General features: G+C 46.5%; 2 protein-coding genes across 2 annotated transcripts; both read right to left on the bottom strand.

Moving 5' to 3' along the window:
• Positions 1-26,598: 26,598 nt before the first annotated feature.
• Positions 26,599-33,023, bottom strand: C2H3orf36 (chromosome 2 C3orf36 homolog). Its single transcript, XM_025377381.1, is given in 4 exon segments — positions 26,599-26,711; positions 27,032-27,224; positions 27,227-27,448; positions 32,958-33,023. Coding segments are annotated over 4 exon segments (594 nt in total).
• On the bottom strand, positions 31,300-120,735 carry SLCO2A1 (solute carrier organic anion transporter family member 2A1). Its single transcript, XM_025375778.1, has 14 exons — positions 120,640-120,735; positions 78,558-78,695; positions 72,823-72,985; positions 53,531-53,758; positions 52,239-52,337; positions 50,083-50,219; positions 47,792-47,870; positions 47,082-47,246; positions 45,806-45,995; positions 43,658-43,823; positions 41,161-41,324; positions 37,001-37,065; positions 34,341-34,464; positions 31,300-33,435 (listed from the first exon to the last, which is right to left on the bottom strand). The coding sequence occupies exons 1-14, from the start codon at positions 120,733-120,735 to the stop codon at positions 33,318-33,320; spliced, it is 1,932 nt and encodes a 643-aa protein (XP_025231563.1). The 3' UTR covers positions 31,300-33,317.
• Between the last annotated feature and the right edge of the window lie 15,343 nt (positions 120,736-136,078).

The raw sequence follows: 136,078 nt of genomic DNA, 5'->3' as shown, positions 1-136,078 counted from the left end.
GAGTAGCTGGGACTACAGGCACCCGCCACCACGCCCGGCTAGTTTTTTGTATTTTTTAGTAGAGACGGGGTTTCACCATGTTAGCCAGGATGGTCTCGATCTCCTGACCTCGTGATCCACCCGTCTCGGCCTCCCAAAGTGCTGGGATTACAGGCTTGAGCCACCGCGCCCGGCCGAGCATTTTTTTTATGATTCTGTTTTATCTCCTTTGTTGGCTTGTTAGCTATAACTCTTTGTGGTGTTGTTTTGGGGGTTACAATAGGGTTTATAGTTTGCATCTTTGATTTAGCATAGTCTATCTTCATATACTATCATACCACTTTACCTATAGTACAAGATCCTTCCAACAGTATACATTTGGTTCATGAGAGAAATGTAAACAAATGTAAAGTTACAATATTAAATCATAACTGTGTGTAATTATTGTAGTACATGCTGTACTGCTGTAATAATTTCATAGCTACCTCTGTTGCTGTTGCAGTGATCTCAAGTTTTGTATTTACCTAAAATACCATATGAAGCTAATCATATAAATATACTAATAATATTGTCAGTTTGTGGTCTAAAAGATTAAATTGAATTTGTGATCAGAATATTTTCAATATTTTACATTTATCAAAAAATAATTTCAGCTAGATATGCATAAAATTAGTTTCTAACAATGGAAGATGCTGCAGCAGTGTTAAGTAAATAATCTATACTTGAAGTTTAAAACTAGAGACTGATATTTCAAGATTTTTTTAAACAAATGTTAGTCAGATATTCAATAATCAAAGATAAAAATGTCAGTGGGATTTAAGTTTTTTTACTGGTATTACACTGCATGTGAATCATCTTAATTTGAAATGTCAAGGAAAGAATAAAGCTTACTTATGACCTAGCTAGAAGTAAGATCTTCTAGCTTACTTCTAAGTAAGGTTAGAAGTAAGATAGGTTCAAGAATTTATTTTTTCTTTTTCTTTTCTTTTTTTTTTTTGAGGCAGAGTCTCACTCTGTTGCCCAGGCTGGAGTGCAGTTGCACCATCTCAGCACACTGCAACTTCCACTTCCCAGATTCAAGCGATTCTCCTGCCTCAGCCTCCCAAATAGCTGGGTTTACAGACATGTGCCACCACGCCCTGCTAATTTTCAAGAATTTATTTTGAAAGTGCAATCTTTCATAATATGTACAAAATAATAATAGCGATTTGACACATTTTTCTAAAATGAATCAGTATGCACAACATTTTAATTGTAATTGTTACCATTATGTAAACTGGCTGCAAAGACTATAAGAAAATTTCGAGGAATACTTTTTAATGTTGATAAATTTGGAATTGCCTTTTAATTTATATAATACTCCTTTGATGTGATTTAATAATACTGAGTTGACATAGGTTATTGAATTTTCTTAATTTAGATCTAATTTTGAAACCAATATGCTTTTGCTTTAAAGTCAAATTAATTCTTCTGAAAAAAGATGAACTGGTTTTGTCAGTATGAATGCAAATATTAAAGAAAAAGTATAATATTGAAGGAAAATATTTTAGTACTGAATTCAGTTATTAAAACACTTTAATGTATATTTGAAACAATTTAAATATGTGAGTCTACTCTTATCTATAAATTCTATGAAAATATTGCATCCAAATTGAAATGTGCTATAAATGTAAAACTACACACTGGATTTCTAAGACTTCATATTAAAAAAACTGTAAAATGCCTCTTTAGTAATTTCTTATATATTTGTTACATATTGAAAAAATAATAATTTAGTTTTATTGGGTTAAATGAAATACATTATTAAAATTAATTTCACCTGCTTCTTTTACTCTTTCTAATGTGACTACTAAAAAGTGTAAAATTGCATACCTGGTTCACATTATGCCATTCTGTAGAGTCAAAATTCATTTAGGTTTACTTACATAGTTACCAATTTGTTGTTCTACCTTCTTTCCTGCATCTCCTTCTTTCTTCTGGGACCAATTTCATTTTGCCTAATAAGGTCTTTAAGTGTTACTATGGAGTTGTCACTGGTGAATTTTCTCAGTTAAAAAAAAAATCTTTATTTTGGTTTTAATTTTGAAAGATATTGCTGGGCATAAAATTCAAAGTTGCAGTTATTTTCTTTCAATGCTTTGTAAATATTTCATTGTTTTCTGACTTCCATTGTTTTTGTTGAGAAGTCAGCCTTTGGTCTAACTGTTGTTCCTTTAAGGGGGAATCTGTCTTTTATTCTCTGGCTGCTAAAGATTTTCTCTTTACCTTGGTTTAGGAAATTTGATGTGCTTTGGTATGTTTTTCTTTCAGTTTCCCTGGTTAGAGTTCTTAGAGCTTCTTGAATATATGGCTTGCTATTTTTCATCAGTGTTGGAAAATTCTCAGACGTTACCTTTTTTTTTTTTTTTTTCCTGGAGACAGAGTCTCACTCTGTCACCCAGGCTGGAGTGCAGTGGTGCGATCTTGGCTCATTGCAACCTCCGCCTTCCAGGTTCAAGTGATTTTCCTGCCTCAGTCTCCCCGTGAGCTGGAATTACAGGTGCCTGCCACCACGCCCAGCTAATTGTTATATTTTTAATAGAGACGGGGTTTCACCATGTTGGCCAGGCTGGTCTTGAACTCCTGACCTCAGGTGATCCGCCCTGCTTGGCTTCCCAAAGCACTGGGATTACAGGTGTGAGTCACCACATCCAGCCATCAGACATTATCTTTTAAACTATTTCTTCCTTACCACTCTCTCCCTTCTTTCTTTCTGGGACTACAATTACAGATATGTCAGACCTTACTGTATTCCATGTATCTCTTATTTTCCATTCTTTTGTGATTTTATGCTCCATTATGAATATTTTCTTCTGATTAACCTTCCAATTTACTAATTTTTTTCTTTAGCTATGTTTAATCTTTTAAAAATTCATCCAATGAGCTCCTAGTTGATGTATTTTTAAGGTCTAGTATGTCTGTATATTTGTTTTTAAGTCTACTATATTCTCTTAAAAATATATCCTTTTTAATGGTTTTCTCTTATCTCAAAAATTTTCTAACTTACGTTTTTTAACCTCATTAAATTTAGCAAGCATTATTTTAAAGTGTGTATCCAGTACCTTTACTATCTGGAATCCTTATTGGTCTGTTTCCTTTGTGGGTTGGTTTGGGGTTTTTGTTTTGGGGATGTTTTTTCCTCCTTTTCATTTATGTTGTCCTGTTTCCTCAAGTGTCTGATTATTTTTATTATCTGAGGAACATTGTATTTGAAAAATTGTTTGTGTAGAAATAACTTGAGGCCTAGGAAATGTTTTCCTTCTCTAGGGAGGATTTCCATTTGTTTATGCCAGGCACCAGGGAATCCTGGCAAACTGGTATTGCTTTAATCCAATTCCAGAGACTGAGCTGATTTGAGGCTGAAATCTCTGTGAGAACTGGTCTGTTGCAGTCCAATCTTATTACTATGCTGCGATTATTTTGGTTCTCATCCCAATGCTAGGCTGTTTCCCTTGATGAGTCCTAGACTCTGACTTTTTACCCCACTCCTTTGAGATTGTCTAACACACAGATCAGGCTCTCCACTAACTCCTCCGGAATTAATAAATGTTCCCAAGGTAGAAGGAGTCCAAATGTGGAGCTCGCCTTTTCTTATTCCTTTTTTACTTTTTTATTTTTGAAGCTACAGGCCCACTAATTATTTACTACCTTGTTATTTATCTAGTATTTTCAAGTATGTATTGTTAAAAACTGTTCCTAGTTTTTCCTGATATCCTGAATGAATGACCTATTCTTTCAAAAAAGGCACAGGGTTCTTTTTTATGCCTTCTTGTTCCTTCTTCATTTTACTGATATTCTCTTTTACATCCTTGAAGATATTTCTAATATTTATTGTGCTTATATTCCACTGTTGGCCTGTCTGTGATAAACACTGTATTCAGTTTGTTGTATAGCTTCTATAGCTCCTCAGGTGTCTACTGATTTTAGCTTGTGAAATTGTGTTTCCCTGGTGATTATGAGATTCTCAGTCTGATCATGGATAAGGGATGTGACTAAAGTCTGCCCCTCCTGGTGAATATGAAGAGAGGAGTGGGGATGAGCCCCAGGATGGAGAGCCTCAGGTATTGCAGAGCTGCTGCTCCACATTCCTTTTGTTTTCATTTCACAGGGAAATTTCTTTAGTCAGGGATTCCTCTTTAAACTTTTTGAAAAATGTAGCACCGAGAGGAGACAGAAATCTCTGGAATGGTCAGCTGCCATACATGATGACATGGTTTGGCTGTGTCCGCACCCAAATCCCATCATGTAACTCCCATAATTCCCGCATGTTATGGGAAGGACCTGGTGGGAGATGATTGAATCATGGGGGCGGGTCTTTCCCCTGCTGTTCTCATGATAGGGAATGGGTCTCATGAGATCTGATGATTTTAAAAATGGGAGTTCCCCTGCACAAGCCCTCTCTGCCTGCTGCCATCCGTGTAGGATGTGACTTGCTGCCCCCTGTCTCCCCAGCCATGTGGAACTGTAAGTCCAATAGCCCTCTTTCTTTTGTAAATTGCCCATGCTCAGCTATGTCTTTATCAGCAGCGTGAAAACAGACTAATACACATGAGAAGGTCATCCACTGTCCCTGAGATACTCATCCACTATCCTTGGAGGTTTAGAGGAGAATAGGATGGAAGAGTCAATGTCCTGTGACACTTGGTCAGCTTGCATTTGCTTTTCTCAGAATCTCAATCCAGCATGGCTCCAATATTACCGTGGATTTCCTGAGCGGCATGAGTTCTTGCTGCTGATTTCTTTCTTATAGTATCAGAGGCCACTAGTGACCTTCCCTGGAAAATATGGGAGAGAGGAATGAGCAGAACTTAAAATATCTACACCATCCTTTCTTCCTACCTCTCATACTGTTAAATTTTTTTTTTTTTTTTTTTTGAGACGGAGTCTCGCTCTGTCGCGGAGGCTGGAATGCAGTGGCGCAATCTCGGCTCACTGCAAGCTCCACCTCCTGGGTCCACGCCATTCTCCTGCCTCAGCCTCTGGAGTAGCTGGGACTACAGGCACCTGCCACCACACCCAGCTAATTTTTTTTGTATTTTTAGTAGAGATGGGGTTTCACCGTATTAGCCAGGATGGTCTCGATCTCATGACCTCGTGATCTGCCCGCCTCGGCCTCCCAAAGTGCTGGGATTACAGGCGTGAGCCACGACACCCGGCCCAGACTGTTAATTTTTCACGTTAGTTCATCCCAGTTTTAGTCTCTCCAAGGGTTAGTCACAGTTTTATATTAGTTCCTCCATCTTACTTCCATAATTTCTCTATCATTGAATTTTTGGGAGACAACTAGAAGACAAGGTTAGTTCACTATCTTGTGAGGCACTGGTATACCTCCTTCTGCTACTTTCTTTTGGCTCTTCAACTCCTTCTTATTCTTCTTATTCCTAGTCTCTTCTTCCTCTTTCTCCTTTCTTTTTTTTTCAACTCTAGGTTTGATTACAGTTTCTCTGTTCCTACTTTGCAAATTAATCTACAAGAGAGTTTTTAAAGTTTATTTCTGTATACTTTCCTCTTGATTTGTTTTGACTTGTATTTTTCATAAATAGCCTTGATTTGGTCACTGTGGCTGTGATTCACTCATCTGAGTGAGAAACTGAGCTTTTCTCACCTCCAGTTGTTACCGACGTCCACTTCAGTGGCTTTCAGGCTGCTTAACCTACAGAGAGGGTGGGGAGAGAAGATTTAAAACTATATGCAGGTTGGGCATGGTGGCTCATGCCTGTAATCCCAGTACTTTGGGAGGCTGAAGTGGGTGGATCTCTTGAGCCCAGGAGTTGGAGACCAGCCTGGGCTACATTGCAAAACCCGCTATCTACAAAAAATACAAAAATTACTCAGGCATGGTGGTGTGCACCTGTAGTCCCAGCTATTTGGGAGGCTGAATCTGGAGGATCGCTTGAGCCCAGGAGGTCAAGGCTGCTGTGAGCAGTGATCAGGCCACTGCACTCCAGCCTAGGTGGCAAGCGAGACCCTGTCTCAAACAAACAAACAAACACAACTATATGCAATTTGGCAAGTCACATTCAGTGCTGGCTGGATGGCCAGAGAGCTTTGTAGTGGGTAGATTGATGGAAGGTTGTGCCCCCAATAAAATCAAGAGACCAATGTGGGAGGAGGTCTACATGAGTCCAAATATGGGCAATGTTTCTGCTTCATAGTGTGAGGTCATAATCTCTGCTGATTACTCTTCAATGAAGAGGGAATTGGTTACTGTAAGATTAGAAAATCCAGTTATTGGAGAGATTGTTAACAGAGGGCCCACTGTTTAATAGGATACCATAAGATCCACACTCTGTTGCAAGAAGTTTTATTTAGGTAAGAGACAATTAGGATGTGAGTTCACAGACTGCTTATGATGCTAATGAGATGCTGTGGTCTTCCCTTGATAGCTGGAAAATGGCATGAGAGCAGAAGAGACATAGACGGAAACCATTCCCTATTCTATGAAAGATCCGGGTTTCAGAGTTATCAGATAATTTGATGAACTGATTGGATGAATAGATGAATTAATAGAAAGGATAGATGATGGATCGGAGATGGAATGGAGTGACCTGTGAATGGGTGAATTGATAGGTGGGTAGATGAATAGATGAATGTTTGGATCAGCGGATGTATCTATGTATGCATGTATAAATGGTGGATGGAGTAAATTAATGTAGATAAATGGATAGATAGGTGGATAGAAGGGTGATCGATGGATTGATAGATGCCATATTGAAATGTCTGGATAGATTAATGGCTACATGTAAGTATATGTAAGTTTGCATCCTATGTGTGAATGGAGTAATGAAGAAGTAGGTCACTGGATGTTGGATGGATGGATGGATGGATGTAACAGATGGATAGCTACAGAACTAGACAGGTGGGGATTCTGGATAATGAGCAATTGTGTAACTGAGTGGTGTCAGTGGATAATGGGATAGATGATAACAGAATGAACTCAGAAATTCAACCTGTATTTGCATCCTGACTTTGGATATCAGCTGTGTGACTTTGGGTATGATCTTTTAATTTCTCTAAACCTTGGGGAAAAATTAAATATTCAAGAAAATAGCCACAATTCACAGTGAAAACCCTAAAGGGAAAATATTGTTTAAAATAACTACTTGTCAGAATAAAAACATTGAAGAATAAATATCATTAGCTGAGAGTGGTTCAGGGCTTATTTGAAATTAAATTTTTATAAATAAAAATTTTAAAAGTTGAGAGCTGTGTTCTAATGTCTAGTGGTAAGACTTGGAAACATCTAACTATAAAATAATATTAATACAGTCTGGGAACGATGGCTCACATCTGTAATCCCAGCACTCTGGGAGTCTGAGGCAGTCAGATCTCTTGAGGTCAGGTGTTTGAGACCAGCCTGGACAATATGGTGAAACCCCATCTCTACTAAAAATACAAAAATTAGCCAGGCTTGGTGGCTCATGCCTGTAATCCCAGCTACTCGGGAGACTGAGGCAGGAGAATCACTCCAACCCGGGAGACAAAGGCAGAGGTTGCAGTGAGCCAAGATCGTGCCATTGCACTCCAGCCTGGGCAACAGAATGAGACTTCGTATTAAAAAAATAATAAATTAATTAATGCAAAAAATTTTGCAAATTATAGTTACAAAATAAAATATAAATGCTGCTTGTGTAAAATGTTAATATGACAATATGTGAAGATGGGGGAAGAGAAGGAAGGATGCTTTGTATCTAATGTCCTTATCTTTCATAGCAGGGAATCAAAAGGTAATACCTAAATTGAAGTATGGAATGTAAAAATGATCACTCTCCATAGTTTTTCTCCCCAAATCCCTTTTTGTAAATATAGAAGATTATTTTGTAAAAACTCTCAAGGTGAATAAACATTTATTTGAAATTTTATAATTTTTTCAAATTCCTTTTGGTTTCTTTTTCAAGTTTTAAATACAAATAAAATTAAATCTGATAACTTACGATAAATAACATATATAAAACAATCACATATTTATAAAAATATTTTAATATATCTATTTAGAGTTTCTGGAACATATGAACTAAAAAGATGTCTAGAGTGATACTCTGCTAATGTAAATGCTAATTATTTATGAGTAGAGGCATTTGAATTTTTTATCCTCTATGCAGTGCTTGAATAATTTATAATAAGCATGCATTATTTTTACAAAGCCCATCTTGATTTTTCTTTACATAAAAAGGAAAACTTAAAAAAATTAATGCTCTGTTTATTCTAGTCTTGTCATCATAACCTTAAGTAGTTTATTTGCAAAAATGCTGTGGTAACCTTGTACAGTTTAACTCTAGGCTTTATTGTTAATTCCCTATGGAATGTAACCCTTAATCTCAAGGCCGTGGAGACTACAATGCTTGTTTTATTTTTTATATTTGTTGGAGAAAAGTGGAGTTATTAAGATGCTTGTTATAAAAGATTGTGACTGTTCACTTAGAGTTGCAAACTATATTTGTGGTAGGAAATTGAATGTGTTCATCCTTCACTTGACAAGTAATCCCTGGCTATGTCCCCTCTGGTCTTGCTATAATTAATCTGAGAGTTTATAAACTAAGTAGAGTCTTTGTGAATAAGAAATTTAATGATAAGCTTTCTTCCTTAAGAAGGATTTTTGGAAGAATTTATAGCAGATTTATTTCTAAAACAACACAGAATCTTTATAACAGTTAAAGAATTGTGAGTCAGATCAGACTGGGGAGTGGGGAGACGGGGTGCACAGCCTGCCAGGCTCGGGACTTTATCTGAAGGTATGCCGGGATCCCGGCAAACTGCCCTGCGAGTTCAAAGCTAGCCGGAAGCCGATTTTGTTTTGTAATCCCTAAATGATATATGGAAAGGAAACGCCCACCTGCAGGCCAGTTAGGTTGGAACCTAAGGCGTTAGAAACCCTGTCAGTGAGGAGGTGTTCTAGCTGAGAGGTGGTATATTAATTTCTTATGGTTGTTGTAACAAGTTCTGTAGCTTAACAGAAATGTATTCTCTCACAGTTCTGGAGGCCAGAAATTCGAAATTAGTATCACTGGCTGAGATTAAGGTGTCGGCAGGGCCATGTGCCCTCTGGAGGCCCTGGCGGGGAACTGCTCCTTGCCCACTCAGATCCTGCTGGCCTTCCTTGTCTGTTCAGATCCTGCTGGCCTTCCTTGCATCGCTTCCATCTCTGCCTCCACCGCTTCCGTCTCTGCCTCCACCGTCCCTTCCCCTTCTCCAGGTATTCCTGTCTCATCTCCCTCCGCTTCCCTCTTGGGAGGACCCTTGTGATTGTATTTAGGGCCTACCGGATAATCTCCTTATTTTAAGATCCTCAACTTAATTACATCTGCAAAGTCTTTGCCATATAAAGTAATATTCACAGGTTCTGGGATTAGAAGGTGGTCATATCCTCAGGGCCCATGATTTACCCTACCAGAGCAGTAAGATGGTAGGATTAAGAAAGAGCTAGACACATTTCTGTCTCCTCCAGAGGCAGCTGTTTCACATCATAGAAATTCACATTTCAATCTAAAAGATGAGGATGTGTGCATTTGCCCTACCCTGGATTGTGCAGCCCCTGCCTGAGAAAGAGGTTTGCATCACTGTTGCAGACCAAGGCAGAGGCTCCAGCTCTCCCCGGAGCTATCCAGGCGCCCTCACCTCCCTCCTGAAGGTCTCTGTGGCCAGAGGGTAAAGCTTCAGTTGGAGAATACACCCACGCTGGCTAGTCTGAGTGTGTTTGCTCTCTTGGACCTTGGGAGAGGCCAGGCAGGCAGAAGTGGGTGTTCTGATCCACCCAACCCATGTGGGGCTTTCATGCTTCTGGCTTCTACCTGCTTCACTAGGAGTCAGTTCTCACCAAAGTGTCTTGTCTTTTCCTCACTGCACATGGGGCATTCATGTGGAATGTCACTCATATTGAAATAGCACCTGGACAAAAAGTGAGTGCTTGCTGTGTGTGAGTATGTAGGCATGTAGAGCCCTCTGTTTAGATGTGTGCTTTCTGCTTCGCATCCCAGAAACTCCCCCTACTTGACCAGTCCTGGCAGCACTGGATGAGTAGAGAGGGCCTCCTGGCCTCTCCAGCTGCACTGGGGTTGAGTCCCTCTGTTCCATTGTTGAAGGGTGAATGATGTTCCTCTTGGACACCCAAGTGCAGTGAGGTGGGAGGAGAAGGGAGGGTGTGTCCCTAGGAATTCCCTCCTGCTCAGCACACATGAATCATGGCCATAGGAAGTTGTCAATACAAAGACGTGGAATAATATTACAGGGGTGTTCAGATAAGCAGTTAAGTTATTTGTAGATTCCTGACACATTGCCTTAACAGCTGGGGCTGGTAAACATTTTGTTCCTTCCCCTGCCCTCCATGTGTTCCTATAGTTCTAATGGGCTGATCTTTGTCATCTCATAGAATGCTGAGTGAAACTGTGGCTTTTAAACTCTGAAATGTATGTAAGCATATTAAATGAGTTTCTTTAAGAAAATCATGGATTGAGGACTGGACTTGATCAAAAACACAAAAACTTTATTCTTCGAAATAGGTACCTTGTGAGTATAAAATTAAACTGTGGGTTAATAATTAAGCTTTCATTTAACAAGCAAGAGGCCAGGCGCAGTGGCTCATGCCTGTAATCCGAGCACTTTGGGAGGCCGAGGTGGGTGGATCACCTGAAGTCAGGAGTTCGAGACCAGCCTGACCAATATGGAAAGACCCGTCTCTGCTAAAAATACAAAATTAGCCGGTGTGGTGGCCCATGCCTGTAATCCCAGTTACTCAGGAGGCTGAGGCAGGAGAATCACTTGAACCCTGGGAGGCGGAGGTTGCAGTGGGCTGAGATTGTGCCATTGCACTCCAGCCTGGGCAACAAGAGCAAAACTCTGTCTCAGAAAGAAAAAAAAGTAAATATTGTGCTCTGATAAGAGAAAACAAACATTTGAAGATATTTTGGGGTAAAAAGCTATTAATTATAGCATATTTAGTTCCAGATGAATTTCACAGTAAAGACTAAAGTGTTCTTACAATTTATGTTAAGTGTTTAAACTGATCATTTTTTCCCACATAACTTGTTTTCTATCCTATCAGACAGTGCAGACTGAGAAAGTCACTTCTCTTTTTTAAATTTAAAAAAATCAGACTTTTGGCTTGAAGCCATCTCTGGCTAAAATAAGTTCCAGGGCAGGTAATTTCTTACTTGCATGATAATATCTTACCTTAATATGATAATCTCAGACATCATACAAAACAACTTCAGAAATGTAAAGGTAAATTAGTAAAAGTTTGACAATTGGAAATGTTTTCTATTTGAGGACACTTTAATACAAAACTATTTATTTAAAAAGATAGTAGCATGCGATTGTATAATTAAACCGTGAGTATTGATTTTAGTCTAAAATTTACCCAAAAGCTCTAATTAAATCAACCTTTAGAAAAATCAAATATTAGGTATGAGTTTTACTTTAAGAATGATTCTATGTTTTATCCCTGGGATGACGGTGTAATTGTAATAGTGCCCAACTGAAATATGTGCATGTCATTGTAACATTGTATTTTTTATTATTATTATTATTATTATTATTATTATTATTATTATTTGAGATGGAGTCTCATTCTCTCACCTAGGCTGGAGTGCAGTGCTGTGATCTCGGCTCACTGCAACCTCTGCCTCTCAGGTTCAAGCGATTCTCCTGTCTCAGCCTCCTGCAGAGCTGGGACTACAGGCGTGCACCACCATGCCTGGCTAATTTTTTTTGTATATTTAGTAGAAATGGGGTTTCACCATATTGGTCAGGCTGGTCTCGAAATCCCGACCACAGGTGATCCAACTACCTCGGCCTCCCAAAGTGCTGGGATTACAGGCATAAGCCGTCGCACCCGGCCTATAACATTTTTTTTTCTTTTTTCTTTCTTTCTTTTTTTTTTTTTTTTTCCAGTCAAAAGGTCAGATGCTTTTACGTAGGAAAAAAAATAGAAGGGAAAATCTATTTTAAAAAATGAATTATAGCCTCAGCAACTAAATGTTTATATATATATATATATATTATACTTTATGTTTTAGGGTACATGGGCACAACGTGCAGGTTTGTTACATATGTATACATGTGCCATGTTGGTGTGCTGCACCCATTAACTCGTCATTTACATTAGGTATCCTAATCCTATCCCTCCCCCTCCCTCCACCCCACAACAGGCCCTGGTGTGTGATGTTCCCCTTCCTGTGCCCAAGTGTTCTCATTGTTCAGTTCCCACCTATGAGTGAGAACATCCGGTGTTTGGTTTTCTGTTCTTGTGATAGTTGAGATTTTCTGTTCTTGCAGCCGAGAATGATGATTTCCAGCTGCATCCATGTCCCTACAAAGGACATGAACTCATCCTTTTTTATGGCTGCATAGTATTCCATGGTGTATATGTGCCACATTTTCTTAATCTACTCTGTCATTGATGAACATTTGGGCTGGTTCCGAGTCTTTGCTATTGTGAATAGTGCCTCAATAAACATCCGTGTGCATGTGTCTTTATAGCAGCATGATTTATAATCCTTTGGGTATATACCCAGTAATGGGATGGCTGGGTCAAATGGTATCTCTAGTTCTAGATCCCTGAGGAATCGCCACACTGTCCTCCACAATGGTTGAACTAGTTTAGAGTCCCACCAACAGTGTAAAAGTGTTCCTGTTTCTCCACATCCTCTCCAGCACCTGTTGTTTTCTGACTTTTTAATGATTGCCATTCTCACTGGTGTGAGATGGTATCTCATTGTGGTTTTAATTTGCATTTCTCTGATGGCTAGTGATGATGAGCATTTTTTCATGTGTCTGTTGGCTGCATAAATGTCTTCTTTTGAGAAGTGTCTGTTCATATCCTTTGCCCACTTTTTGATGGGGTGGTTTGTTTTTTTCTTGTAAATTTGTTTGAGTTCTTTGTAGGTTCTGGTTATTAGCCCTTTGTCAGATGAGTAGATTGCAAAAATTTTCTCCCATTCTGTAGGTTGCCTGTTCACTCTGATGGTGCTTCTTTTTGCTGTGCAGAAGCTCTTTAGTTTAATTAGATCCCATTTGTCAATTTTAGCTTTTGTTGCCATTGCTTTTGGTGTTTTAGACATGAAGTCCTTGCCCATGCCTATGTCCTGAATGGTATTGCCTAGGTTTTCTTCTAGGGTTCTTATGGTTTTAGGTCTAACATTTAAGTCTCTAATCCATCTTGAATTAATTTTTGTATATGGTGTAAGGAAGGGATCCAGTTTCAGCTTTCTACTTATGGCTAGCCAGTTTTCCCAGCACCATTTATTAAATAGGGAATCGTTTCCCCATTTCTTGTTTTTGTCAGGTTTGTCAAAGATCAGATGGTTGTAGATGTGTGGTATTATTTCTGAGGGCTCTGTTCTGTTCCATTGGTCTATGTCTCTGTTTTGGTACCAGTACCGTGCTGTTTTGTTTACTGTAACCTTGTAGTATAGTTTGAAGTCAGGTAGCATGATGCCTCCAGCTTTCTTCTTTTTGCTTAGGATTGTCTTGGCTATGCGAGCTCTTTTTTGTTTCCATATGAACTTTCAAGTAGTTTTTTCCAATTCTGTGAAGAAAGTCATTGGTAGCTTAATGGGCATGGCATTGAATCTATAAATTACCTTGGGCAGTATGGCCATTTTCACAATATTGATTCTTCCTATCCATGAGCATGGAATGTTCTTCCATTTGTTTGTGTCCTCTTTTATTTCACTGAGCAGTGGTTTGTAGTTCTCCTTGAAAAGGTCCTTCACATCCCTTGTAAGATGGATTCCTAGGTATTTTCTTCTCTTTGAAGCAATTGTGAGTGGGAGTTCACTCATGATTTGGCTCTCTGTTTGTCTGTTATTGGTGTATAAGAATGCCTGTGATTTTTGCACATTGATTTTGTATCCTGAGACTTTGCTGAAGTTGCTTACCAGCTTAAGGAGATTTTAGGCTGAGACAATGGGTTTTCTAAATATACAATCATATCATCTGCAAACAGGGACAATTTGACTTCCTCTTTTCCTAATTGAATACCCTTTATTTCTTTCTCTTGCCTGATTGCCCTGGCCAGAACTTCCAACACTATGTTGAATATGAGTGGTGAGAGAGGGCATCCCTGTCTTGTGCCAGTTTTCAAGGGGAATGCTTCCCACTTTTGCCCATTCAGTATGATATTGGCTGTGGGTTTGTTATAAATAGCTCTTACTATTTTGAGATACATTCCATCAATACCGAATTTATTGAGAGTTTTTAGCATGAAGGGCTGTTGAATTTTGTCAAAGGCCTTTTCTACATCTATTGAGATAATCATGTGGATTTTGTCTTTGGTTCTGTTTATATGCTGGATTACATTTATTGATTTGCATATATTGAACCAGCCTTGCATCCCATTGATGAAGCCCACTTGAGCATGGTGGATAAGCTTTTTGATGTGCTGCTGGATTCAGTTTGCCAGTATTTTATTGAGGATTTTTGCATCGATGTTCATCAGGGATATTGGTCTAAAATTCTCTTTTTTTGTTGTGTCTCTGCCAGGCTTTGGTATCAGGATGATGTTGGCCTCATAAAATGAGTTAGGGAGGATTCCCTCTTTTTCTATTGATTGGACTAGTTTCAGAAGGAATGGTATGAGCTCCTCCTTGTACGTACCTCTGGTAGAATTCAGCTGTGAATCCATCTGGTCCTGGACTTTTTTTGGTTGGTAGGCTATTAATTATTGCCTCCATTTCAGAGCCTGTTATTGGTCTATTCAGGGATTCAACTTCTTCCTGGTGTAGTCTTAGGAGAGTGTATGTGTCCAGGAATTTATCCATTTCTTCTAGGTTTTCTAGTTTATTTGCGTAGAGGTGTTTATAGTATTCTCTGATGGTAGTTTCTGTTTCTGTGGGGTCAGCAGTGATATCCCCTTTATCATTTTCTATTGCATCTATTTGATTCTTCTCTCTTTTCTTCTTTATTAGTCTTGCTAGTGGTGTATCAATTTCGTTGATCTTTTCAAAAAACCAGCTCCTGGATTCATTGATTTTTTTAAGGGTTTTTTGTGTCTCTATCTTGTTCAGTTCTGCTCTGATCCTAGTTATTTCTTGCCTTCTGCTAGCTTTTGAATGTGTTTGCTCTTGCTTCTCTAGTTCTTTTAATTGTGATGTTAGGGAGTCAATTTTAGATCTTTCCTGTTTTCTCTTGTGGGCATTTAGTGCTATAAATTTCCCTCTACACACTGCTTTAAATGTGTCCCAGAGATTCTGGTATGTTGTATCTTTGTTCTCATTGGTTTCAAAGAACATCTTTGTTTCTGCCTTCATTTCGTTATGTACCCAGTAGTCATTCAGGAGCAGGTTGTTCAGTTTCCACGTAGTTGACTGGTTTTGATTGAGTTTCTTAATCCTGAGTTCTAGTTTGATTGCACTGTGGTCTGAGAGACAGTTTGTTATAATTTCTGTTCTTTTACATTTGCTGAGGAATGCTTTACTTCCAACTATGTGGTCAATTTTGGAATAAGTGCGATGTGGTGCTGAGAAGAATGTATATTCTGTTGATTTGGGGTGGAGAGTTCTGTAGATGTCTTTTAGGTCCACTTGGTGCAGAGCTGAGTTCAATTCCTGGATATCCTTGTTAACTTTCTGTCTCGTTGAGGTGTCTAATGTTGACAGTGGGGTGTTAAAGTCTCCCATTATTATTGTGTGGGAGTCTAAGTCTCTTTGTAAGTCTCTAAGGACTTGCTTTATGAATCTCGATGCTCCTGTACTGGGTGCACATATATTTAGGATCGTTAGGTCTTCTTGTTGAATTGATCCCTTTACCATTATGTAATGGCCTTCTTTGTCTCTTTTGATTTTTGTTGGTTTAAAGTGTGTTTTATCAGAGACTAGGATTGCAATCTCTGCCTTTTTTTGTTTTCCATTTGCTTGGTAAATCTTCCTCCATCCCTTTATTTTGAGCCTATGTGTGTCTCTGCATGTGAGACGGGTCTCCTGAATACAGAAACTGATGGGTCTTGACTCTTTAACCAATTTGCCAGTCTGTGTCTTTTAATTGGAGCATTTAGCCCATTTACATTTAAGGTTAATATTGTTATGTATGAACTTGATCCTGTCATTATGATGTTAGCTGGTTATTTTGCTTGTTAGTTGATGCAGTTTCTTCTTAGCATCGATGGTCTTTACATTTTCCAGCCATCTTGGAACCGCCCCTAACATTTTATACTGTAGAATATTATACACATAAGTATATTAAGTATAAATGTACAATTCAATGAATTATGACAAAACAATCTACCCACCATGAATTCAAGAAGTAGAACATTGCCACAGTCATAGAAACCTCCCTCACGCCCCTCCCCATTACTAAAATTTCTCTCCTTCCCAAATTTAACCACTTTATAACTCACAATATGATAGTCTAGTTTTGCCTGTTTTTGAAATTATTGGTTATATGTTCTTTTGCGTTTTAGTTTTTCACTCAATGAAATGTTTGTACTGTTCATCCATGATGTTGTGATTACTATGGTTCATTTATGTTTATTGGTGTATGTATATTGGATATGTTTGTGTATATGTGTGGTGTTGTTTCCAGTTTGGGACTACTATGAATAATGCTGTTAGGACACATCTTAAACATGTTTCTCGGTGCACGTGTGCAGTGCATTTCTGTTGAGTATGTGCCTAGGAGTGTAATTTCTGGGTTAGATGATATGCAGGTATTCAACTTTAGTATGTCAAAATATCTTCAAAATGAATACACAAATGCCAAAATATCTTCAAAATGAATACGCAAGTTTACACTTCCACCAGCAATATATGAGAGCTTCTATTGTTCCATATTCTGGCCAATACTTAGTATCATCAGTCTTTTTAACTTTAGTCATTTTGGTGAGGGTATTGTAGAATCATGTTGTAGCTTTAATTTTCATTGCCTTGATGACTAATGAGATTAAGTACATTTTAATATATTTGCTGGAGATATCCTCTTCTGTGAAGTATCTGTTTAAGTCTTTTGCCCATTTCTCTATTGGGTGTATCTATTTATTGTTTACATGTAGAAGTTTTGTGTACATATTTTGGTACAAATCTTTTGTCTGCTGTATAAGTTGGTAATTTATTTTCTTCTCCATGGCTTGCTGTTTCACTCTTTCAATGGCGTTTTCAATGAAAATAAGTACTTACTTTTAATGTAGTTTAATTTATCAATTTTTTTTATGGTTAGGGCTACTTGTACTATGTAATGTCTTTCTATAAGAGGACACTACTGAGGTCTTCCACTTCTGTCTGGGAGGTAGAAAGCTGCAGGTGAATGTTGTTCCCATTCTTAAAACAACAACAACAAGCTCAGGCAGCCTGCAAAGGCATAACTTTTCATAAATCCATCAGAGAGTTGAGGTTGCATGGCAACCCAGAAACACACAAACTATTTTACCTTTAGCGAAACACAGGAAGAAGAGGAGGCCACCATCTAAGTGGGTAAAAGGAAATCAGCTAATATTTTCATAAATTCCTAAAGTCTGAGTTTGGTCTAACATATCAGTCGGGAATAACTGAGAGTTCCAGATACGAATTTGCACACACTCATAAGATTCCCCATGGTTCTTCCCTGGGTGCTCATTAGAAAGATGTGGCAGAACAAGAGATCAGAGAAGCCTCCCTTGGGTGGTGCAGACATGCAGAAGGTGATTGGCTATGGCTGAAACACCAGCTATTCCCCTCATCTCCTATCTTATACAAACCAACAGCCTGAAAACGTTGGGATGGGGCAGCAAGCCTTCACACCCCTGTGCTATTAGAGGAGGAGTAGGAACATGTCCTAGAACAAAGCATGCTCTAGACCTGCCTTGTAAATGCCTAAAATCAAGCCCTAATGAGATGCTTAGAGGGAACAGAATTTGGAGGTTGAGACCCAATAAAGTAGAAGGACTTGACAAATATCTGGGATTTTTATAGATTTTTCCTGACAAAGTATATAAAACCAAGCCTACATAGGTTCAAGGTGGTCAGCTAATAAGTGAACCACCTACTAGAACAAAAATCACCATTCTTTAGATGATGATAGCAGAATCTGGAGTCTCTACAGGATAGCATTCATAATATCCAACAGACACTAAAAAATAACTAGAATAGCAAAGGAAAAGGAAAACGTGACCCAAAGTCCAGAAATAAAAGTAATCAAGTGAAATTGACCATGAGATGGCCCAGATGTTGGATTTAGCAGACAGAAAATTTAAAGTAGCTATTATAAATAAGGAATTATAAATTAAAAATAAAGAATTAAAGGAAAATATATTCAAACAACTAAATGAGAATATTATTTTAATGAGTGAATAGTTCAGGAATCTCAGCAGTGAAATGGAAGTTATTAAAAAAGGATCAAATTGTATTTCTGTAAGTAAAACATATGAAAACTGAAATTTAAAAAATCACTGGATAGTCATAAGAGCGGGTTAACAGAAGATGACAGAGCAATAGAAATTATCCAGTCTGAGGACCACAGAGGAAAAAGAATGAAGGAAAATGCACAAGACCTGTGGAATGTATCAAATGGTCCAATATGGTTAATCACAGTTCTAGAAGGAGATGAGACTAAATACGGGCTAGAAAAAAATATTTCAAGATATAAGGCTGAAATTTTCTCAACTGAAAAATAACAGTGAATCCCAAGCAAGATAAAATAGCCCAGTGAACTATAAATATAAATAAATCCATAGAGATAAACATAAATAAAAGATAAATATAAGAGAATATAAATAAAAGCACACTTAGGGACATCATGTCAAACTGTTGGAAATCAAAGATAAAGAGAAAATACTGAAAGCTGCTAGAAAACAAAAGATAACAAGACACATTGCATACAGAGATCAGTGACATAAATGGACTGCTAACTTCTTAGCATAAATAATGGAATGACATTTTTAAAGTGCAAAGGAGAAAAACTGCCAACCCAGATCTTTATATTTATATCCAGTAAACAACATCTGTCAAAAATAAGTTAAAGTCATTTTCAGGTTAACAAAAGCTGAGACAATTTGTCACCATGAGAACTGTGGTACAAGAAATTCTAAGGGATGTTCTTCGGGCTAAAGATAAAGGATTCCAGGTAGAAACTTGGATCTATGGAAAGTAATGAAGAAGGCCAAAAGTGGGAAGTAGTAATCCAACTCTAAGTTTAGTAACTTTGGTAAATAGTTTAATATTTCTTTTAAAGTCAAATATATACTCACCATATGATCCAGCAATTCCACATCTAGGTATTTACCCAAGAGGAATGAGAACATGTCTTTAAAAGGACACTAACACAAATGTTCATAATGGCCCCCAAACTGGAAGCAACCCAAATGTCCATCAGCAAGTCAAAGGTCGAAACATGTAGATATATGGTATTTATACAATGGAAAACTACTGAGTAAAATGAACTTGGCACCAAAAACAGAATTCATAAGAGGAAAAATTAATAAATTGGATCTCATAAAAATGAAACTTTTTGCTTTGTGAAAGTTCAGGTGAAGAGGACGAAAAAATGAACTATAGACTGGGCGAAATAATTTGCCAATCACATATCTAACAAAGGACTAATATTTACAGAGCATAAAGAACTCTCAAAACACAACAGTTAAAAAACAATGTAATTAGAAAATGGGCAAAAGATGTGAACAGACATTTTACCAAAGAGGATATACAGATGGTAAATAAGCACATGAAAGATGCTCAACACCATCAGGGCAATGCAAATTAAAACCACAATGAAATGTTACTACATATCTATCAGAATCACTAAACTAAAAGGGTAACAATATCAAATGATGGCAAGAATACAGAGAAACTGGATCACTCATGCATTACTGGTGAGAATGTAAACTGGTATTGCCACTCTGGAAAACACTAGCAATTCCTTAAAATATTAAACATGCAATTATCATATGACTCAGCAGTTACACTCTTGGATATTTATCCCTAAGAAATAAAAACTTTTCTTCCCACAAATACCTACATACAAGTAGTCTGTTTTATTCATTATTAGCCCCAAACTCGAATCAGCCAGATGTCCTTCAAGAAAAGAATGGTTAACATAATTCTCAGCAAACTAATATAAGAACAGAAAACCAAACACTGCATGTTCTCACTCATAAGTGGGAATTGAACAATGAGAACACATGGACACAGGGAGGGGATCATCACACTCCGGGGCCTGTCAGGGAATACGAGGGTTAGGGAAGGGATAGCATTAGGAGAAATACCTAAAGTAGATGATGGGTTGATGGGTGCAGCAAACCACCATGGCACATGTAAGAAACCTCCACGTTCTGCACATGTACCCCAGAACTTAAAGTATATATATAAAAAAAGAAGTGAATGGTTAAACAAACTGTGGTACATCCATACCATAGAATACTACTCAGTAATAAAAAAGAACAAACTACTGATACATGCAACAACTTGAATGACTGTCCAGTGAATTATTTTGATATTGAGTAAAAAAAATACATACCATATGATTATATATACCATCTATTATGTATACCATTATATATACTATATGGTCTCCTCATTACCATACATCTTCTCCCCAGGGAACCACTGATCTGATGTCTATCACTGCAGATTAGTTTTGCCTGTTCTAGAATTTAATGTAAGTGGAATCTTAAGTATGTCCTCTCACCTTAAGCCTTCTGGGTGAGATTCATCCATGTTGTGTGTGTGTGTGTGTGTGTGTGTGTCTGTGTGTGTATACATTCTAGAATGTACCTTCTAGAAAGGAATTTTAGAAAAAAAGGACAGATTTTAGAAATGAAGGATAGGTTAGTTACATTTTAGAAACGAAGGATAGATTAGTGTGATTGCCAGGGGCTAGAGATGGGGTGGAAGGGGGCAAGAGGAAGGGAGGTGAGTGTGTTTATAAAAGGGCAACAGGAGGCTGGGCGCAGTGGCTCATGCCTATAATCCCAGCACTTTGGAAAGCTGAGGTGAAGCCTGGCCAACATGGTGAAACCCTGTCTCTACCAAAAACACAAACATTAGCCAGGTGCGGTGGTGGGTGCCTGTAATCCCAGCAACTCGGGAGGCTGAGGCAGGAGAATTGACCCTGGGGGGCAGAAGTTGCAGTGAGCTGTGATCAAGCCACTGCACTCCAGCCTGGGCAACAGAGTGAAACTCTGTCTCAAAAAAAAAAAAAAAAAAGGCAACAGGAGAGATTCTTATGGTGATGGAACTGTTCAGTATCTCCACTGTGGTGGTGGATACATGCAGCTACACAGGTGATAGAATTGTGTAGAGCTATAGGCACACACACATATATGCACACACCAATGAGTACAAGTAAAGCTGAAGAAATCTAAAATAAATGGATTGCATCAATGTCGATATTCTGGCTGCAATGTTATAGTGTTGTAAAATGTTACAATTGGGGATAATTAAGCAAAGTATACAAGGGATCTCTCTGTATTATTATTATTATTATTATTATTATTTTGAGATTGAGTCTTGCTCTTGTCGCCCAGGCTAGAGTAGTGCAGTGGTGCGATCTTGGCTCACTGCAACCTCCGCCTTCTCCGGTTCAAGCGATTCTCTTGCCTCAGCCTCCCAAGTAGCTGGGATTACAGGTGCCTGCCACCACGCCCAGCTAATTTTTGTATTTTAGTAGAGACAGGCTTTCATCATGTTAGCCAGGCTGGCCTCAAACTCCTGACCTCAGGTGAACCACCAACCTTGGCCTCCCAAAGTGCTGGGATTACAGGTGTGAACCACCATGCCCGGCCATTACAAATATCTTGTGGAAAATTAACCAAGCATAGGATAGTTAAGATAGTATTTTCACTTTTTCAGATAGTCTTATCAGCATTTTAATGTGAAAACTGAAAAAGCAGACACTAAATTTTTGCCTTCATAGAAACTTAGATGATCTGATTGTCATAATCTGATCCTACTTAAGAGACTACCTATGGATATAATGGAAAACAAGAATATTCAACAGGCAGTCTTCATGATAAGCCTTTACTAGGTTCATTCTACAAATATGTGACTTTTAAAACTACCTATTTTATTAGATATTTAAGATGTAGTAAAATCATTTGAAACACAAACTGATGGGCTTAGGCCATTCGAAATAATGATTTCATGACTATTAAAGATGTTCATAATGTAAAGATTTAAAAACGATTTTTTTTTTTTTTTTTTTTTTTTTTGAGACAGAGTCTCACTCTGTCGCCCAGGCTGGAGTGCAGTGGCGCGATCTTGGCTCACTGCAAGCTCCACCCCCCAGGTTCACGCCATTCTCCTGCCTCAGCCTTCCGAGTAGCTGGGACTATAGGCGCCTGCCACCACACCCGGCTAATTTTTGTATTTTTAGTAGAGACAGGGTTTCACCGTGTTAGCCAGGATGGTCTCGATCTTCTGACCTCGTGATTCGCCCGTCTCGGCCTCCCAAAGTGCTGGGATTACAGGCGTGAGCCACCGCGCCTGGCCAAAAATGATTTTTAAAGTTAAAATTCATTTTGCGTGTGGGGTAAGGAATCAACTACTGATTCATACAACACCATGGATGGATCTCACTCAAAAGCATTCTGGTGAGAGGACATACTTAAGATTCCACTTACATTAAATTCTAGAACAGGAAAAACTAATCTACCGTGACAGACAGCAGATCAGTGGTTCCCTGCGGAGAAGTGTATGGTAATGAGGAGACCATAAAGGAGCAGGACAGAACTTATTTGGGAGATGGAAATGTTCTATATCTTAATTTGGATATGGAAGTCACATGGATGTCACATTTATCAGAATAAATTGACCTCATTCTAAAAATATATTGGCTGGGCACGGTGGACTCACACCTGTAATCCCAGCACTTTGGGAGGCCGAGGTAGGTGGATCACTTGAGGTCAGGAGCTCAAGACCAGCCTGGCCAATGTGGCAAAATCCCATCTCTACTAAAAATATAAAAACGAGCCGGGTGTGGTGGTGGGCATCTGTAATCCCAGCTACTCGGGAGGCTGAGGCATGAGAATTGCTTGAATCCAGGAGGCTGAGGTTTCAGTGAGCTGAGATTGCACCATTGCACTCCAGCCTGAGCAACAGAGCGAGACTCTGTCTCAAAAAAATAAATAAATAAATAAATAAAAATAAAAATATATGGATACTATTGCATGTAAATTAAACCTCAAGATGATTGATTAAAAAGCACTAATGATGCCAAGTTTTCAAAATGATACAGAGCAACTGACTTCTCCCACACCAGTGGGAAGCATTAAATGGCATGACTTTGGAAATAGGCAGTTTCTTATAAAGTTAAATGTACACATAACCTGTGATCCGGCAAGTTTTGCTTCTAAGTATTTCCCCAAGAGAAAAGAAAACATAGGTCCACAGAAAGACTTGTGCACAAATGTGTACTGCTTAATTTTTAAGTAGTTTTATTCATAATAATAAAAACATTATAAACAACTAAAATGCCAAAAAACAAATGAACAGAAAAACATGTTTTGCCTAAATGCCAAAAAATAAATGAACAGAAAAACAAATGATGATCTATTTATCCAATGAAATACTGCCCAGCAATGACAAGGATTTGAACTACTTGTACACATAGCCACACGAATGAATCTCAAAAACATGCAAAACAAGAGAAACCAGATACAGAATGTATTATATGACCCCGATTATATGAGATTCTAGAACAGGTTAAGTTAATCTATAGTGAAATAAGGCTTATCATTGGTTGCTTGCACAAGGAAGGAGGATGGAGTGAGGAGATAGGGATAGTATTGTCTGGAAAGAGGTATCAAGAAATTTTCTGGTGGTCATGGAAATGTTCTATATCTCGATTAAAATGGTGGTTGTATTGTATACATTTGTCAAAACTCATTGAACAGTAAGTAGGCTTAAAATTAATGCTTTTCATTGTTCATAAATTATATGTCAGTAAAGTAGATTTTAAAAAGTCTTTTTAAAGCTTATTTTCTATTGCCTCCAAGTTTTTGGTCTAATCAACTAAGGTTGGAATGCCATTAACTGAGACAGGAAAGACAGGAAAGTCAGTGAAAGGAGGTTTGGGGAGGACGAGGAGCTCAGTGTTGGACTTGATTCTCTAGCAGGCCACAAGCGGTCACCTGGCGATCACCCTTGTTCCTCACATCTTCTGCCCATCCATCCTCAAGCACGGCCAGTCTTCCCTGGTCATTATTTCTCAAACAGCCTTTCTTTCCTTCTGGGCTTGTCTGTTCCAACATCCACCTGGATTTCTGGTGTTTTAACTTGACTCTTTAAGGGTGTGTGTATGTAAGTTTTAAATACCTACAAGCACCAGGCAGATGATGTGGGAACCGCAGCTACCCCAAGAGGACAGGGTCCATCTGAAGGACTGCCCTCTACTCAGCTCCAATCCATTGTTTTTGGGCTGGCGTGCTGCACCAGGGTTTTTCAAGAGAAAACTCGAGTCAAACTCTCCTGGTGTTTGGAGCTAACTTAAAGACATGTAAATATCTTGTAAGCCAACTAGAACCCTTGTGCTAGGCCCAGGCTCAGCCAGTTTCCAATGCCTGTTTTATAACAAGGCAAGTTCTGGTGCTAGGATGGGCTCCAGCGTGGCCTTTTGCTAACCCCGCATTCCGCACTGGCTCAACCTGGCTGCCAGGAGCCTGTGGGTGCCTGGGATGCTCCTGCTGCTTGGTGGTCCTGCCCTTGGCTCTGACGTCTCCCACTCTAGTATCCCAGTGGCCATATGACAAGGAGGCCTCCCTCCTAAGGACTTTTGCCAGCCAGGTTTCCTCTTCCAAGTACACATGTAGCCCCAGTGGCCTTTTACACCCTGAAATCTGGTTGTATCTTGCTGCTGTTAAAAGTCTGTCAGTGATGCCCCATCATCCACTGTTAGTTACTAAAGGAGATGTGCATGATACACTCTCCCTCTAGAATCCACCTTCCACCACGCTCTGCCTGAGGCACCTTGCAACTGGGGGCACTACTTACACCCTGCCCTCCAGGCAAACTCTGGTCCAGCTTTCTCACCTCTGAGTCTTCACTCCTGTAGTCCCCTCCGCCCAGAACACCTTCTCTAAGGCCCCTGTCAACAAACTTACCCTATCCTTCAAGACACAGTTAGAGTTCACCTCTGCTCCAGATCTCCAATGCCCTAGGGAATGGGCCTCTTTCACCTTTGTTAATCCACCACATACACCCGCTTCCCCCTGCATTTCCGTGCAGGCATCTGTCTGTTTGCACTTCTCCTTCATGGCACTATTGCACCTGTAATTGATCGGCCAATTGCAGCCACAGTTTGGATGCTTTCTTGGTTGTCTATCTGCCTTCTGTTTGTCTTGTTCATGCCTTTAGGCCTGGTGCCCAGCTTGCTCGGGTGCCTGAGTCTGTGATGGGATGGGTACCTGTCTTTCCCGGGGTAGACAGTGCCCGGAATGCTGACATCAGTTTCTTTCTGACATGCACGCCTATCTCAGGGCCAGGCCCCCAGGAGGTGCTCTGGTGAAGGTTTTTGGATTTGGAAGGAGGAGGAAGCAGAGGCTACTGAGCCCCCTGCAGTGGCTGAATAATGGGTCCCAGATGGTGCCAGTGACGCAGTGGGGAGGCTGACAGCTTCTGGGTGCGAATGGCCCCACAGTGCGGCCGGGGACCACCCTGCCCACGGCCGGTCAGAGAGCCTAAGGAAGCCGCGTGTGCCTGCGGGCCCTCTCGGTGGCTCGTGGCACCTTACCCTCTACTCCCCTTGTTCTCTAACGTGTTTAATACACTTTTGTGCTGAAAATATAAACAGACTAAACGGTGCTTTACCCCGGGGAGGCAAACAGGAAGTTTCCTCGAGGCCGTGTCCCGTGAGCAGGCGCCAGTGGGCTCAGTCTCCGGGCTCCGGGGTGGCCCGAGTAGGGGGAGGCCTGCGTGCGGTGGGCGCGGGGAGCCCAGCGGGCCGGAGGGCGCCCCGGTGGGGAAGCGGACTGTCCGAGGCGAGCTGGGTGGTGGGAGTACCGCCTGGCTCGCTGTGGGGCGGCAGGGGGGTCCCGTGGCGGGCTGGGCGTGGAGCCTCCGCGGTTGGCTTCCCCGGGCCGCACCGGGGCGGGGCGGGGGGCGGCGCCCCCTGGTGGCCGAATGAGACTCCAGGGCGCGAGGGGCCGCCCACCCCGCCTCGCCCACCCGGCGGGGACCTCGCGCCTTCTCTGAGGAAGCCAGAGGAAAGGAGCCGAGACCGCAGTCCCCTGGACCCGTTTCCTTGTCTGTGGGATGGCATGATAATTGCATCTCACAGGGCTGTCGTGAAGATTCAAGGAGCAAATGTATGTAAAGCGCTTCGGATGTCTGGTACATTGTGAGCCTTCAACCCACCTGAGCTGTTGAAACTCTGGGATTCAAGCGGCTCGGGTCAAAGAGGAACGGTGTGACACCTGCCTCTGTCCTTTCCAGTGTGGACTCAAGGGAAAGCGTGTGTCTCATCCAGACCCCCCAGTCTCTCTTTTGTAAGCTGGCGGTCATGAAATGTAATGAGGACAAAGGTTTAAACAAATTTTGGTCCCTATCTGGGACCTCTGAAGTCACTTTTAATGGATTTGGGGATTTGACAGATTTAAAAAGGGGTGCCTGCTGTGTGGCCCATTTATAGACCTGTAGAGCGAAGAGAAGGAGATTAGTCACACTGGGGGCCGGAGTAGAAGCCGTTTTAAATTAGCTGCCCCGCTCTGCCTTGAGACTGAGACTTTCTGACTCTCACTTTCACGCTTGGATTCCAGCGCCCAGATGAGAAGAGAGAGAAGGTAGAAGAGGAAGGAAGGGGCCGGGCGCGGTGGCTCAAGCCTGTAATCCCAGCACTTTGGGAGGCCGAGGCGGGCGGATCACGAGGTCAGGAGATCGACACTATCCTGGCTAACATGGTGAAACCCCGTCTCTACTAAAAATACAAAAAACTAGCCGGGCGTGGTGGCGGGCGCCTGTAGTCCCAGCTACTCGGAGGCTGAGGCAGGAGAATGGCCTGAACCTGGGAGGCGGAGCTTGCAGTGAACCGAGATCGCGCCACTGCACTCCAGCCTGGGTGACACAGCGCGAGACTCCGTCTCAAAAAAAAAAAAAAAGAAGAGGAAGGAAGGGAGGGAGGGAGGGGATAGAGCAGTGGCCACCAACTCTCCCTGAGCGGGGGCAGAGTGGGTGGTTCTCCCCAGGTGGGCAAGGTGGGGGCCCCATGGGTATGCTGGGCAGGGATGGAGTGTGCTGGGAGCACGCGGAAGGACTGCGCCTCTGCTCCTCGGGGTGTGGCGCGACGCACTCAGGAGCCCCTTCTCTAGGGGCTCAGGAGACTCCAGGAGGGTACTGTGAGCTAGGAATGCCTTCCTGAGCCTGGTTGGTGGGGCCTCTGAGGCCGTTCCTTCAGGCCCTGAGTGGGCAGAGGGGCAGGTGAGCACTAACCCAGGAGCCAGGACTAGGCTGAGCCCACTACTCACAGCCTGGGGTAAGCCAGCCTCGAGACCCTCCAGGATGGTCTCAGCCTGGATCCGACTGCCTCTCCTGCCTGACCACTGTGCTCCTTCACAGGCCTCTGGCCGGCAAGTTCTCAGGATGTGCACAGGTTTTCCTGCTTCCTTACCTTTGCACACCTTTGCTTGTTCCTTTTGCCCAGAAAGTCTTTCCCAGCACACTTGACTCTCTTGAAACCCAGTCTCTCCCACATGGCTAGTATCAAGCCCCTTCTCCCATCGCTCATCAGATGAACTCAGAGCACTGGTACTTTGCCCTGTGTCAAGGTCTTGTCCTAGCTCTGGATTATATGTCCTTGAAGGGTAGGGGCCATGTGTTTGTCACCTCTTGTCCTTATACACATCAGGTACTACACAAATGAAGGGAGGCGTGAGGGACAACTGGAAGGGGCCTTGTTTTCTTCATGTGCAGGATGGGACTAGTCATAGCGGCCCCACAGGGCTGGTGGGAACTCTGGTGCCATTCTGCAATCAGAGTCACCCCATCTCCTCCTCGCCCACAGAGTCTCGCTCCGTCAGCTGTCCTGTTGGACTCTGCAACCTCCCCATCCTGTGGCCCCCTGCCCCAGCAAATCTCTTCCCTCTGAAGCCATCCTTTTCTTGACCCTGCATCTCTCTCAGCCACCACCCCATCTCTGCCTCCTCTGAGCAAATCGTCTTTCCCACCTCCCCAGCCCTCTGCAGACTGCCTCGGCCTTGCCTGAGCATCATCTCCTCAGCTTTGGGGACCCACAGTTGGTGCTTCCTCCATTGGGAAATCTTTCCAGACTGTGTTTCCCAACCCCGACAGTCCCGCAAAGCTGGTTTAAGTGTCCTGGTGAGCAACTGTGTCCACCTAGGTTCACTACCCACAGTAGAGGGTTTTAGTGCTCAACCATATCTGCTCTTTCCTTCTTCTGAGCACACAGAATATTCTGTCCTGCTCTTGTGGCAGCTAGACTGGGAGCAGAGTGAAGAGTGTTACTTTGGGACAAAGCATTGCTTAGCAGTGCGGGATCTTCCAGGACTTTCTTCCTCTGCCCCATCGATCATAGCAGCTTATTATGAAATGGAGGTACCTCAGGTTCCAAACAGTCTGGGTTACTGAGACACTGGCTGTGGGGGGGCGGGCTCTGAGGCCATATGTCCAGGCCCTGAGCAGGCAGAGGGGCACTACTGAGCCACTGACCTGAGAGTCACCCAGATCACCGCAGGTTCTGTGGGTGAGATATCTTTTGTTGTGTCAAGTGACTTAGAGAGGTCTGTTACTACAGCATAGCCAAGCCCTTCCCCACTGATTTACCGATTAAAGAAGTGTTCTAAATGGGTTAATGGCTTGGTAAACTGTAAAGACCTGTGCACATTTAGTTATTATTATTGCTGTCAAGTTGTAGCAGGGCTGGAGACGTGATGTGGCTGGGAGAGTGGAGGAATGGCCAGGGTATGTCATGGAGAAAAACCCTCTCATTTATGATTTGCCAAGGGCTTGCCCAGGATCTGTTTCCATATTTAATCTCTGATGAAAGGTTATAATGAGTCTGGTATCTGGTGCTACTGACAGAAGATGGACCTTTCTTCCCGGTATTTAATTCCTGTGGTTGTGAAAGATAGGATGTATTTCTCCTGGATTTGCTATAATATAATATTTTAATATCGATTTGATACTGACTGGCTTCAGACTCCAGATTAACTGTATCTCTCCATCTTTGAGAGTGGTTGAAGAAAATCACATGGCTTTGTTTCTTGAGCAAGAATCTGCTAAGCAGTCACCAGATGGGGCTGTTCCCTTGAAGGCCTGTGTGCAGGATTCTCAGGGCCTTTTCTTCTCAAAACCCTTCCCTCTTTGTCTCTTTTCTCCACAACTCTCCTTTAATTCATGGTGCTATAGGGATAAACTGCCCTGTTTAATGAATAGTTGTTGAAGAGAAGGTAAGTACATGAACTGTTACCTGGTTCTCCTGCCTCCTTTACCCACTTTAATTGGCCCTCAAGAGATTCCCCCACTTCCGTCCCATGGGCCAGTGAACATCAGTGGGAAAAGAGGGGCCTCTCCACCATTTTAGTCCACGCTGACTCTTCAGAATGACTCAGCTGGGGAGATTGGGCTGGACCAGAGAGAGGTGGACAGCCTGGTTTGAGTCTGGGCCTGGCCAGCTATTATGTGAAGCTGTCCACAACGGTTGCTTCCTCAGAATCAGATTCCTCACCTTTAAATGGGACATCCATCATGGAGGATCACCCCAGAGGGCTTTGGGCCAAAGGGTAATTGATAGAGATATGGTATTTAGTTATCACTGTATTTGTACTTTTTCCAAGAAGCGTCAAAGAAGGATGGACTATAAAAGGTTCCTGCACACTCTTCCTTTTCTGGCTTTTTTGTTCAGCCCTTGAGGGGCTGGATTGGGTGAGGAGAGGGAGTGGTGCAGAGGAGTGGGCTTCCTAGGACGGGCTGGGAGAGGGCATGGCTGCGAGTGTGCATAGGGAGGTGGGCCTAACCCTGGGGTCTAGGTTTTGTAGGATTTCCAGGCTCAGGTGAGAAGCAGGGCCATTAAACAGCCTCAAATGGGAAAGGGACCAAAGACTCATGATGGCACCCTTGATTCAAGGGTAAGTGGCATCCAAGGACCTTCAGATGGCACTAGGAGCCAGAGCCAAGCATGGTTGATACTGAATTTCCAGCCAGACAGCAGGATGGGGGGTTTGAAATGAATAACTGATTTAAAGAAATAAGTAATTTTTTGTTCTTTTTGCACATCCAAGTTTGTGAAATGAGAATGTCTGTCTCAGTACTGATAAGAGCCTCATATAAATGTGAGCTCTCGGATTGTTTTTCATGCCCACTCACTCTTGGTTGCAGTCATCCAAAAAATCAGATTCATAGGCATCTCTTCACCTTGTTATCCTTCACTCACCTTTGAATATACCAAAGGCCTATCGAGCCTCTACATTTCTCAGTGGCCTAAGCACAAATGGGCATCCCCCAGGCTCCATTGCACTGACAGTCCACCTCACAGGGTTTGGGAACCACCCACATCAATCTCATGAGGGGCCATTAAAAGTGCCATTCCTGGGTCCCTCTCAGACCCACAGAAGTAGACTCTGGGGCTGGGTGGAAGGTTTTGGGAATTTGCATTTTAACAACATCCTCTATGAGTGTCACACACTCAAGAAAGTTAAGCTTTGCTCTAGAAGTGAAATGAAAGTGACACTATTATACTCCCTGCTGACAGCTGAGAAGAAAGATTTTCTGGGGAGTAGTAGTACTGGTTGTGACCATGTGATCAATTATGATTATGATATTAATTCTGTTTTGTGCCATGGACTTAGCTGTTTGCGTCCAACTCCCCTTCTGGACATAAACCCAAGAGCAGAGATCTGGCCTCCTCAGAGCCCAGCAGAACTACACTGAAGGGATAAGCAGTGTCTGGTACCTGCCTGATGCCAGGCTAATGGGTTGACAGTTGCATTACCTCTAATCCTCATGGCCGTGGGCTCCTGGGGTCCATGTCATAAGCACTTTCTCTGTTTACAAGATGCAGGTGCTAGCAGGGCGCAGTGGCTCGCGCCTGTAATCCCAACACTTTGGGAGTCCGAGGTGGGAGGATCACTTGAGGTCAGGAGATTGAGATCAGCCTGGCCAACATGGTGAAACCTTGTCTCTACTAAAAATACAAACATTAGCCAGGTGTGGTGGCGCAGGCCTATAATCCCAGCTACTCTGGAGGCTGAGGCAGGAGAATCTCTTGAACCCAGGTGGCAGAGGTTGCAGTGAGCCAAGATTGTGCCACTGCACTCCAGCCTGGGTGACAGAGCAAGACTCCATCTCAAAAATAAAATAAAAATAAAATAAAATAAAGTGCAGGTACTCTGTGTTCTCTGACAGATGTATATGACAACATAAATTCAGGACCAAGTTACCTCAATAGCAAAATTAGAATATTTTAATAGTAATATAATAGAATAAAGGTTTGGGAGGGCAACCATAATCTTCTAGAATCTGAAGGTTGGCATTCATTGTTCATAAACTCAGCTGAAGGCAGTGCCTTCCAAATTTGGTTAGATTGCTGTGGGAAAGACCAGGGTTAGTTGCAGGGAATCATTTTCCAAGCAGAACCATTTCAAATGCTAAAACTGGCCCCTGAGGTTATATTGAGCCTCCCTTCCTGAGTGAGATGTTTGGAAATGAGGTGGCTTTGGAAATAAGCCTGTCTGTAACAGTGGTTTCCACAAAGACGTCAGTCTCATGGCATTGGATATTGTTTGGACACTGACATGAATGTTTTGGCATATCACCATATGAGGCCTCAGAGGTGGCTTCTAGTATGCTTCTGGAGGGGTCTTCCAAGAAGAGTGGCACTTAAGGGTCATGTATGGCCATGACCCATGCCCAGTTGTTCCAGAGGACACGGTGAGACAGAGCTGTCTGGCAAAGGGCCAGGTGCAGAGTCAGTCTGGGGGCCATGGATGGCATGGATAGTGAGGTCAGGATCCTTCATGCCAATCTGTGGCTGCTTGCTGTCCCCACCTCTCCTCCTGCTCTCACCAACTCCCATGCCCCCAGTCCCACACTGCCCACCGAGCACACCCTGGGAGGAGGCCCTAATGTAAATGGAGGGAGGTGAGGTAAAAGCTGAGGGAAGCTCCTTGGAGAACCCTGTATTAGCACTGCTTTGCACAAAGTCGGTCTCTGATAAATATATTTGTTGAAGAATGGCCTCCTTTGTTGGCTTCTATCTCTCGACCTCTATCACATAGCAGCGGTGTCTGTCAGCCCAGGCACCCACCTCTCTGGAGGCAGTGAGAAGAGGCTGAGAAAATGGTGATGGTGTGAGCACATTTGAAACCAGGAAAGCCACCCTTGACTGGCTCTGTTTTGTGGGCCGCAGCTTGCCCTCCAGCTTGGTGGCAGTGGACATCCACTCTGCTTCGTCACTTGCTTTGCTGACATCTCTTCTGCCTCTCTACTCCTCGGAATACAGGCTGAAGTCCAGACAGGGAAGAGCATGTGAAGCCACCTCATCTGCTGCCAGGGAGATGTGGGAGGTTCTTCCCATTACTCTGAGATGAGGGGGTCGCGTCCCCACATTGAAGGGGTGGGAGGTTGGGCATCAGGACCATTTCATAGGCCTTCCTTGGGTCTTCACTATGTTGTAGCTTTCTCAGTTTGAAATGTACCCCAGAAAGACAGGGATAAAATGTGAGGATCTAAGGACAGAAAGTCCAAGGTTCATATGGACAGCACTTAGATGACCCATCCTTGGTGTTTCTCAGTCCCTGCTCTGGTGCCTGTGTGCAGGTAATGGGCAGAGCCTGTACTTCCCAACATGGCAGCATCCAGAATGGCCTCTAGGTATAGGAAGTGAGGATCTGAGGGGGAGGGAGCCAGCCCCTCCCATAGTCTGTGCTGATGCCAAACCCAGGTGCAAAGGGGGCTACAGCCAGGCTCCCCAGTCTCCCAGTGGCTCTGGCTATTAATAACTCAGCCACTTCCTTCTTCCTCTCACCCCTGCCACTCTGCAGGGTGTGGGCAGTCAACGGGAGAGTGGAGCTGCCTGGCAAGAAGGGCACATACCCTTTTCTCTCTCTGTTTAGGATTCCCCCCAGGGCTGGTGAGGGGCCTGGCTGCCTCAGTGGGCATCCTCGATGAAGAACTCAGCACTGAAGTGAGCCTGGGCATCTGGAGGCCCCTTCCAAGGGGCCAGGGAAGACTCAGCCCCCCAACTCTGGCCCATGCAGCCCAGGTGCACAGTGGCCCTTAGGAACTGTGGGGAGGACTCTGGGAGGACGAGGTAGGGAAGGCAAATGAGGACTGGGGTTTTCTTTCTTGTTTAAAAATACAAAAAGGAAATGACGTGTTAACATTAGTGAATATAGGCAGGTGTGGAAGAGGCACGGTCCGCTCTCTGGAGCAGGGCAGTGGCCCGGGCGGGGGTCAGATGAGACCTGCCGCCTTCTGCACGTTGTACTCCTTGTTCTTCTTCACCCTCCAGCTGATGAAGCAAAGCAGCAGCATGCCCAGCGCCTTGTAGCCCATCTGCAGGCCCAGGTACCTGTGGGCAAAAGGAGGCAGGACTGGTGAGGGAGGGGGCTCTGCAGCCCACATCCCAGGGCCAGGACCACCGGGAAGAGCCACGTCATTCCCATGCTGGCCCACGAAGGGTGTGGGCACCATCCAGGTGTGGATCACTTTCCTCATTTCTTTGACCCAAAAGGGAACAAAGCTGCAGGGAAGCAGGCAGGGAGTAGGCATGGGACTCCTAATCCGGGGCTCGTCATCCCTCCACCGGCTCTTTCCAGAGGACCAGAGGTGACCCAGCTGCCCCAGCCAGCCCTGGAGGGTCCTGTCAACCAAGCAGAGCCAGAAGGAGAGGGGCCTCTTCTCATTGCCCTCTTGACCTGTCCCTTTTGCGGCTTTCTCTGCCACTCCCATACCATTTCCAGCCCCTGCCCAGTCCCCTGAAGCCCACCTTCCTGTGGTTTCTGGGCCATATGACAATGGCAGCAGGTGAGGTGGCTGGAAGGGGTGCAGAACCCAATGGCACTGCAGCTGGGCATGGCCCATTGAGGCAGGTTGGTCCGCCTGCCCTGGACCTCTGCCAGGAGCCATGATACGGCCCCTCTGTCTCTGAGCAGCAGGAGGCTGCCCCCATTGTTCCACATTGTTCCACAGCCGTGGCCTCTTCCCTGGGCTGCAGCCATCCCCACCCTTTCTTTCTGCTGCTGCCCCTTCCAAACGCTTTCGGGTCATGGAAGTCCCTGGACATCTCCCTGTGAGCCCTGAAAAGCCTGATATAGTAGCCCCTGCTCCCTGTCCATGGCAGGGCCGCAGAGCTGGCCCTTCATGTTCTCTTCTTCGGAAGCCTGACAGCCCCCACAGTAGCCACTGGGCATATGACTACTGTCATCTCAAGCCCAGGGCCTGGCTCCGGGACACACATGCGTGTTGGGCCCTCACCTGTCTCGGAGAGCATCGTTGTCATAGTAGGCGCAGGCCCCTCGCCTCCCCAAGCACAGCGAGTTCCACCGGATGCAGGAGTGGTCAATGGTGAGGCCATAGAGGGCTGGAGATGGCAGCCAGGCTGGAAGAGGGTTCGGAAAGCCCTGGTCAGATGGAACTGCAGGCAGAGGTGCCCAACAGGGATGTGGGAGCCAAGTCCCCTGCCTGGTTCACATATATGAGAATGGCTCTGCTGCACCCATAGGACTCACAGTGGCTCTGGAAAGCAGAATAGCTTTCAGTGAAGCCTGAATTTCTCTTTCACCAGAAGGCTTAGAGGAGAAAAGGGACCTGGGCCATTCTTTCAAGGCAGAGTAAGTCACAGGGATCACCTTGATGCCAGCTCAGACATCCAACATAGTTCTCCTGAGGTCAGCTCAGAGTGGAGCTACATGGACCTCCACTGTGTGGCAGGAGGCTCTCCAGGCATCGACTTCTCAGGTCCTCACACTGGCCCTGAGGTGTGGGTGCCCACTTTTTAGTGAAGAGGAAGGGGTTCTTGGCTGGGGCACTGTAACATAGCCAAGAGAAGTCAAGGCAGGACTTTGAACCCTGGTTTATGGAGGTTCGAATCCCATGCACTTCCACCACACCAAGCTGCCCTATTGGATTAGACAATACCCCTCTGCAGACCTCCCAATACCTGGCTTCTCAGAGCTTCTTCTCCGGGCCCCTGAACTTCCCAGCAGCTGAGTGCTAAGATTTGGCTCGGCAGGGGCTGTGCCTTCCTGGCTGTTAAATATTCTGGACGCCTACACTATGCGTGGGTAGTGTACCACTAGCTACAGCTCTAGGCAGTTACTGGACTGGGGAGGGACTTGTCCAGGATTTACACCAAGGCTGGCCCATCCCATTCTCAGAACCAGGGTGCTGAGAATAACCTCCCAGACTTTGTTTAGGGCCCTGTGAGCAACTGCTTCCAGAAGAAATACAGACAATATTCCACTTGTGGCACTGCCCACAAGTGGGAAACTACAAGAAGAAGCCTCTCCACTCAAATCCTGCTCACTCCCAAGTCTCCAGGTGAACAGAGGGATGAAAACTGGCCAGGCAGAGTGACATATGACACTTCCCTGCGTAGAAACAAAGTCCAGAAACATTGTCGACCCAATCCCAATGGGTAATTAAAAACCTGTCATAGGAAGTCCTTTTATCTACCCAAGAGTGGATTGTGTTCTTGGGTGATACATGGAACCCCTCCAGGCCTGGGTTTTCTCACTGTGGTCCCACATTGAGTTATCTGAGCTCAAATGGAAAAACAAAAGCAGCAAGTGCTTCGAGCAGTGCGATAGAGTCAAGAGAGTCCTTGTTTTCAAGGCCATTTTCGAGGTTGCTGGAGGAAGCAGGAAAGGGCTCTTTAGAGCCTGTCCTAGTTGCTGGATGGGCTGAGAGGAATGTGAGGTCTCCTTCCCAGCAGAAGTTTTAGAGAAAGTTAAGTTATAAATGAAAATAAGGAGCTCTGATGACAACAGAGCCTCTGCTGGGAGGACAGATAGATCCTGCCCCCCTGCTTCCTCTGTTTATAATGCAGGCAGCAAGAGCAGGGTCTAAAGAGGCTCTGCAGGGACTAGAGGAACAAGAAATCCCACTGAAAAAGCTGGTTCATTCCCATCATCCAAACACTTCTCCCAACCTGGGGTTGGATTGGGCCCAGCAAGGGCTCCCGCTCACCTGGCCCCAGTAGGAACATCACCAGCACATCTCAAAATGGGGATGGAAGCTGCTGCTCTCACCGCAGGGTGCGGTGTTGACTGAGGCACAGTGGGCTATACATCATTTCAGCATTTATGGTCAGAAATGACACCTTATAGTAACTGAAGTTCCTCTTGCTGGAGTCTCCACATTCCCCTCTGTAGTTTGCACCCTTAATTAATACATCCTCAGTTCAATTAGGTCCCTTTACTTCTGTGTGCCTGACATTACAAGGATCCCTCTATTACTGCCTTGTGTTAAATCTAGTGTACGGATGTGTCAAGAAGGAACAGCCAGTGTGAGCAGTCCAGGAACGGGCCTGCATTGTGCCCCCAGCCCTCCGCCCAGGCACCCCTGCTTGAGGCAGCTTGAGCACCCCTGCTGCCTCAAACAGCTCGCCCTCCCGCGGGGCACTGTTGATCACTTGTGCACAGCGCCATTCCTCTGGTGGGCTCTGGACTGCTTAAGGGCAGGCAGGACTCACCAGCAGAGGGCCCCACGTGGAAGAAATTTTGCTGAATAGTTTTAGGAGGAGTGAATTTTGTAAATGGAAAGGAAGCCAGGGCTGGGCTCAGCTGCTGCTCTGACTTGGCAGGAATGCAAAGTTTTGTTCCTACAGTGAGTTTTGGGAGAAAGATTTAAAAATACCTGCCTTTAACACTCTATTAGGTATTCTCAGCTGTGTTCACTTTTAATTTTTCTTACATAACTTAGTTAGGAATGAATGCCATAGATGGAGTCTTTCCTAACCTCAAGCAATCTGGGAAACCGTCCACATGGATTTTGGCATCTGCTGTTGATTATGCACAGCTTCTCTTTGCCATGGAGATGAGATGGTGCTTCCTCCATCGCTACCTTGCACCCATAGCCCTCGGATGCCCCATCGCCTGCGGCCACTTTTGGGAAGAGGGGTCTTAGACACTTACCCAGCAAGCGCATCAACAAGAACTGCACCCCGATGGCAAATGACTTTTCCTCCTGGTTCACCACACTGAAAAGACAGACAGCAAATCAGCAGTGGGAGGATTCAGGGCTGCACGATCCCTTGGGTAAGGGACAGCCAGCCTCAGAGCGGGTCAGAACCAACCCTCATGCGGCCTGACAAGCCCTCTGGTGATTGGGTTCACCTGGGCTGAATGCTGTAGTTCTTTACATCAGTGGTCTCGAAGCGTGGTCCCTGGATCATCAGCATCCCCTGGGAGCTTGTTAGATATGCAGATTTTCAGGCCCACCCTGGACTTACTGAGTCAGAAAGTCTGGGGATGGGGCCCAGCAATCTGTATTTTACCTCCAGGAGATTCTGATGTACCACCGAAAACCACTGGTCTGTGTGATTTTCAGGGCTGCCCAGAGCCCCCTTCAAGAAGCAGAGGGCAGTAGAGGCTAGGAGTGGAGAGAAGGATGCTGTGGGTGTGTTGATAGCAGCAGGTCTGAACAACTCCCATAGAATGTCTTATACCAGTAAAAGACAGCCCTGCTGCAAAGTGTAATTAGAGCCCTTGGGCTGCAGGCTTCTGTGCACAGCTAAAAGAATTCCCTACCCCGGGCTAGCTCTGGGTGTGTGCATACAACTCCACCCTCAGAAAGGTCCCATGTTTGGCTTAATGCTCTGCTGCAGCTGTCTGGAAATTCTTAATTTTTGAGCCAGGGGCTTTACATTTTCATTTGTAATAGGTCCTACAAATTAGGTAGCTGGTCCTGCCCCTAATCATCTTCCTTCAAGAGAGGAAAATGTGTTTGGCTAAGGAAGGAGATTCAGAGAGAGCGGGAGACAGCCCTGCGGTCCCAGCTGGGGAGTGGAGAGAGGGAGAGGACACCCCCACCACAAGGTGGGGAGCCAGCAGCTGGCCAGCAGAGCACCTGATGAGTGACTTTACTCCAGGACTCTCTGTGCTCTGGGCACACACACTCCCAGTGGGTGCTTGTTGGGAAGAGCTTTCAGTACTAGGGGACAGTGAGGAAGGGAGCTCAGAAGTAATCCCCAGGCCTCTACCTATGGTTTGTTTCACCACCACCATCACAGTTCCACTAGCAAACTGGAAAGTGACCTTTGCCCAGCCCCTGAGGGATGGTCCGGTGAGAGAAATACTCACTGGGGCAGGGGAAGAGGCACCCCTTGGGGCCCCCCAGTATAAAGTGTCTCAAATCCTGTTGTGCCTACAGATCCCTCCAGTGGTCCGGTTCATAATAGATGCCTGCCTTGTCTTGGCCCTTGCCCTGGGCCCACTCATTCTCAATGAAATGGGACTTGGCCACCCCAATTTGGCTTTTGATTGAGGTCCTGGGCCCCTTCTAGTCTCTGTCCCATGTGGCCCTGAATGAAAGCTGGCTTTCTGACCTCTCTTTCTCCTTCCACATTTTCAGCTAGCCTTCACTTCCAGCTTGTGTTCCCATGGCTAACTGGGGGCCAGGGCTCATACAAATAATGCTTGGGTCACCTACAAAGTCATTTTTTTTCTTCTGAGACAGAGTCTCATTGTGTCACCCAGACTGGAGTGCAGTGGCTCAGTCTTAGCTCACTGCAACCTCTGCTTCCCAGGTTCAAGCAATTCTCCTGCCTCAGCCTCCCGAGTAGCTGGGACTACAGGCACCCGCCACCACGCCCGGCTAGCTTTTGTATTTTTAGTAGAGACAAGGTTTTGCCATGTTGCCCAGGCTGGTCTTCAACACCTGACCTCAAGTGGTCCACCCACCTCGGCCTCCCAAAGTGCTCGGATTACAGGTGTGAGCCACCACACCCGGCCTACGAAGTCATCTTTAAGCCTCTCCTTCTTCACACTAAATAGCATCAATTCTGTCATGTTTCCCAGTGGGATTTATCTTTAAATCGTTGTGGGATCCGGGGGCCTCCTCTCCACCTCCTACCCCTACTCGACCTAGAAAGGAGAGCTTTTTCTAGAGAAGCCCATCTTGTGGTTGAAATGATGCTCTGTTCTTCCTGACTTCCTCGTCCCTGGGATTTGACAGGAGTCCTCTGGGAGGAGATTTGACAGGGATTGCCCTTTTCCCTGCTGCACAGGGACTTGCCAGGGAGATTTTCTTACCCTGTCCCATCTCCTCATCATGGCCTTGTGTAGTTTTATGTCAGGGCTAGAGGGTCCACTGTGGTCCATCTGACCCAAGGTGCAAGAAGGGAAGCCTGCTGAAGAGTCTCTGGTGAAGGTGTCAGTGCTTTGAATGTGCAGGATGGGGAGCAGCAGAGAAGGGAGTGACTGTGGTGTCAGGGAAGGCAGCACGCTGTGGGTTCCAAGCATCCTTGCACCTTCTTGCTGAATAAGCTCAAAATGCAAGGTCCTGACTGCTGTTTTCCTGCACCGTTTCTCAGAGTTGTAGTTGCAATGAGCAACCCTGAGGCATGAGTTAACGTTTCCTCCAAGACCAGGAGCAGCATTGCTCACTGGTCACCGTAGAAGTGGCGGCTCTTCTATGCTCAGTGTTCTTACAAAGTGTGCACCTGGGCCTCTCTGTGTCACCCCTGTAGGATTTGGGGGGCAAGGATAACTGACACACCCTAAGTTTTGTGCTTTCTGTGCTGTCATAAAGTATTTTGTCTTTGACCCAGGAGTCTCACATCTTCTGCCAGCATCCTTGAAATAGTATTTGATTTGATAGCTTTCAAGCTAACTTGATAGCTCACTTATAAACACGGTAAAATCCCAGATCCCAACAAGTGGCTGCATCTGCTCCTTTCTTTTCTCTGAGCCTTCTAGGGAAAATAGGTCATAGACACCTAGCTGGCTGTTAATTATTATTATTATTATTGTTATTTGATTAATAGTGATAATTAACCAATATATAGAACACCTTATATTTGCAAAGCAATTTACCATGTAATCCTGACAGCAACCCTTTGAGGTCGATATCATTATCATCATTTCATGAATGAGGAGACTGAGGCTCAATGAGGCTAGGCAACACCCTAACACAGCCAGTATGTGGCAGAGCAGGGACTTTGATCCTGGCACCGGGAGTCCAAATCCTGTGTTTTTGCCCTCTCTACTTGCGAGGTGAGTGAGGACAGGAGGGAGGGAAGCAGGGGTGGGTTAGGTGAATTTGGTACAACTGTTGTTTTCTCCTTGCAGCCAGTGAGGTGAAGAGCAGGTCATTCCCAGTGAAAAGCTCAGAGGCATTCATTGCCAGCTGCCAGCCGTAACGGGACGCCCTGCTCCTCCCCTCCAGCTCTGGCCAGCCACTCCCTTCCTGACCTGAGGACTTGGTCCTGGAGCCAATCATACCGGGATTTTCTCATTTTCATCCTTTTCCATAGCCCTCACTCTGACTCTGAAACTTTCCACATTTTCCTGCCTTGCTTTTATGCATCCAACTAAATTCTCTTTGCTCTTCTCATGTCTTTTAGAATTTAAAAATAAGCAAACCTACAGGCGTTTCCAAGGTGTGGAGCCAGGCAGCCTGGCTTCAATAAGTGGCTCAGCCATTCACTGGCTCTGCCATACTACACTAGTGATTTTTTTTTTTAATTATTATTATTTTTTGAGACGGAGGCTCACTCTGTCACACAGGCTGGAGTGCAGTGGCATAATCTTGGCTCACCGCAACCTCTGCCTCCCAGGTTCAAGTGATTCTTCTGCCTCAGCCTCCCAAGAAGCTGGGATTACAGGCACCGGCCACCACACCCAGCTAATTTTTGTATTTTTAGTAGAGATGGGGTTTTGCCATGTTGGCCAGGCTGGTCTTGAACTCCTGACCTCAGATGATCCGCCTGCCTCGGCCTCCCAAAGTGCTGGGGTTACAGGCATGAGCCACCGCACCCAGCCTAGGCTTGTGATTTAACCTCCAATGTTCAGAGTGGAGGCACCAACAGGGCCTGTGTCACACGGACGCTGTGGGACTGAATGAGGCCCTGCAATGAGGAGCTCAGCACAGCGCCCCCCAGGGCAGGGCTCCCAGCATTGTTGCCATTATTATTATTTCCCCTCAGCAAAAGAACATTGCACATTGTCATTCAAAGGACTCTGAGGGCGAGGAAAGAGGGGAGAAATGAGAAATAGGCAACTAGGCGCAAAGTCAAAGGGAGTTGTGGGGAAGGAGAAGCCACGCCCCAGACCCCCAGAGGTTTGCCACTCACCGCAGAACCATCATGTAGAGGGGGTTGTGGGAGATGCAGGCTATCAGGGACACGAAGGAGATGAGGAAGATGGCCGGGAGCAGGAAGTGGGCACAGGGGACAGGGCACGATCCTGTCTTTGCTGAAGCGGATCCCCCAGTCACACAGCTGCAGTTCAAATAGATCTTGAAGAAGAAGAGGAGGGGAAAAGGGGAAACTTTGTGATTATTTCACTTTCACACACTTCAGAGGTCTGCACCAGCTCTTCCTGGAGACTTAACTTTCAACCCTTGTGTTCTCTGGATCTGGTTCCCAGGGAAGCTGGGTGAGGCTGAGGAGGCCAGGTGAGGATTTCAAGCTGGCCCAGAGTTTTGGGCAACAGAAACCATCTTCTGGGATGGGCTGGGCTCCTCCAGAAGTCACATCTGCCTCTGGATTCCCCGGGAACACTGCCAGGCTAGGCCCCCCACCCCCAGCTTGGAGCCAGGGGCCCAGGAGGGCTCTCCTTTGGGCCAGGCCTCCTGTGCCCAGCAGTGGCGGTTTTGCAGATTGTTGTTTTTGCTGTTTGTGTGTTTATTGCAGAGGGAGGCATAACCAGTAGGAGGGCAACGGGAACACAGTGGAATTCCCTGAGTTCTGATGCTGTCAGGCCTTTGCTGGAGCTCCCTGCCTGAAAGAAACTCCTTCTGCCTAGAAGGGACTCCTGAGGAGGCCCCTGTCTCAAGTCTGCAAGTCCATATGGCTCAATACTGTTGTCCAACTCACTTTAGTGGCCACTGCCCTTGTCTGGTGGTCTTCACCTTCCTTCGCTGCTCTTGTCAGATGGCCCAGCCTGTGACAATTTCAGCGTCCAAGCAGTTACAGGACTAGTATTGGAACTAATGGACTAGTATGTTTCCTTCTGCCAACAGTGGTAACTATGCACCCTCTTCACTTGGCCCCTAGGAAACTCCAAAGTTAGTTATATGCAATATGGCTATTACTCTCTTCAGTCTAGATTTTTTAAATAGAGACTTTTTTCTTTATAATTTACTGTTTTTTTTCTTGATATTTTGCTAATGGATTTTTGTCTTGAGGTACGTATGCTGTTATGGGAAACTTGCCAAGATTATTTCTGGAAGTAGGTGACTCAGAGGTAAGTTAACAAAGATAAGAAAACCACAGAAGCCAACACAACTGGAAGGCAACTCAAAGAGCATCTTGTCCAAGTTCCTTGTCCTTCCTCTGCCTGGGAGCCACGCTCCTTTGCCCACGGAGGTGGCAGTGGCAGCAGCCTTGCCCTGTCCTTTCAGAGGAGGTTGGTAACTAGGCACTAGCCTTGCCCATCTCCTCCATACAGGCTTAAGGGAATAAGGCATGTTCCTAGCTTACGTTAACTGCACAGTCTTCTCATTGCTCAGCAGTTCCTAAGCCTGGCCCGCCTGGCTCTGGCTCCTGCCTGCTCCCTGGCCAGCTGGGCGTGACACTCCTCCTGCAGCACCAAGCCTGGCCTTTTCTCTTCTTTCCTACAGCGTGCCCAGTACATTCATGCCCATGGGACTTGTACTTGCTGCTCCCTTTAGCTGGAATGCACTGCTCCTGGTGTGCATAGAATTCTGTTCTGATTGTTCAGTTCTAATGTCACCCCCTCCGGGAGGCCCCTGGGAACTCTCCATCCTATTAAGTCCTTCCATGGCATGGGTTACTTTCTAGAATTACCCTGTGTGTTTATTTGATAGAATGCACACTCCATGAGAACAGGGACCTTGTCTGATGGGTTCACTATCACATCCTCAGCACTCACGGCTGTGCCCAGTGTTCTGTTTATTGAATAACTAAACAAATGACTCAAGTCAGTTTGCTGCTGGCTGATCCTAGGAGGTGTGGAGCCACAGAAAAATGGACTGAACTTTGCCAAGCGAGTCCAGTGAATGGAGGCTGCCCAAGTGGAAGGCTGGTGGCCAGAAGATAAATGGCTTTGAATAGAAGTGCCCCAAACTGAGGCAGAGCCCTGCGTTCAAGTTCCAGGTCAGCCCGAAATAGCTGCATGACTTCAGGCCAGCCATGTGGCCACACCTGGGAGTTGAGGGGTTGAACCAAATGCCCTCAGCTACTGCTTCTGGCTCTACCCTTCCAGGTCCATGTCACAGAAGGCTAATGCCCTCAATTTATCTGGGCCACGGCCAGCCTGCAGGACCCAGAGATGCCCGTGAGGATCCCTCAGGATGGGGCTCCAAGGCCTCAGCTGAAGGAGTGCTTTGACTGGTTTCTGCTCTGAGCAGTTAGGCCTCAAGAATGTGAATTTGTTGGATGTCGGCCAGTCTTTAATTGACTGTGGGCTGTCGGCATCTGGTCATGACCTCAGGGGTAGGGAGGTAGAGAGAGGCTGGATGTGGCTCAGAGGAGGCCAGGATGCTGGTAATGAGTGTGTGTGTGGAGCCCCGCCTATCCTGGAGCCGAGAAACAGTCTTTGAGGGCATGCACTGAGCTCCGAGATCCTGTGGGGCTCCTCTTGCCTCTGGACCCTGGCTGCCCTTACCAATTGCTTGGAGGTTGCAGAGCTCATGTTGATGTTTCTGCAGCCAGCGTGGCAAGGGGAGAGGTACTCAATTCCATTGTCCCCACAGACCGGGTGGAAGATAGAATCTGGGCACGAGCAGTCCCTGCGGCAGGCAGGAGGCTGCGGATGTATAGAACTTGATGTGCTGCCAGCAAAAGAGGAAATGGGGAGTCAAACAAAGCAAGACCAAAGAAAAACCCTACCCTCCAGCCCAGTGTGAGTTCCTGGCCTGATGAGTGTGTCTGTGCATCTTTATTTATTTTGGGCCAGTGCCACCCTGGGATGTGGATTATGCCTGGTGGAGCCAACAGTGAATTTGCCACTGTTTAGTGGTCACGGCATCTCTCCATTTCTTCTGCCACTAGGAGCCCAAATCCACTAATTATGCGCTGGGAAGGCCTGAGTGGTGAATCCCCTGCCACAGTAGGGGTCAAGACAACCAACCAACCAGAAAGGGCAGCTGCAGTGGGCAGGTCACAGACAATATTTGCCTTCCCTCTTCTTCAGCCTGAAAAACAGTGGCTGGGACCACGGAGGCAATCCAGGATTTAGTTAGCTCTCTGTCTCCTGGCTTAATGTAGACCTTGCCTAGGTTACTGTATCCCCTTGAGCTTCAACCAGCGCTTTCACTGGTTGATCTCACTGTTCCCCGGTATCTGACATTCATGACCTTCTTCAGGGAGGGTTGGGAAAGGGGCTGACAAACCACTGTCCAGATATTTCACTAGTATAACTGTACAAATGAGAGTTCATCTCATGTGCCAGACACTGTGCCGGGGGCACATGCATAATCATCACAATGAGTCTACAGTGAATTACTCGCCCTCTGTGGATTAGAAAACCAAAGCTTAGAGAAGGTAAGTAACTCCCCCAACTAGTAAGGAGCACTGGCATAGAGTCCAGGCCTGTCTGAGGACAAAGCCGTGTGCTAAACTCCCAGTGGACGCTGCCAAAAGGCCCAAAGGCTTCTCGACTTTTCTCAGTCCACAGTCAGCCTGCAGAAGTGCCGTACAGACCAGGGGGGTGAGCTCCCTACCCCAAGCAACCCTCCCTTCCCTCAAACCCCTTCTCTCCTTCACCCACCAAAGACAGAGGAGGTCATTTCAAAGAAAAAAAAATAGAGAAAATACCAGGGCTAAAAGGTACAGCATCTCCAAATGTTGCAACTTTATTAGGCAAAGTCTAAAAAAAAGCTTGTTGACAGGTGGCACCCGGGAAAAATAATAATAAAATGCCCCTTGCTTGGCTTCGTCCCCCTCACAGGGCTCTGAAGCTCTTCCTGAACATAAAGCCCAAGTTAACACTGTGACTCATATCGCTGTCTGCAAACCCACAGGCAGACTTTACCTGCCCTCCTCCTCACCTGCCCTAAGTTTTCAAGTCTGCCATCACTCTCATTATTATTCTCCAGATCTTTTCAAGTCTCCTTTCATCTCTCTTCAGCAGCTCAATGAAACTGAAATTCTAGCCAGCACAGAGCTGATGCTAAACATAGCTTATTTCCTGGTTCCTGTGGCTCACAGCCCTACAAATTCATCCTGAAATCAAACAAATTAGTTTTTGGTGCTTCTTAAGAAAACAGAACTCTAACCCTGATTGCTGGTGGCCCAGTAAGAGCCTTTGATCTCTTCTCATAATGGGGCATACCATTCAAGACCTGATTTTCTAAGTTGCCACGTGAGAGATCAGATCAAAAGTGGGCAGGGTGGGGTGGCTCACGCCTGTAATTTCAGCACTTTGGGAGGCTGTGGCAGGCAGATCACTTGAGGTCAGGAGTTTATGACCAGCGTGGCCAACATGGTGAAACCCCACCTCAACTAAAAATACAAACATTAGCCGGGTGTGCTGGTACACACCTGTAAGGCCAGCTACTTGAGAGGCTGAGGCATGAGAACTGCTTGAACCTGGGAGAAACACTTGAACCTGGGAGGTGGAGTTTGCAGTGATCACGCCACTGCACTCCAGTCTGGGTGATGGAGCAAGACCAGAATCTGTCTTAAAAAAAAAAAAAAAAAAAATGTGTACAGCAGAGAAGAGAGTTGAGGAAGCAGGAAGGAAGATGTATAACAGCCAGATCTAGGCCCTGGCCTTAGCAAAGGGGATCTCTGTGCCCCTTATTCCCATTACCTAGGGGGGTAGACTTCGGCCACAGTTGGGGTGGAGCATCCCATGAAGAACAGAGGAACACAAAGGATCATGGAGATGGTGATGATGGTGGTAGCTACGCGGGGAATGGTTTGCAGAGAGAAAACAAAGCGCTTCATGAGGATTCCTCCAAACAGCATCCCCAAGGCTGCAGCAGGTAGGTTCACAGCACCTATAAGTGAAAAGAAGCAGGTGATCCAGGTGCACAGGCCTGGGACTGCATGTGGGCTACAAATAGTGAGCCGGATCACTGAGAAGGAAGCATGGTTTCAGGAAGGAACATTTGGTATGTTAAATTGTAATATAAATAGCTGACATTAATTGAGCATCTACTGCTTGCCAGGCACACCTAGAGAAATACCTTGAGACAGGATTGCCTTGCCTATACAAAGAATATAGAAGTGGGGTTCTTGTAGCTTAAGAGATGTGGGTTGAATATGCATTTCTTAAGCACCCTTCATTCCTTGGGGCCTCTTTGCATGGGACCACATGAGGTTAGCAACACGAGAGTGATGACCCCTATGTACCAGTCAGAGATGGAAGGCCTGAGGGGTAAAGTCACAGCCAAGGACCAGCCAGGGGGTACACGGGAGTCACCCTCAAATCTCATGCACTGATCACCTTGCCAACTCCATATGGTTAAACTCACCTGTGAGTTGGGCCCAGTGATTTCCTAGGGTACTTGGTGGGACCACATCTGTAGTTCTCAACACAGTTGAAAAAATACTAATGCTGGGCCCCACCTCCAGAGATTCTGGTTTCATTAGCCTGGGGTAGGGCTGGGCATCTGTGTTTTGTAAAGCTCTCCAGAGGAGCCTCTGGTGCAGCCTCGGTTGAGAATCACTAAACCATGTACTCTCTAACCAAAGCAAATATATTCAGGTCCCTGGAGAAGAAGAGAAAACCCAGGAGGCATTTTGTCTAACCTCAAATTCAACCTTCCCTCTTTTCCTGTGTTGTCCCTGATGGTGTCAGGGCCTTTGGGAAGCTGTCAGACTTCCAGCCCCTTTACAGGGAGGAAGGCAGCCCCCGGCCTCCACCCACTCCTGACTGGAAGGATAGGAGTCAGAAATCTGCCAAGAACTTTCTAGATTGCCAACCAGGAAAACTGTCCTTAAAATTCTTTCTCCTGGGCAGTCCTCCTCTGGCCCCTGCCTGTGTCCGGTCTGGCCTGCACCCATCCCTGAATGGATGGCTGGAGTGCCTGCCTCCTGGCCCAGGCAAGCCCTGTGGCTCCCACAGCACCCTCTGGACTCACCAATGAGGAAGTTGGCGTAGGCCGCTGAGGTGCCATACTGCTTCTCCAGGAACTTATTGAGGAAGGTGGAGAGGCCAGCAATGACGGAGGAGAAGGTGCACTGGGCCAGGACCACCAGCACGAAGAGTGGGTTCATCAGGAGCCTCAGAAAGATGCGGGGAAACTCTGTGAACAGACCGTCGTCAAGAGCCGGCTTCTGTGGCAGCCAGCATGGGGCACCCCTTCCTGCCCCCTCCTTCTGAGCAACTCTCTTTTCTAGGAAGGGGCAGAATCTGAGCACCAGGATGTTCTGTGACCAGTCTAGGGGCATACAGCCACTCGAGCCCCCTCTCCACATGCTCATAGTGCCTAAAAGAAACCAGGTGGCAGGCAAATAGAAATAGGACTAACACTGGAAACAGTCTCCTCACATGCCTGCCACCCCACAAGAAGGCAAGAGGGGAAGTGGGAGAAGAACATGGGACCAGACCGCGGGGTGGCCACGTGACTGATCCAGTGCAGTTTGGGTCTCCTGGTCCCTGCAAAGCAGTGGTCACCAGGATCCCTGGCAGAACCCCTGGGCTGCAGGCACACCTAGGGGATGGGCCAGTTACAGGCCATCTGCTCCTACTGCCCCTTACTACATACAATACCACAGGGGCTGGGGTCCCCTGGCCATTATCCTCTCCCTTGCACTGTGCCAGCCCACCCAGGGCTGCAGGGTCAGTTACGTTTAATGAAATCCACCAGGGAGCCTCTTGACTTGGCCTCCTCCAACTTCCTTGCTTCATCTGCTGTGGCAGGATTCCTCTGAAGGCAATAAAAGGGGTGAATGTTTATGGCTCAGGCTCACTGCAGCTACCCTTCCCTGGGCCCTTGAGTCTCTGGCCTTAGAGGCTCAAGGCTGGGCGGAGGTGAGCCGCCCCAGGCGTGTGTGCATGGGAGGGCATCCAGAGAATGCTCTCTTGAAGCAAACAACACCTGCATTTCCGTGAGCCCGGTGTTTTGGCCGACAATCAAAACACATCTATGTCAATGTCTCCCACGATACCTGTGGGCATATTATTTCATATCTAACTTTCCCATGACTGTTGCCAAAGGTGTCTTCCTGGACCCCACTCCTCGCCCCCATCTGTCATGGCTACACTTCTCCCCTACGCTCAGATTCCAGGGGATACTGGCTTCTGGGATACTCTGGTCTAGAATGCCATCTGTTTCCAGTCCCACCCTCCTCCCACTTTCTATCTCCTCTCTGGGATTCTTGCTTCCTCCTGAGCCTAAAGGTGAGTGCTGCTCAAGGCTCTGTCCTAAACCTTTACCTGCACTTTCTTGGGTATACTACCCCAGGGAACCTTCGTACCTCTTCTGACCTTGTCAGCTCCAGCTTAAGGCCCTGCAGCTCTGAACTACCTTTCAGATGTGAGGCCCCTGGGCTCTGACAGCATTAGGATCCTGCGGGAACTCATCGCCAGGAATAGGCTCTCCCATTCACTGAGCGCTTACTCCCTGCTGGGCCCGTGCCCAGTATTCACAAGCTTTGTCTCATTCCTCACAACTCCTTCCCATATCGCTACTCTAATTAGCTGGAGCACTGTAAAGAAGAGGAAGCTTAGGAACAAAGAAACTTGGCAAAGATGACTCAGCTAGTTTATTGCTTTTTAATTTTTTTAATTAGTTTTTTAGAGGCAGGGTCTCACTCTGTCACCCAGGCTGGTGTGCAGTGGTGCAGTCATAGCTCACCGCAGTCTTGAACTCCTGGGCTCAAGTGATTCTCCCACCTCAGCCTCCCAAGTAGGTGGGACTACATGCACTCAACACCATGCCCAGCTAAGTTTTTAAAATAATTTTTTTTTTGTAGAGATGGGGTCTTGCTATGTTGCCCAGGGTGGTCTTGAACTTCATTCCTTCCCTACCCACCAATCTCAACCTGGGCTCAAGCAATCCTCCTGCCTTGGCCTCCTAAAGTGTGAGATTACACACCTGGCCAACTCAGCTGGTTTATAAGTAGAAGAGCTGCATTCTAACCCTGCCTGACCCCAGCACCTGCATGATGTGCAGCCAACCTCTGAAATTCTTCCCCAAGATAAGCTGAGGTCCTCCCACCCCTGCCCCTCTTCCCCCGGCTGGGCCTAGATTTTATATACCTCATTGTCAAACATTGAGCTCTATTTGGGGGCTTGAAGCCTGGGCATAAACTTTAGCTCCTTCTTCTCCTCCAAGCCAGCTTACTGCTGAGCCCTTCTGGGCATCCACCCTAGGAATGTCTATCCTTATCCTTGCCCTGTCCCAGCTCTCCAACAACCATTGCTGCATTCCCCATCTCTCACCTGGTCTCTGCACTGGCCTCTTCAGATCTCCAGCCTCCATTCCTTCCCTACTCTCTAAACTCAACCTAGCTGCCATATTGCCACGCAAGTAGCCACCCAGTCACTGCAGTGCCCCAGAACTTCATGAAATTAGAACAATCTTTAGACCCTTCAGCTTGACATCAAGCCCCTACCCAGACTTCTCCTCCTTGCTCTCCATTCTCATCCTGCCCTCATTCCTTTCCCCAGTAGGTATGACGAAGATGCTCAGAAGGTCCCCTGCTCAAAATATGCTCCAATCTCAGCCACCCTCATACTCTTCAATGCTAGAAATCCCTGTTTTTCAGGTTCAAACACAGATAGGCCCTATTAAATGTAAAAGTTGACTATACCAGGTCGCAGACTTGGCTATTATTGGCTCTTAATTCTTTAGCTCAATTTAGATAAGCTCAGTGTTTCCCAAACTGTTCCCTGGAGGTCTCCTGATCCGCGAGATGCTAACATGGTAAGGGAACATGGAGGAGATACCACCTTTTGGAAATTCACCAACACCCTCACCTCTCAAAGCCTCTGGGAAGTCCTGCATCATGAAATTTGTTTAGATTTCACCCTGGATTTGCTTAACATGCTGTAGCTTTTTAGCTCTGTTTATTTTCTACCCCCACATCCCTTTCTTAAACTCCAATAGGTAGAGTCATGGGCTCTTGGAACCTTACCTTTGCTCCTAGGGGCATTACTCGAGGGAAGAAAAAAAAGGGGAAAGACGTGAGAACCAAGAAGACTGAAGAAATAAGCAGGCCTAGCCACCAGGCTCCAATCCATCGGGGGTCGCCCGGGACCAAGTTAACTGCAGCTGAAGAGAAACCAAAGGGTGCAAGTGTTTGTTGAATGCGTGATCTCACCTTACTGGAAACAGAACCTCTGATCAGAGGGAGTTTTACTGATTTTCTTCCCAGGATGGAGAAGAGGCAAGCCATGAGCTAGATTCTTGGTCAAAACAGCATTCCCTCTCCCAGCTATTGGTCTTCCCAGAGGACCAGGGCCACTGCACATGAAGCAGAGCATCAGAAAATCCCTGGGCAGGAGGGAGCAGGACCTTCACCTCCTTATTCAACTCCCAGCCCGTGGTAGGAGTAGTGAAGAAGGGAGCTGACTCTCACTCACAAGGGCACACCATGGGCCAGACCCTAGACCACGTGCTTTCCATCTGTTTTCCACTGGGTTCTTCTAGCAAGTCTGCCCACTTCTCACCAGTCAAGAAACTGAGGATAGAAGGGGTTAAGTCCCTTGCCTCAGGTTAAGGCTAGTATGTGCCATTTCATTGGTCAATTTCAAACCTATGTCTTCCTGATACGCAAACCTGCCCTCTTAACCATTAAACTACTGCCTCCCAACTTTATGGATCCCTAACAAAGGAGGCCCCATAATCCTTAGAAGCCTAAAGAAACAGCCATCAACTGTGTGAGCTGCCTGGCTTCCAAAGGAGCAGCTTTCTCTTGGCAATTCTCTTGCACACGTGTAAAAGTCTGCCATTGTGTTTCTCTGGGTAAAGAAACTATCCAGGCATAAACGGAAGGAGAAGGTGGCAGAACGGTTCAGTCAAATCATGACAAGCATCCCTGGGCACTGCCCTGAGTGGACTGGGCGCTCAGTAGCTGGTCTCTTTGGACAACCAAGAGCCAGGAACCAATTCGGGAAGTGCCAGCAAAAGGACAGAGATGGCTTGATTCTGAGATATAAGACACCCCCCTGGCTTTCCACTTTCATTTGAAGTACAGCCAAATGACACCCTGCAGATGGCACTGTGGTCTGACAGTCCTAGGGATGGGAGTCTAGGCTCTGGCAGCATGGTTGCAACTAGCACCTGCCAGATATCTGTGACCTGACCTGTGTGCAGGGCACTGGTGTGGGTGCTCTTCCTGGAGTCTGGCTCAGTCCTGCCTTTCAGCCATGGCTCCAGCTGAGCTGGAACTTCGTATCCCACCCACACACTCGCCACACTCTCCACCCTACAGCACTTTGCCTGTCCCTCTGTTATGGTGCTGACCTTCCCCGTCTTGTGGGAGACTGGGTAGTGTGGGACATGCTCACAAAGGCGGGAAGCCCTTGCTTGATTCATCCTGGGGCTGGCTCCCTGAATGGTTATCGCAGAACTTATGCCAGTGTCTAGGGACTATATCTTCTCATCCATACCACTTGTTGAAGAATACAAACTCATACTGTTGACTTCTTAATATACCTCAGGCTTGTTCTGATCTTTACAACTTTATTTTACTATCATTAGCTCCATTTTACAGATGAGGAAGCTGAGGCACAGAAAGACAAAGTCACTTGCCTAAGATCACTTGGCTAGTAGGAGATGGAACCAGGCTGAGACCCAGGCAGTCCCATTCCAGCACCCACACAGTCAAACACCATGTTATACCCTCTGGATGTGAGTCATCATCCATGTGTATATTTTATATGGTGTTTCTTTTTTTCCTCAAAAGAGCTCTTATTAAATCTTGTTTCTTTTTAAAAAAAATAACCAGCAATATCTTAGAATCAAAGAACCATAGGAATATTTTTAACGCCACCACCAACATGGGCGCTGTGGTGGCAACACCTGAGGTCCTGCCCTAGGTCTCCAAACTTCTTAAGGACAGAAAGTGAGTTCGCTTCAGCAGGTTGTTCCCCACAGTAGCCAGCGTGGGCCCTGAGAGGAGGCGCACACTGTCTGCTCCTAGCTGTCCGAGGGACTGCAGGGATGAATGAGGACGTGGCAGAGCACATCTGGATCTGAAGCTTCATTCTCTGTTCTGATTGAATGAGGGGGCCAGGGGCTGCTTTATTGAGCTGGGGATGGGAGTGGGTATCCTCTGCACACACTCACCTGTGTTGACTCTGCCGTAGTCCACATAGATCTGCAGCATGACAGAGCCCAGCAGGTACCCGAAAGCTGGTCCAAATACAGAGATGGCAAATAAGATGGCTGAAAATGGAAGTAAGGGGAAGGAGACTGAGAGAAATGGAGAGAGTCTGGCCATGGGAGCTCCCAAGCTGAGGGAGAGCCTTGAGATGTCACTCCATCTGTCCCCAAGCCTGATAAGCCCACACCTATGGCATCTCCCACCAGCAAGACCAGAATCAGTCAAGATTCCAAGACATATAGAACCAAGGCTATTTCTACCTCCAGCCAACTTCCAAAGAGACCTGCTTGCCCGGAAGGAAACAGGCTCCAAGGCATTTAAAAATACCAGGTGATGCTCCCTGTGGGTACAATGCTGGGGGCCCTCGGATGAGCTTATGGTGCCACAGAGCCTGTGGAGGTGGTCTGTCTCGTCTGGAGTATAGGCCCTGAGGATGCTCAAAGTGGCTTTTTCTATTTATTTTATTTTATTTTTTTAGGTGGAGTTTCACTCTTGTTGCCCAGGCTGGAGTGCAATGGTACAATCTTGGCTCACTGCAACCTCTGCCTCCAGGGTTCAAGTGATTCTCCTGCCTCAGCATCCCAAGTAGCTGGGATCACAGGTGTGTGCCACCATGCCCAGCTAATTTTGTATTTTAACTAGAGACGGGTTTCTCCATGTTGATCAGGCTGGTCTCGAACTCCCGGCCTCAGGTAATCCACCTGCCTCGGCCTCCCAAAGTGCTGGGATTACAGGCGTGAGCCACCATTTCCAGCCCAAAGTGGCTTGTTCTAAGGGAAGGATTTGGGCATTCACATGGTCATCTGCTATCTGCTTTGCATGGGCTTCTTTGAGGCCAACCTTCCCCTAAGTGGATGTCTCAGAGAAGACATGTGTGTCCTGGCCTGTGCCTGGAGGACTAGACAGCAACAGTAGCTGCTGTTGGTTTAGGGTCTGTCCAGGGCCCAACACCAGCTAAGTGGTTACATACGCCATCTCATGTATCCCACAGTCATCCAGTGCATGGATAATATCAGCTTCATTCTAGAGGTGAGAAACCAGGGGCCCTGGGGTTCAGCCACTTGCCTCAGATCACATAGCTGGGAGGTAATAGAGCTGACATTCAAACCAAATCTGTCTGATCTCCAGGCCTTTGAATTCATTTGCTGGTTGTAAGCAAAGAGGGTGGGACCTCAGTTTAGTCCCCCAGGGCCTCATCAAGTACTATATCAGGACCTCACCCCTCCCCAAAGCCCTCTTCAAACCGGTGACTCACAGATGTACAGGGGCGAGTTGCTGGGCTCTGAGAAGTCGTCCACATAGGAGATCCCAAATGGCTGAATAGGCACTGTCCCGATGCCAGCCAGCAGCTGGGCAACCACCATCAGGCCCCACATGCTGCTGGTCTCCTTCTGGGGGTTCTGGGTGGTGCTGTGGCACTTACTGGGAGGCAGGTCCTGCCAATGCTTCTGGCAGAGCTCAGCCTGCAAGTGGCTGTTGTTTCCTGCAACGAGAGTGCTTGCTGGTCTCCAGGTTCCATCGGCTGGCCTCTAAACCTGGCCTTTCTCCCAGGCCCCTTGGGGAAGGACCAACTCTGGCCAGAGGCTGTGCTAGCAAACAGGACATGGCCCCTAAGGATCACGTCCTTCTGTCTGGCCAGCAGGAGGGACTCTAGAAACTAAGGTGAGAGAGAGGTAGAATGTGGGCTCCCCGGCACCAGGAGCTGCTGTTTCTCAGGTGGAGAGGAATCTTCCTCTCTGAATGTCCATGCCTTCTCCTCCATGGGCACTGGTGGGCAGCGAGCACGGAGAGGCCAGTACCTTCATCCATGGAGGAAAGGGGCACCCAGCTGGAAAAGGGGGTTCCAGGGTCAAAGCCCAGGACCGTGGGCCTCCAGCACCCTGTGCTCAGCCCTGGGGCTCTGGGCCTCCAGGGTTCTTTTCAGCAGGACAGAGGTTTTCAGCAGGACAGAGGTCATGCTGTTGCACCGGGTTGGTGTCACCTATAACCTGGGTTGCATCCCTGGTTGTGACTCCCAGAGCCTTCACTTCTTAGTGAACCCAGCACCAAGTCACACTGGAAGACCTACTGCCAAAGACATTTAATATCCTTGCCATTCTGGGGAAGCTCCCAGAACTTCTGATGCTGGAGGGGCTTTAAGACCCTCTAGTTCAACCTCTCATATTACAGGTGGGGAAGCTGAGGCTGCTTCTTGAAGCCCTTCTGTGAGGGTCCCAGACACCCTGGGTGAGGCCTGTGGGCACTGTGGTTCCTGTGGCTGTGGCCCTTGCCAGGCTGGGCTGCCGCTTCCACGCGTCTGTTTTTAATTTGGCCCACACCAAGCGATTAGCATTGTCAGCTCTCCAAAGCCTTAGGGGTTCTTGAGGGCTCCTCTCCACGAGATCCCCTTTTCCTCTCTCATTCAGGCTAATGGAAACCGCTGACATCACTGATCTCACTCACTTAACACTCATGGGATTCTGTTTAATTCTCACTTGTGCTGCCCTGAGCTAGGTGAGCCTAAGTCCCACAGAGAGGAAAACCGAGCGCCATAGACTAGCCCTGCTCCTCACACTGGACTGTGCCGGTGCTGTTGGGCTCAGGGCTGCCCTGGATGGTGGGGCTGGGGAGAGGGGTCTGTGCTCTTCATTGCCCTTTCCCCTCTCCCCAGTCGCACACCCCTCGCCCAGCCTGGCCCCACTGTTGTCTGCCCTCTACATGGTGTCTATGCAGGACACATTTGAAAGTTGCTGTCATGGGAGCTCCCCCATCAGTCAGGGAAGCCTGTCCCAGGAAAAGGAAAGGAAACCAAGGCGTCTGTTTGGTCAGGGTCATCTAGACCTTCAAGAGCTGTGTTCATGGAAGGAAGCATCCAGGCAAGCAGCCAGGGACTGTGGTCAGGGTCCCTCTGTACCTCCCTCTTCCCACTCCATGTTCATTATCCTGCCTTTCAATGGCAGAATTCAAATAGAGTGGCCCGACCACATGATGACATAATATGCAACCTTTTAGAATTAGGGTGAAAATATAGCCTTTTTTTTTTTTTACATGGAAAGACAGCTGGAACTGCTTATTAGAATAAAAAAATAGTAACTAGTAGTTTGGAGAAGAATATGTTCCCTAATTTATAAAACGTTTGTGGACTACTTGAATATGCAGAGAAAACCTCTGGAAGACGAAGGCTTTCTCTGGGTAACAAGACTGTCCTGATTGGCTTTCTCTGGGTAACGAGACTGTGCTGATCGGCTTTCTCTGGGTAACGAGACTGTGCTGATCGGCTTTCTCTGGGTAACAAAACTGTGCTGATCGGCTTTCTCTGGGTAACGAGACTGTGCTGATCGGCTTTCTCTGGGTAACGAGACTGTGCTGATCTTTTTTTATTTGCCTCATTTTGTGGGGAAAAGAAAGAGAGATCAGCCTGTTACAGTGTCTATATAGAAAGAAGTAGACATAAGAGACTCCATTTTGTTCTGTATTTGAGATGCTGTTAATCTGTGACCCTACCCCCAACCTTGTCCTTGCAAGAGACATGTGCAGTGGTGACTCAAGGCTTAATGGATTTTGGGCTCTGCAGGATGTGCTTTGTTAAACAAGTGCCTGAAGGCAGCTTGCTGGTTAAAAATCCTGCCCGTCCCTGGGCAATGGAACATCTTGGTGTAAAACCCGATTGTACGCTCTGTTTACTGAGATAGGAGAAAACCGCCTTACGGCATAAGGTGGGACTTGCTGGCGGGACTTGCTGGCGCAATGCTGCTAAAAGGTTTATGGAGATGTTTGCATATGCATATCAAGGCACAGCATTTTCCTTTGAACTTATTCATATCACAGAGATCTTTATCCATATGTCTTACTGCTAATTTTCTCCCTTCGATGATCCTATTGTCCTGCCACTCCCTTATCTTTAAGATGGTAAAGATAATTATCAATAAATACTAAGGGAACTCAGAGACCGGTGCTGGCGTGGGTCCTCTGTATGGTGAGCGCCGGTCCCCTGGGCCCACTTTTTCTTTCTCTATACTTTGTCTCTGTGTCTCATTTCTTTTCTCAAGTCTCTCGTTCCACCTAACGAGAAACGCCCACAGGTGTGGAGGGGTAGGCCACCCCTTCATCATTTATTTTGTAATTTGTCTGAAATGAACACATGATACTTTTGAAATTCAAAGTTTTTGAAAATAAATATGTCCAAAGCTTAACAACGTCTCTCCCATTTCTTCTTTGTCCCATTCCCATTGCCCTTCTTTCTGCTCTAGGCTCTAGGCCTGCAACAGTGGAGCTGAGTCTCTGCCCACCCCCACCAACTACAACCCACCGCTGACGTCACCAGTCTCACTCACTTAACACTGATGACATTCAGTTTAATTCTCACTTGTGCTGCCCTGAGCTAGGTGAGCCTAAGTCCCACCACACCCCACCACCACCTCTCCCCTGTGGAGTGTTGGGCCTCTCTCTGATTGACAGGCTCTACGGTAGAGACCCAAGTCCAAGCACCAGAGATGTCAAAGCCCCATGTACTACTGGGCCAGGCCCTGTGCCAAGGTTGTGATGTATGTGGTCTCCTGCCCACAGGGGTTATTGTGAGCAGGAGACTACATTAGACCATACCTAAGCGGCTGGTTTGGGGGTAAAGCTGGGATCCAAACCTGCATATGTCTGACTCAAAGTCCAAACTGAAATCAAGTCTGATGGCAATACAGAACACACATTTTTCAGGGATGGAAGAACACGGCATGGGAAGATGTCCTCCATCCCTAGCCACCTTCAGACATAGGAGCTCTCTGACCTCTGTAGGTGGCTGGGATCTTACACCTACTTCCTGTCAGGAAACGGGCTGGCTGCTGGGATGTGTGCTAGAATCTGGGACAATAAGATGAAATAAACACAGTACAGGGAGTTAAGAAATTGGCTTTATCCCTAGGTAAGATAAAAATTGGTTTTATCCCTATGTATTCTTGAGCAAGTTTCTAAATTTCTCTGAGGCTTAGTTTCCCATGGCGTAGTGGCTAGATAGAAAGATTGTCTGTGTCATTAAAGAGGTAGAAGACTATGGTTCCAAAAAGAGACCCAAGCATGAGGAGTCAGACCCTGCCAGTCCCACAGCAGGTCTAGTGGCTGTGTCTGCCATTTTGAAAGAAGGCTTGTGCAGCTCAGTGATGCTGCAAGGGTCCTGAAGCACAGAATTATAAAATGCTCCTGCTGAAAGACCACAGGGGCTGTCTGGCCCACCCTCCCACTCAGGAATCCTTGTATCAGATGGACTATTTCCAACACCCAGAACTGGCTGTGGCGCTGGCCGACTCCTGCGAATCCCAGGGTGAGGTCAGGGTGGCGCTGAGTGGGTAAGGCTAATAGATGTTGGAAAGCCTGGACTGGGAGCCTGGGACCCAGATTCCTCTGACCCTGAATTAATGGCTCTCTATGTGGTGATTTTGACTTTGAAAGATCTCAGAGGATTCCAGGGAGGGACCAAGCACAGCAGAGGGTGAAAGGCCGCTGGTGGATCTAGTGGGCAGAGTGTTAGGCTCACTGGTCACTCTCCCAGGGCAGCAGCCAGACAGGACACCTGGGGCTGCTCCCCCAGGTGGATAAGGCTTTACATGCACAGGCTATGCTGGCCTTTGGAAGGAGTGAGGGACAGGTAACATGGCTCCATGCTCTTCTCAAGACCAAATAGGCAAGTAGGAGAAAGAGAGCTAAGCCAGCTGCTCAGCTTGGGAAGTGTTCAAGCACTTATACAAACCCATCTGACTTGGCATGGCCAACTGACTCAACACGGCTGTGCAGTCACTCAAAGAAATCAACATGCACACTTCTCTGCTAACTTCTCTGTGCCAACTTTGACCAAACTGATGCATTTCTGAAGGACCAACTTATACTTTGCATCCATAAATAAAAGGGCTGCTGCCACATTTCCAAGTGGGTATTTGTTTCTGAAGATTCAAACAAATCTTGGGTACACTGTGTATGGAGAAATGAACAAAGTCTGGATTCCCTAAAACCTCAGGCTGTTGTCATTCACAAGTGTGCTGGGCTGAGCCATTCCCCTCGGTGTGACAGTGGCTCTCTGTGGCACATTGTCTCATAGGCTTCGGGGTGGCAGGACCAAGTCTAAGTTATATGGGAGCACGGTTTAAAGCCAATCACAATACCTGGAAAGACATGCAAAGAATCAGCCTCTGTTCCCAGTTCAGCCACTGAAGGACCATGCCTAGATGCCTAGGTCTGAGCGGCTGTCCCCTCAGCAGCAGTGTGATACCCGCGTCACAGGGGAAAAGGAGAACGTGGAGTCCTAAAAAGGACCTGGACCCAGTTTCATTCATTCTTCAGTCACTCAGTTATTTGGTTGATAGTGGTGGGTGGGCACTCTGCTTGGGTGGGAGATGTGGGTATGACTGAGAGGCACAGGCACTGCCCTAACAAACCCTTTGGTCCACTGTGGCACCCAGAGCATCAAAAAAGCAACCATACTGTTGCTTTATCAAATCAAAACTACAATGAGGTATCACTTCATACCCATTAGGATGGCTATTACCAAAAAAAAAAAAAACAAAACAAAACCAAACAAGTGTTGGCAAGGGTGTGCAGCAATTAGAACCCTGTGTATTGCTAGTGAGAATGTAAAATGGTGTAGCCAACGTGGGAAGCAGAAGGGTGGTTCCTCAAAAACTTAAAAACAGAATCATCAACGCTGGGCGTGGTGGCTCACACCTGTAATCCCAACACTTTGGGAGCCAAGGGGGAAGATTGCTTAAGCCCAGGAGTTCGAGACCAGCCTGGGTAACATGGCAAAACCCTGTCTCTACTAAAAATACAAAAAATTAGCTGGGCATGGTGGTGTGTGCCTGTAGTCCTAGCTACTTGGGAGGCTGAGGTGAGAGGTTGGCTTCAACCCAGGAGGCAGAGGCTGCAGTGAGCTGAGATCGTGCCACTGCCTGGGTGACAGAGTGAGACCTTGTCTCAAAAAAAATAAATATTAGTAAAAATAGAATCATCATATGATCTGGCAATTCTGCTTCTGAATATATACCCCCAAAAATTGAAAGCAAGGACTGAAAGAGATATTTGTACCCCCGTATTCAGAGCACTATATTCCTGATAGCTAAAAGGTAGAAACAGCCCAAATATGCATCAACAGATGACTGGGTAAACAAAATGTTGTATATGCAATGGAATATTATACAGCTGTAAAAAGGAAGAGAATCCTGACACGTACTACAGCACAGATGAGCTTTGAGGACATTAATGCTAAGTGAAATACACCAGACACAGAAAGACAAATGCTGTGTGATTTCACTGAGATGAGGGATCTAAGAAGTCAAATTCATAGAAACAGAAAGTAGAATGGTGGTTGCAGGGACTGGGGAAGAAGGGAATGAAGAGTTAGTGTGTAACAGATACAGAATTTCAGTTTGAGAAGATGAAAAAGTTCTGGGGGGGATGATGATGATAGTTGCACAGCATTGTGAATGTACTTAATGCCACTGAACTATACACTTAAAAGTGGTTAAACAATAATCTTTATGTTATATATATTTTGCCACAATTTAAAAATATTGCCCAGGACATGTGAAGCTGGGACAGAGTGCCAGGGAGCATAAGAGAGAGGCAGCAGACCCAGTGTTGTAGGAGAGAACATTCTAGAAAAGGTTTCTGGAGAAAGTGGCCTCTGAACTGAGAAGAATCGACGGGCATAGATAGAAGATAAGGGTAGGGATCGGGGAGGTATGGAGGAGAGAAAGAGTGTGTGGAAGGGCTCAGAGGTGGGGGTGGTACATTCCACAACATGAATAAAGTTCAGTGAGGCTGGCGCTCAAATACAAGCCCTCCAAGGTGAGGCCTGGCTGCCCTTGGAGAGCTTGTGCATGATGGGAAGGGGCCTGGATTGTATCCTAAGGAAAATGCCAGAAGGGTGAAGATTATGAGGGGGCAGTGCAATGAACACACCAGAGGGCTTAGGAGTAATGTGCAAGGCCCTGTCAACTGAGACAGATAAGGACGGGGGTTGATTCCATCAAGAAGCAGCTGTGCATAGTATGAGAGGCAGGGCTTAGTGGCTGCGAGGATGATGAATGCATAGTCCAGAGGGTGTGTGCGTAGACAGACAAGGCCAGGCTGCTGTAGGAGAACAGGGGCGTGACGTGAGAAACATCACCGGGGAAAGAAAGGGCCAGAGAATGTGTGGGTTTTTTGAATGCTAGTTCTTGATTCTACTGATTCTCATTAATTTACTTAATACAGATTTATTTGAACATTGTTGCTGACTTGACTAGCAAAATCATTTTTTGCAAGATATTTAATGGTCATCAAAGATGGTAAACACATTGAAGGACTTATTAAGTCTTCATACGGCATGTTGCCTGCTGCACCAAGGCCACAAAAATCCTCATGAAGTTCATCTCATGCGGTGTTCAGGAGATGAAACTTTCTGGGGATTGTTTAACTGTTACCACTAACTTTAAAAATGTTGGATTACATGTCAGAAACTGCCTTTATTAAAATACGTATTTAAAAATAATCAATTGGCCCCAATTACATCCAAGTCTACTGAGTTCCTCTTGGCCTATTCTACATTCCAAACTGATTCAAGATCTTGCAAAGAACTTTCTTCTTTATGCCAGCTCTGAATAGGGCCCAAACCCATCCCATATCCCAGATCAAGTTCTGACACATGTAAAAAGGGAACAGCAGTTAAATGCAACCCCCGAGGTCAGTGCTGTCAGAGAAGCAGTGACCCACTAACAGAACTGGCTTTATGGGGGGACAGGTGTTTATGTCAGAGACAGACATAGTATGGGCTTCCTAGACAATCAAGCCTGAGACACCCTTGGCAGCGGGTGGCCCTGGCTGGCACATTCTGGTCAGAATAGAGTCTTCTAGAATTTATTTTTATTTTATTGTATTGTATTTTTAAGAGGGAGTCTCGCTCTGTCGCCCAGACTGGAATGCAGTGGCGTGATCTTGGCTCACTGAAACGTCTGCCTCCCGGGTTCAAGCGATTCTCCTGCCTCAGCCTCCCAAGTAGCTGAGATTACAGGCACATGCTACCACACCCACAAATTTTTGTATTTTTAGTAGAGACGGTGTTTCACCATGTTGGTGAGGCTGGTCTCAAACTCCTGACCTCAGGTGATCCACCTTCCTCGGCCTCCCAAAGTGCTGGGATTAGAGGCATGAGCCACCACACCCGGCCAAGTCTTCTAGAATTTAGAACATTAAGCTCTTCCCTTATAAAAATAAGAGGACACAAATTTAAAAAAATAAATAAAATAGGAGGACAGGGATAGGAGTTCAAGGGGCAGGAAGAAGGGGAAGAAAAGACCTTGTATGAGGATCATCCCCATGGGCAGCCTCTGATCTAGTGACATTGATGGACAGTCCCTGGCAGACAGAACGCAGGACTTGGCTCTCTTTGCATCACTCCACCCCTCTCCTCCCTAGAGCAAAAGCTCCAACCTTTTTCAGGAACTCGGGTGCACATTAGGGAAGAAGCAGCAACCTCTCACTGCTTCACAAGCACTCTAGCAAAGGCTGGAACACAGCTACTCCATTTAACTTATAGCAGCACAGCAGGTTAGAGGTTGCAAACTCTGACCTTTCCACCATGTCGAATCCTGTGGTAAGGTCAGGAACTTGCCTGTCTTTTCCAGCCACCGCAGCCTCCAGAGACTGCCTGCCCAAACACAGCCACCTGCCCCTATCTTGGAGGGGTCTGGAGGAGGGAGGGGAGTCTTTTTCTTAGCCAGGTATCGGTCTGTTTCTCATCTTCCCCCAGGCAACCTTCTGGAAGGCTCAAGTTCATCAGAGCACATTTTTTCCTGTAGGACACCAGAGGCCCGGCTTTGCCAGTCTAGTTTTCACAGGGCTGTGAAACGTTAACTAGAAACAGGCCGGACCTCTCCCCTCCTTCAGCTCCCCCAGCCCCACCCCACCAGCATGTGAGTCAACCCTCTGACTCACTCCACCATTTAAATATGCAGAATTTCAGTTCTAAATTCTGGACCCTCAGCAGTTTTAGAAACGTAGGAGTCTCTGTCAGGAAGGTCTACTTCCCTCGAAAGGGACCTCCAGAGATGGGGCAGATCTGGGGCAGGCCAAGGTCTAGCCATTCCCCTGTTCGAGGCCACATGTTTCAGCACTCCGTCCCACCCCTCGGAATGGCCAGGCTGAGGCCAGCCTTCCAGCTGTCAAGGGAATAGTAAGAGGCTTTGCACCAAGGTCTAGAGCGGGGGTAGGGAGAGGACCCTAGAAGGACCGAGCAACACGAGAAGGCCATGGCAAATGGGGCTTTCCTTTGACTAGTCATTCTCATCATTCTAGTAAAGCAAACAGAAGCGACTTCTGCCAGCAAAGAGGAGGGCTCCTTCAAGCCACGGCTCTTAAGAGCCACCCATCCACTCCCTGCTCAGAAGGAGACATGGCTGTCATCTGGGAGTGTGTGGGTGAATAGGGTCAAATGGGGAAGAGGTTAGCAAGTCCCAAACTTCAGAAGCAATCCGCAAGAGAACAACAGAGAAAGGCAGGCGTGTTTCCAGAGAGTTATCTGGAAGCATGGCCAAGGTGCCAAGCCCTTAAGCTATCAGCACAACTCCTGGAACCTCATTCAGAATGTTCCACTCCAAAGGACTTATTTCCTCATCTCCTAAATTCAGCTACTCTACAGTTCCTCCCGAAACTCTGGCAACACCTACCAGCAGGCTTGGAACAGGCTGTCCCAAACTTACTCATGATCTGAGATCTCAAAGTCGATTGTAAATTGGGTTGTTTGCAAATCAGAAATGATTGGGTTTCCAGTGTAGTTCACAAAGCCTAATTAATCCATAATGCTCCAGTAATAACATATGTTCTCTTCCAGCTAAACTAAGCCTCCATTTATAAAATAATTCCTATGGGCAAATGCACTCAGTTTCATCTTGGAAAACTAGGAGAACATAGTCTTCTGCCCCAGTGGAAAAAAAAGAGTTGACATTGACAGTCTGGGGCACATTGTGGGGCAATGGAAGAAATTCGCACCTTGAAGCCAGACAGAGCAGGTTCCAATCTTGGCTCTACTACTTGATAGTCAGAGGCCTGTCAGAATGAACTTCAGTGTCCTCATCTTCAAAACAGATAGAATACCTATCTTACAATATTCTTATGAGAATTAAAAATAATGAGTTTATTATAACCTGGGACATAGTGATTATGCGATGAGATCGATTTTCATCCAAAGAGATGAGTAACTGTGAGAAACTCAAATAGATAAGAGAAATGGGAGAAACTTGGAGACAGGCAATGTTGCCCAGGCCTTTAAGAACTTGGAAACTGGGTCCAGAAACTAGATACCAGTAAGGTCAATGCTAGTCACCAGCAATGGATGGATTATAATAAGGTAGTTACAGGGCAAGTGAGTGTGCTTGGAGAGGTTCACATCTGTGGAGAAAAAGGAGCTCAGGGCAGTGGAAGGAGGAACTGCTCTGCTCCTCTCTCAAGACTGGGTTTCCAAGACTAGTTCTGAGACTGAGGCTGGATGTCCCTTCCCATACTGCCACCTTGGCACTAGAGGGGGCCCTAGGGAAAATGCCTACTTGTATAGAGGAGGTTGTGCCATGAATGAGCTGGGCACAAGATGGTAGGCTCACTGGGCATGCCCAACAAGGCAGGGCGCTATATTGCTGGCCAGGGGCTTTCTCTTCCACTGCCCACATCCCCACACCCCGGCCCAGTGCACGGTCTGGCACCAGCACCTGGCTCAGCTCGTCATCAGAGCTGGTTCTTTAGTGGATGAAGGGAAGGAAGACATACCTGAGGGAGCAGGATGCAGCTCAGAGCCATTTAATTTTAACATTCAAAGAAATGTGAGCTTAATTAGTACTCCCCCACCCCCACGGGTGTGAGGCAGAATTTATTGTTCACAGATTTATTCAGTAAGCTGATGAGAAGCTCTTTGAAGGGAAAAAAACAAAAAACAAAACGTTAGCGGAGCCAACATGAGCTCATCAAAAGCCAGTCTTGCCAAACCAACCTCATTTCCTTTGTTATTGGGGCTCCTGACCCAACAGGAAGCCATAACATGGTGTTACTTGACTGGAAGAAGACTTTTGACAAAGCCTGTCATGATATCCTGCTAGACAAGACAGGGACACGTGGCTGGGGAGTCCTCAGGGAAAACTGGCTCAAAGCATGCCTGGCTTGGGTGCCCATGTGCCAGCGTCACCCAGAAAGAAGCTGCTCTAAGTGCATGCCACTCAACACTCGTCATGGACTTTGGAGAAAGAAGGAAACTGCTTACAAATGTGTGAATGACGTGGATGACACGAAGCTGGGAGGATTAGACAGTCCAAAGGCTGATAACTCAAAATTAGACCCACGGCTATAAGGAGGGACTCCAACCAAGGAGAATGATTCCTATGGGGAGAAAATATGAAACTGGACCATAGCTGCAAGGAATTCAGCTAGTCAGCAGTTGGAAGGGTGATACCTGGCTTGGCACAATGTATGGGGACAAGTCCCTGGTGTTTTGACCACAAGTTCACAATTCCAGCCTGTGAGGAGGACCCTCAGATTCAGATGTGAGCCTCCCTCTGTCTTCTTCCCAGGGAGACCTCCCTGACAGCACCACACTGGGCCCAGGCAGCCTGGGCCCCCAGAGGGCTGGAAGCCTTATTTTGTGGGGAAGAGTGAAGGCCAGCAGCTCAGGACGCAAAGGCTCTGGGCTATGCGATGGCTGTTTCCACCACTGTGAACTGATGGGCTGGTTCTGCATGGTTCCAGAAGACTGACCTGGGCCTGATGGAGTAGAGTATAGGAAGACAGAATTCAGGGAAATCTAGGAAAATGAGTGACAAGGGAGAGAGGGAAGGGCCATGACTGTCCACATCCAGGCAGCCTTGCAGTCCCCATCCTTGGGCTTCAGCTCCAGAGGCCTGAGGGCAGTAGTGGGCCTGGCAGAGGGAACTGTCTGGTCCAGAGATTGGCAAACCACAACCTGTGGGCTGCGTTTAGTTCCCAGCCTGTGTCTATCAATAAGTTTTATGTGGACACAGCCATGCCCACTGCTTATCTATTGTGAAGGGGAACTTTCGTGCTGTTACAGCAAAGTTGAATAATTTCAGCACAGACCTCATGGTTCACAAGTCTGACATATTCACTACCTGGCCCTTTACAGAAAATGTCTGTTGACCCCTGGTCTAGTCCCATGGTGTTCAAACGCATCAACCACCAAATCTTTCTGCAACCAATGCTTCTGGAGAAGCACAATGAATGAGACAGACAAAAGCAGGTGTCATCAAGACAAAACGACGAGAGGGGAGTAAGGAGTCCCCTGCTCACACCTCTCCACACTCCAGCCCCAGGCCAAGAAGAGGCCAGGAAGGGGCTCTCCAGAACATTCCAGAACACCAGACAGCCCCCTTAGGGTCCTGGTTTGTGCGTCAGTCCTCTGTCACGCTAACTTCTCTTTGCTGTTTTCCTCTTTTAGATTTCTGAGCCTCACATCCTCTCTGACTGTGTCCAGTCCAAGCTCTCAATCCTGAGAAGTCCTTTTGTTCCTGAGAGAAAGAAACTCTCCTTGTTGTTTCCAACCTCCTGGTGGGTAGTACGCTGCCCAGTCGGGCCCAGTGGTCCCCATTTCAAGGCTTCAGGGCCACAGGAGGTGCCTGTGCACACAGTCAGCGTCCCAGCTCTACAGCTCTACTAAGTGTGGCAGGAAGAGCAGAAAGGTCCTCCCTGTCTCCCTTGGGGATGCTTGGGGAGCTCAAGGCATCTTGCAGGGAGGATCAATGGTTTCTTTGAACCACATTTCCCCGTTTCTGTGGGGCTTTCCCTCATTCTCAGCATTGTTCCCAGGATGCCCAAAGCCACTGGAACAGTAGCCAGCTTTCCTTTTTACCCTGGATACTAACTCCCAAGGAGGTCATCCTCCTGCTGTAGGTGGGCCCAAGACATGGTCGAGGTCATCCTCCTGCTGTAGGTGGGCCCAAGACACGGTCTGCCGGCCTTCCCAGAGAAGCGACTCTCGGTGGAGCAGGCTGCAGCTTGCCTCCGGGACCCTTCCCCCAAGCAGACCTGTCACTCAGCTTTGTTCACTGAGCAAGGGAAATGACCAGGCATGCCTGAGGGGCCACACTCAGGTCTCCACCAGGCCTGTGCTAGAGATGCAGAACAAAGGGTCCAGTTTCCAGGCGAGCCAAGGGGAGTTGTGCCTTGCCCATAAAAACAGATGACAGAAAAGCCTGACAGAGTCAGCTACTTTTATGTCACGGCTCAGGCTCAGGCCTTCAGAGAGGCTGCCGCGCCATCACCATGGAGCGCAGAGCTCTCCCGCCAGTTTCCAGCCTCGCTCTTTCCCGGGCCTTCTCCACCACAGTCTAGTGTTTTCTATCATTTCTCCATGTTTATTTCTATTCTTTCCTACACCACGCATTTAAAAAATGTTCCACATCAAATCGCATTAAGTTTTGTTCTGCTCATCCATTCAGGGCTCTGTCAGTCGAATTAATAACACCCATGTGTTTTGTGATTTTCTCTGTTGTTTATTTTATCTTTCTTTTTGAGTTAAATAGATCCACTGGCCAGGTTGTGCAACTCCCACTAGGATGGTCCACCCTGCCCTCCACCAACACATACACCCTTTCTCCTCCTTCCTCGCACATCTGCCCATCCCCACCCTCCAACCACCTACCACCCCACTTGCTTCCCCCTCACAGGCACCCACCCCACCTCCATACCCCCCACACACATGAACACACGCTTCACCCTCACAGGCACCCACCCTACGTCCATACTCCCCACACACTTTCCTCGATATGTACCCCACCCCACCTCCATACCCCCCCACACACGTGAACACATACTTCCCCATCACAGGCACCCCATGCCACCTGCATACTCCCACACATGCACACACGTTTCCCCATCACAGGCACCCCACCCCACCTCCACACATTTCCCCCATACCACCTCTTCCCTCACACCTTCCCCTTCACATATACCCCAACCCTCACCCCACAACTCCACTCACACATCCTCATACTTTACTCTCCTCTGCCTCCTACCCCAGTCCTTCCCATCCCCACACACCCCCAACATCTCCACATACGCCTACGTCCCCTCCGCACCCACACACCTCCTCCCCATACTCAGCTTTCTACTCACAGACACACCTCCCTCACATACACACCTATACACAATCACCCACAAACACACTCAGGCTGCCCAAACCATGGGTGCCCCTCTTGTTCCTCCAGGGCTTCCTAGCACACCCATCTCACACCGTAGGTGGGTGTTCACTGTGGTAAGGCTGAGCTCCCTGTCCTGACCCACTCACTCAGGATCTGAGGCTCCCCCGCCCTGTGCCTTCCCACCACCTTCTTTCCCAGGGACACCCTTGGGATGTGCAAGCCCAGGTTGGGGAAGGCAAGTTCATGAATAAAGGACTGGAAAGTGACTCTTCTTTTTCTTTTTCTTGCCTGCTCCAAAAATACAGTCATCCCCCGCCCCTCCTAACCTCCAGGAAGCTTCCTGCCTGCGGCATCCATTGTCTGCATGTGGGCAGACTTCCCTCTGGACTTGGCTGAAGGATCGTTCACAGGTTACACCTAGTCCTACCAGACACTGGTTTCCGAAGCCCCTTCTCTTATCTCCTGGGAGGACTGGTCTCACGCTGGCCTGTTTCCCATAGAGGAAAACCTCTCTGCGCCTTCCAGACATGGTCTTAGAGGCTTTGGCTGGATAGCTCGTCTTTTCTCTAAAGGCGCCAGGGCACATTTCCGGACCCCACTGACATTTAGAAAATCTAAATATCCAAAAATGTCTTCATGGCCTTTAAAAGAATTAGCAATTAGTTGTTAAAGGTCTCTGTGATTCCCAAAATGTTTAGCCTTTCTTTAACTTTTTTTTCCTAAAACACATTGCTACTCTTCATTTCCCATGTTCATTTCTGGAGCAGCTTTACTCCAAGAGGAAGGAATCAGTAATCAACACAAGTAATAGGTCTGAGTAACAGATTTCAAATGCCACAATGAGGGCAGGCAATTAGAAATATGCTGAGCAGGCCGGGCGCAGTGGCTCATGCCTATAATCCCAGCACTTTGGGAGGCCGAGGCGGGTGGATCACAAGGTCAGGAGTTGGAGATCAACCTGGCCAACATAGTGAAATCCTGTCTCTACTAAAATATAAAAAATTAGCTGGACCTGGTGGTGCACACCTGCAGTCCCAGCTACTTGGGAGGCTGAGGCAGGGGAATCGCTTGAGCTTGGAGGCAGAGATTGCAGTGAGCCGAGATCATACCACTTTACTCCAGCCTGGTGACAGAGCCTTGATTGCTGTCCAGGCTGGAGTGGAGTAGCATGATCATAACTCATTACAGCCTCAAACTTCTGGGCTCAAGTGATCCTCCCACTCCAGCCTCCCAAGTAGCTGGGACTACAGGCATGTGCCATCATGCCTGGCTAACTTTTTCTTTTTCTTTTGGTAGAGATGGGGTCTCACTGTGTTGCCCAGTCTGGTCTCGAACTCTTGGTCTCAAGCAATCTTCCTGACTCAGCCTCTAGAAGTGATGGGATTACAGCATACCTGGCTTATTTCATTTTAATTTTACTCTCAGAACACACTGAAAGTCAAGGTATTCTTGCTCCCATTTTATAGGTAAGGAAACTAAAGTTCAGAAAGGTGAGGGAGCTTGCCTAAGAAGACTTGGCAGGTAAGTGACTGAGCTAGGATTCAAATGTTGAAGTCCATATGGAGGTGGGGTGGGGGACATGTCCACCCATCACACCAGGCGGCACCAACACGAGGATCTGGGAAGAGAGCACAACAGCAACGTAAGCTTCCACCAACAGAAATCCTAAGGACTCACATGTGAGGATGCAGCAGGGACTGTGCCAAGGGAGGCGCCCTGCTCCGGAACAGAGCAAAGGACCTATGATGTAGACCAGAAAGGAGCTGCCTTCAGATGCCCCCAGGCCACCCAGCCCATAAGGATCACACTCTTCACAGGAAGTAAGGTGCTTTCTCCTTTGGGATCCAGAGAGTCTACTAGTTTATACAACATCACATATGTATTGTCCCTACCACCGTAGGGACAAGAGCCACCACTCAGTGATTACTGCATGTGACAGCCAACGGGCTAAATTGTGAACATGCATCTTCTCAGCCCCTGCAGCCCTACGAGGGCTATAAAATAGACACTCAGGGATGAACTGAAACTCAGAGCAGGGAGGAAGTGGCTCGAGCCCACTTGGGAGTCCCAAAGCCCAGATTCAGACTGAGGACTGCCTGGTTCCAGTAGACCATTCAGATTCACACCCCCACTCAGAGTGGTACATTTAATGAAATGCATTTGTTCCTGATGACCTTGCATGATTCAAAACTAAAATTCCCATAAGAATACATTTGAAGTAGGAGTCACATTTTAAGCTATTCCCATGAAGTAAGACTTTATAAATATTTTTATTTGCACACATTAGCATAGCACACTCACGTGGTGCGCTGGTACCCAGTGTGCAGTCCCAGCTAGATCGCATGGATGAGGTTCCTGGGCCAAAGTCCTCCTCATCCCACCCCCTGGCACCAAGAAGATGCCTGAAGGTAGCTCAGCTCTGAGTACTTCCAGCATCTGCTTCTATCCCAGCCAGACTGAGGGAGACTGCTGTGCCCTATTGTTGCAATTAGAATTTGCACCAATGAACAAAAACTACAAAATAGCCCACTCTTCTGGCCTATGGTGCCCCCCTGAAGCTCTGAGAGGCAAGCTGTAGTCTTTTCAGAGCACTTCTGTCCTCTATCAGAAGATTTTGGCTTAGAGCACTGAGGTCAAGGCTGGAACGGCACAGTGTTTCCTTCTGAGCTGAGAGGGTCATGGTGGGTTGAACCCAAACTCACTGATTATTCCTAACAAGGAGCAGAATGAAGCCATCCTAACCAGTCTCCCGTGGCTGCTCAGTGTGAGGCAAATGCCACTGGGATGTGGGCCCAGGCTGCGGGAGCCGACTTGCCAGGCTGAGCATGCCACGATGTGTGGCGCCTGGCAGGAGGCCCTCCCCTCAGCCTGGCCCCAGTGCCCCAGGCTCCCTTGCTAATTTCATTATCCCAGTCTTCACGTGATGAGGAAGGGCAGGGATTGTGGCTCTGGAAAGAAGACAGTGCAGCCAGCCTGGCCATACTGCTCTCCAAGAAGATGGCCAGCAACTCCTGACTCGCTTCAGAGCTGGTCTCAAGCTCTCATTAGACCAAGGGGGAGAAAGTGTATGGCAGGACTCTGGGGCTCAGATCTGTCCTCATCCTCTGCCCACTTGAAGCAGGATTCAGCCCCACGGAGTCCATACATTTATGAGAAATGACCAGTTCACCAGCGATTTATAAAGAGGTGGGGGAAAGAGTCCCATGACTAGAACCCAGGAGACATTTCATCATTAGACACCCCCGTTCTTGCCCTATTCTTTTCCTGTCCCAGGCACTTCGTTCTCTCCATCATTGGCCTCACAATCTTAAGGGATGCCCTCTATTATTCTAAGTGGTTCATCTCTTGAACCTGGTCTACATATCTGATTGAAAAAAATAGCCTGTTTTCTAAGCAAACCAGAATCAATTATTCCCTCAGCACCTCCCTGAGTGGCTCATTTAACTTCAACTCCAATACAGTGGACTAAGGGTGAGCATATATGAACTAGTCCTCTCACCAATGTGCATCACAAAACCACAGCCACTTTCCACAGTCCTTAAAACAAGTGCAAATTCATCCTAAGTCAACACATTAACATAAAATTAGTTCCAAAGCAGTGATTGTCCTGGGTGCTGAGTAAATGTAAATGCCAAACCACTCTGTAGGGCTATTTCCTAACCCTAGTCCACATACAATTTCTACAGGGGAAAAAAAGCCCCTGCAAATGGCTCATGGTCAAACATAAGGAGGTAATCCACCATGAAAAAGAGCAAGCAGACATAAAACAATGGGAGAATTAACATTCTTAAAACTTGAGCTAACAGAATGATCTGAAAAAGAGTATAATATAAATATATTTAAAATAATTGAAGATATCAATAACAATACAAAAGAAATCATAAGGAAACACCAATAGACTGTGTCAACAGGGCAGAGAGATTTGAACATCTATTACAAGAACTTTAGGAATTAGCAAAATATGTAGTGCCATTAAAATTTATAATGTCAAAAATGGGTCTGACACCAATGAACAAAGCTGGAGAGAGACTAAGTAAACAGAAAGTTGTACTTCAAGGAAATCACCCAGGATGCAGCATAAAGCCCTGAAAACTATGAAAGACAGGTTAAGAGACAAGGAGGCCAGAAATGAAAACGTGAAGCCATATGTAAAAGGAGTTCTAGAAAAAAGGATGAAGAAAATAGGGGTGTGCAATATCAGGAATGTTTTTGGCTGAAAATTTTTCAAAATTAAAGAAAAACTCTAATTTTCAAAAGAAATAGCATTTCAAACTTTCTAACAGATAAGTGAAAATTAAGCCATACTCAGATACCTTATGGTAGACATACAGAACAACAAAGAAAAGAAAAGAAAAGAACAAACATTAAATAGAACTAGAGAAAAAACAGGATACCTAAGAAGTTATGACAATTAGACTAATGGAAAAGTCCCAACACCAGAAGAAAGAGCCATGGTACCTTCAAAGTGTTGAGAAGAAATAACTATTGATTTAAAATCTTGTTTGTAGCTAAACTGTAATTCAAGAGCAAGGGTAAAATAGAGGTATTTTTAGACAAAGACTTAGAGATTTTCTTACTCATAGGCCTACTGAAAGTAACACTAAAGGATATCCTTCAAGAAAAAAAAATAATCAGCAGCTTGGGTGAAATGCAAGAAGCAATCAATGGTGAACAAAGAAACCAGTAAACTTGTAAGTACATAAATAACCACTCACTTATTTATAAATAACAGAATAGTAACAATTTATAATAATGACCACTGTGGGGAGGTTAAAGACAGGTAGAACAAAAATATGGGTCAATGATAAGTGGAAAATGAGAGAGGATGGTGGGCAAAAAAGCATCTAGGATCCTTATTTTGCGCTCTTGGAGAATAGAGACATTCATGAACTTTAGTGGTTTTTATATCATACGTCAATGTTAAATATAAGGGTAATAGTGGGCACCCTATGTTCATGGATTGGCAAACTCAACATAGTAAATATGATCAAATGAGATCATTGTACAAGTGCACTGTCACCTAAGGACAGAAGAATGTACAAATGTCACAAAGTGCTACAATTAAAAGTAGACAAAATCCACAGACTTCATAATGATTAATGCTTTGACCCTCCTCCTGCCAAGCCCCATTGCAGAAACTGCTCACAGTGTCCCCGGGGAGGTAGAGCTTGGGTCACTCCCGGCATAAAGCACAGGGAATCACAGCAGGAGGTGAGCCATGCACTGCACACTTTCCTACACAAACCAGACATAGCTCTACATACTTCCATAGCTCTACATACTTCAGTATATTCTGAGCTTCATATGTCCTCTTCCTGGAGTGGTATCCACTGCCCTAGGAGTATCCCCACTAATTTTGTGAGATGTTCACCCATTCCTTACTCCCTTGAGGCAGGGGTTGGAGGCCACTCACCAGTGCTGGCCAAGGTGTACTGGTAGGGCTCCGAGAGGAAGTGTGGGAGGGTGAGGATGAAGGCACCTGCAGCCAGGAAGAGACCCCCGATGCCAATCAGACGTGGACGGTGCACCCGGCTGCCAAAGTAGCTGACAAAGATGATGAGGATGGCATTGCTGATCTGAGAAGAGAGCAGAAAGGCTGAGTGAGACAAGAGGCCCTGTCCTCACCCACCCACAGAGAAGACCTGACCATATCTTATCCAGGAAAACTGGAGAGGGAGGGGGCTGCCCAGTGTCAGCTGGGGCCCAGGCCGAGTTACAATGTCAGCTTTTCCCAGAGAGCTTCACAAGCAGGCAAGCATAAGCAATTTTGGTTTTCCCTCTGTTATCAGAAACCCTTCTGGGTCTCCATCTTCTAGACCAGACCAAAAGAAGTATCTGAAGATTATGAAAAGCTCAAAACCTAAACTTTAACCATCTTAGAATCAAACCTTTTTGGGAAAAAGCCAAAGAAACCTCCAATCCTGCCTGGCTCCTAGGAATAAAACATGTCCCCTAATTAAACTTGAGAGTTTGTACCTAAAGTTTAGTGCAAAATCCCAAGTTTAATTAGGTACAGATTAAAGGACCCAAGGACCCTGGCTTGGTGGCCAGAATAACAAGCGAGCAACATGCTTATCTCATTTAATCATGAAACAATTCTCATTTTACCTGACAAAACTGGGACTCAGAATATTAAGTAACATGCCCATGACCATGAGGTTAGGGAGTGGCTTGAACCAGTCTTGCCTGACTCTAAAACACCAAGGCTTAACTAGAGTTGTCTGTCACCTCTTGGAGAACAGGGTTTCTGCCCAAGCAGCTCTGCTACTATCCTGCCCCTTCCCCTGCCTTGGTTTGTTTTCAATTCTGTGAAATGAAGGATAAGAACTAGAGCACCCCAAGGCCCTTCCAGCTGGAAACATGGGTAACTCCATGCTTCTGGTGCTCCCTGGAAGATGTGCTCTCTGAGCCCCACCCAGAACCAGGAAAGGGAACTGAAGGCTCCAGCATGGGGAGTAAGGTCTTCAATGGTAAGGGGATGTTGCCAGGCCTTCTGACCACGTCTCCACCAAAGATGGTCCTCTCCTCAGAGCACAGTTCACCTGGACTGGAGGAGCTCTGTAAATCTGCAGCAATAGCCCTGTCTTGTTACACCCCAGTTTCCTCCTGGCTGGAGAAACAGGTGCTGCTGTGTCAGGAAACAGAGGCTAGAGCCTCAGAACACAGCTGTCACTAAGGTCGCCAGTGGCCTCATTGGCAAATGTACTGGTCAATGCTCAGTTCCATTTGACTCAGTTGACCATTTCTTTTTTCCTGAAACACTTCCTTCAGAGTTCCCATGACCCCATCCTCTCCTGCTTCCCTTCTCCTGTCTGCTCCTTCTCGGTCTTCTTGGCTTATTCCTCTTTATCTGCCTGGACTCTCAACATTGGGCCCAGAGCTCTGCCCCTAAGTGTGTCCAGTTCCATGTCTATTTATGCTCTGTGTGTGCTTCTAAGTCCCATATCTCAGTTCATCTAAACTCTCACTCCTCTTCCTCCCTCTAAAACTCCAGTCCCCTGTCCTCGTCCTCCTTGTCTCAGTAAATGGCACCTCCATCCTCCCAGTGGCTCACACAAAACACTCGAACACCATCTTGACTTCTCTCACACTCATATGTAATCCATCAGCAAATCCCCTTGGCAGGACCTTCCATAGCCACCTGGAAACCAGTGACTCCTCAACCTCCAATCCTGTCTGAATTACTATGGCAGCCTCCTAATGGGACCCTGCCTCCATCCATGTCCTGCTACTGTTCATTCTCCACCCAGCAGCCAGAGGGGTCCTGCTGAAGTATCAGACCATGTTCCCTCAGCTCAAACCCTCCAGTGTTAAAAGGCAAAGGCTGTCCCAGAGCCTCCTGAGCCCTACACAGCCTGTCCCCAGTCACCTCTCAGGTCTGCACTCTTCTGCTCCTCTCCCTCCCTCCATCCAGCCACACTGCCCCCAGCTGTTCTTTGGCCACACCAAAGAACAAAGGCATTCCCCCAGCCCGCTTTGGTTATTGCTGCTCCTTCTGACTTTAGGTCCTTAGGACTCAGTTCTTATCAACCAGATTCAGGCCTCTGGTCAGATTGAATCATCTCATGAAGGACCTTCTTTGACCTCTTCATTTAAAATACACCCACATCCCCACCACTGTGGCACCGTGTACCTTTTCCCATCCGTGACTTTCTCTGTCTTCATTGTACTCATCATAACCTGATCGACAGTATGTTTTATTTCCATAAATATTATATTTATCCTTAGAATGATATATGAGTAGAGATTTTTGTCTGTTCATTCCTGTTTCCCCAGCACCTAACAGTGCCTAACACATACTTGGTGCTCGTTAAATATTGTTGAAGAAATGAATGAATGAGTAAATGGTAGACATTTTCGGGAGGAGGACATAGTTGCCCGGGAGAACCGTCCGGCATGGCCAAGAGTGAGATGGTTTATGATCTACAGAGAAAGGGGGTGTGAAGGTGTGTGAGGGGCAGCCCCTGCCAAAGGTGGATCTAGGACATCCTGAAGCCCACACCTGGAAAGAGAGTTTGATTCTTCTGCTTCCTAGATTTTGTTTATTTCCTTCTTATTTCCCTATTGCTTTTCGTAAAATGATTGTAAATGCCAGATCATATCAGCTATGCTGACTGTGGCTGACTTTGGAAAGATTGGGTGAGGGTGGGTGGAGGACCCCAAAGGGGCTCTCAGGGAGGAGGGACAGAGGAGAAGCTCTTCCGCACTCTCTAGGGGCCTGCACTTGTTTCTCTGTGGGAAGCTGAACCTCCACAGGTGTTATGGCTAATGCCGGCTTAAGACCTTGTTCTCAAACTTTTCTTCAGCCACAGAGTCCCTTTGAAAAAACTGTTTTTCCCTAATATAAAACAACCCCCCCAAATGCAGCTGTTCTGGCTGAGAAGAGGGCCTCAAGGCCTCAGTCTCCTCAGCCCTGGAGCAGCCCCTGAAATACTACCATGGACTTGCTGTGAGACTCTTTGAAAGCTATTACAACGCCCATTGTGACATGCCCCTGCCCTTCAACGTCTCAAACCAAAGGGGAGTAGGGGCCACTGGTGGGCGGCATGAAGGGTAGGGAGCCTCTAGGGCTCAGCCCTGGCCTTTCGTAGTGGGCAAGAGAAGCTGCTGCTTCAAGCCAAGTTGCTCCATGTCTTCTCTCGTTAACTAAGTTCCTCCTCCTGCTGCTGGCCTTCTACGCCCAGCCCGTCAAAGGCTTCACATCAACTCCTGGGCCCACAGAAGGCTCTCTGAGACTGGGAGCTGCAGACTGCAGATTCATGCTTCCTGGAGGTTCGCTGCACACTCCATGACCCAGACAGCCTCACCCTCCCCTTGCACCAGGCCGGGCTCTCTTCTCACATCCCCCTAGGCTTCACGCATATACTGTACACAGGCAGACACATACAGAGTTGCACACAAATACTCAAACATACACAGACACAGATACACACACACACAGAGGGTTATAAGGTCAGAGGAATGAACTATCTGATGATATTTTCTTCAAATCACGCCCACAGGCATGAGCTGAAGTCAGATTCTTGAAAAGTTCATCTGAGACTCGGAAAGATGTTAATGGGTGAATTATTTTTATTTTTTGATTGAACTCCATCCCTGGGAAAATAGTAAGCTCTTTCATTGCCTAATCAACCTCCTGTCTTAAGCAGATCCTGCTACAAGTCCTAGCTAGCTACTCCCAGCCCATTGAGGAATCCAATTGTTTCTGGGCCCACATTTTTGTTCCAAGCATAGGGTCAACATTTAACGAAAATTTTAACCATGGGAGATCACAGATTTGGCTACCACCTGGGCTGAGGTGAAAGAGAATATTCGCCTCATATGCCAGCTCTGACTCTGATTAGTAGCAGGACTCAGAATACTGTGTTGAGAAGGATTCTGAGGCTGTGCATGAACTCAGCAGGAAAGGGACATGGGTAATTAGTGATGCCTGCCAGGGCCACGGAACAGCACCGTAGTGACGCAAATGTCAGACATTTGTTTTTCCTGATGTCCATCATGAGTGAGGACAACATGTGCCAGGGGCATTGCCAAAGTCACAGATCAACATCGATGAGGGTCATTCTGTGTGAACGCAGGGCAGGGACACCAGGGTGCTGTCCTGGAGGAGGAGGCAACCACACAGTCAGGCAGACCTAGTCACCAGGCATCACTAAGAAGCTCAGGATAGCAATACAAGCAGACAGACAGAGACACAGGCCCACACACAGACTGGTACACAGACACACACCTGGCACAGAAAGCAGGGAAGGCACACATATGGGCCTGGAAGCTCAGAGGAGGAGGTCTCAGGCCAGCAGGGATGACTTAGACAGGCTGCAGGACTGTGCGTGTGTATGTGCATGCATGTCATATGTGTGAGGAAAGAGCCCATGGTGGGGGGGGCATGAAGTGAGGGACACCAGTGAAGATTCCAGCAACGTGTGTGGAGGTTGAGACTGGCTGGAGCAGTGCTTGTGAGCAAGAGACTGGAGGTGCGGTAGAGAAGACAGGGATTCACAGAGGAGGCCTTAGCATGCAGCCCTCAGACAGCCCTGGGCTCAGACCCTGGCTGCACCACGCACATGACGGGGCTGATCTGGGTGGAATACTCAGGCTTTCTGAAGCAGGGTTCCTTGTCTGAGAAACGACAAGCTATGTGAACCATCAAGGAATGGGGAAGGGTGAAAGAGAAAGCCTTGTTCCAGCAGGAGAAGGCTGGGGAGAGGAGATATCTGCCTTCTTTTACAGTTCTGTTTCGGCCAGAAGCTGCCACGGGACAGAGGCGCAGGCTCTAAGTGACGGCAACGACTTGAATTTCACTAAGTCAAGGGAAGACCTCATGACGCTCCAGAGGAGCAACCGGCTCTGGGGAAGGGACCACTGCCTGCCTCCATCCAGGAAGAGTGGCCCTGGGGAGAAGATGGAAGACAGCCCAGGAGCCCTGTCTCTAGGCTGTGGAGACAGGATGAAGGGGTTCTGCTGCCTCCACTCACTCTCTCTCCCCAGCTTCCAGTGGCTTCTGGCAGGCCCTGCCCTCTGACCTCTTACCTCCTCTGGCTTCTCGGCCCACCCTGTCTTCCTCTAACTTTAATATGCAGTCACTGAGGGATGGCGGGAAATGCTAGGAGGCCATAGAGCTCTGATCTCATCTGGGAGTCAAGGCCATTAAGAGCTCTGGCTCTTGTGGCCCTCATAAGAGAGGAGACGCCTGGGCCCAGGGCTGCTGACCCACCTGAATGCCTGGAGCTTATTCTCCCTGGACTACATATGGAGCAGGGGCCCCACAGGCTGGCAGAGTGCACAGAACTCAGTTAGAAGTACAGTTTGAGGGCAGACAGCCCTGCACACCTGGAGCAAGCCACTTGTACTCCTGAGCCTCAGTATCCTTATCTGAACAGAATACCTGCTGGCAAGGCTGCCATGAAGAGGCCCCCAGGTCGGGCGTGGGAGGCTCTCAGCTCAGTACCTGGCACAAGTCAGGCCTCAGGAAATCTGGCTGCTCTTACTGCACCCACTGGATCTTTGCTGTTTCATTTGCTGTTACCCGGCAGAAAGAGACATTGCACCTATGTGCACATCTCAGTCCCCTGTTCCTCTGCTTCTCCTGGATCCTGCAGTCAGAGTGGTACACAAGTGGGGTCTGATGGACCAGAACCTCCTGCTTACCTCATTCAGGCTGGAAATGAGACCCGATGAAGAACTGGAGAGCCCAAAGCGCTTCTCAATGGTGGTAAGGCTGCTCTTGAAGTAGGCGCTGTACAGGAGTTGGCAGAGCTGCAGGAGGCCTTGGCAGAGCACAAACACCTGGGGGAAGAGTGATGGGCACATGAGGTCTCTGGACGACAAGCCCTGGTGCCCTCCCAGCTATCTGTTAGGGGCCCCAGCAGGCTGACCTCTGTTTCCTCGCCTGTTATCTAGGAGCACTCACTTCCCAGGGTCTCCAGGATGAAATGTCACCATTGCAACATTGTGTTGCACCCTGCAGGAAGCATTCCAAAAGTGCTAGCCATTCCTGTTATTACTGCATTCTCATCACTGTTGTGATATGTGGCCCAGTGAAACCACAGGGTGTTGAAGATATGACAGGGTTGGGGACTCATCCCCAAGGGAAGGGCCTAACTGCTCAGCTGAGCATCTTGGATTATTCCCCAACAGTACCACAGTGCTCCCCAGGCTGCACGTCTGCCCTCCTCCTGTGCCCTGTGAGGGCTGAAGGCCACTCCCCACCCAATTCAGACTGCTCTTGGGAGATGAACAAGCCTGAGTCATGTGGATCCATCTCTCTTGACTTGTCTTCCATTCCCGACACCTGTCCTCCAAGGCCCACCTCTAATGCCTCCAGTAAGGCACCATGACACAATCCCCAAAGCACCTGGTTTGAATGAATGTCCCTGTCCACGTCATCATCTCTTATCAGGACTATCTTGGCCTCTCATCCGGAATGTCTGTGACTGATTGTGCTTGCTGCCTGCTCAATGGATGATCAAGGCCCCAAGGAAGGGACCGAGGCCATTTATCTCCGTATCTCACCTGGCCTCATACCTGGTCCCGGGGTACTGAGTAAATGTGAGTTCCATGGTGGATGGGGACAGATAACACATCAGGGAGGGTAGGAGAAGGGTTTCATGATATCCCCATTTGGCTGCAGGCTGAGCTCTGGGCTCCCCCAGGTTCTCAGCTGTTGTGCTAGTCACCTGATGCTTAGTGTGGACCAGGTCTGGATCTGCCTCTCACTCAACAGAGAAAGCTTAGCCAGAAAGGGTCTTGTCTCTGTCTAGAGACAGAGTTTGGAGGGCATTAGTCTTTAGGGAATGGTCAGAGGAGGAGGATCTGGAGAGGCATCAGAGGTCAAATTGCCTCTTTCCTAGCTCTGACCTGGACCAGGGAACAATTTGGGCTTGGGTGTGCTTTTCCCCCTTCTGTGCCCTGGGTTTTCCCAACCGTGAGGTAACTGGGCTAAGTCAATGGTTCATAACTCAGCTTTGATTCAAAATCACATAGATGAGGAGGTGGGAGTGCCTTGGAAATACAGAGGCTAGGCCCAAGCTCAGACCTACTGAATCAAAATCACCAGGAGTGAAGCCACAAATGCGTTATTTGGGAAACTTCTACCAGCAGAGTCTGGGGGGCAACATGGTTTCCAGGCAGTGGGCTAGAGGACTCTTTCTGGCTCTGACCATCTGTGTAAAGGGTAAGATGTGAAAGATTAGAAAAAGAAAAGCAAGGCCGGGCATGGTGGCTCACACCTGTAATCCCAGCAATTTGGGAGGCCGAAGCGGGCAGATTATGAGGTCAGGAGTTCAAGACCAGCCTGACCAACATGGTGAAACCCCGTCACTACTAAAAATACAAAAATTAACCAGGTGTGGTGGCACATGCTTGTAATCCCAGCTACTCAGGAGGCTGAGGCAGGAGAATCTCTTGAACCCTGGAGGTGGATGTTGCAGTGAGCTGAGATTGTGCCACTGCACTCCATCCTGGGCGACACAGTGAGACTCCGTCTCAAAAAAAAAAGAAAAAAAAAAAAAAGAAAAACAATCATAGAAATTCCCTAATCCATAGGAATTGCCACTATAAGGTTGAAGGAAAGACAAGAGCCACAATATAGGTTATAAGTTATAGGAAAGCAGCACAAGACAGTGACAGTGATGGGGATGGGATGTGTCAACATCCTGTCATTTTCCATGGAAACAGGGCACCAAAGCTCACTTGAACCCAGATTGTTCCCTGGTCCAGGCCAGACCTAGGAAAGAGACAATTTGACTTCAGATGCCTTGCCAGATCCTCCTCCTCTAACCACTCCCTAAAGAGTAATGCCCCCAAAGCCTGCCTCTAGACCCCTTCTCTGGACACAATCCATTCTGCACCCGTTCATAGGCAATCCCATTTGCCATAGGATGATGGCCTCCAGTCTCAGGTCTTCACCCAGAACTTTCCCCAGAGTTTTACATGCAGGTCCACCCCACTGTCTGCTGGATGTATGGATGTATCCGCCTGGACACTTGTAGGTCCCTCAAACCACTCATTTCCCAAATAGGACTCATCATCTTCCCCCATAAACTGCTCCCCTTTTTCCTTCATTCCCCATCACCTTCACTCAGTTTCCCAAGCCAGAAACCAATACTCCTTCTTGATGTCCCTCCTCCTCACCCTCTGGTGTTTGCCCCCTCCCTGAGCCCCGTGGTCTCTTCTTGGTGTCTCCCACGTTGGAGCCCTGCCTCTTCTCCAGGTGTAAGCCTTGACTCAAGCCCTCACCATCCCTCCTCAGATCACCGCAACAGCCTCTCACAGGTCCCCTGCCTACCCCTCTCAAATCTTCCACCACACCACCCCAGAGGGAGCTTTCGCCAGCACAAACTTTAGCAGGTCACGCCTGAATTAGCCTCTCTCACTGGCGCCCCACTTTCTGTAAGGTAAAAACCAACACTCTAGGAGTGATAGCCAAGATGCTACAGTCCTGGACCCAGCCTGCCTCCATATTTTCTGCTGAGACTGATCGTATTTTGCCAAGATGGCCATACCAATCTCTGCCATCCACATACACTTCTTACAGTGACACTCCCTTGAGGGGTGGGGTCTGTGTTCTCTCCCTCTGAATATGGGCCAATCTTAGCCCCTTGCTTCTAATGAAGAGAAGTGATGCTATGTGACTTCCGAGGCTGGTCCTAAAAGTGGACAAAGAATCTGGCTGGCTCTTTCTCCCCTGGGACCCTGAGTACCCTGACATTACACTGTAGGGAAGCCCAGTCTTCCTTGCTCATGGTGAGGTCACATGTTAATGTTTCACTGATAACTCCGGTTCAGATTTTGGTCTTCAGCCAGTGTCAACCGCCAGACATGTTACTGTGCCAGCCTTCAGATGATTCCAGCCCCAGCCCTCGATGCCAAGCAAAGCAGAAATGAGCTATCCCCAAAGAGCCCTGTACAGATTGCAGATTTGTCAGATTTGTCAGCAACCTAAATGTGGCCATTGTTTTAAGCACTAAGTTTTGGATCGTTCTGGTATGCAGCACTAGACAGCTGTAGCACCTGCTGCCACCTTGCCCTTCAAACACATCAAGGTCACACTCTCGGAGTTCCCCAGAGGCACTGTGTCAGTGCCTTTGCTCACAATCTTCCCCTTCTTTGACTGAATAACTTCCTCTGCCCTTCAGGAGCAGCGTGGGGCCCAGCATGGGGCTCAGTTGTGTGTCTAGTTCAAGGTGGCTTCTAAAAATCCCAGCACCCTGTGCTAACTCCTGTACAGAAGCATCTGAAGGCTTGGCACATGGCTGGTGGCAAGAGTAGCATCTAGCAGAGGAGTGAGGGCTGTCATAACAACTGTGGGAGAGACGAGGGCTGACTGGGGTAGTGGGCTGTGGAGAGGCACCAAATTAGAGGCTCTCGCAAAGGCTGAGTTGACACGGCTGTCACTGATTCAGCGTGAAGAGAAGGGGCTATGTTTCCAGCCTCAGGGCCAGGAAGAGGGCAAAGCCACGCATGCATGGAAACGGGGGCGGGAGGATGGGGGCAGTGTTCAGAAGGAGGAGCGTATAAGCAGATCAAGGGATCAAGGACCATGAGTTCAGTTTTGGAGCACTTGAGTTTCTGATCATGAGGCTTAGAAAAGACCAGTCTCCCCCATCCAAATTAGTAATGAATTAACAGGAGTGACTAATCACCACCAACTTCCCCAGCTGTCTCATGAGAGGAAGATAGGGATGGTGGGAGAGGAAATTTGTCTCAGATCTTTTCCTGAAACACATGCCTCTAAGTACAGAAACTCCCCCACTTTCTCCCCCCAGCTACGGGGTGAAAGACTCCAGCCAGAGCTGACTCCTTTCCACATCCCCCACCCCCTCACAGAGCCAATCTGGCCACCAGCTGTTGGCCCCTGCAAGCCCTGTCAGGTCTGGGTGCCTCATGGGGTCCCTGGCAGAGGTGTTTGTATATATCTGGGCCCCTCAGTTCCAGTGGATATGGAGAGGGATCAGACTGATGGCTGCAAGGTAGAAAAGGGCAGGGAGAAAAGGCAGGGAAAAGGGAAGTAAGTTGATGGATGATTCTACCAGGGTCACAACCATCTGGCCCCATATACTGAGCTTATGTGATGGGAGCATGACCTTGGCTGCTCAGACTTACCATATACCTCCTACATGGCCAGCATGAGACACAGCAAGGAACACTCGACACCGTGCAGATAAAACAAAAGTTTATCCCTCGAGGAGGACACGGGTTCAAGAGTATATGGAGATGCATTGGTGGGAGTAGGAAAAGGTTTGCTAGTTGGGTTGCAACCTACCCTTCCCCATTATTTAGGCAATAAAGTTTTACAGTTTTTGATTATTTGAGTTTTGGAGTCAAACAGGTCTAGGTTCAGGTCTTGACTTTGTAAGCCACAGTGTGACCTTTGGCTACCAACTGGGTCTCCTTGAGCAGCAGGTTTTCCTATTAGCAAACGGAAATTATGATAACACCTGAGTTGCGTTGCGAGGCTTGCACCACAGAATGTTGCAGGCCCCTGTCACCTGCCGGGCACACACCCTGCCTGGTGAGTGCTCCACATCCTGGAGGGATATTCAGTAATTTGAGGCTTCCTCCACTCCCTCTTCTTGCCCTCCGAGTAATTTAACTTCCCGGTTGCTTTCAGTTCTCCTATAGTCTGAGAACCCTAGAATAGAATTTCTCACAATGTGTTACACAGAACATCACTTGCTTAAGATGCTCTAGGCCAAAACAACTCCCTGGAGAAAAAAAATTGGAAAACATAACATGCTACAGTCCTCCCTCATGAATATGTGCAATCACATTAGCATATTAAAGGTTCTGAGTTCCATAGTAAAGACCTAGTTAATGTTGTTTAAGCCAACTTTTCCATGCGCCTTTAACTATGTAACTCCCCATCCACACACACACATCACCACTACTTTATAATAGATGCTAGCACTCTCCAGAATACATTTTATGGAAAGATAACATGTGCCTTTTAGAAAACACCTTTGGTAGAACTTGAGTCTTGCAATTTCTTCACAAAAGGAAAAGAAAATAAAGATGGATTACATGGGCTGCGTCATCTTCTTTAAAATGGTATATACCATCATTTTCTATCTCCTCACTCCACCTTTTTTCTTTACTCGGCAGGTATTGCTTCCCCAAATTACATCATGCATTTTATTTCTCATTTATTGACATTTTCTCCCACCAGAATAGAGACTTCATGGTGGAAATACAATGTGTGTTTTTTAGAACAAATCCACAGTGCATGAAATGATGCCCAGTTCGTAACTGGAGCTCAATTGTTGTCAAATGAACAATATGTCTGTAAAGCACTCTAAGTGATAAGCCCAAGCTCCAGAATATACATCCACCACAGTAGCCATTCTGGGAGGCTGCAGATTTGTTCCCATGGTCTGTCTTCAACATTTATACATTGCTCCTTTGGTGCTGCTTTTGATCAGTCTACAAGCCATACAATTTACAAGGCACAAAACAGCATTTGTCAGTTCAGCTGCCCTACTTACTCACTTGGCTAAACCCAAACTAAAATAAGATTTGCAGTCATGTATGAAGGGACTTTCCACTGTGATGGAAACATTCTACATTTTAATTTTGTGGTGGTATTTATACAGGTTTATACATTTGTCAAAACTCAACAAACATTTAAAGTGTGTGCATTTTATTATATGTAAACTAGATACCTCAATCAAGTTGGCTAAAGAAGAAATTCATTTGAAAAAAAATTTGCAACCATGAGGTATTCAAAATAATGTTCTGGGGCTTTGAAGGAAATCCGACAGTTTTTTGTGTTTTTTTGTTTTTGTTTTTGTTTTTTTAATTATGAGCATTGGCAATGTCATTGGAATACCTTTGTTTATTCAAGAGGCCTACTTTGACAGGTTCAAAACCCAGGTAAATATCTAGGTTTGCGTGTGTGTGCTAACCTAAACATCTAGGTTGACAAGGGCTGTGTGTGTGTGTTAAGGTAAACACATCACTTGAGACACATAGAAGGAAGCTGGCAGAGAAACCCCACGGAGGACGAGCAACATTCTTGCAGGGCAGGGATGGCAGGAGGCACTCAGGCTTCTAACTGTCACGGGCATACTCACGACAGCCTCATTCATTCTCCGATCCTAACAAAAATAAAGAGGAAGGAAGCGCAGAAACTGGAGTGGCCATGAAGATCTTTAATAAAGAGAGAACTTTTTACCACCTGTGTCAAAGAGCTAAGAAAGGCTAAAAAGCTACTGAGATGCAAGGTAAAGTTGGGGGTGTGGGGGACTTGGCCCAAGCCACGCTTCAGTGATGTAAGTGAGATGACCATGGCAGATAAGCCACAGGACAAGGAGGGAGGCCCCCATAGCTCAGGAGGAAGGAGAAAGCATCAAAGGACAGTCTAGACATGGCTTTTTTGATCTACATGTTCATGCCTCTCTTTTCCAAACTAAACATCGGAACTATGATCTAACCATTTTTAGGTCACAGTGGCATCTAACCGTGGTTATAGCGACACCCGCAGAAGGTCTGAAGTGTGATCCCCATAGGGTTATTACCTATTTAATGACTGACTGTGCTGTCAACCCACTCCGATGTTTTCCACACAAACCCCAGGGAAGGAAAACTAGAAAATTCAAATGATGTCTCATGTCCATGTAAACCCCCACCCATCTCCATTGTGAATGGACTTCCTCCTCAGCCAGAGTACTCTTAAAATTTAACCTGAAAGACTGGTTCAGGTCTCAACAGGATGTGGGGGTCAGACAGGCCTCATTACACCTCTCTGGCATTAACATTAACACAGACCTGAAGTCTGATAAGAAACATGTAGAATCTATTCTCTCTGAAGCCAGCCGGCTACCTGGAGGCTTCATCTGGCTGACAAAACTCTAGTTTCCACAGCCTCTTATCGCAACCCAGACATTTCCTTTCTATTGTTCCCAGGTCTTTAGATAAACTCAACCAATGTCAATCAGAAAATTTTAAATCTACCTATAAACTGGAAAGCTTCCCCCCCTCCCCACCCACCGCCACCTCGAGTTGTGCCGCCTTTCTGGACCAAACCAATGTATTTCTTAAATGTATTTGATTGAAGTCTCATGTCTTCCTAAAATGTATAAAACCAAGCTGCATCTCAACCACCTTGGGAACATGTTCTCAGGACCTCCTGAGGACTGTGTCACGGGCCGTGGTCACTCATATTTGAAGATATTTGAAGAATAAATCTCTTCAAATATCTTACAGAGTTTGACCCTTTTCATCGATATCCACTAGGATGCGACTTCTCTGAGGTGATTCAATGTACTGAAAGAGTCCAGGAGTCGGAGGAAAACCATTCAGGGCAGGAGACGGGGCTGGACTGAGATACACAGCCGGTGACCTCCCAGTTTGAAACAACTGCTTCTGTCCCTAAATGGCAGCTATCTGCTTTCTCAAACAGGACTCTGACAGGGCAATCTGAATGAAACAATTCTTCCAAGGAAGGAAGAAAGGAGGAAGGAAAAGGGAGAAGAAAAGAACAGCACAGAAAAACCTTATTCTCATCCCCACCAGGTATAAACCAAAAAGAAAATTCTAAGTATTCCCCCTCACCACCCCAACCATCTGAATGGACTTCCTCCTGGTCAGGACACTCTTAACCTGAGAGACTGTTTTAGGCCATGACGGGAAGTGAGAGTATAATGAGGTGACGTGATATGCCTCATTATACCTCTCTCTCCAGCATTGACATTGACACAGTCTTTAAGCCTGGTAAGAAACATTTTACAACCTATTCCCTCTGAAGCCTACTACTTGAAGGCTTCCTCTGCAAATAAGAACTTGGGTCTCCATAATCCTTTATCTTAACTTTACCCAGACTTTCCTTTGTATTGGTCTCAGGTCTTTAGGTAAACTCAACCAATTGTCAATCAGAAAATTTTTGAATCTAACTATAGGCTGGAAGCCCCCACTGCAAGTTGTGCCGCCTTTCTGGACCAAACCAATGTATTTCTTGAATGTATTTGATCGAAGTCTCATGTCTCCCTAAAATGTACAAAACCAAGCTGTACCCCGACCACCTTGGGCACACGTTCTCAGGACTTACTGAGGGCTCTGTCACAGGCCATGGTCACTCATATTTGTAAAGTATTTGAAGCGATGTATTTGGAGCCAGAGTTTGACTCTTTTCATTGACAACAGGATGCAGGGAGGGAGAGTTCGGGGTGCTGAGGGCCATGCTGCAGTTCTCTGAAAGAGGGAGGGGCATCCAGGTGCTGCTGGCTTTAGTCCCTCCCAACCTCTGAAAGTGAATTTGGCCTCAGGGGACATTCTGCTCCTCTGCTGTCTAGGCCGAGCTGACAGCATACCAGACAGGTGGGAACACCTGAGACAGGAGAACAGAGTCTGGAGACAAGGAACTTAAGGCTAGTTTGTGCTAACTTCCTCAAAAAAAAAAAAAAAAAAAAAACACCAAGGTCTGGGGGCAGGGAGTCTAATGCCAATTAACACAAACTTCCTAAAGCTAAAGCAAAAGGGAAAACCCCATCTCCCTACTCTGAGTAACAAAGGATCAAAGGCTACTCTCCTTGCAGCGCTCCCACTTCCACCACAACTCAGATGGAAAAAGAGAGTGCCTTGGATTGGCCTACAAGCCCAGAAGGGACCTTCCCTTTATCTGTATAAGATGCCAATTCACCTCAGCCTTTAATTAGTCACAGGCCAAATCCTTCATCCAGACAAAGGAAAGAACCTCAAATGGGTACTTAAAGCCCAGAAAACTTCATAACTGGGCCTTTGAGCCACTTGCTAGGGCCCACTCCCACCCTGCGGAATTCTTTCTTGCTTTAATAAATTCCTGCTTTCACTGCTTCATGCCTGCGTTTCATTCCTTCGGTACTTTGTTTCTGCATTTTGGTCAATTCTTTGTTCAAAATGCCAAGGACCCGGACAACTCATAGTCAAGACCCTCCAGTGGTAACACCCCTCTGAGACTGACACCTCTCTTGGGAAGAAGCATAACTGCACAACCACACTGACAGCCCCCCTGGATTTGAGCAACAGTGGACAGGCATCCAGTCCTCCCATTCCACAGTTAACTGGAACCCACCTATGGAATTAAAATCAATTTACATTTCTTTCCACATTTTAATTTTTTTAAATCAGTGTAACACGTGCATATGTTTAAAATATCAAGTAGTGTGGAAGAGCTTAGAATGACAAAGCCCAGCTCTGCACTCAGGCCAGCCCACCACCAGTACTGCAGGTTGGGAACAACCATCTCTGCTTTTAGTTTTTAGTTTCTCTGTTGATGACATCCACACATCTCAAAATAATACACTTGTTCTGCAATTTCTTGACTTACCATTTTATGGTGCCTGTTACTATAGAAGAGGATTTAGCACACTTATACTTGCAATGCTCCCTTCTCCCTACTCCTCCCAACTTTTAATAGTTCTATCAGTATCTTTATTATCAGATCACTTTGTGGGAGGCAAACTGGGAGCCAGAGGAGCAAGGGCTTCCCTCCTGGGCACAAACCTTTACAATGTCTGATAGTTCCGTTAATTCTAGGAGAGAAGGTTGCTTGTGTTTTCCGTGGGGTAAAGCGCTGTTCTATCTTAATCCCTTAATCCCACTTCTCCTTCTGCCACATTCGCCAATTCTAAATCTGTTGCCTCTCTGGGCTGTGCCAAGCCTGCGGGCTCCCTACTACTGCGGGCTCCCTACTTCTGCAGGCCCCGTGCACGCAGTTGACCACCTGTCTTCCTCCATTCTATTTCATCCATCAACACTTCCCAACCACTGTCCACCCTGCTAAAATTATTGAAATCTTTCATCAATTCATAGTCTCTCTCCTTCTTCAGTTTTTTGTCATTGATTTTTCTCCTTTTTCTTCATTAGTTTCATTATAATAAAGGTGTCAGGGAGGAGGGGAGACAAATGTGTTCAGTCGGCCATCTTGAATCATAAACCAATCTATTTCCTGGTGCTAAACCTAGCAGACAAATCATTTTGTCCCCAGTTTTTCAATGGGAAAGAGAAAGGCTTTAAGAAATATGTGCTTGTCAGTAGACTAGGCTGTCAAACCAAAAAATATACCAAATCCTTCCTCTCCTCCCACTACACTCGTGAGTCTTGATACCACCTTTATTTTACTAAGTCTTCCAAAATGGCTGGTGTGTCTCCAACAGATGGCAGGTGGTCTGAGGGTGGTGCTGGCTCTGGGTGTATGCCCATCTCCACTGCTCCATTGCACTGTCTCCATTCACACAACTCATTCTTGGTCCTGGCTGGCAGTTCTCCTCACCTGGGAGGTGAGGCATGGGGCTCAAGAGGCCCTAATGCAATAAAGATAAAAAAGTGAACTCAGAAGGGTGACTCCTGGCTACTTCCCAGTGTCATCAGACATGCAGGCATCTGGCCAAGCATAGTGGCTCACGCCTGTAATCCCAACACTTTGAGAGGCTGCAGTGGGCAGATCATCTGAGGTCAGGAATTCGAGAACAGCCTCGTCAACATGGTAAAACCCCATCTCCACTAAAAATACAAAAATTAGCCAGGTGTGGTGGCAAGGGCCTGTAATACCAGCTACTCAGGAAGCTGAGGCATGAGAATCGCCTGAACCTGGGAGGCAGAGGCTGCAGTGAGCCAAGATCGCACCACTGCACTGCACCAATGCACTTCTGGGTGACAGAGCAAGACTCCACCTCAAAAACAAACAAACAAACAAAAAACTGCAGGCATCTGAAGGTGAGAAGGGCTTCTAGGTTGGCTTCTTGGAAGTGCATCTGAAAGACCCTCAGAGCTGAAGCAGGGAGTAGGATCCTTCTCCCTGCCCCCAGCCCCTAAAATGAAGGAAGCAAAGCACGAGTCCAATGCATTCTAGAATAAAAGCCCTCCATCAGCGGTCGGCCTGCTCACCCCTCCTGTCCCTTCTGCAGGGTGTGGCTGTGAATCCAAACCATGGCCCAATGCCCCAAAGGAGAATGACTCTTTCAAGAAGTGATTCAGGAAATCCAGTATTTTCCCACGCAGGAAGAATGCCTGCACAAGATAAAGTTCAGAGATTTAAAATAGTCAGCCTGGGGTCAAAGTTGGTGATATTCCTCATAGCAATGACAAAAGGTATCTTTAGTATTATTCATTTTATTATGAATTAGAAAAAGCCTTTGCTAAGACATGGTCCTGTGGGTCATTGGAGATACAAAAATCAGAACAATCTAGGAAGAAACACATAGATTTCCATCGCAGCTTCCTTGTTCCTTAAGAGGGGAGTAGCCAGGCTGTGGAGCTGGGCCTGAGACCCTGCCTGGGAGGGGAGGCTGCAGGGGGCTGGAGGAGCCAGGCCTCCAACAGATCTCTCACTGCTCAGTGTAACTCTTTCCCTTTCTTCTCTCCTGAGTCCCCTTACCAGCCTTTACTGCCCACAAAGTTGACCTTACTGTTTGGCAGAGTTCCCCAATATGACTGAGCAAAGGCACCCTCTGAGGCCTAATGAGAACAGCCTCTGGGAGGACTGGCACATCTGTCCTCAGTGGAGGCCACGGGAAACCACAACAGGCACAGAGAAGCAAACTGCAAGGTGGATTCTCTTTCCACCTTTAACACTGTCTGGGGGACTCTGGTTAAGGGAACTCTCTGAACAAAGTCTTGACTGAATTGGACCTGACCAGGATCTCTTGACCACTTTTTTAGGTTAGCATACTCAACTTCAACAAAAATCTCACTTGAAGGTCATCATATAAGATACAATTTAAATGGACACTGGAAATGCCAATCTGCATAATTTTGTAGTGTTTTGTTATTATTTTGTATTTTTGCACCTTGTGTTATTATGAGCTTAAAAAAGCCTTTGATAAGAGAGGCTCCTGGGGGCCCTTGAAAGGACAAAGGTCAACACAATCTGAAAAAGAAACAGATTTCTACTGCAGCAGCCTTGTTTGAAGGAAGATAGAGCACAAGAAAGGGAGGTAGACAAACTTCTTAGCTCCTAATAACACCAGTCATCCTAAAAAGCTTTGTATTGTGGTTGTGATAGGGACAGGAGACAGAAAAATTCCATGCAGGCAGAAGAGGGCAGGTCCCTGGCGAGGGCCCCACCCTCAAGCCTGGAACTGTGGCCCAAAGTGAGAACTTACATTCCTGTTTTCCGACTTGAATGTTGCCTTTTCCACAACCACCCATGGCCCGCCCTGCACCCCCATCCTGAGCCCATAAAAACCCCAGGCTCTGCCAGCAGAGGGAGGAGAAACAGCAGGACATCAGAGACTATGGTTGGATGTTAGAGAGAAGCCTCTTGACTTCAGAGGGACAGTCTGACAATGTACCTTCGGAGAGGTGTCCGTCCAGGGACAGCTGGACTCCAGGGAAGATTATCTTCCTGCTCCCTTTTCAGCTTCCCTTCCAGCTGAGCCACTTTCATTGGCTGTTAAATCCCCCACATTTACCATCTTCAATTCGTTCGTGCAACCTTATTCCTCTTGGACACTAGACAAGAATTTGGGTGTCACGAGTGTGGGTGCAAAAGGCTGTCACACTGACCCTCCACTGAGCTGTTAATACTTAAGCCATCCGTGGACAGGCTAAAAGGGCACTGTAATATTCCTTCTGGGGATTCAGGGGTCATGGGCACCCCACCTCCAGATGCTGCCATGGGGCCCACAAGGAGTTTTGCTCCTGCTGGAGCCCAAAAGCGCTAGCCCCAGCTGTTGCACCTGCTGACCTGTGCTCCCCGTCCACAAGGAGTGGAACACAGTGGACTTGAGTGAGTGGAGGTCATCCTTGCCAGTGCCGAAGCGACCAGCTAGGTCCAGCGCCCGTGCACTCCAGTTCCCGCCCGCGAAGGGGTAAGGGAAATATCCTGCTTCAGTTGTTTTGTGTTGTGTTTCTTTCCTAATGGTGCCCTATTCAAAGCTCAGTAGTAGGAATGGAGCATGTGGATAGCTGGAGTGGTGAGGTCTGTGAAAGAAAGTGAAAGGGAAGCTCACAAGTGAAAGATTGCCCCACGGCAGGGGGCCAGGGGTCTGGGCTTTAGATACCATAGATTGAAAAAAAATTCTGGAAGAGAAGAAACAAGCATGTGAGACAAGATGAATTTTCCAGGTCAGCTGGAAGCCTGGTTTCTCAGAAAAAGAAACACTTCAAAACATAATTATCACAGATATTTATGTAAATATGTGTCCAATTTCTTCTTTAGAAATTTTCCAATTGATTTTTTTTTTAAGCCAGAAACATTTTCATTAAGTGCCATCTTGTCTTTCTGGCAAGTTGTCAGTAATTTGTTAGGTTGAAAAGAACCTGCCTTGCATCCATTTATGGCAGGAATAGGACATTCAGACCTATTAGACATTATTCAAACATCAATATGGAAACTTCACTATTTTATATTCTTCCTACTCTCTTCTGATAATAGGATGGGATGTCAATATTTTTTCTTGCATCCTGGAAGAGTTTGAAGATTAAGCTCTTCTCTTCCTGCCTTCAAGGAAAGAGAAGCTAGTTTTTCAGAGTGAGAAAGTGGGGTTTGGGGATGTGGTATCAGAAGAGCTAGGATGTTAGAAGCTGACCCCAAGGAATCTGGTCAGGAAAGGAGTGACCCCACAGTCCAAGAAGGTTGGGTGATGGCTGCAGGGAAGCATGGGGGGCGTTTATTTCCTTCACATCAACTCATTGATTTACTTATTTCTGTCTCCCCACTTGTCACTCTTGGTCACTCTATAGTTTCTGTGTCTGACTGACTATCTAGGATATAATAAATGTTTAATAAATATTTGCTGAATAAAGTTAATCCTCATATCAGCCCTAAGAGGTACATGTGATCCCTTTTGTTTACAGATGAGGGCACTGAGGCTCAGGGCAGAGTTGGCAAATAGTAGCAGGCTACTGATGCCAAATCCATCACCTTGCTCCATCATGCTGCCTGGGGTGAGCGGGAAGGTGCAACTGAATTGTTTTTACCAAGACTGCCAGTTATCTAAGTGCCATGTCCAGTGGGCCCTCCAACAATGGCTTTACCTATCTTCTGCAGGGCTCCCCTTGCCATTTGTGATGTCACTTGCTGTCCCTGTGTTCTAGCTCTCTCTCTCTCTGACTGTTCCTTCTTTAAAATCCTTGTGGCAGCCCTCTTCCTTCTCCCCACCTGATGTTGATGGTGTCTGGGTTCTGTCGTTAGCCCTGTGCCCATCTTCCCACATGCCTCCCATGGGCGCCCTGCTCATTCACCCTTGTGGGGATCCTGGGATTCACAGTGAAGTCTGCTAGGCCTCATATCAAACTTCATCCTACACATTTCAACTCTGATTTCCCCTCAGTTCCTCAAACCCATGCCCCCAACCACTGTCTCTGCCCCATTCCAGTTCTTGCCCTGCTTCTTCCAACTCCAAACCAAGTCCCAAGTCCACTCTGCACGCTCCACCTGCTTGGCCACCTCCAGTCCAGGTCCCAGTAAGCTCTCACCTGGCCCACTATCATGACTTCCTACCTGTTTCCTACACCCACTCTTTTCTTCTGATCTATTCTTTAACCAACAGCCAGAGTAATCTTTCAAGAACTTTACTGACATATAACACTCATCTTTTAAAAATGCATACATCATAAGAGTACAGCTTGAAACATTTCACAAGCTAGGTACACCCGAGGGACTGGTATCCAGATCGAGAAAGAGATCATCAGCTTCCCAGAAACCCCTAGAGCCCCTCTCAGTCACCACCCACCTCCACCTCCAGGGGAGCCCGTCTTTTGATTCTAACAGCAAAGATGAGTTTGCCTGTTTTGTACTTTATATAAATAGAATCATATAGTAAGTCGGCATGATCTTCAAAAATGGAGATCAGAGCCTGTCACAGCCCTGTAAAAACCCTACAGTGGATTCCCCCCACCTCAGATTAAAATTCAGGCAAAGCACCTCCAGCCCTCCCAATGTCGCTGAGCTCCCCACCACCATGGCCACCTCTCCAGTACCAAGCTACCTACATCATTGCTTGAAAATAAGCAGTAGAAATCTGTAGCTGAGTGGAAAATGCATGGCCCTCCTCAGGTGATGTTTTGTCTCAGAGTCTTTGTAGGTGGGGGCCATCCCTTCTGCCTGGGGTGAGCTTCTACTTATCCGCCTTCCTGCTGGTAAAGAAAGTCCCTCCTGTTACCCGGTCTCTATTGTTCCCTCAGGGCACTGAGCCCAGATTGCGATTACAACCACCATGAGTGTTTTGGGCCCCACAGCAATCCTGTCTCCCAGGACACACCTGTTGTGCCAGCAAGGCAGAGGAGGGAAATGACCAGAGAAGCAGGGAGTAATCCTCTCCACAAACAATGACAAATGATTTCAGAAGAAAAGAATAAATGTCAGTGAATGACCCCATTGGTTACGTAGGCACTCATAAGCCGTAAGTGAGTAAATATAAAATTAACAAATTGGGTTGTAAATTCATTGTAGAAACAGGCATTTTCCTTCTATTGTATCCATTTATCTCCCCCCAAATTTCTGCAGGAATAGTAAGTTATTCAGCAAGCCCTTGTCAATATTTTAGGGCCAGCTCCATACCAGAGCTCCCAATACAACCATCTCCATTTGGAGAATGAGAGCCAGTTTTGACTCTTGGCCTTTTCAAGGTTTTTCTGTAGCAGACAAGAGACTAGAGACTCACCCCTCTGTGCAGTGAGGAGGAGACGGTGTCCTTGGGGCTGGTGGTGAACAGCCCGAGGAGGTTTCATCAAGAACAAGTTAGTGCCCTGGCAGGACAGGGAAGGAGCCCTCATCTGGGGGAACCTCTGCCCGGGGGTGGCCTGGGCCCACCCATCACCTGGGGCAGCAGCTGCTCCAAGAAGACTCCCGACAAACCACAACACACCCGGCCTGTTCAAAGCCACAGTGGGGGTCTAAGAACAAAGCTTCGAGAGTCTGTAATCAGACCCAAAATAACAGATGCTTAGAAGCAGGGCGGGCAGGCTGCCCACCCCCATGAGAGCAGAAGGTAGGACGGACGTGCATGGACGCCTGTCAGCTCTCCCCAGTGCTCCGCTCTGACAGTGGAATTGCTCCTGAGGCTACGGCATTCCAGAGTCACACATGCTACAGACAGGCTAGATTAGCCTCTGGCTGAACCTCATGACACTGGGACACTGGCAGAGGCGGCAGCTCCCAGCCTGCTGCTGGCAGACACGCCTTCTGGCATGGGAACATTCCCACACCCCAACCTGGTCACCCTGGCATTCCCCTGCCTGCCGAGAGATCTAGGATTCATGACCACAGGCTGTCTTCCAAGACCCCATCATTCCAAAAGTGATGAGCAGCCCCCTGAAAACTGGGTCCCGTATACAGCAAGTCTTTGGCAGCCAGGATAAAGTGGTCAAATAAGCAAAAGAAAAACCCAGTGTGCAACACAGTCGGTTCCCTCCACACAGGAAAATCGCACACTTCTGTGGTCACTCCTCCCAGTTTTTCTGGTGGCAGGTAGAAGGATGGCAGCAGGAGAAGGCTTTGTCCAAGATTCAAATCTCTCTGTCCTATGGGATACTTCCAGAGAAAGTCCTCCCTAAGTGCTAAGCTCTGAGCACAATTCCAGATTCCACTTGACCTCCTGTGGATCATAAGAGGGTCACATAACCCACCGTCTTGGCTTACCAATGATCAAGAACAAAGTACCAAAGATACAGACCTGAAGGGCCACATCTCCTGGAGATGTCCATGTCCATCCTCACCACGCCCTGGGGTCCTCCACTTCCCTCCCCAGAGTGCCTCTCACCTCCAGTCCCGAAAGCAGCCCCCAGCACTCTTTGCTATGATCCCCACGACTGGTCTCACACCTCTTTCCACCCTACTCCCTCTGCCTCTGCAACTCAAGGCAAAATGCTGAGGACATTCTCTGCCCCTAGTCTCCTTGCTGGGTATCACAGGCCAAATCATGCCTCCCATAAAGATATGTGGCAGGTTTAACCCCAGTACTCATGAAAGTGACATTATTTGGAAATAATAGGGTTTTCACAGATGTAATCAAGTTCACACGAGACCATGCTGAAATCAAGTGGGCTCTAATCCATTGCCTGGCATTCTTACAAAAAGAGGAAATTTGGATACAAAGACACACAGGGAAGAATACCATTTGACAATCAAGGCAGAAGTTGGAGTGGGGTGTCTGCAAGCCAAGGAACACCACGAGTTTAAAACAACCGCTAGAAGCGAGGAGAGAGTGCTGGAATAGGTTCCCCATCAGAAGGAACCAACTCTACCAACACCTTGCCTTTGCACTTCTAGTCTCTAGAACTGTGAGAGATTACATCTCTGCTGTTTTAAGCCACCAAGTTTGTGGTATTTTTTAAATGGCAGCTCTAAGAAATGAATATCCAGGCCAGAACTCTGGCCTGAAGGTGAGGGTAAGGGCATGGGCTTTGTTGAGAGACCTGAGTTTGATTCTTGACTTTGCTCAGTATTACAGACAGTAAAATGACAGGCAAGTTACACTACTTATATTAAGCCTCAGTATCCTCACCTGTGAGGTGGTGATAACAGTAGGGACTATGAGCGGCTGTCTAGCAGTGTTTGGAGACATTGTAAAGCCCTAGCTCACAGCCTTGCTCACAGTGCCGGGGAGGCGCTGGCTGTCTCATGCCAGGGATCGCTCATCAGAAAACCTGCCTTCAGCAAGAGCTGCTCCCTGCTCTATACGGGCCGGCTCCAAGAGGTGCACAGCTGCAGCAGGAGACACGCCATGGGATCCCCTTGTTCCGTGGCAGAATCCTGTCCCTTCCAGCACAGACTTCCCATTTCACCTAGGCCCACCACACATTTCCTCCTCCACCTCTGGGGAGAGTCTGCTTATCCTTTTCTGGCTTTCAGGTGACTTAGGAAGCAGTCACTTTATTTTTATATTCTTCAAGTCCCTCCAAACTTGCCCGCTATTTCCTTAATTCATCTATTACTCAGTGTCTGCTGAGGACAGATGCGGGGACAGTCAGGCCTCCTATGCCTGCCGCCCATGTCCTTCCTTTCCCTGCTCCCACCTCTTGACCTGTCTTGCCTTTGGGCTCCACTCCCCTGCCTGGGCATCCTCTTTTCTCATTCCCAGGCTCTCCTGTCCACACTCGCCTTTTGTCCACACGTGGAGGGTTCTGGCTGTTCATGTCCCATGAGCATCTTCCTCAAATGCACAGACCTCTCCTCTGTGTGAGCCACATAGCTACAGGAAGCCCACACACACTGAAGGGGGCCTTCCTTTTCCCTGTAAGTCAAACCTTTTCCTCTCCTTCCTCTCGAAGCTGTCATACAGAATGGTGCGCTGCCTTCTCTGCTGATGGCAAATCCTTGCAACCACCGGAGTGGGTCTACAGACATTTCTCCACCAACCAGTGAATGCCTCTTCACCGATTCTTCCAGATCTTATAAAGGACAAGGCTCCAGATTGATTTGCTTTTCCAGACTCACTCTAAACCTGTGCCTCCCAGCACAAATCCCTGGAAGAGGCATCCTCCCCCCGCATGGCGGCTCAGGAAGGTGGTGGCAGCTGTCACACTGACGTTGTGCCATACCTCTATATCTGGATCCTGACTCCTTGTGTATTCTATCCCTCTGCCTAGAGCACTCTCTTGCCCCCTCTCTGGCCTTCTTGCCTGCCTAGCTCTGACTCCATTGGCAGCTCTGTTGGAACATCGCCTCTCCAGGATGCCTTTCCTGATCCCTTCTCTAGGCTACTCCTCAGCTTACAGGCTCCCCCAGGGACCTGTGAGCCTCTCTCTACCATCACACCTGCGATTCCAGGCCAGGTGTGGCTTACATGGAGATACACTCCTGAAGATCGCAGTTCAAAACACACACTGTTCAAGACTTATCAGGAAATGGATGCTGGGTCTCCCTGTGGTGACTGAAATGGTGCTTCCCTCTGGCAATGGTGCAGACAGTTTACAATTCCCCTGGCCTGCCAGCTTGGACAGATTTTATCAGGGGCTGTGTGTGAGTATGGGTGGGTGTATTGTTGCTAATTTTGCCCAGAAGGAACATTTGAGATTATATAGTAAGCAAATATTTATTGATTATTATTCTAGACCAAGCACATTCACAGGAGACCAAGGGCCGAGCAGGGCTGCCTCCCCCAGCCCCCCAGGGGCATACTATTACTAAGATGAGGCACATGCACACAATAGTGGCAGCTACTCTCAGGGTGATATGGCAGATGCCAAGGAGCGGTACAAGTAGTGGTGCCAGAGGGGCTCAGAACACGGGAGGGTGAGGAGAGGTCCCTGGAGAAGTGAGGCTGGAGCTGGGGTTTTGAAGACAAGGAGAATTTCAGAAAGTGGAAAGGAAAAAAGGAGTCATCGTAGTCCTAGGAGACAAGATGAGGAGGGGAAAAACCTAAGGGTGATGAGAGGTCTGGAAAAGATCCAGTTAGTCTGAGAGAGTTCCAGGGAGGTGAGAAGAGAAAACCAAGTCAGAAAGAGGGTTGGCGCCTGAGAGAAGCTACCGAGTTTTATCTCCATCTGGCCATCACCAAAGACTTCTGAGCAGAGATAATGAATATCAAACATTTCAGAAAGAGAAATCTGTAGCAGGCTAGAGGGGGAGAGGCCATGTAAGGTCTTGGGACAAGGCAAAAAAAAAAAAAAAAAAACCCTCCAGTTAGGCGGTGGCAGTGGCCAGGGGGACGGCAGCGGGAGAGACACTGAGGGGAGGCAATGGCCGATGACTAGGAGATGTGGGGGATGATGAGTGCATACCTGAGTCCAAGAGAAGGGAGGGTGACGTCAGGGAAGCAAGGAGCTCAAGAAGCCAGGGGAAGCTGGGCGAGTGCGGGGAGGCAGCTTGAGGCCGTGGGGCTGGGAGACCAAGTAGAGACGTCCAGGGAGGCACTGGGAGTGTGGGAGCAGATCCAGATGCAGTCAGGCCAGGGACACAGGTCTGAGTGGTCCTCTCTTCAATTCCACAGAGAGGTCACTGAGGAGAGGGGGCAGGGAGGTAGGGATGGGGGTGACTACAGCAAAGGGAAAAGGGTCAATGGGAGGTGTTGTAAGAGAGGCTAGGCACTTTCTGACCACCTAGCACAGTAAGACCAGTTCTCTCCAGGCTTGTAAACAGATTGTGACAATTTGAGTCACACACCTGGGGAAGTGGGTGCAGGGGGCTGACTGGCAGGAGCATTAGGAATAGATCCCTGGGTTTTAGCCTAGGGAAACTCCACTCCAGGGAAACTTTAACTTTAACTCTAAGGAAAGGCAACCTCACTTCTGCCAACTATTCAACCTCACATCCTGGAAGAAAAGATAAGGTCCCGTCTGGTGCACCTGGAATCCAAGACCAATCCCCAATTTAAAATGGCAATCCAGTAGCAACATTTGGGATTTTGAAATAAACCCCCCTTGGGCTTTACACAATGTTGGAGCTCCCTGAGCCTGAGCTTTCCTTAGCCAGCTAAGGAAAATGTCTTGTCTTATTACGTCTGCTACCTTTTGCTTCTGCTCCCTGAGACCAGAGCTTCATGCCTTGTCAAACTCTGCACATCTGCACAATTCCCTTGCTAAGACAGAGGGCTTGCCTGAAACACAGCTGCAAGGATACCTGTTCCTAACAGAACTTCACTTGTTAAATTAGCAAGAAAGCAGGAGGACAAAGGCCTCATCACTTGGCGTATGTTCTAATACATCTGATCTCTGGCTTCTGAGAGAGCAAGCATCTGGAGCCCCATAGGGGCTGTTGGTGGGTTCACAGAGTCTTTTGTCTAGTTTTTTTTTTGAGAAGGAGTCTCACTCTGTCGCCCGGGCTAGAGTGCAATGGCACGATCTCAGCTCACTGCAACCTCCGCCTCCCGGGTTCAAGGGATTCTCCTGCCTCAGCCTCCCAAGTAGCTGGGATTACAGACCCATGCCACTGTGCCCAGCTAAGTTTTATATTTTTAGTAGAGATGGGGTCTCACCATGTTGGCCAGGCTGGTCTCAAACTCCTGGCCTCAGGTGATCCACCCACCTCAGCCTCCCAAGGTGCTCGGATTACAGATGTGAGCCACCACACCCAGCCTTGTCTAGTCTTTAGATGGGAGGAGTCTGCTTTATCTCTGGAGGCTGCACCAAGACTGGACTTTTCTCAATAGAGGGCTGGCTGCTCCTTCTGCGAACTCACCTCTTTGACTTTTCCCTGTGTCTCCCAAGGCATTTTCTCCTCCCTTTCCCTTCTGCCTTCCCCCTCTCTCTACTCCTCAGATCAACAAATACAGGCAAAGAGGGAGAGAAACATCTGCAGGGTCTGGGTAAGGAAAGGTGGGAGAAAGTGAATGAAAGATGAGAGTTGGGGGCTTCAGTCAATGCCATAGAAAATACCCAAATCCCTTCTCAGAAAAGCTCCCCCAGGTTCCACGCTGATGTGAGAGAGGAAAGGAAACTGTTACATGCAAAGGTCAAGGCAGGAGGTCAAGAAAGGCATGCTTGCTCCTCTCCCATCAGAAAACCATGTTTAGATGATAGCAACCAGAACCTCTTCTCTTCCACCCCACCACCATGACCCCAGGGAACAAGGTGAGTAGACCACAGTGATCACCACCCTTGTGAAAGGGTTTGTCACTCAGGACATCAAGGTCTTCTCTGCACCATGAAATGTTCAGTTAAGGCATGGAAAATAAGGGCAAGAGTAGCCACAAAAGGGACTGCATCAGCCAATTTCTCAAATTCCTTGCTTACCTACAGTATTTAACTTGAACCTATAAACATCATCAGTGAGAACACTCCTGACCTCAGCCTCCCAGAACATTTGCTTTTTCCAAACTATCTGGGGGCAAAAAGAGACAGAAATGGAACTCAGCCTAGCACAGCAAGTGCGTGTCCTATGGGCGCTCCTACAGACTCTCCAAATTCCAATATGTGGTGGTCTTTCCTTGCTAAGAAGGCTCCGCCCTCAGCACCCTCCTGCCTTCTGGCCCGGGGTTCTCAGGGACTGAGGTTCACAGCCCTCAGCTTTTGCCCCAGGCCACGGCAGAAAGCTCTGGGAGGCCTTCCCTGGCAAACCTAGGATGCTCCTGAAGTTCCTCCCATCAATTATAGCTCCTGCATTAGAAGCTCATGTTCCCTGGCAACCATTTGAGTTGAATATCCGTTACTTCCCGCCAATCACTTTAATGAATACCTTGGCCACCAGAATATCACAGCCACCTCAGTGACTGCTGTGTAGGAATCACTGCCCTGAGATGTGTTTGCCTCAGAGCAGATGTTCTTGAACTTTAGGGTATATTAGGATTACCTAGAGGGCTTATTGGAACAGTTTTCTGGGCCCCATCTCCAGTTTTTCCTTCAGTAGGTCTGGGATGGGGCCCAAGAATTTGCATTTATAATAAACCCCCACGTGATGCTAACACTGCTAGTCCAGGCACCGTACTTTAAGAACCACCACCTTAGACTCAAGTGGGTCTTCCTGAGCTGTAACCTAAATCTTTCCTTCTTGATAACTCTTTCTCAGAAACAAGGCTAAACCTCTTGTGCAAACCTATTGTATAAAACAGGGCAGCTAAAAAAAAAAAAAGTCTTTCTCTGGGGTAAAATTGATTCAATTCCTTTATTTCTCTGTACTCCCCTTGGCCATCTGCCCATCTGGGCATGGGAACTCCACACAGAGGGTCTGGCAGCACTGTTGGTGTGGGCTGAGAGCATTCCAGGACTGATCCGCTTCCCAACTACTTTGAAAATTCCGCTTCCCTCACCTAGAGTTCTCAAAGGCAAGTGCAAGGGAATGTGGTTTCATCATCTACACCTGGTTTGTTTTGGCTGGGATTTCTACCTGTATGTTTCAAGAGTCCTGAATGAAATCATCAATAAGCATCTTTAGATGAGGAAAGATTAGCTAAGCAAATACTTGACACCTACCAGTTGCAGTCCTAGGAGAAGCAGACATGAGCTCACCTACCTTTCCAGCACACGGGTGGATTCATGTCTGCAGCCCAGGGCCTGTGACCTTAGCAGTGGGTCACAGAACATACTGGTAAGCCACATAAGGAAGGGACATCTACATACTGGTGATATGCTGGGTATCTGATCTTTATGGCTTAGGCAGAATTTGTGGATAGGAGAGAAGCAGACCCCTCATGGGATTTTCAAACTGTGGGAAGGCATAGACAGAATGCCCCGTTCCAGGTCTCCTTGCAGAAGCTTACCCCAAGCATGCCTTCCTCCTCCCATCGGTGACTTCAGTAAAATACCTCTGGCTCCCCGCATCCCTCCTTTCGGGGTTTCCTATTGCTCAATGATGCTCACCATTCCTGGAGCCCTCGGCCTGCTGCTGCCACATTCTGTCCTATACCTGTCTTGAGTGTCACTGCCCTTGGTCCCCATGGCAGTCTTTTTGATGTGGCAACTCGGCTAGGCCACAGTCTGCAGTTACTCAAATACCAGTCTGGGTGTTGCTGTGAAGGGACTTTGCAGCTGTAATTAAAATACATAATCAGTTGACACTGGGTAACGGAGATTATCCTAGATAATCTGGGTGGGCCAGACTCAATCAGTTGGAAGGCCTTTAAAGCAGAGGTTGAGAGACGAACAGAAGGCGAGAGAGGGAAAAAAACAGAGAGAAACTCCCCCTGTGGACAGCAGCTTTGGTGCTCGTAAGTTCCAGCCTGCCTGGGATCATCCCTTCCTGACTGCCTGCCCTGAGAATTTTGAATCTGCTTAGCCAGCTCCTCAAATTATGTAAGCCAAATTTTGTAATAAATAATAAATCTCTTCGTGTGTGTGTGTGTGTGTGTGTGTGTGTGTGTGTGTATCTTCTACTGTCTCTGGCTTGGTTGAACCTTGTGTCAGACAAAATAATGGCCTCCTCAAATGTCTACATCCTAATCCCCAGAACCTGTAAATAAATGCCTTATATGAGAAAAGGGATCTTGTAGACGTGATTAAGGATTTTAAATTGGGAAATTATCCTGGATTAGCTGGGTGGTCTCAATTTAATCACAAGAGTTTTTTTGTTTTTTGGTTTTTTTAGACGGAGTTTTGCTCTTATCACCCAGGCTGGAGTGCAATGGCATGATCTCAGCTCATTGCCACCTCCGCCTCCCAGATTCAGGTGATTCTCCTGCCTCAGCATCCTGAGTAGATGGAACTACAGGCATGCACCACCATGTCTGGCTAATTTTGTATTTTTAGTAGAGACAGGGTTTCGCCATGTTGGCCAGGATGGTCTCGAACTCCTGACCTCACGTGAACCACCCACCTCGGCCTCTCAAAATGTTGGGATTACAGGTGTGAGCCACCGCTACCGTGCCCAGCCATAAGGGTTCTTAAAATAAGGAGGCAAGAGTCCAAAAAAATAAAAAATTTTAAAAAAGGTGAAAAGGAGAGCGATTCAGATGGTAAGATGCTAGTTTTGAGGATGGAGGAAGGGGCCACAAGCCAAGGAATGTGGGTGACTCTAGAAAGTGAAAAAGGCCAGGAAACAGAGATCCTCCACTAAAGCCTCCAGAAGGAACACAGCCCTACAAACACCTTAAGAAATCAAGGACTTCTGACCTCCAGAACCATTAGACAATAAATTTGTGTTGTTTTAAGCCACTCAGTTTATGATAACTTATTACAGCAGCAATAGGAGACTAACAGCAAATTTGTCAAACTGGGGGCTTTCCAGTGAAGGAAAACAGGAATTTCTAGTTGCCAAGCATTACTCAGCCATGGAGAAGACAGAGGTTTACAGTGGAAAACAATGACCATCACTTTCAGAGAAAAGTATAGAGGGTAGGACGAGCCCAACTGGCATGCCAGTCCAACTGTCCAAATCCTTCACACATTTCCTATTAGGTTTCTTGTAGATTATCAAGATTTCCTTGTGCATTCTATATATTCATCCCTAGTCAGTTTTAGACACTGCAAACATCTCACATTCTGGCATTCTTTTTGCTTTAAACACTCTTATCTGTTATTAAAGTAGATAAATCATCTTTCTTTAGCTAGCATTCTTCTGTTATAGCTTCTTCTGCCCCTTGATTTTCAATCTTTCTGTGTCATATTGTTTTAGGTGTCTCTTTTAAAGAGCATGTAACTAGATTTTATCTCTATTTTAATCCAATCTGAGATTGTCTAGCTTTGAAATAATGAGTAGTCCATTTTCATGTATGATAATTTTTGATAAATCTAGATTTGCATCAACCTGATTATATTTATATTGTGTTCCTATTTACCATGAAGCTTATTTTTGGCTTTTTTATTTTTTACCATTTCCCCCCTCCTTTCCTAGGCTTTTATTGTTTAATTAGGTTTCTTTATTCTTTACTGTCTTCTGTTTTAGAAGGTGTATTCAGTGTCTTTTGTCTTAATGATTACCCATATATTTTAAAAATTGTGACAAAATGTGTGCAACATAGAACTTGCCATATTAACCTTTTTATTATTATTTTTTGAGACAGAGTCTTGCCTAGGCTGGAGTGCAGTGGTGCAATCATGGCTCAAAGCATCCTCCGAGGCTCAAGCAATCCTCCCACCACAGCTGGCACATGCCACCATGCCTGGTTAATTTTTTTTATTTCTTTTTTTAATTTTTTGCGGAGATGAGGTCTCACTTTGTTGCCCAGGCTGGTCTCAAATTCTGGGCTTAAGCAATCTTCCTGCCTCAGCCTCCCAAAATGCTGGGATTACAGGCATGAGCCACCAGTGCCCAGCCCGTCTCAAGTTCAGTGGCATTAAGTACATTCACATGTTGTGCGACCATCACCATCATCCATCTCTAGAACTTTTTTCGTCTTGCAAAACTGAGACTCTATACCCCTTGAACAATAACTCCCCATTTCCACTTCCCCCTAGCTCCTGGCAACCACCATTCTGCTTTCCGTCTCTATGAATTTTACTATTCTAGGTGTCTCATGTAAATGGAATCATACAGTATTTTGTCTTTCTGTGACTGGCTTATTTCATTTAGAGTAATGTACTCAAGTTTCATCCGTATTGTAGCATGTGTCAGAATTTCCTTTCTTTTTAAGGCTGAATAATATTCCACTGTATGTATATACACATTTTATTTTTCCATTTATCTATTGATGTACATCTGGGTTGTTTGCACCTTTTGGCTATCGTGAATGATGCCACTAGAAACATAACAGCACAAATATCTCTTTGAGACTCTGCTTTCAATTATTTTGGATGTATACCTAGAAGCAAAACTGCTAGATCATATCATGACTCTACTTTTAATTTGTTCGGGAACTGCCACACTGTTTTCCACAGCAGCTGCATCATTTTACATTCCCACCACTAGTGCACAAGGGTTCCAATTTGTCCCCATCCTCAAAAACACTTGTTATATTCTGTTGTTTTGTTTTGTTTTTTTATAGTAGCCATCTTAATGGGTGTGATGTCACATTGTGGTTTTGATTTGTATTTCCCTAATGATTTGCAAGGTTGAGCATCTTTTCACGTGCCTTTTGGCCACTTGTGTATCATTTTTAGAGAAATGTCTTTTCAAGTCCTTTGCCAATTTTTTAATTGGGTTTTTGTTGTTGAGATGTAAGAACCTTTTATATATTCTGGATATTCATCTTTCATTACATATATGATTTGCAAACATTTTCTCCCATTCTGTAGATTGCCTTCTCATTCTCTTGATTGTGTCACTTGATGCACAGAACTTTTAAATTTTGATGTAATACAATTTATTTATCTTAACTTTTGTTGCCTGTACTTTCAGTATCATATCCAAGAAATCCTTGCCAAATCCAATGGTATAAAGCTTTCCCTGTGTTTTCCTCTAAGAGTTTTATAGTTTTAGTTCTTACATTTAGATCTTTCATTCATTTTAAGTTAATTTCTATATAGGGAGTAAAGTAAGCATCACTATACCGTGTGGATGGCATAAATTCTGTTTCTGATTCTATGTGATATAGACTTGGGGTTTTAGCTTCTCAGAGGAATTTTTTACCCAGAAATGTTGTTAGAGACAAACCCCTGCTGACCCTGGAGTAGTGGGCAGGGTTTTATTAGTTCCCTTTTCACCAAGGCACCTAGCTTTATGAATGGGTCTGAGTTTCAACGCCCCGTATCATTGTTGGGTACCTGTGTGAGTACTAAATTCCAGCATCCATTAGGAGTTCCTTTAGCGAATCCTTACTGGTCTAATCACACCACACACATTTCCTTCTTATTCCTTGCTGCAAGGTCAACTGGTGTCCTCATTTTTCCTGTGTTTGATTCATTCTTCATTTCTTTCACCTAAAGATTTCACTTTCTTTCTTGCGAGTTCTGCCATGTATTTAAATCTCTGGTGCTGTTCTATTTTATGTGGTGTTTGTAGGAGGAGGGATTCCACATGAACCTGTCACGTTGATGGAAACCATAATTCACAATAGCTCCTTATGGGTCATCTTACCCCACCTAACCACAGCCTTTGGAAGGAAGATAGGGACCTTGTCTGATTCAGTCATGTTCCCCATACAGAGGTTCTATATGAGAACCATGAAGGTGACTTGTTAAAATTCAGAGTCCATGACCCCAGATGCATTAAGTAGAATCCAGTTATGTCTCCCACAAAAACCAAACCCCATTCTCTCTCACAAAACCAAACCCTTTTTTCTCTCATATGATATGCTTTGTAACTGTATTTATTTGTGATCTGTCCACTGTCTATCTCACTCATATGGGCATAGTTCACTCTGTTTTATTCATTATTGGATCTCCAGTGGTTGATGACAGAAGGTCAATAAGAATAAATGGATGAATAAATAGGTCTCTGGCATCCATCCCAACACCACTCTTGGCCTCAGAATTCAGAAACCCCTGCTGTTTACACTAGTATAGTTTTATCTTTCAAACAGTGGATGGTCAATAAACTCTCTCCAACGACTGGGTGAAAACTCACCCAGGAATGTTCCCCACATCCTCCCAGGCTCAGGACCAGACCCCTCGTTAGCACCTAGCAGATCCCATCCTGGCTTCTGTCCTCACCACCTCACCATCAGGCCTACTCTTCCTACATGGCAAGGAGCTGATCAGATACATTTGCTTCTCTAAGATGTTTGGCCAAACCTTAGGGCGAATTCCTACACTCTGAGTCAGCCCCTGGGAGTGGGCACCAGAAGAGCAGAGAGCACGGATTCCTGGACAGAATCACTTCTTGATCTTCCCAGAAAAGAAAAAGCTCCACATTCTTGCCTCCCTTTAAGACTTAAAGTATTGTTATCTGACTTTGCCTCAATTTCTGGAAAGCCATGACTCAAATGTGACAACAGATGGAAAAATGCAGTGGGAACAGTGATGGCATTGCAGGGGTCAATCCTTCTAGACAACCCCATCCTCTTGGCTGCAATCCCAGCTGCATCCTTGGTCCACCCTCAGGTAATCGGAGAAGAGCCACTTCCATCGTACGTCACATTTTATATACTACAATGAGATGTCTTAGTACACCTGCCAAAGGAAGCTGGGGCGTGACCATAGACTGTAGGGTTTTTTAACTAAGAGATTTTTTCTAAGTATAAATACAGGACATGTTTACTGTAGAAAATGGAAAACACTGAAATGCACAAAGACAAAAACAAAACCATGTATAGGTTTCACACACAGTATAGGTACATGCCCTTCAAGTCTTCTTGCTCTGTATACTGTGATTTTGACAAATTTGGATCATCTGTACATATGCTTTTCTATCCTGCCTTCTTTAGTTAACATTAGAGAATGAACTCTTCCCCCAAATTTCAACTATCCTCCATAAGACTTTTTAAAAAACAATTTGTATGTATTTTATAGATGGATGTCCCATGATTTATGTATTGACTCTCTGATTGCTAGATATACAAGTCACCTCCTCACTGTAAGTTTCTGAGAAGGTGAGTCATATGATAAAGCACTGTGCAGCTGACTGGGTTCCCATTTATTCTTTCACTTAGAAATCAAGAGTTTAAGCCACTTGATTGCCCCACACCCATGCAGGGTGTAAATGCTCATGTGCCACACAGCTGGAGTGTGTGTCTAGGCTCACAACCATGGGTCAGGGAATGTGCAACGAAAGAACAAACTGAGGAATGAAGACCTTCAGGACCACCATTGACGAACTTGGCTTGGAAAAATACAGCAATAGATATAAATAGGCAGTTCTGGTGGGTCTACTGGTATAAAGTAATCAAATAGCAACTGGCTCAACAGTTTGTGGTTTGCAGTGAAGCACATAGAGGAAAAAATCTTAAGACGGGGACTCCCAGAGAGTCCCAATTCCAGCTCTGTCACTGTGGAATGTGGCAATTCCCATGGGTTGCCTCCCAATGTCCTCCACTATAAAATGTGGGCAATACATACCTCACAGTATGGCAGGGAGGGTTTAGTCAGGTAGTGCTTCTGAAAGGGCCTACCCTTGTCCATATTATCTTGTAAATTTGGTACATAATGGGTGTCCCAGCAAGAGGCCTCAAGTGTATTTGCATTCACAGCTAAATATCCATACACTGCCCTATGTTTCACCATATGTGTGTCCTAAGGAAATGTGCCCATATTTGTGATAGTAGCTCAGAAAATTATAATTGCTGCTAAAAATGTGTTGGTGCTAAGGGTGGTGTATTAGTCCGCTTCACACTGCTATAAAGATACTACCTGAGACTTGGTAATTTATAAACAAAAGGAGTTTAATTGACTCACAGTTCCACATGACTGGGGAGGCCTCAGGAAACTTACAATCATGGCGGATGGTGAAGGGGAAGCAAGGCATATCTTTATAAGGCAGCAAGAGAGAGAGGCAGAGAGAGTGAGAGCGAGAGTGCAAAGGGGGAACTGCCAAACACCTTAAAAGCATCAGATCTCGGCTGGGCGCGGTGGCTCACGCCTGTAATCCCAACACTTCGGGAGGGCGAGGTGGGCAGATCACGAGCTCAGGAGTTCAAGATCAGCCTGACCAACATGGTGAAACCCTGTCTCTACTAAAAAAATACAAAAATTAGCTGGGCATGGTGGCATGAGCCTGTTATTCCAGCTACTCAGGGGGCTGAGGCAGGAGAATTGCTTGAACCTGGGAGGTGGAGGTTGCCGTGAGCAGAGATTGTACTGCACTCCAGCCTGGGTGACAGAGTGAGACTCTGTCAAATAAATAAATAAATAAATAAAAAGCACCAGATCTCCTGCGAACTCACTCACTACCACAAAAACAGCATGGGGGAAACTGCCCCTATGATCCAATCACCTCCCACCAGGTCCCTCCTCGGATATGTGGGGATTACAATTCATGATGAGATTTGGGTGGGGACACAGAGTCAAACCATTATCAGGTGAGAATTCTAAATATTTGTGATTTTAAGGCAAACAAAACAGGCTTGACTAATGCCCAACCCCAGTCTTTATAAATTTTACACATTTACACATTAAATTTTGTCTTTTTTTTTTTTTTTTTTTTTTGAGATGGAGTCTCCCTCTGCTATTGCCCAGGCTGGAGTGCAATGGCACGATCTTGGCTTACTGCAACCTTCGCCTCCTGGGTTCAAGCAGTTCTCCTGCCTCAGCCTCCCAAGTAGCTGGGATTACAGGTGTGCATCACCACACCTGGATAATTTTTGTATCTTTAGTAGAGACAGGGTTTCACCATATTGGCTAGGCTGGTCTCGAACTCCAGACTTTGTGATCCGCCCACTTGGTCTCCCAAAGTGCTGAAATTACAGGTGAGAGCCACCGTGCCCGGACTACACATTAAATTTACACATGGATTCAGTGGGCCCATGATGTGGCAGTCCTGGGACTCTGAGGACTGAAGAAGGAGGCTTGAGCTGCTGTGAGGAAGATCTCAGCTGTGCAGAAGGCAGCGTCCTGATATCAAGCACAATTTCAAAATGAAATTGACAACCACAGCCCTGTGAGTTCACTTTCCAAGTCAGGGACATGTTACAGAGGTGAAGTAGGTGCCATATACAAGGCTGGTTCTTCATTAACTTGGACCTGCCACATACTACCCTGGTGTATGTGGGGTACAGCCCTGGAGCACAGGCTGGGACCCAGAAGCCCTGTTCCTGCTAGCACTGGGCGAGATGCCCTGTGTGCGGGGTCTGTTAGCCCTCTGGCAATGAAGCCAGGGAATGTTGTCTCCAGTGAGCCCCTTTTCTCCTTCCTCCAGAGAGATGTTGTCCATTAGAGGCTGGAGGGTGGAGTCAATGACTTGTCTAGGATACTCCATGAAAGCTCCCAAAGTTGGGGAACAGTGACAGCTGAGGTATGAGAACAGAGGGAGGCGGGGGTAAGAAGGAGGAGTGTGAGAGATGACGTGGGCACAGATCTGGGGGCTGATGAGAGCATCACAAACTTGCAAGGTCTAGTGCAGGGGGCATCATGGGAGGGTCTTTGTTGGTTCCACGGGTCCCAGGCCACTTTCCAGCTGCTGCCACAAAGCCTGAGACACTCACATGAGTGGTGACCAGGCTCCTGGCAGTGACCAGAACCAGCAATGAAACCTTTGTGATCTGGGACATCAGGCGTTGGGGGCCACACATGTCCCAGCAATGCCCACCTTCAGAGCTTAGTTTGGCTTTCAGAGGAGGGTGGCCCTAACTACCTGGTTTTCTATTTCAACCCTGCTGAGCAGTCCACAGTTAGAGGGGCTTCTGGGAGAGGGGAGACAGTATTCTGCTAGAAACCGTGAATCAAGTGACTCAGGAGTAATGAGTTCTGCTAGCTTCACTCTGGGGAACACACATGGACGGGCAGGTGAAGATTTTAACTCCACACAAGAGAAACCTGGTAAATGTGTTACAATGTTCTGGGTCTGCCTTGTGCTACAGTGAGCTCCCCATCAGAACTCTGCAAGCAGAGGCAAGGACAGCAAAAGGATTCCTGCGTCTTTGAGCCGATGAGCTTTCTCATCACTGTCTAGTCTGAAATTCAATAATTCCATAAGCCAGGAAGCACCATCTTTCAATAGCTCAGCTTTATCATCATTTTTACAGATTCTATACAATAAGATGTTTAAAAACACTATAAAAATCATGACCAGCAATGAAGGTGGGAAGCTAGGTGGGAGGACTTCTACATAGAAACCAGAGAGGGCACTGAGCCCCACCGCCGTGCAGAAGCCCAGCAACTGCCATCCTGGCTCTCACTTGCCTGCTCTCTGGAAGTTCCCCATTTCTTCTCCCCGTAGGTCCCTAAGGTTCATTTCCATTCTTGGACACCATCCCTGACTCTCCTCGGCACCTCCCCTGCACCACAGTTAGAAGGTGCGAGTTTGTTCTTGTAAAATGTCATAGCAAGGGAGGCAGTGAGGTGACCAACTCCTTCTAAGTTGCTCACAACTTTCCCAGTTTCAAAACTGAAAGTCTCGTGTCTTAACCCACTCAGTCCCGGGCAAATGAAGACATTTGGTCATCTTGGAAGGCAGGGAACTTACAGGCAATTTTTTCTTGGAAACCTGGGAGACTTTCAGGGAGCCAGGTATAAACAGCAACACCTAGTAATGAGCTTCACCCAGTAGATACTCAATAAATGCTTACAAAATAGACACTCAATAGATGCTTACAGTAGACACTCAATAAATGCTCACTGAGTGAGTGAGGTCCTGGCTCCACATCAGTCTCAGTTCCCAGACACGTATCCCAAATACACTGTAAATCAAAGGTACAGGAGGAAGTTTTCAAAAGGGCCTGTGGCACTAGGGAAGAATGACTTGTAAAACAGTCTGAGAAAGAGATCAGTTTAATCCTATTCTGCAATCTCTTTGGCAGCCAAACAAGCAGCAGAAGTGTGACTCTGGAAGCCTGCTTTCCAAAACTTCACCCTTCCCTTCCACTGCTGTCCCTATGCCCCAGGCCAACAGGGCCTCGCTGTGCTCTCTAGCTGGTTCTGTCTGGTGGTGTCCCATGGGGCCTGGACCAGGAATTTTCTGATGTCCACGCCTCACACACCTGTCCCACTTAAACTGTCTAGGTACCGTTCCCTCTGCACCTGACAAGCTGGCTGGGTAAGCCAACCACATAAACTAGTTCCAATGTGAGGTCTGCCTGTGTTGTATTTTCGAAACTCAATTCACTCTACCTGGGAGTCCATATCTGGGAGAGCCGAGTTAGACACACACACCTTCCTAGAGCATCAATGTTACTCCAAGGTTTGGAGAGAAATATGACATATTATTTGGAAACACATAGATTGTGGAGGACAATATATCATTCATTTGATTTTAAGATAAAGTACAAAAATATATCAAAGAAATGTAATACTCAGGAGTCAGGCCACATCCCCAGACATCTCCCCTCACCCACCTTATCCTACCCCTACATGGAAACTTCTTCATTCCCTTCTAGAATTCAGGGCCTCTTGGTGGGGCAGTTTGATAAACAGTAGCTCAAGGTAGCCCTCTCTCTGATAACACAGGTATTTTAACTGAGGCTGTCTGTGCTCTAGGCCAGCATTTCTCAAGGGTGTTGGATGGAGCAGTTTTTAGACATAAACAAGTATGACTGACGTTTGGGTAAACAAAATGAAACTTGTCATCAGGACTCTCAGCTTCCTACAGGATTCCAGTAGTTTGCCACATTTCTGAAGGTAGGGGTCAGCCCTGTTTGGGCATGGGAGACAGTGCCAAATGCTGACCAGACTGAGTTTCTGAAGGTCACAAGTTCTGGGGTTAATGCTCTGGCTGTGTCTGAGCCTCCAGTGTATCCCTGTGAGCCTCCATAGCCTTTCCCTTCAGCGGGGCAAAGAGGCTGGAAAGAGGCTCAGGAAGAGAGCTGCTGGCTGCAGAGTATCATCCCATCCTTCAACCCCTCAGTGCAGTCTCAGACTTCCTGCCTCAGCTTCATCTCCACCCCTGGGCAAATTTAATCCATCCCAAACAGTAAGACACACCCAGGGAATCAAGGTCCTCTCAACTTGAAAGGACTGGGGATTGCTCAAAGACAATCTGGGTGCTTTTGCCAGGTTTCATAACAGGTCTCCTAGAAGAGTCCAGACCTAACTGGCCCTGCTCCTAGTCTCATCTCAATCAGCAACTTAAAATCATGAGATAAGAATCTAAGAGTCTGAAAGGACGTCAGAGATCACTGAGCTCAGGCCCAAATGCTGGTAGACGAGAGAATCCAGAGCTGAGAGGCGTTCTGTAGTCATGGGAAGAATAGGAGCGAGATGACCAGGTGGGAATTCCTGATTTGCCAGTTACTGGATATGTGGCCTTGGATGAGCCTTGGTTTCCTCAACAGTGACATGGAGATGCTGATACCTCTCTTGCAGGGCTGTCATTAAGATTAGAAAAAAATTAGGAATATAGACTTGAAAATCAGCTTCAAGGGGAAAAAAAACATACCAATCAGCTAAGGGCAGAAGAAAAGCTGGAGCACATAAATACATAAGATCCCACTCACTTACCAAAAGCAAGCGTTAAACCTGCCCTTAAATCTTCCTAAAAGCCAGAATAGAAGGGAAACTGAACAGGTAATAAAATTTGGTATCTGTAAGATAAACACATACCATTGCCAAGTAAAACCAAGCTTTTATCCAACTTCAGGACTTGCTCTACATTACTCACAATAGCCAAGATATGGAATCAACCTCAGCATCCATCAGTGGATGAATAGGTAAGGAAAAATGTGGCATGTATACACATGGAGTATTATTCAGCCTTTAAAAAGGGGAAAATCTTGTCAGTTACTGCAACATGGGTAAATCTAGAGGACATTACGCTAAGTGAAATAAGACAGGCACAGAAAGACAAATACCTCATGATCTGACTTAAATGCAGAATCTAATAAAGCTGAACTCATAGAAGTAAAGAGTAGAATGATGGTTATCAGAGGTTGGGGGTAGGGTGGGAAGAGGGGAATGGGGGGTGATTGATTCAAGGTACAAAGTTTCAGATAGATGGGAGGAATAGATTTTGAGATCTGTTGCATAGCAGAGTGACTACAGTCAACAATAATGTAATATATATTTTAAAATAGTAAAGAGTAAATTTCCAGTGTCTCAACATAAAAAACGATAAGCAAGGTCATGATACATTAATTAGCTTGATTTAATCATGCACACATATATTAAAACATCACATTGTACTCCATAATGTATACAATTATGCCAATCAAAAACTTGTCAATCGAAAATAATAATTTTTTTTTTTTTTTTTTTTTTTTTTGAGACGGAGTCTCGCTCTGTCGCCCAGGCTGGAGTGCAGTGGCCGGATCTCAGCTCACTGCAAGCTCCGCCTCCCGGGTTCACGCCATTCTCCGGCCTCAGCCTCCCGAGTAGCTGGGACTACAGGCGCCCGCCACCTCGCCCGGCTAGTTTTTTGTATTTCTTAATAGAGACGGGGTTTCACCGTGTTAGCCAGGATGGTCTCGATCTCCTGACCTCGTGATCCGCCCGTCTCGGCCTCCCAAAGTGCTGGGATTACAGGCTTGAGCCACCGCGCCCGGCCGAAAATAATAATTTTTTAAAGAAAATAAAGATGGATGGGCTCATCAACTAAAAAAAAAGACTTGCTTTAGCTTCAGGAATAAAGACAGACTGCTATCAGCAGAAAAATGTACACATAGATCAACAAAACAAAATTTAAAACCCGGAATAGATCACACAAGTACAACCAACTGATTTTTGACAAAGGTGCAATGGCAATTCAATAAAGGATAGTCTTTTCAAAAAAAATGGTGAAGAAACAACTGGATAGCAATAGGTAAAACAACAAACAAAACACCTTAACCTAAACCTTCCACCCATTCAAAAATTAACTCAAAATAGAAAATAAGTTTAAATGTAAACGAGAAAAAAACTTTTAGAATGAAATATAGAAGAAATCATTCGGAAACTAAGGTTTGGAGAAGAGTTTTTAGACATGACACCAAAAGCAGGATCCAGAAGACTGAAAATTGATAAATTAAAATTCATCAAAATTAAACATTTTTCTCCGTAAAATACCTTGTTAAGAGGATGAAAAAATAAGCTACAGTCTAGAGGAAAATCATTTCAGACTGCATACCCAACAAGGGACTTGTGTCTGACATATATAAAGAACTCTCAAAATTCAACTGTTAAAAAAAAAGATTACAATTAGAAGATGGGCAAAATATAGGAAAAAAACATTTCAATGAAGAGGAAATACAAATGGTAAATAAGCACATGAAAAGATGTTCAATATTACTAGCCATTAGGGAAATGCAAAACAAGACCATGATGAGGTGTCACTATTCATACCTGTTAGAATTGCTAAAATAAAAATTTGTGACAATACCAAATACTGATGAGGTGTCACAGCAACTGGGTCTCTCACATATTGCTGGTGAAAATGTAACTGGTGTGATCACTCCAGAAAACAGTTCAGCAGTTTAAAAGTATCTCACCATGCAACTAACATATGACCCAGCAAACACACTTGAGCATTTACGCTAGAGAAATGAAAATGTCCACACAAAATCCTTTACACAATTGTTCATAACAGATTTATTTGTAATAGCCCCCAGATGGAAATAATCCAAATGTCCTTCAATAAGTGAACGTTTAAACAGATTATGGTACAGTCATACCATGGAATACTACTCAGCAATAAAAAGAAACAAACTATTGATACACAAAACAACTTGGATGGATCTCACGGGCATAATGCTGAATGAAAAAAGTCAATCTCAAAAGGTCACAGATTGTATGACTCCATTTATATAACATTCTCAAAGTGATAAAATTATACAGGTGGAGGGGACAGATTAGTGGTCACCAGGGGTTAGAGATGGTAGTCACGGAAGTGAGGGGACATGACTGTTAACGGTCAGCACAGGAGAAATCCTTGTGGTGATGGAATAGTTCTGTATCTTGAAGTGGTGGGGTGGTGGTTACACAAATCTTCATATGTGATGCAATGGCACAGAACTATACACACACTTGATAGCAATGTCAATGTTCTGCTTTTGATATTATACTGAAATCAAACAAGATGCAACCACTGGCAGAAACTAGGTAAAGCCTACACAGGACCTCTAAGTACTATTTTTCCTATGAATCTATAATTATTATAAAATAAAAAGTTTTTTAAAAAATTCTAAATCAATCATTTTGTTTGGCACTAGGAACTCAGCTGACTTTCTCTATGGTGGCTCATGAGGTCCCAGGTTCTGCAGTGACAACCATCTGTGTTGATCCTCTGGGATACAGACAGGTGCAGATTCACACAGCTGTCCTTCCTCAACAGAAACAGAATGGGATGGCCAAGCACGTGTTAGTGAACCTAACTTCAGAACAGGGCCCAAACTAGCCTGGCCCTGTGCAGGCTTCCTGATGGGCTCATTTGCCCTGGGAGCATCCCTGGCTGCTTAGTTCCACCATGACTGACTCTCAGGCTCTGGCCCATAAATGGTCTGAAAGCCAGCGCCACCACAGGCAGAAAGGGGATTGAAGTGAGTGCTGGGGCTGGTTAAAGACATGGGGCAGGATAAAACTAAGTGGGGGTTGAGAAGAGGGAGAATGAAGAGGGGCAAGGCCAGGGGACTCCCTCCATTCCTCTGCATACACCCTGGTCTATTACACAAGCAAGACAAAAGAAGGCAAAGGGAAGCCATGTGCCCATCTCAATGTTCCAACATCACTTCTGGATCTCTCAGAATGGAAAAAACAGGTAGTCACTGTCATAACAAAAGACAATGATCAGAAAGAGGTGAAATCAGCTATGTATATTGCGAAACATACAACACTGTTCCACTTGTTCCGTGTGAGTACCACCAGAAGACAAACTGAAAGAGCTAAGGAGGGCTTTGAGCATCATCCAGGAAGAGGAGGTTGAGTGACTACCCATTCCAGTTGTTCTTCCTTTCTCCCTACAAGCAGGGGAAGCGGGCCTCTCAGGAGGCAGATGCCTAGGAACAGAACAATGCTGTCCTCAACGTTAGAGGAACACCACCCCTGGGGAGGAGTGGGCATATCTTAACACACTGGAAGGAATTCTTGGGTTCAGGGGATTGTCTTGAGAGTGTTTTCCTGAGCATGAATCTGGTTGCTGGGATAGAGCACTTTGCTCTGGAAACTGATTAGTTAAGCAAGCCCAAGATGCCTCCCCATCGCTGGGGGTCAGAAGCCTCAGGAAGGGATGGACATAGGCCAAGACAAAGTAATTCTCCCCCACTTCTTGGTCCTCCCAGGCCAGAAGTCACCAGGGCCACTGAAGCCAAGCTGTGAGGTTTGCCTTTCCCTTCTTCCCACTATTCTCCAGCCCTCAGTCTCCACTGGGATATTGCCTCACTGATTGGATATACATTACTTCACTACACTGGAGCTCTGGGTGTGTGATTTCCTGAAATTTGGTAGCAGTCACCAACCACTCTTTCTATAAGATAACCTCAGTTTGGTCCCGAGGGCAAGTTTTATTTTAAGGAGAAACAGAGCTTCCTGAAGCCGCCAGGATAAGTCAGCTGCAAAAGCTGCCTCCCACCCCCACCCTCAGGATTACTAAATGAACCTGTTTTTAATTTAGCATTCCGGACACCGAATGCTGAACAGTGATTGTGGAGCAGATCTTTGCTTCTTAAGATTCCTGACTGGGCACAGTGGCTCACTCCTGTAATCCCAGCACTTTGGGAGGCCGAGGAGGGTGGATCACCTTAGGTCAGGAGTTCAAGACCAGCCTGGCCAAAATGGCGAAACCCCATCTCTACTAAAAAAAAAAAAAAAATACAAAAATTAGCCAGATGTGGTGGTGGGCGCCTATAATCCCAGCTACTCAGGAGGCTGAGGTGGGAGAATTGCTGGAACCTGAGAGATAGAGGTTGCAGTGAGCCAAGATGGTGCCAGTGTACTCCCCCTGGGCAACAGACCGAGACTCAATCTCAAAAAAAAAAAAAAAAAAAAAAAAATCCTGTAAGCCAGAGGCAACAGAGACTGTAAATTAAATCTGGTTTACTACCGCAGGAGAGGAGACACATAAAACCCACCTGAGAGCTGCCACATTCTGGAGATGACAGTTATGAAGAGGGAAAGCGTATCAGCCCGTTAGCCATTGAGAGCATCTATCCTGCAGCCACTGCCGCTCCCCTTGGTCACAGCTGGGATGTGTGTGTCACCAGAGCCCAGATAAATCACTGGCCACTAGGAATAAGCACACCCCTGCTAAACCAGTGTTAACTAGCATAGTGTTGATGGTGAGGGCCAACTTTAACAAGGTTTGGGTCTTTGACTCTGAAGTCTCACATACCTGGTTCCTCTATAGTCCACCCCTTTCTGGTTATGAGAACAATTTCACAATGCCTTGTTTTCCTCATTACTAATGAGGACAATAATAGTATCCACTCGACAGGGTTGTAATGAGGATTAAATACAGATAAAGTATTTCCATAGTTCCTGGTACACTCATACAGCTCAAATACTGTTAGCCACTATTACTATTATTTTAATCATCATTATTATTATTAAATGTAGTTTTTCTTAACTAATAACTATGCCTCATGGAATTGGTGGAACAATCATTCCTAAATGTTTGAACATGAACAAATCCTATTTGTTGAAGCAAGAATTGATCTCAGATGGGTACTGATCCTAAGAGCACAGCAAGGTTTACAAAGCCCTTTTCCTATGCCTCATTCCACATAATCCTCACTGAGTCCCATGAGCTGGTTATTGGTCAATTACCAGCTTTTTCAGGTAAGGACCCTGAGGCCCTGGAAAGGTAAGAAATGCTTCCCTGCATCATCCCATTAGTAGGTGGCTGGGATGGGACCTTGGATCTGAGTCTTCTGGCTTTATCCACTCCCCTAAACTATATGGTTTGTGGGTATTTGCAGGAATGTCCAAAGTCGATTGGTTAGTCTGTCCAGCAACAAGGAATCTAGACAAATGACAGACCCTCTGGTCGAGTGTCCCCTGTTCCCACTATGTCATACATGTCCCAAGATATGTGCAACCCATCCCCCACTGCGAGGTGGCAGGGCTACGACAAGCACTCTCACTGAGAGGAAATATCCCTTCAAATAGCAGAGCTTCCAGTTATTGCCCCAGGAGGGAAAGGCGCAAGTGACTTTAACTGGTGGAATTTGAGATTCAAGATTTATCTTGGACACCCTAAGCTATCCAACCTTGTATCTGGTTTCAGACTGATGAGTGGAGTTAAGTGGAAGTCGCTCCAAACTCTGGTCTTACAATTACTGTGGATCAAAGGAGGTGATGACTAACAGAATCTCATTTTTAGAGTCAAGAAAAACTCTTAACTGGCATGAGCACTTAACTCCTTTAGGAGGCCAATTGGCCTGAGCCCAGCCCTCAGGTACATGTGGATAAATCATCGACACATGGGAAATCATCATATTTATATAGATCTCCAAAGAAATTGCTGGCATAAACAGTTATTTTAGGGAACCAGGATGGGTTCTAAATGGATCAATCTCATTCAGCCTTTCCCTCACTGTCAGGAATCTGTCCTGGACACCCATCCCTCCTGCCCTTCTTGGTGAAAATGAAGGGAGGTTGCTCCACCCTAGTTCCTGTAGAGGCCCCTTTCTTTAGACCATCTAATCCTAGTCCCCACCCTTTCCTCTCAATTCCTAATTTATAAATACCAAAGGTTCCAAAATTCCCTGATGAAACTTCTCCAAAATGGTGGAACCAAAACTGCACACAACATTTCCATCCAGCTCTGGCCAAAAACGAGGAGATTTGGAGATTATTTTAAACTATCTCAAAATTTCTGTTGCTTATCCATATCCAACTACAAACTCAATTCAGCCTGTATTTATTGTGGTGCAGAAAGAGCAGAAGCAGGAGTGGAGATCCCAGCTGAGTAAGTATGCAGGTGAGATCCACTCTGACCTCCAGATCCCTTTCTGTTGGACACATATAACCAGTGCACCGATACCCCTTCCACAAAAGGATGTCACCATCATCCCTTTGTGTAATCTGGCTTCCCCTTAATTGCACCACTGGAGGCTTTATCCAGTCCCATCTGACTGTATGGTTGTGGGAAACAACCTCTCTACACCAGAATCCCACCCTGACCAGAAGAGGCCTTGATGCAGTCTCTGCAGTCTCCCACACCCTCACGGCAGCAGCTCTGCCCTCTCAGGAGGTATCTTCCATTGTTACTTCTGCCTAGCCAGAATGGGCAAAAGAGCCCGAGTGTGGATTGAACCATTCCAGGTCCTCCTGGACCTGTGAGGGAGTGGAAAGCCATTTCCGACCCCTGGGAAAGGTGCTCTCATCCTAAGAGCTGCCAACACCCTATCTTCTCACCCGCTCCGCATAACTTGCCTGGTGAGTGGCACCTGCTTAGACCTTACCGAACCGTGAGAGCCGTGGCCTTCCTGGGGTCATTTCCAGATCAGGGAAGCCAATCCGAGCACGCGGGTTTGTTGCCAGCCTGGGGGAAGCTGCCCGCTGAGAGAGAATTCTCAACATAACCGCGAGCAGCACAGCCAGGTAGCAGAGCCCCCCACCTCCGTTGGCGGGAGAAGAAAGCCTGGGGAAGGAGAACATCCCTTAGGCCACCCACCCCAGGACGAGGGGGCTCAGACGAGACACAGTCTGTCCCTCAACGCGCGGGTGTCCCCCTGGCACCTCCAAGCCCATCTCACTGACGAAGTAACCGCCCGCTGGAGGCCGAAAAAGGGTTCCTCGAGATAATCTTTTTCAATCACCAAGCAGGACAATTCTCTCGCTTAAAACTCTGCCTGAAGTTGTCCCAGTAAGCAGTAAGCAGGTACTTCCATTGTCCCATTACTTACTCCGATAAAGGCGTGTGAACACACACACACACACAAGCGTGCGCACACACACACTCGCACACACACGCCCAGCACGCGTCGCCCGGGGATGAGATCCGAGCGCAGCACGGGAGGGAGCCTGGGGCTTCGCAGCGCCTCCTGGCTCCGGCAGACAGACGCGGGTGCCCAGCCGAAGGTGCGCACGGCGCGGCCCCGGCCCGGACGACCCCGCGTACTCCGCTCACCTTAATGTTGCCGAAGACCGAGCGGGCACAGCGGCCGGCTCGGCTGGAAGAGGCGTCGCTGCCCTGGGGCGCGCCGAGCTTGGGCAGGAGCCCCATGGCTGAGGGCGGTTGGCCGGGCGCGGAGCAGCGCGGGGGCAACGGGCCCCGGGGCTAGGGACCTGGCGCGCGGGGGCCGGGGCGCCTCGGGCTGGAGCGGCTGGGCGGGTGAGAGGCGAGCGCGGCGGCGGCGGCCGGAGGAGATTCGCGGAGCAGAGACTGAGCCAGGGAGTGCGCGCCCAGAAGTTTTTATAAGTGGCAGCCGCCGATGATGAAACGCGCTCCAATAAGAAAGCTGTCTGAAACCCTCCTCCCTCTTTTACTCGGGTGTCAAAGGCGCTGCGAGCCCCCGCCCCTCCGCCGCCGCCGCCCCCTCAGACAGGTGTGACGCCGCAGCGACCCGCTAGGCTTGACTGCCCGGGAGAAGATCCCGCCTGCCGGGAGGCGGAGAGGGAGGGAAGGAGGTGGCGGGCCCGGGGAGGGGAGGTGAGGGCTGTGCGGGGGCAGGAGGCTGCAAGGGGGTGGAGGCTCCTGGGGACTGGCGAAGAGAGGGTGGGTGAAGCGAAGGTGGGTGACTGGAGGGGATGGAGAGAGGTTGACAGGGCTGGGGGGCAGGAAGGCTAGGGTATGAGGAGGCCCGAGGCGGGCGCTGGAGGGGCCAACGGGATCCAGGGGGTGGAGGGGAGCCCCGGCACCCCTCCCGACGCTCTTGGGGAGATTTACGGAGCTAGTTTCTGCTTGTTTGCACTCGCAGAAAACCTGGGCCCTCAGTTCCGGTGATGGCTCCGAGACTCGCTGCAGCTCTGTTTGTGTTGAGGACTGATTTATATTTAAACTGCTCTTTGCGCTGGAGAGGGGGCTGGGTAACAAGGTGAAAAGGTGGGGGCTGGGCCCGAAGTCTCTGGACCTGAGCCAAGGTAAACTGCAGGGGCTGTCAAGTGTCGGCATGGCTGGGTCTGGCCTGGGGTGCTGGGGGAAGGGGTAGAGGGGGTGGGAGGGTGTGGACAAACGAGACTCACCCCACTGACCTCCTTCTCAGTGCTGGCATGAATAGTGAGTTTATTTTTTCCCCAAGATTTTTTACCACCAGGATTCCAAGCGCGGAGAAGAGACAGTGAGGCTTCTCAAGGGAAGGATAACAAGGTTCTTCCAAAAGCAGCTGCAGTGAGGAATCCAGTTCTGGAGGCATTTTTCCAGCTCCCTCATTCCTGTAGTCCTGTACAGAGGGAACCTCTCCAACCCCACCCCAAACCCAGGAAAAGATGCCGTCAATATCCAGGAGGCTTTGGCTAAGACAAAGGCCACAGGACAGATGGACCACATAGGCTTCTTATTTCTGCCCAAGATCTGATACCTTTCTGGGCCTGGTCTGGCCTGGCCTGGGTCTGGGGGCTTCTGTCCACCTGCGACCCAAGGTCCCTGGACATGGCAGCATTCCAGAGCTGTTGAACAGTGGGCAGCCCCTGACCACTTCACTCAGCCATAGAGCAAGGTACATCCAGACAGGCTTCCCACAGCTCTGTAGCAGCCCCAGCCTCAGGGCAGGCATTAATTCCAGCTCCCATCCACTGGGAGAACATGGCACGCAAGGACAGATACTAGCATGGAGCACTTGGTGTGTGCTGGGCATACCAGGCCCTCTGCTGAGCACCCCCATGCAGGATTTCATGAAGCCCCAACGTTAGCCCTACAGGCATAGGTACTATTAGAGTCTGGACTCCACAGACAAGGATGCTAGAGCAGTCCAATAAGAAAGCTGTCTGAAAGCCACAGCTAGCAAGTGGTGGAGCTGGACCCTGAATTCAGCCTTGTCTGACTCTAAAGCCCAGACTTGAAGCATTATGTTTTCTGATCAGTTGTCTAGTCCAGCAGCCCCATTTTGCAAGATGAACTAAACAGGGACCAGAAAACCCCCAGGCCAATGTCGCAGGCACCTTAGGGCTACCATGGCTGGAGCTTCTTTCTCAAACCCTGAGACCTCACTATGATCCTCTGGTAGAACCCCTGGAGGATCAGCCTCTCCAGCCCTCACCTAGTCCCGTTCTGTTAATCTGGCCCTCTGCCTCCCGTCAGCGCCAGCATCATCTCCAAAGGAAAAGCCTATTCAGAAATGCTCACAGATGCTTATCTCCCTTCATTGACCTTTACTGGGTGGAGTTCAGCTAAATGTAATGGAGAGCCAACCAAAATGACTTAAATGAGATTTATTTGTCTCTCATAATAAGAAGTCTGCTAGTAGGTAGTCCAGGGGTCATAACCTAGGCCCTTCAAGATTCCTTAGCCTGTGGTTCCCATCCCCATGGCTGGCTCATTGTCACAAGATGGCTGCTCCATCTCCAGCCTCCTCTCCTAATTCCAGGAAAGACGTGGAAGACAGGAAACAGGAAGGGGCCATGCTTACATCAAGAGAGCAAATCGCTCCCTTGCATGCACAGCTGCTTTTCCTTAAGTCTTCTTGGCCAAACCTGGGTCACATAGCTACCCCCTGCAAAGGATGCTAAGAAGTATAGTTAACACTATAGCTGTCCTCTGAACAAAATTGGGGTTTTATTAGGGAAAAAATAATAGTGTGTTTTACATTTTCAACACCTGCACATGGAGTAACCCATTTGCTTTCAAGAGCACTCCCGGAGTATGCATCCCAGGCTTTCTGTCCTTAAATTTCGGTAAATATTTCCTAGCACTGAAAAAATACAAAATCAGGCTGGGCACGGTGGCTCATACCTCTAATCCCAGCACTTGAGGAGTCCAAGGCGGGCAGATAACTTGAGGTCAGGAGTTTGAGACCAGCCTGGCCAACATGGTGAAACCCCGTCTCTACTAAAAATACAAGATTAGCCAGGTGAGGTGGCAGGTGTCTGTAGTCCCAGCTGCTTGGGAGGCTGAAGCAGGAGAATCGCTTGAACCTGGTAGGCAGGGGCTGTAGTGAGCCAAGGTCGTGCCACTGCACTCCAGCCTGGGCTACAGAGCGAGACTCTGTCTCAATAAATAAATAAATAAATAGATAGATAAATAAAAATAAAACAATAATAATAATAATAAAAGCTAAACCACAAGAACATCTCCTGACCTCAAAGACTCTATGGTCTCAGGGTGGGAAACAAGAAAAGAAAGTATGGCTTTGATGTAGGAAGAAAGCTATTGTGCACAGCTGCTATGGGAGCATGGAGGTGGGGCCCTAATTCACCTTGGATAGCAGGTGTCTTAGGGAGACTTCTGGGAGGAGATGACTGTCTTGCTGAGCCCTAAGAACTAGTAGGATTGAGAGCGTTGGGGTAAAGAGGATAAACCTACTCCATGGTTTCAGTCTGGCTAGAGCTCAAGACCAAGCGCAGTGGGTATGTGGGTATGAAGCAAAGAGGCTGAGAGTTTAGGCTGTCTCCCCAGCACAATGGGGAGCTGTTAAAGGCTTCTGACCAATGGTGACCTGGGCTAATTTGCATTTCACATGGACCTCTCTGGCAGCCAGAGTGGAATTGGGCAGTCTGTGGAAGGAACCCCAGGAGCTATGATAAAAGCCTGCATGGCAGCAGTGGGATGGTGGTAAGAAGGAGAGAAAAGCTTAAGAAATGTCAAAGGGAGGTGGCACCCACATATCAGTGAGAGGAGAGATGTTAGTGATGACTGCCAGGATCTGGCTTGGGCAACTAGCATTGGTGATGCCCACTCCTGATAGAGGGGGCCCAGAAGGAGCAGCCACTATTGAAGGAAGCCAGGGAGTATCCTGGTCGCATTCTGAATTCAAATTTCCCAGACTACACCCAGGTAAGAATCTTCAGGAGGCAGATGGGTATGTGGGTCCAGCACTCAGGGTGGACACTGGGCTATTGATACGGGCTTGGAAATCCCATGTGGAGGTGATGGTTAAGCCTCAAGAAGGGATGAATCTCCTGGAGAGGCTGTGTTGATAAGAAATAGGTTCAGGATGAGCCACAGCAATGTCAAGGTGGCACAAGGGATGGAGCCAGAGTGGAGGAAAGTAAACCAGGGGAGGAGATGTTGACAGAGCAAGGGTACTCTTTCAAAAGGGAGGAGGGCAGGCACATGGCCAGGCTGCTGAGGAGGCGAGAGAAGGCCTGAGGAGTGGCCACCAGGCTGGCAACGCTGGCACTGAGGAACTTGGCAAGAGTGTCTGCAGCGGGTGATGTGGGCAGGAGGAACTGGAAAGGAGAAAATGCAAATAGAACCCATCAACTACTTTCTCAAGGTTGCGGAGGGAAGGAGAAAGATAGGGAGCAGCTGAGCAGCTCCGGGCTCTCATCTCTGCCTGAATTGTCTCCAGCTGTCTTGGCCTGGTGCTGGGGCAGTTAAATTCATTCCCACTTCTGGGCTTTTGCTCATGCTCTTCCACTGCCTGCATGGCCTGCCTTGCAATGCTTGGCTTCTTTCTTCAAGGAGTGGTTCATGTTATTATTGCCTGTTCTGGGCCCCATAACAACAGTAGAATCATGTCTTGCAGTGGTACAGTCCTGTCACGCACAGACCTTGTAGTCAGACAAAATCGCTGACTAACTTCGATAGCTTGCTTAACCCATTGGATCTGCGGTGCCTTCTCTTCATGATGAACTGTTGCGAAGTGCATATGAGATGATGCATGGAGTGCCTGGAGCACAGCAAGGTCTCAATGCTGGGAAGCTGCGTTGCTGTGGGGGTTGGTGGTATAGATGTTAGTAAACTGCACTCTAGGTATCTTTCTCCAACTCAGCTGTGAGCTCTTCAAGAGCAAAGGTTCTGTGTCAATTCTCTTTGTCTCCCCCATTTGACCTAACATATCCTGTTGCTCAAAAATGTTTATTAAGTGCTATTAAGCAGAAATGAATTCTAAAAGGGCCCTCGTGACTGGAAAAGGCCTCATTGCTCCTAGACCTCCATGCCATTGTTCTCTCTGCCCAAACCCTGTTCCTTCTGCCCCCTGGAGGCCTCTGGGTTGTCTCTGGGTCTCAGCCTTGTCTCTTCTCACTGGTGGCTGGTCATGAACTTGGTGGGCCACATTGCCCACTCCTGCAGCAGCTGATGAAGCTTCCTTGGCAATTTAGATATCCAAGTGTGATCATGGGTTAACTCTCAACAGTGACTGCCTCTCCTGAGTCAGAGGCCATATTTGCAGCAAGGGCTTCACTGCTGCTTTGTCACTGTCACTGGGGGCAGCTGTTCCTCTGCAAGTCACCCTGACCACTATTTTATATTTTTATTTAACAGTGCCAACAGGCTGTGCCTGGTTCTAATACAAGGTTGATTCTTTTTTTTTTGAGATGGAGTTTCGCTCTGTTGCCCAGGCTGGAGTGCAGTGGCGCCATCTTGGCTCTCTGGAAACTCTGCCTACCAGGTTCAAATGATTCTCCTGCCTCAGCCTCCCAGTAGCTGGGATTATAGGCGCACACCACCACACCCGGCTAATTTTTTTGTATTTTTAGTAGAGATGGGGTTTTACCATGTTGGCCAGGCTAGTCTCAAACTCCTGACCTCAAGGGTTCGCCCTCCTCGACCTCTCAAAATGCTGGGATTGCAGGCATGAGCCACTGCACCCTGCCAAGGTTGATTCTTTTAATCCTCAAAACCACCAAATGAGGAAGGTTATTTTCATTAGTTCCATTTTACATGAATTTCAGCAAATATTTCCTAGCACTGAGAAAATACAAAAAAAAAAAACCCAAAAAACAAACAAAAAAAGTTAGCCACAAGAACATCTCCTGACCTCAAAAACTCTATGATCTCAGGGTGAAAAACAAAAAGAAAATGTGGCTGTGATGTAGGAAGAAAGCTATTGTGCACAGTTGCTATGATAGCATGGAAGAGGGGCCCTAATTCACCTTGGGCAGCAGGAAGACTTCCTGGAGGAGGAGACTGTCAAGCTGGGCCCTAAGAACTAGTAGGACTGAGAAGATTAAGATTAGAAACTGAGGCACAGAGAGGTAAAATAACTTGGTCAGGCACACACACATGCACACACACGCACACATACACACAGGCACACACATGTACATGCACACACATATGCACACACACATGAACACACAGACATGAGCACACACACACAGGCACACACATGCACATGCACACACATACACACACACACATACACACTCTTGGCAGGCAGGCTTCGTTAATGCTCTCTTGGCATTTCCTGGTTAGAAGTGCTCTCCTTGTGTCCTCACCTTGCTCGTAGCAGGGTCAGCCCATGGAAGCTGCAATGAGGAGGTTCCCTGCACATCCTTATTTGTTTTCTGGATTCCCCACAATGCCTGTATCACTTGTATAATCACTCTGGGGCTCATGTGCCCTGCCCGGGGTCCAGCCCCTGGTCTGGGCCCACGCTCCCACCTGCCCTGGCCTCACTTCTGGGAGGGATCTCTTCTTTCCTCAGTCTTGCTTCTTGGGCCCCTTCTCTCCTCTCTCTTTATTTGCCCAGGTCTGTGGCTTCCTCATTTATTGAAAGGCCCCAGGCTCCCTATTTCCTGTCTTCCTGCACCTCAGCCCCTGTCCACAGAGCCCAAGGAATACGTATTGAGCCCTGTTTTTCTCTCACCTGGGAAAGGGAGCGGGTGCCCTGCATTGCCTTGCACACGCCCTCTCTGCACTGTTTGGACTGACTCCGTATCAGGTAGATTGTGAGCCTTCAGGGCAGGGACCAAGTACAAACACAAGTGCAGATAGCAGGATGCCACCGCCGGAGACACAGCAGGGCTGATTTGTCAGAAGAGCTTGCCTCTCCCCACCACTCCTGTGCGAGGGGCTGATGGGAGACGCATGTAGTGCATACCTTATTTCCCAATTGAACAAAGCAGGGGCCAAGAGCACTGGGGCTGGGCAGCGGCTACTGGCTCCTGGACCACAGCCTCTCCCTGTGCTTGGCCCCTGCCCTAGGCCAGCTTGGCTCTCCCAGGCAGCGTCAGTTCTGCCTTCTCTGCTGTAAACATCAGGGCCAATAAAAGTTCAGTGAGACCCTTTACCTGGGCCCTGGTCTGCAACACACCCTGGACTCAATATGGTGCTCTGAGTCACCTGGTGAGGTCACTAGAAGTCAGGCCTCCTCCCTGTTCATGGTCACAGGGAGGGAGTGCCTGGAGGTGTGGCTCCATTGCAGGGCACTCAGGAAGAGAATGCTCGTTGCTTCCCTGTGCAGGCAGCAGGCGAGGAGGCCGAGGAGAGTGACCAGGGAGGACTCTGACCTAAGGACAGTAAGCCCATGGCTCTCTCACAGCAGGGTGTGGAGACTAAATACACGCAGGGGCTCCTGACCTCACCAGCTCCGAGAACCTCCCTCCAGCGACAGTCGTAGGAATGATGGTCAGCAAGGTAGACCTCTTCTGTTTACTCCTCTCCAAATCTGTCCCTCTTCTCGTGAAAGTTCCCCGACCTTCCTTCGGGGTCCCAGCCCTCCCTACTCTCAGGTTCTGAGGCCTAGGTAAGCTGACACTCACTGGGGCAGGAGGGCATGGGGCCTAGGCGTGGCCACTTGGGCCCCCTGCTGGAGTGACCAGGACAGTGTGCTCTCTCCCAGGGCCAGCGTCAGGGCAGACAGCCGCCTCCCTCAGTGTCAAGGTGTAGGGAGCCCTGGGGAGAATCTGCCCCAGGATGTGGCCACCAGAGGAACAGGAGTGTGGGCCAGAGGTCACTGAGGCCCATGGCCACATCCTTTAGGCTCTAGGTCTCAATGGGCCATTGCATCTGGTCTTTGCAGTTCTGTGAGCCAATAAATTCTTTTTATAGTTTAAGTTTTTTGAGCTGGATTTCCTGTTGCTGGCATCTGAAGAGTTCTATTGAATCCAGTAAACCAAGTTTTCAACAACACTGGGCAATTCACACAGCAGCCTCAGAGCCAGCATCTCACTTAACCCATGCAGCTACCATGAGAGGTGGGTCTGGTTGTTGTAATCTATGTTTCAAAGAACAGGAACTAAGGCTTGGTTATTAAGGGCTCCCCAGTCCATGTGAAAGGTTAGTGTGACCTGGCACCCCCACTGTGAGGTCATTGTGACCTGGCACCTGAGACTCTGAATACAGACCTTGTCTTCCTGCTGGGTCCCGAGGAGCTACTGTTACTGCTGGGATCAGGCCCCGGTGGCTAAGAAGGTACTAAGGGTGGAGGTGGGACTGCCCAGCACCTTGGGGAGATAGTGGATCTGCCATCCCCGTTGACCCTGCCTTTTGGGGGGTTCTTCCCAGTCAAACTCAGCTGGTCTGTAAGGTTTTGTGGGGAAGTTCACACCAAGAGCATTGGAAGGGACATTTTCATCAGGTCAGTGCAGTGGATCACCCACATTTTAAGATTCCCCTGCTGATCAGCCACCTTCCCGCACTCCTTTTCTCCTGCTGCCCTTATGAGCAAAAATTACAGTCCATGGAATTGTAATTGGCTAGGTCTTTGGACAAAAACTACTTAGGGTAATCTTAAACTTTGTTGGCAAAAATGGGGGCTCCTTTGAAACTCCAAACTTGCCTATTTGCGTGTACAATTGGAACAAAGAAAATACTGAGCCTCCCAGAGAAAATGGGAAGGAAGCCTAATTCTCAGTTGGCCCTTTGAAAGTTCTAAATGGAATCAAGAGGCTACCATTGCCTCCATTAGAGAAAATAATTCCAAACTGAGTGAGTGCCTTAATGAAACAGAAAGAGATAGTTCTTGCAAGAGTGAAATTAAAACTGTTAAAACACCTTTGAAAGACCCTTCTTCCACTAGCCCCCTTGCTCACCTCTGCCTGACTTCTGCACCTTTTTCACCATCTCTGCTCTATTGTTCACTCCCTCCTTCCTCTTTCACTCTTTTAGCTGGTTATCTTGAAAAGGTTCCTACATCTTCTCTAGGCTCATTTGCATGTTTCTTTGTAAAATCATGTGATAAATTGCTGTGATTTATGTTACCTTGGCATGCATTTTAATCCTCCTCTAGCACACTTGAACTCCTTCTTGAGAAAACTTAAATTCTCTCTGTGCTTGAGATGTAAATTTGTACCTGTTTTATCTGAAATTCAGTAAAGGCTTTGGCCACGGGGGACAGATAAATTTCAGCCTATTCCATTTACAGAAACACAGTTTGAATCCAACTGTCCTTTTAAACTAGTGAGTTTTAAAATTAAAGCTGTAAAATCTTTGTGTCTTTTTGTATTTTTGTGTATATATGTGTATACATATCTGTTTTTATATTGTCTATGCTACCAAATTGGTTTATAAATGAATGAGTACTCATAAATTAAGCAAATAAGTCCAAATGCTTGTCAAGTTCATGTAACTTAGTAATCTTTTGGCGGGTGGGACTAGTCTAATATTGTTGGTTTGGTGGGAATCACTATGTCTTCTGAGTTATTAGAAAAATATGCATGTATTTAACTTTAGGGTTCTTGCTTTTATGATACTTGCCTGGCATGCAATAATGTAAATTTGACTGATGAAAAAATTTAGCTTAAGACGGTAGCTAGGTTTGTCTAGAGTCTCATGAAGTTTTCCAAATATAATTGTTAAAAGTAAAAGAATTGAATGGATGTAAATTACATAAAAGTTCGTAAATGAACTGTTGATAATGGTTATGCTTTATATGTTCACTCGAGAAGATTTCTCAAATGTCTTTTTTTTTTTTTTTTTGAGACGGAGTTTCACTCTTGTTGCCCAGGCTGGAGTGCAATGGCACGATCTCCGGCTCACCACAACCTCTGCCTCCTGGGTTCAAGCAATTCTCCTGTCTCAGCCTCCCAAGCAGCTGATATTACAGGCCACCACACCCGGCTAATGTTTGTATTTTTAGTAGAGACAGGGTTTCTCCATGTTGGTCAGGGTGGTCTCGAACTCCCAGCCTCAGGTGATCCACCTGCCTCGGCCTCCCAAAGTGCTGGGATTACAGGCATGGGGCACTGTGCCCAGCCTCTCAAATATTTTTAGTAATGATATCCTTAGGGTTTGCTAAGCTAAGTTAAATGATGGATGCACATTGAATGTCTAGATCATTTTCAGATAAGACGTAATGCCGAGACATTTGCTGCTGAATATTTTGGGTTTAGGTTCATATACTTTTGGCTTCTTATTTCTGAGAAACATAAGTGGATCTTCTAGTAAAAATATCCTGTTCCATATTAAAGAGTTGGTTCTATTAGAAAGTATGTGTTCCTGGAAATCGTAAAATGTGTATTCATGGATTGTTGGTACATGATTGATGGTTAAAAGCTGCTTACTTTCTAGGTTTTTACTGAAAATTAGGGTTGTCAAGAGTTAACATTGTAATTAATGTGTGTGATTAAACCACTGTTGATGAGAAAGACTGTTCTGTGTGCAAGCATATGAGGAGGGTAAGATGTATATTTAGTAAGGAAGATGAAAAGAAAAGAAAAAAGAAAAGGAAAGGAAAAAGAAAAAGAAAAGAGGCTGGGCGCGGTGGCTCAAGCCTGTAATCCCAGCACTTTGGGAGGCCGAGACGGGTGGATCACGAGGTCAGGAGATCGAGACCATCCTGGCTAACACGGTGAAACCCCATCTCTACTAAAAAATACAAAAAACTAGCCGGGCGAGGTGGCGGGCGCCTGTAGTCCCAGCTACTCGGGAGGCTGAGGCAGGAGAATGGCGTGAACCCGGGAGGTGGAGCTTGCAGTGAGCTGAGATCCGGCCACTGCACTCCAGCCTGGGCGACAGAGCGAGACTCCGTCTCAAAAAAAAAAAAAAAAAGAAAAAGAAAAAGAAAAAGAAAAGAAAAGAATTTTATATGAGGAAAAAAATCTTGGGTGATAAATTTCTGTTCTAGATTAAATGACTGATTATTCATGAAAGAGGAAGTGTAGGACAAACCAGAAAGTCCAAGCATGTTGTTAATGATCTAAGTAAATCATGATAATGTTTATGAAAAGACAATTTATAAAAGGAATTTTCTGTGTGATCAAGTGAGTTACAATTGGACGGAAATTGTGTATGAGCCTTTCTAGAGATTGATGTTAAAAACACACTAATACAGAATGTAAAATATTGGTCCCCTATGTTAGAACAATGAGGTGTTTCATAAAATGTTGATTTGCTTTTAATAAAATTGTAAGAAGTTTTGATTTTTGGTTCTGAAATCTGTTTCTTAGCAGTAATCCTCTAAACTACAAATAGTTTCTATTTCTGCCACATTTCTTTCTGAGCTCTATCTAATTTCCCTAGTTTCAGGTTAGAAATGCAACTCTCCTTCTTTCTACCCTTGAAAAGGTCTATCTTTTTGCTTGGCTGGGTTGATCACCCTCTCCTTCAACATTTTTGCCGAGTCCTGTAACTTTTTCCCTGGTTTTAGCACAGCTGTTACAATTTGTCACTAAAGTGTTTATCTTTTTTTTTTGAGACAGAGACTTGCTCTGTCACCCAGGCTGGAGTGCAGTGGCACAATCTTGGCTCACTGCAACCTTCACCTCCTGAGTCCAAGTGATTCTCCTGCCTCAGCCTCCTGAGTAGCTGGGATTATAGGCATATGCCACCACACCCAGCTAATTTTTATGCAAGTTTTTATCTTGAAGGTCTAGGAAAGCAGTGTTTCCTCCAATACAACTTGACTCTGTACTTTTTTTTTTTTTGAGATGCAGACTCACTGCAACCTCTGCCTCCCAGGTTCAACCAATTCTCATGCCTCAGCCTCTTGAGTAGCTGGTATTACAGGTGCCTGCCACCACACCTGGCTAATTTTTTTACTGTTAGTAGAGACAGAGTTTCACCATTTTGGAGAGGCTGGTCTTGAACTCCTGACCCCAGGTGATCCACCTGCCTTGGCCTCCCAAAGTGCTGGGATTACAGGCATGAGCCACCATGCCCAGCCTGATTCTGTACTTTTGACTTTTCCTGATATGTCTGAATTGTCCCATGTAACCAGGAACTTTCCTATGTTATTACTAAGAGCCAGACATTCTCTTGTGCAAGGTACCAGTTTTCTTGCTTATATTTCTCTATAACATGGAGTACATTCGTAACCCTGGATGCACACCTCCTGTGCCTGATTATATTCAAGTACCCTTTTAGTTAGGCTTAACTTCCAGGTTATCTAAAGGGACATTGTATAAATAAAAGCAATCACACTACAGGCAGTTTTCTTTCTTCTTTGCCCTTTAGAAAACTGGCCTAGGAAACAAAGATTCTATGCTTTACCAAGACAATTTCCTGTGTTGCATGTTATCTTTATTGAGTTTTTGATATTTAGGAAAACCGAACTTTAAAAGGGTTAAGGCTTTTACATCCATGTAACTTTCTATAGTGCTTTTGAAGTATTTTGATTACCACTCTAGTTAAATGAATAAACTATTATTTAGCAGTGACCTATGATTCTGTTCAATCAAGTACCTTAGACTTTTTGACATCTTTGGTAGATTTCCCCAGGATCAAAATCCAAAATTAAATCTTTTGACCTAAAATTAACTTTGGGATTTTCCAGTTGGGCTCCTGGAGAGCCTCAAAGAATGTATCTCTCATCTTGCATAAAGATTAAATGATTAGGCTTATTGAGAAATCATAGGGGAAGCATTATCAATTAAGAAATGATATTCAACTTCCTTTAAGTTATATTTATATACACGTGGTATTAAAATATGTTCCAAAATTGTGTGAGATTTCTAAAACTCTGATATGTCATGACATGTACCATCAGACATGATCAGGCTATTATGTTAAATTTTTATAAACACAAATACAACTAAATTTTCTTGTCCACTGTTCACTTTCATCAGATGTTTGAGCATGGCTGTTTTAGGTTTTTGTTACCCACAGTTATTGTTTTAAATTTTTCTCAGGAAGCATTTGCAACCATTTATAGTCCAAAATTGCTTTTCCTGGAACTGCTAATCAAAATTGAGCAAAACAACAGCAAAATTAATTACATGAAATTAAGTAGTTGTTAATTGATAAGGTTGATTTTTTCCTCTAGTGCTTACATAAGGAGACAAGGATGGTTAGTTCTTTACTTATGTGCTCTATTTTTCAGATTCAAGGAAATTTTCTTTCATAAATGATTTATAGTCTGCTATAATTTAGTGAAATATCCTTTCATGAGCAAAAGTAGAAGCATTTGATTTTTATACCTATTTGATTCCTCCAAAATTCAGAAATTATTTGTAAGTATTCTTATTTTTATTCATGTAAGTTCAATAAAAACCTGCTCTCTCTTTATATGCAAGATAAAATTGGAAACCTTGGTTATATTATAAAGATTTTGGTGGAAATGTCATATTTAAGAAGGTGCAAAAATGCCTGGCTTCAAGAATTCCTGGCCTTACAGTGAATGCATAAAAATCATCACTTCCTGGCAGGCCCAAGAACCTGAAGATTGTAAGCAAAATCTAAAGCCTCCCTTGGTCTGGCTTCTTAGCCATAAGAGGTTTTTTAAATCTGAGATTTCTATATGATCAATGTGGAGAGAAAAAGTTATGTTTCTGGGGAAAATAAAACACTAAAGGATACCTCTTATTAGATTGTAGCCCTGTCCATTGTTTTCAAGTTGTAGACTGGGCTAGATCCTGAATTCTTCTAATTTCCTCCAGTATTTGGCTATGACTACATGTTGATAAAGCCCCTGGCTCTCTTCTCTCATGCAAAACTAGAGATGCTTCAAGGACATTCAAGGGACATTTTTCCCTACTTGAAATTAACCAACCAGGAGAATTGGATATTAAAATTGGAGACAAACTAATCAGAGCTGTGGTTAACACTGGAGCTATCTTGTCCATCCTTAATCCTGATATGCATTCAATGAGCCCTCCTCCCCAGAGTTCTGAATTCATCCAGATGGTCAAGGTGGCCAATCAGCCTACAATGGTCCCTAAATCTCTACCTATCCCCTTCCAAGTAGACTCCTCACTGGCAGTCATTGCCTTTTGCTTGTCCTGTTGGTCCCCATACACTTCCTGGAAAATACTTCTAAGAAAGTTACCAGGCTTGTATTTCCTTCCTCCCAAATGGGGAAATAATGCTGAAGTTATCCTCATCAGGAGATTTTGCCACAGAAATGGCTTTTACCCAAATTTCCATCTTTTCCATTAGCCTCACCAATGCTACCTGCCACCCTGCTCTCCAAGAGCTAGCTAAGAGTCTTTGGGCACAGTCCAGCACCAATGATAACCCTTCAGATCATGAAGATAATAGTTGTGTGGACACTCTCAAGGACACTCTCATTTACCTGGGAGTGATGGGGAGATTAACCCTAGTGAAGAAACTAGATGGGTTTGGCTTGAACTAGGTCCTGCTTGGAATGAATATATATGGTCAGAAAACTTTCTCACACTATTAACAGAATTGCTTGCTCTGCTGCCTGAAGCATAAGGACAAACCAGAGGTCCCTTAGATTCCCTTGCTTATGTGGTCATAGACAATCACATTGCTTTAGACAATCGCTTCACCACACTGGGTGGTGTTTGTGCTGTTACTAACACTTCTTGCAGTACCTGGATAAATACTTCCAGTCATGTTGAATTGTAAACATCTAAGAGCCTAAATCTGGTTAAATCTCTGAAAGGGACATCTTCAGAAAGCCTTCTGGCTGGACTTACTGGACTAGATTTCCAATTTCCAGATATTTTCATCTTTGCCCTGGTACAGGATCCCTTATGCTTTCCACCCTACAAGTATTAATAACACTCTTCCTGTTTGGGCTAAGCATTTGGCTCCTCTTTAAAATTGTTGTAGCCTGTTTTAACCTCCACCAGGATTGTGCTAACTTGACACCATGAGACTTTAAACTTGCTCCATCCAGACCAGAACCAACTTAACTCAAGAGACTTTATTCAAATTTTACAGGTAGCTGAGTACCTCTTATAAGTAAGTAAGTGGCTCTAATTGCTCAATTGGTCACTGTCCTGACATTAGAATTCCTGCACAGGACTAGATGAACCTGGAGCATGTAGTCAACCACTGCAGTGCCACAATGATTGGTTGAACCATCATTGATGATTGAACCAACCTATTCAATCATCAGCATGTCTGCCAACAGGTTTTGATCAAAATGGGAGAATGTGAACAAATGTGAACCTGTAAGAGCCAGTTCTTCAAGATGGATTCCAAGTGGCTAATGGGGCCTAAATTTTAAATAGAGCTAAGTGACCATTTGCTGACTAGAGGTCATACTACTCTGAGTTTCCCTGAAAACCCACATCTCTGTCTTAACTCTGGGATTTTCGGATCTCAGTTGTATCAACCAATCAGGGCTCAGCTGTATTGACCAACCAGAACTCAGCTATGTTAACCAATCAGAACTAAGTAAGTTTGAATCGTTCACTTGCATAGCTAGACCTGATTGCGAGCCTGGGCAAGCACTTTCTCTATAAAAGCCAAACCCAGAGGGGCATCGTAGCTCCCACCTGTAATCCCAGTACGTTGGGAGGCTGAGGTAGGAGGATCACTTGAGGCCAGGAGTTCAAGACCAGTCTGGGCAACATAGTGAGACTCCATCTCTTTAAAAAAAAAAAAAAAAGAG

This window comes from Theropithecus gelada, chromosome 2, assembly GCF_003255815.1.
Source record: "Theropithecus gelada isolate Dixy chromosome 2, Tgel_1.0, whole genome shotgun sequence".
Lineage (NCBI taxonomy): Eukaryota > Metazoa > Chordata > Mammalia > Primates > Cercopithecidae > Theropithecus > Theropithecus gelada.
This window is presented reverse-complemented; position numbering and strand designations above follow the sequence as displayed.

Coding starts and splice junctions, on each gene's coding strand:
- SLCO2A1 (XM_025375778.1), bottom strand. CDS start 120,735: ATGGGGCTCCTGCCCAAGCTCGGCGCGCCCCAGGGCAGCGACGCCTCT. Junction 37,066..41,160: donor CTCTACATGATGGTTCTGCG/GTGAGTGGCAAA, acceptor CTGTCTTTTCAG/TGTGGTGAACCAGGAGGAAA. Junction 34,465..37,000: donor CTTGTTGATGCGCTTGCTGG/GTAAGTGTCTAA, acceptor ACCCTCTTCCAG/CCTGGCTGCCATCTCCAGCC.